The sequence below is a fragment of the Bufo gargarizans genome, chromosome 11, assembly GCF_014858855.1.
Source record: "Bufo gargarizans isolate SCDJY-AF-19 chromosome 11, ASM1485885v1, whole genome shotgun sequence".
Lineage (NCBI taxonomy): Eukaryota > Metazoa > Chordata > Amphibia > Anura > Bufonidae > Bufo > Bufo gargarizans.
This window is the reverse complement of record NC_058090.1, coordinates 36,037,099-36,171,052: the sequence shown is the minus strand read 5'-3', so window position 1 is coordinate 36,171,052 and position 133,954 is coordinate 36,037,099. Positions and strand designations below refer to the sequence as shown.

Genomic DNA, 133,954 nt, shown 5'->3' with positions numbered 1-133,954 from the left:
GCCGAACGAACTCTCGCACAGGCGCAGTACCCACTGAGGGCTGCGCCTGTGCGATCAGCAGGAGACTGAGGGCAGGAGCTTCATCCTCGTCACTGGGCATGCGCCGAGCCCAGTGACGTCCGATGCTCGCTCTTCCCTGCTGACTGAGGGAACAGCGAGCATCGGACGTCACTGGGCTCGGCGCATGCCCTGCGCGATCTAGCGCAGGGCAAGGGAGCGCATCGGAGCATGAGATGCTCCGATGCTAGCCTCAGGGGTGCTGCCTGGGTGAAAATAAGGGTATGTCCGGGTTCAGTTTGTTTATTCGCATAAATTACCGTATCAAAATACGAAGCTGAACTCAGCTTTGTGCCTCATTAACGAAGCCGAGTTCAGCTTCGTATTTTGACACAGTAATTTATGCGACTAAACGGTACAGTAAGCGCCGCCCAGCTCATCAATATTCACTTCGCTGGGCGGCTACTACTGTCCCCGACTTCACAAGATCCGGCGCATGCGACGGGCACTGTTCAGCGCAGCGCTTCAGAGCGGGGACAGCAGAAGCCGCCCAGCAAAGTGAATATTGATGAGCTGGGCGGCGCTTCAAAACGGCAGTTGGGACTTGGGAGCGGCTGGCTGGGCGCAAGTGGAGGTGAAACGCCGCCCCTTGGGCAGATTGAAGACGGTTCAAGCAAGTTATAAAACTTCAGTTTACTGTATTTAGAATGTGGACAGGGGGGATACTTAGATGATTTTAATACCCCTTATAAGACCTGTACTGTCATATAGATACCTAAATATGCTTGTTGGGCCTGTCAGTGTCCCTTTAATAACAAGCGATCAAAAAGTGCCATTTACTCCAAAATGATACCAATGAAAAATACAAGTTGTCCCACAAAAATCAAGCCCTCACACAACTCCATAGAAGGAAAAATAAAAAAGTTATGGGTCATGGGAAGCGACAATGCAAAAACTTTTTTTTTTTCTTAAAAAAAAAGGGGGATTTTATTGCAAAAAAGTAGTAAAATGTAAAAAAATATATATATGTATTTGGTATCACTGTAATCATGCTGACTCAGAGAATAAAGATATTATGTTATTTATGCCGGAAAAATGAACGCCTTAACCCTTTGGATACCGGAGGTTTTTTCGTTTTCATTTTTCTTCCCTATTGAGCCATAACTTTTTTATTTTTCCGGTCATATAGCTGTATGAGGGCTTATTTTTTGCAGGACAAAATGTACTTTCTAATGCCACCATTAATTAGGGCATAAAATGTTGTGAGAAGCGGTATAAAAATTCCAAATGGGGTGAAATTGGAAAAAAAACGCAATCCCTCCACCGTTTTACGAGTTTTGTTCCCACAGAGTTTTGTTTATGGCAAAACTGACCCATGCCCTTCATTCTCTGGTTCAGTACGATTACAACGATACCCCATATGTATAGGTTCTTTATGTCTAAATAGAACACACCAAATTCTGAACCCCATACATTTTTTATACTTATGCAGGAGCTGTTTAGGAGCTCATTTTTTGCGGAACAATCTGTACTTTTAATTGATACCATTTTGGAGTATGCGTGACATTTTTTTGGGTAAGAGAAGCAATGAAAAAATGGCAAATTGGCCATTTTTACCCTTTTTTACGTTACGCCATTCGCGTATTTTAATAGTATGGGCATTTTTGGTTGCGGTGATACACAGGATGTTTATATTTATTGTTATTCAGGTTTTGTGATCATTATGTGCCTCATATATGAGCTTATTACATTTATTTATTTAATTTTTTATTTTGGTTTACCCGGAATTTATTACCGTACTAGCTTATTTTGCTGACTTTTGCTCATTTCTTATCCTGGCCTGCCATCTGGTGGCCAAAATAGGAATTGCAGTTTGAATACTGTTAGCTTACTCAGTAAGGCCGAGTTCACACGAACGTGTGTGACCCGTGCTCGTGCTGCGGCCCGCAATTAGCTGGCCGCAATGCACAATCGCCGGCCATAGGTCAGCCGCATCGGATCGCGGACCCATTCACTTTAATGGGTCCTCAATCCGCCCGTTCCGCTAAAAGATAGTACATGTTCTATCTTTTTGCGATGACGTCTTCTCTTTCGGTGATGTCATCGGCGCAGGCGCACTGAGGGAGTTCTGAAGAGGCGAGCCTCCTAATTTCAGAGCGCCTGCGCCGAATGAACACAGGCGCGCGATTTTTTAAATGCTGACAGGGCCGGCCGGAGGAGGAGATTGCGGCTGGCCCTGTCAATCAACACGACGAGGGGGCGTTTTTTTGCGGCGGCGGCTACCAGCAAGTAGACGCCCTACTTGCTGGTAGAGACCTAATTTACATATTATAAAAGTTTGAAACAGCAGAGATTTGCCGGCCATGACGCCCGCTGCACGCGCAAGCGGGCGGCATGCTTGCACAGCACTACCAGCGCCGTACATGTATGGCGCTGGTAGCGAAAGGGTTAAAATTTATAACGTAAAAACGCAGTGGCAGTATAACTGTTTTTCCCATCTCCCTCCTAGAAAGAGGTAACAAAAGTTAGGGCTCATGCACACAAACATATTTTCTTTCCGCTCCCGTTCCATTTTTTTGGAGGACCGTATGCGGAACCATTCGCTTCAATGGGTCCGTAAAAACAATGGAAGGTACTTCGTGTGCACTGTTTCCGTATTATTGTCCACAAATCACGGTCCGAGGCCCCATTCAAGTCAATGGGTCCGCAAAATATACGGAACGCACACGGAATACATCCGTATGTCATCCCAATTTCATCCGTATTTTGTGGATCCATACTGTAGAAATGCTATGCCCAGCCAATATTGCTCATAAGTTACTGTTTCCGTTTCCGATCCGCAGAAAACGGATATGTTTTGTGGAATAACAGAACAGAAGATATCAGAGAAACAAAAAAACCTCAGATACGGAACGACGGATCCGTGAAAAACAGACCGCAAAATACATACGGTCGTGTGCATGAGCCCTTAATCAGAAAGTTATGTGTACCCCCAAATGGCGCCATTAAAAACTACAACTTGTCCCGCAAAAAACAAGCCCTCATAAAGCTAAATAGACGGAAAAATAAAAAAGTTATAGCTCTTGGAACGCGACGATGAAATAAAGGAAGAAAAAGACTTGGTCAGTAACTCAAATCACGGACATGCGGAGCAGAAGCGCGGATCGATGGTGTTTCTGTCCCTGCCTGCGCACCGCAAAAAAATAGAACTTGCACGGATCACTGACCCATTCAACCCCTTTAATCAATGTTGCTCTTTTTCCACAAGAGTGATGACGTCAGTGGGCACGTCAATGTAAACAAGAACAGAACGTAAAATGCAGCAGGCGGCGCTGCACGACAAGCACTTCCAGTCCCTGCAAACAGCGCATGCGCACTGCGCTACTACCGTCACCAGTAGCCAGCACGACGCATGCGTCGGTCCTGCGGAACCCCGCCCACTGACGGCGCGACGCACGTTTGAAAAGCAAATACTGGTGGCTGCGGCTCAGCCAATCAGAAAGCTGCAGTCCGTCCAATGGAGGAGCGCTTCCGCAGATTTGAATTGTGAGAGTGCGGGAGCTGCGGAGGACGCTCGGTCTTGGTGTGTGCGGTGAGTGCGGTCGGTATGCACCGGTACGGCCCGGGAATCTATGCTGCAGACGTGACCGCCTATTAGGACGCAATGCAGACGTGCAGCGTTTGCCTGCTAATCAATGCTGTTGTCAGCTCCCAGTCACATGTTCTGCTGCTGCTTCTCCTCCGCCCCTGGTTTTCTGAGGTTATGTCGCAGGGCTGAAGCAGATGCCGGACTGTCGGATATTCTGAATTATCAGGCCAGCCCATTAGAGGGGTGCTCCCACTGACAGCACGTCACCTAGTCACAGGATTCGTAAACATGTGTCAGCTGGGACCCCCCCATACCTAGTACATGCACACCATAAGGGAATGGAGTGGGGGTCACACAGTACACTTGGGGGGCCCAGCAGATTAGTCAGCTATCCTACTGCTCTTTGGCTGATTGTATGTGAGTTTTGCTATGTGTAGTCCCTGACCAAGGGGGGGTCATTGTATCCGAGCCCTTCTGCATCCTCACTAAATGATGGGGTCCTCCCGCTGAGACCAGACATGGTAGACATTGGGCATCCATGACGCCTCCGCCTTGATGGAGGAATGCAGCCTTCAATGGTGAGGGGCAACTAGACCCTGCCCAGATGTCAGGGGACAGTTCCTGCCTGGAGTCTTGAAGGCATATTTGGGACCCCCGCCCCCCCCCCCCATAAAACGAGACCTCAATCTGCTTCGGTTCCCTGTAATGCAAGAACTGCAGTGGCGGTCAGCTGATCGCTCCCGATCCAGTGCTTGTTGCCCCTGGGGGGGGGGGGGGGGGGGGATTCAGCTGGCTGCACTCATAATATCCCTCCATGTGCAATAAGCTTGTGCAGAGTGCTGACTGCGCAGGCGTGAGACAAGACCAGCAGTGTGGCCGCAGAGGATTTCATGAAGTACTTGTTAGCATAGAAAGCTGAAGGAGGCGGGGAGGAGCGGGGCTCCATGTAGATGGGGGTGCCTTGGCACCCTTTAGTCTGGTTACCCCTTTTTAACTAATTTGCATACGGTTCAATAGTCGTTGAGGAAAATAAACAAAGGGACCAAAAGGTGTGTTTGTAATAGTCTGTCACCTAGGACGTCTTTAATGTGACAAAATGACGATAAAAACAGGAGCTGGGGCGCTGATCACATCAAAGGGAATTTAATGATAAGACATAAAGGGTTAACAAAACAGAAATGCGTTTTGGATTTGGTCCTCTTCCTTCCTTGTGGGGAATCACAAATGGTGGCAGAAGCAGCCAGAGAAGCTCATCTTCCACATGGTCTGTCATGTTCTCTTCACCTGCTGGAGCCCCAGTGATTGGACGTGACCTGTGGATATGTCTGGATTGCTGTTAGTTGGAAGGCCCCTTTATGATGATAAAGGTAGTCATTAGGTCCAGTTTTCTTCTAGAAAGCACTGAACCTGAAGGGTATGAGGCACGGACATGTACACTCCTCAACATTGAGACTGCAGCACAAGAAGGACGAGCGGTAAGGTTCTGCACATCGAGGAAGTAGCTGATGTCGGTTTAGATCTGAGATGATCACATTTTCAAGCACCTAGCTCCAATCTGTGGTATGTGGGAGGAGCATAAAAGCCAGATGTGGGATGATTGTGCGATACCTCCTGTTCGTCGATGTGCAGTTAACATAAGCGGAGAGGGACAGAATCTTTGTACTGAGAGACCTTGGTTTATCACTCCGGCAGATTGCTTCACGCCTAGGCTGAGATAACGGCACTGATCAACGTTGCGAATCCCGGTGGTTGGGAGCATGACAAAAACTGGACTGACAGCAAGAGGAGCACAGAGGGGAACCTCTGCATGGACGGATCGTCTGGTTAGGCTACTTTCACATTTGCGTTCAGAGCTGATCCGTCTGCATTATATTGTAAAATAAATTCTAAGTGTGAAAGTAGCTTCAGACGGATCCGTCCAGACTTGACATTGAAAGTCAATGGGGGACGGATCCGCCCCCGTTGACTTACATTGTAAGTCTGGACGGATCCGTTTGCCTCCGCACGGCCAGGCGGACGCCCAAACACTGCAAGCAGCGTTCAGGTGTCCGCCTGCTGAGCGGAGCCCAAACGCTGCCAGACTGAGGCATTCTGAGCGGATCCGCGTCCACTCAGAATGCATTAGGGCTGGACGGATGCGTTCGGGGCCGCTTGTGAGAGCCTTTAAACGGAACTCGCAAGCGGAGCCCCGAACGCAAGTATGAAAGTAGCCTAAGAAGAATGATGCGTAGTGATCCATTCTGTACTGAAAGTGAAATTTTTGCCTTAGGCTTAGGATGTGACGTCCAAACGGCGTCTACACAAACAATTGTTCGTAAACAACATTGGTCTACGAGGCGCAAAAAAAACCAATTTCATACATATGCAAATTAACCTGAGATGAGTCCTGTCCCTGACTCATCTCAGGTTAATTTGCAGATGTATGAAATATTTTTTTTTTGTTACACAATAAAAGCACACAGAGCTATAGGGACTGGGTATTGCGGATGTGCTAGCAGCCATCTAGCAACCGATGTCCTCAGCCCTATACACAAAACCCCGGTGACAGGTTCCCTTTAAAAGGAACCTATCTCCTCTCAGATGATGGGGGCATATCGCTAGGATTACCGCTGGGACCCGCACCTATATCGAGAACTGAGCCCTGAAAGTTGAGGAGGGCGCATGCGCAGCTGCCCTCTATTAATTTTCCATGGGGCCGCCAAAAATAGCGCTGGCTTGGCTATTCCCGTCGGGCCCATAGAAGTGAATGGGAGCGTTGGACGGTCATGCTTGGTGCGCTCCCATTTACTTCTATCGGGAGAGCGCTTGTGGTGGCCGGACCGGAGTCCACTTTGAGGTTTTCTGCTCCCGATAAAGCTGGGACCCGCACCTTTTAAAACAATGGGGGCATATCCTAGCGATATGCACCCATTAATAACCCCATTAATAACATGCCAAGGTGTACAAGCGCATGTATTGCTGAAAGTGATGCTCATATTCCACACTGCATACATTGAGATGTTCTGACTGTTTATCTTCCCCCCCCCCCCCCCCCCCATCATTGTCATATTAACATGTCCCGATCCTGTTATTTCCATAATGCCACGACTTTTCCTTCTCTGTGCTACCATTTCAATGTTGTGTATTTATATACTTCTGAGGATACAAGATGCATCACTGGCCATGGGGGCAAATATTTTTCTGAACTTCCTTTGAGTGAATTGGTGGTGGCATCCTTTTCCCTTACATGAATAGGAGAGCGCCCCTCCTAATCATAGACTGTGCCTGGTATTGCATCTCCTCCCTATTATATGTGGACAGACCTGGAGGTATTTGTAGGGACAAAACAAGGAAAAAAAAAAAGTTTACTAAATCCGGACAATTTTCTTTTAGGTGAAAATAAAAAAAAACAACAAAATGGACGTGGACTCCCAGTTTGTCGGACGATATAAAAAGGACCTGAGCATAGAGAACTTGCGAGCCAAAGTGGCCCGTCGGAAATCCATTTCGCAGAAAGAGAACAGACACAAGGAGTTCAGAAAGAGCCGGGGCCTTTCTCTGGCCGACGTCAACATCTCTCTCGTGAAGGAGCAGGAGCTGACTGTCGTGGAGGAGGGGAACGAGTCCTGCCTGAAAGGACAGGAGAATAAGCCGGGTAAGAGGGGCAGTTATGTTCTCAAGCAGTGAGCGGCCGCCCACGATGACAGACTGGTGTGTTGTACGCTTCTCCGCACACTCCTGTAAGGCCTCATGCACACGACCGTATTTTGTTTCCGTGTCCGTTCTGTTTTTTTTTTTTTTGCGGATAGGATGCGGACCCATTCATTTCAATGGGTCTGCAAAAAAGTGGACAGCACACGGTGTGCTTTCCGCAGCAGTATGTCCATTCTGTTGCTCCGTCCAAAAAATTGGCCATGTCCTATTTTTTTTTTTTTCCTAGTTTGCGGACAAGGATAGGCATTATTACAATGGATCCGCGAAAAAAAAAAACGGATGCCATACGAAATGTCATCCATTTTTTTGGCGGACCGCAAAACACATACGGTCGTGTGCATGTAGCCTAAATGTAAGGTGCAGGCGGCTGAGCCTCTTGAGTTGTGATCACGCGGCCAACTCTTTTGGGGGGCAGCAGAAAGGTTGTCATTGACCGCACCATAGCTAGGCTGGAAGTTTAAAGGGGTATTCCTTTCTCCATGTCACTAGGATCTGTGGAGGTCTGACCTCCACGACTCCCACCAACATTGAGCCTGATTCACAGCTGCAGACCAGCACTGCGCCCCTTCATCCTCAGGAGGGGGTCCCAGGGATCAAAATCTCAGACAACCCCTTTAAAGGGGTTGTCCGGGTTCAGAGCTGACCCTGGACATGCCTCCATTTTCACCCAGGCAGCCCCTCTGACTTTAGCATCAGGGCAGTTCATGCTCGGTGCAGGGCAAAAACATTTTCAGGAGTTCCAGTGATGAACCGGGCTCTCCATGGGGCTGCCAGGTGACATCACCGGTACACTGATGGGTAGTCTTTAGCGCAGCCCTAGCCAGTAAAATGGCTAGGGCAGCGCTAAAGCATGCCCATCTGAGCCGGTGATGTCACCGAACACACTGCAGGCTGGAAGCTTCCGCCCGGCAGTGTGTTATTGTAAACAAAAGAGCCCTTGCCCTGCGCGTTCTAGCGCAGGGCAAAGGAGCGCATTGGAGCATGAGATGCTCCGTTGCTAACATCAGGGGGGCTGCCTGGGTGAAAATATGGGTATGTCCAGGTTCAGCTCTGAACCCGGACAACCCCTTTTAAGTGTTGTATTGTCATGATCTATCACAGCATCAACAAGAGCGCACCATTTTCCCTCCGTTTTTCATCCCTGGTGATAGTTGTCGCCATATCAAACCAAGTAGTGCTAAAGGGGGATCTGGAAATCCACTCTGAGCCCAGATCAGACTTTACCAAGGACCACTGTATGTTTGGCCCTTTCCATAGGGAAGTATTAGGCATATTGAAAAGTTTGATTACAGCCTTTAGTACTTACTCCGCTTTCTTCCATATGAAGGTAAAACTAGAGAGCAGATCATCAAAGAGGAGCGCCATGCGATGCTGCAGCGCTTCAAAGAGGAAAAACAACTGCGCAAACTAAAAGAGCAACGAGAAAAACTCAGCAAGGGTGTCTTTAGATGTGGGATCTACAAGCCAGAAGGGTCGCTGATTCCTGTCTTCACAACAAATCAGACTGCTGCAAAAGTGAAACAGAAAGAGAAGGTGAGCAATGTGAGATACTGAGCCCCTCATTTAGTGAGGGAGAACCTTGCACGTTGAAATATTTGAAAAGTATTACGGCCAGTTCTGTGTAAGTATGGCCCCTTTCACACTGCATTTTAGTAGTGTTGAGCAAACTTGTGTTTTGTGTTTTTCGGCGTCTAAAATTAGGGTTATCGAAGAATCGTGTTATGGATTCCGCTACCACGGACTATAACGGAATTTAGAATCCAAGTAAGCTCCTGGAGGTGTAGGTCAAATGGATCCATAGGGCCTTTGTTCACCAGATGGAGGCCCTTGTGGCATACGTTGGGGTTAAAGGGGTATTCCCATCTGGGACATTGATGACCTATCGCTAGGATATGGCATCAATGTCAGGTGTTGGTCCCACCTCTGGGACCTGCTCTTGTCTCCAGAACGGGGCCCCAGAAGAGAAAGAGGGCACACTGTGCACACGCATCGTTCTCCCCTTTCAACGCTATGGGAGTTTGAAAATGGCCAAGCATGTGGGTGCCTCCTCTGGGACCGACTGTCAGCTATCTGACATTGATGGCATAGCCCAACGATATGCCACCAGTGTGTGAGTTAAAGGGGTCACCTCATCTTTCAGGCTGGATAACAAATACTAAAGTATATTTTTTTTTTTTTTTTTTTTTTTTTTTTTTTTAAAACCTAGCCCCCCGCACCCAGCATACCAAGAGTTACACGGTCTACCCTGAAAGTGGACCCTCCGGCCAACAAGACCCGGGCTCAGGTAATCCCAGTAGGGTTCTTCCTGCTTAAGATGTCTTCCTTTTTATATAGCTAGATGATGGGAGTAACACCTAAACATTGACAGGTAAACGTGCTGACCAACAAAGCCCCTGTTGATCGCCCAATTCCGAGAGGCCGCGGACAGACATCAGTGGCAAAGAAGAACGAAAGTAAAGGTAAGTGAGCGAAAAGAAGACTTATATGGCTTGATATACTGACTGTAAGAGGCTGTGTACGGTGTTGGTCCAGCACAGGATTGCGGAGCAGTTATTTGATGCCACCTACACTCGGCTGTTTGCATTGTAAACACTGGGGACAACGCAGCAATTCACGTACTTTAAATCCACCGGTGTCCTTTATTATGGTATTAGGACCACACGCTATATTCCTGCAGAATTATGTTAAGTGACAGAATTGATGCTGCCTTTTCAGTTTCCGGTATCCTATCTGCAAGAATGACCAGATCCACTGCCGTTAAAGCCCCCCTGAAAAATCCCTCAGGTAATCAATATTAATTTAGTTAAAGTGACTGGTTTACATACGTGCACTGAAGAGAAGGTGTGAGTAGATAGAAGAATAAGGGGCCTGGGGCCCAATGCCACATGTATGAAGCCACTGACATGTTGGTGAATCTGGGGAAGGGACAGGCGTGCACACTGCACTATTAATAATTTGGACCCATTGTCTTATCAGTGAGATAAGAAACGGGATCGAATACATTCAAAATCGTTAAAAGTTCTTCAAAAATATCTTTCCCTTTTTATAAGGGATGATATAGGGGAAAAAACACTAAGGTCATTGCTCTGACTGTAGGTAAGGATATTAAGTGTCCTTAAAGGGAACCTGTCACCGGGATTTTGTGTATAGAGCTGAGGACATGGGTTGCTAGCACATCCGCAATACCCAGTCCCCATAGCCCTGTGTGCTTTTATTGTGTAAAAAAAACAACGATTTGATGCATATGCAAATTAACATAGAGTCATATCTTACTTGTGACCAGAGAAGAGTCATATTTTCAAGCTCTGACTCATCTCCGGTTAATTTGCATATGTATCAAATCGGGTTTTTTACACAATAAAAGCACACAGAGCTATGGTGACCGGGTATTGCGGATGTGCTAGCGGCCATCTAGCAACTTATGTACTCAGCTCTATACCCAAAATCCCGGTGACAGGTTCCCTTTAAAGGGGTTGTCTCACTTCAGCAAATGGCATTTATCATGTAGAGAGAGTTACTACAAGCCACTTACTAATGTATTGTGATTGTCCATATTGCTTCCTTTGCTGGATAGATTCATTTTTCCATCACATTATACACTGCTTGTATCCAGGGGTTACGACCACAGCTGCACATGCTCCGATTTCTCCCCCCCCCCCCCCCCCCCTTGACCCATGTTCAGTGCAAAACCACTGATGTGTGTGGGTTCTGCTTGCAAATTCAGGTGTTTATTGGGGGGTGCGGAGAGGAGATCTGAGGCAATTAACCGATTGACCCAGGGTTGCATTTTAAAAGGGGGTTATCACTGAGATGACCCTTTCCAGAAATTATAATTTTACCACTATGTGAAAGATCTGCTGATGTGTGACCGTCTGACGTTCCTTTCCCCCCCCCCCCCCCCATTCATTTCTATACTGTTATTTCTGCAGCCGTGAAACCACAAAAGAAGCCTTTAAGGGAGATCAGCCCCGAAATGGTGATGGATAAGACAGAGGTGAGACAATCAAGTGTTTTGAAGGACCCTTGTTTAAGGGGTTTGCTGAAATGCCAGAAACCGCTCATGGACAAGAGTACATTTTTATTTAATTTTTTTTTTGTTAAACCTGGACAACCCCTTTGGAGTTGTCTGCTGCTAGGCAGACCTTCCCTCTAGTGGTTGTAATCTGGGGCCAATAACACCCCCCCTCCACCCTCGGAGCAGTTTGCTGTCCCGCGCCTCTACCCTGTTTCTGCAAGATCAGGACGTTGGCTTGGTCCCATGACTCTTGGGGCAATGTGCAAGAACTGTGCCTCGCTGCTAGGATTGTTGGCACAGGTTATGACCATTGAGGTTGTCAGTCCCTATAATGTTGTTGTTTGCCTACAATATCTTAATTTGCAATCTCGTCTAATATATTGTTACACAGCTAGTTTGTAGGCCTCTGTGTTCCCACGGTTACAGACTACAAACTAATTGTTTGTAGTCTGACCCTGTAGTCGTAATCCTTTCCCTCTATCTCCTAGTCCTTGCTGATAGATTAATAATCAGACAGGTTGTCCTGTTTCAGTGCACTCATCTCCTCTCCACAAAATAAGTGGTGTCTCTTTGTGAGGGATCAGACTGCTGGGGCCCCCAGTGATCACAAATACAATGGTCCCTGGTTTAAATGGAATCGCAGATGAGCAGGTAGCTCTGCTGCTCCGTTTGAGACTGGCATACATGGCCCCAATTACAGGAGATCAACTCTTTCTGGCAGCTCCATAGAGTGGAATGGAGCAGCGGTATGCATGTATGTTAGCCACCCCATTGGAATGGGGGAACACAGACCCCCTCTTCACTATTGCAGCAGTGCTCCTGAATTTGAATCTGATTACGTGACTTTAGAATTGTAGTCTTTGACGTTTTGTATCTTTGGTCCCAGTGAATATAAACCAGTACCCTGTGGCTTTTTTCTGATATCTTCATAGCCTCCTGTCAGTGATCATTCGAATGAGAGAGTGCAAGAGCCAGAGCCTGTCCTCAAAGACGCCCATGTAGAAAGTGAGACGTTGCCAGAGACCTTGCCTGAGAAACCTGAAAGAAAGCCATCCTTTGCTCCGAAGAACTTTGTCTTTCAGCCTTTAGATGGCTTGTCTACGTTTCAGTTTCAACCCATGACCCCTAACAGGGCCAATGCGTTTCTGCTCCCTACTTTTACCTGGAGCCCCCTGGATGGTAACAGGTAATGCTTTGTAGGATCCTGTATCCCTAGTGTCCTTACATTGGGTGGGACCTGTAGTGGTTAGTGACGCTTTTTGTATCATCGCTGTAGAGCCTTTGTGGTTACACGAGACCATAACAAAGAACATGAGGAAGATCTTCAGTCTCCAACTGAACCATCACAGACAGCCACAGAAGTAAAGCTGGAAGCAGACTTAAATGCTTTACCCCAGGATGCAGGTACTCCAGCGCAGAAGACACACATGTAGGGTAGAAATGGCATAAAAATGTTCTCACGCTGCTTTTTCTCAATTTTAGAATGTGCAAGCAATGCCAATTCTTCCCCACAAACCAGTCCTGCAGTGACCCCTCCGCCTTGTGAGCCAAGCACAGAGGATAACAAGACCACACAACCCGAAGAAGCTCCTCATGACGTGCCATACTTCAGGTTAGAGTCACTGCCACGCGTTTAAAAGTTGATTGCCACCTGACTATGCTACCCTACGTAATAGCAGCATGCTACAGGGACAGGTCCTTTTTCAGATACTCCAAAAAGATAAAAATATATATATTTTTTTTACTTGGTTATACGACCGCTATTGGGTGATTAAAGGGGTTGGCCACTGCAATCTTAAGTTTATATGTGCTGTACTTATTCCTGTATATATTTGGTACATAACTCCCATGGAAAATGGGCCTCTTGTGAAGGTCTCCTTATTCTCCTAAATGCTCTTCTAGAAGGCACCTTGTACCCTTATTTCAGGGTCTTTGTAATCATTGCTGCAGTTTTTATCGTAGGAGCATCTTGAAGTCTGAAATTCAGCGGCTGACGTTGTTGTGTATTGACTGGGATAAGAGGATTGAAATGGATATTCCAGAAGATGGTAAAAGAAAAATTACTATGTTACTGTGACATCTGTGCAGCTCCTGTACTTAACATAGATGTGATTGTGACTGTTCTCTCTGCTGTCCCCCCTAACTTCTGTGTATTGAGATGGTAGCAGGGAGGTTAAAAACTTCAGATCGGCTTGTAGAGAGGGATGAAAGCATCCAAGTCTTTAGAGGCTGTGTTCCTGCCATCTCTGAAGGTGGCCAGAAACATTCAGTAGCTTCCAGCTATCTCTCCCGACTTCCCGGCGCCGTCCCCCCCCCCCCTCTTATTTACCAGGAGAACAAAAGACTCCTGCAAAAAAATTCACTTCGCCTGATGCCTTCTTTCCCCTCACAAACTGTTGGGCGCTCCCCATAAACATTAGCCTGTCACCGTTCTGAGGGTTCACCTGACAATACGCTGTATATTAGGGGCGTTAAATCGGTGTACATAGAGGAAAAGTTCCATGGCAGACTCTGCAGGGGCGGTAGATGGAAATGACACTCTCTGTGGCATCCACTGTCCATCAGCACAAGGGGAATAGGAACTGGATGGAGGATAACTAGCAGAGCGCTGGGACCCCTACCGGCAGCCTTCCAAGGACAGCGCCGTACATCTTATAGTGGCAGAGCTGCAACTAGGCCATTTCACCAGTGTACAGTGATGTCACTGGCCTAGGAATAGGCTGTAGCGCTCAAGGCCTCTTCTAACCGATGATCAGCAGGGTTCCTGAGTGACGCACCCCTGCAGATCTGATTATGATGACCGATCCTGAGGATGTCCTATCTTATCCTGGATAACCCCTTTAAAAACTTGGCACAATCCCTTTAGGCTGGGTTCAGACCTGAGCGTTCGGGATGGAGCGCTCTTTATGCGTGATTCTATGAGCGTTTACAGACGTGGCTCCGGAACAAGCGAACGCCCATTGTCGCGCGTTCCCGATGAAGTCTATGTACGGGAACGCGCGACAAGACGCCCCAAAGAAGCTCCTGTACTTCTTGAGACGTTTTACAGCGCGATCGTACGCGCTGTAAAACGCTCAGGTGAGAACCATTCCCATAAGGAATCATTGGTTCTTGCCTGTTGAGCGTTTTACAGCGCGTAGGAACGCGCTGTAAAACGCTCAGGTCTGAACCCAGCCTTAAAGGGGTTCTGCACTTTCAATTAACTGATGATCTATCCTCTGGATAGATCATCAGCTTCTGATCGGCGGGGGTCCGACACCCGGGACCCCCGCCGATCAGCTGTTTGAGAAGGCAGCGGCGCTCCAGCAGCGCCACGGCCTTCTCACTGTTTACCGCCGGGCCGCCCGCCCACTGACGTCACGACTTGTATCAACTAGAGTGGGCGCGGCTAAGCTCCATTCAAGTGAACAGAGCTTAGCCGCGCCCACTCTAGTTGATACAAGTCGTGACGTCAGTGGGCGGGCGGCCCGGCGGTAAACAGTGAGAAGGCAGCGGCGCTGCTGGAGCGCCGCTGCCTTCTCAAACAGCTGATCGGCGGGGGTCCCGGGTGTCGGACCCCCGCCGATCAGAAGCTGATGATCTATCCAGAGGATAGATCATCAGTTAATTGAAAGTGCAGAACCCCTTTAAGGCTAAGGATGTACACCCGATCCGTGAATATGGGATTATTTCTTTATATTGGAATATTTTGCAATATGTCCCCTTTGTATTTTATTTTTTTTAAGCCAAAGACCAGATCAGAACCACAGTTGGACAAACAAGACTACTTATGACTGAACGGTTTAAGCAGTTTGAGGGCCTGGTTGACAACTGCGAATTTAAGCGGGGAGAGAAGGAGACAACGTGCACAGATCTTGATGGCTTTTGGGATATGGTAAATTTTCAGGTAGGTTCCTGCAAAAATGAGTTAGTTTTTTTAAAATCCAAACAGGTGTACATGGACTGTATGTCTCTCTGCATACGATGCATGCTGGAAAAAATGGCTGATCCACCCTGGCCTGCATACAGCCGTCTATAATTCCATCTACAGCTATATCTAAAAAACATGATTAGTACATCCATATACTTTACAGATAATTGCTGAAGTGCCATTTAGGCCGAATGCACACGGCCGTGAGCGGTCCGTGGTATCCCGGCCTGGATTCCTGCTGAGAGCAGGAGCGCACGGCGTCATGGGTTGCTATGACGCCGTGCGCTTCATGCCGCGGGTGCACTACAGTAATACACTCCTATGATCTATACGTGGGCATTAGGCCTAACCTGAATGTATGTGACTACATTGTCAGCAGACGAGGAAAAGTCCCACAGTCCTGAAATCTAATGGAAAATGCATAACATTTAATCCTATTTCACAATGTCCTGCATTTCCTGTAATATTTGGACAATACAGGTGAAACTTGAAAAATTAGAATATCGTGCCAAAGTTAATTTATTTCAGTAATGCAACTTAAAATTAATAAAAAGTTCAATATTCTAGGCTCAAAGTGTCACACTCTAGTCAGCTAATTAATCCATACCCCCTGAGCAAAGGCTACCTCAAAATTACGGCTTATGAAACCCCAAAGTCACAATCATCCAAATTATAACAAATAAAGGCTTGAAATATCTCGCTTTGCCTGTAATGAGTCTCATGTTAGTTTCACCTTTTAAGTTGCATTACTGAAATAAATGAACTTTGCACAATCAAATTTATTTGAGTTTCACCTGTATATCATTTTGGTTTTTATGCCTGAAAGCAGGGTGGATTTGATTTAAATCAAAATTATTTTAAATCACGATTCAAATCAGTTTTCTACATAAAGACTAATTCTTGCTGGTATGACTTATAATATGCAAGTAGATGAAGATTTTTAGAATAACCTTTCCTATTAGTTTGATTAGGTTGATTCTGCAGTCATAGGTTTGCAGAAGTTAGGATTAAGGTATTTTTCTCAACTCTGTTCATGTTATAACATTTTTTTGCTGTGAAGAAGAGGCCTGTGATCTCTGCTGAGTCAAATTCAGTTTTGAGAACTGCAAAAGTAAAGCAAGCACCTGTGATAATATCTTGTAGGCAGAGAAGCTGCCCAATAATCTTACCAAAACCTCTGGAAGAGCATGACATTGTGAATGGATTAATGGAATTTATTTACCAAAAAAATTACACATATAGAAACATAGAATGTGTCGGCAGATAAGAACCATTTGGCCCATCTAGTCTGCCCAATATACTGAATACTATGGATAGCCCTTGGCCCTATCTTATATGAAGGGTGGCCTTATGCCTATCCCATGCATGCTTAAACTCCTCCACTGTATTTGCAGCTACCACTTCTGCAGGAAGGCTATTCCATGCATCCACTACTCTCTCAGTAAAGTAATACTTCCTGATATTACTTTTAAACCTTTGCCCCTGTAATTTAAAACGATGTCCTCTTGTAGCAGTTTTTCTTCTTTTAAATATCCTCTCCTCTTTTACCTTGTTGATTCCCTTTATGTATTTAGCAGTTTCTATCATATCCCCTCTGTCTCGTCTTTCTTCCAAGCTATACATGTTAAGGTCCTTTTAATCTTTCCTGGTAAGTTTTATCCTGCAATCCATGTACCAGTTTAGTAGCTCTTCTCTGAACTCTCTCCAAAGTATCAATATCCTTCTGGAGATATGGTCTCCAGTACTGCGCACAATACTCCAAATGAGGTCTCACTAGTGCTCTGTAGAGCGGCATGAGCACCTCCCTCTGTCTACTGGTAATGCCTCCCCCTATACACCCAAGCATTCTGCTAGCATTTCCTGCTGCTCTGTGACATTGTCTGCCTACCTTTAAGTCTTCTCAAATAATGACCCCTAAATCCCTTTCCTCAGATACTGAGGTTAGGACTGTATCACTGATTTTATATTCTGCTCTTGGGTTTTTACGCCTCAGGTGCATTATCTTGCACTTATCAACATTACATTTTGGTTGCCAGATTTTTGACCATTCCTCTAGTTTTCCTAAGTCCTTTTTCCATTTGGTGTATCCCTCCAGGAACATCAACCCTGTTACCAATCTTTGTGTCATAAGCAAAAAGACACACCTTACCATCGAGGCCTTCTGCAATTTCGCTGATAAAGATATTAAACAATATGGGTCCCAGAACAGATCCCTGAGGTACCCCACTGGTAACAAGACCTTGCTCTGAATATACTCCATTGACTACAACCCTCTGTTGTCTGTCCCTCAGCCACTGCCTAATCCATTCAACAATATGGGAGTCCACGTACAGCCTTATTCTACATAATTAAAAAACTAATCTTTATTTCATGATGGAATAACCTTTGGATGGTAATATATTTTCCTCCAAAAAGCATTTTTATATTTAAAAAAATCCGATTTAAATTAAAAAAACAATTTTTTTTTCTTTAAATCATTGATTTTTATCCACCCTTCCTGAAAGATCTTTTTGGGGATGCATTACACCCATTGTCCGGCTTTTTTTATTTATTTTTCATCATACGGATCCAGCTTTGTCTTTCTATTATAACTTTATATAAGTGTATATTATATAACGTTACATTATAACTTATTCTTATTTAGATTGAAGATTTGAGTAAAAAGTTTTTTAATCTTGTAATACTGGAAGAAAACTCCTGGCAGCAGGATACAAGTCAGACTAAGAAATTTGTAAGGGTAAGTTACATCTGCTTTGGTAAATTCTAGCTTGCCTACCCCTCCTTTGCTACAATCTCTAGCTGGTATCGGCGGTGCAGTGTAATTACAGCTGTTCGTATCTTTCTGAGAATGTCATCAATATCCTGACACTGCACAAGCCCTTAAAGGAGTTATCGAGTAATGTATAATGATGACCCATTCTTAGGATGGGTCATCATCAGATCAGTGTGGTCCCCCCCGCCAGTCATTTGTTACGGGGAGCCACTACGCTCCACTGAACTCTGGTGAGCACGGGAGGCTCCCGGCATCTCCAGGGACATGGTATTAAAGCTCAGCCCCATTCATTTCAATGGGGCTGAGCTGTAACTAGGCCATGTGACCAATGTACGGTGACGTCACAGGACCTAGGAAGAGACCACAGTACTCATCGAGTGTCCAGCCTCTTCTAACAGCCGGGACCACCGCCGATCTGATATGAGGAAAGGTCATCAATATCCATTCCTAGATAACCCCTTTCACACAATCCCGTTACATGTACGTCATTAGCATTAAGGGGATGCATAGGGGTAGCTTGTCCCATGCTTTGGCGTTGAGAGGACATTTTGGGTATCTCTTGTACAGGTAGGTGAATTAACCCTTGTTTGTTTTTTTTCTCTTTGCAGAAAAAAATTGCTCCAGCTGCAACTGGGAAACAGAACCAAGGAGACAATGGGAGAGCCGCTGCTAGAGGGCGCCTTGCTGCTATCAAAGCTGCAATGAAAAATAGGATCAAAATGGAGGCTCCATGTGCTGAAGTAGAAGTTCCAGTTAACCCCATGCAAGTGGATCCAATCGTATTTGATGCTGGATTCTTTAGGATTGAAAGTCCTGCTAAGCTACCTGGCAGTAAGTTGCGAATACACAGGCTTGCATCTCTTGAAGTCCTTGGTCATGTTGATTCGTATGCGTCCCCCAGCAGCTTCAGCAATGTGAGTTGTGTGTTTTTGTTTTTTAGGTCTAAAAACTATTAAATGTTCTTCTCGGTTAAATACCCCAAAATCAACAAACAAAACTGTACAGAACTTGGCAACGCCAGTGCCCAATGGTATAGAAAACACAGCAGATCTCCAACACGAGAAGTCTCCAAGCCCTGTAAGGTCACCTGTAAGGAAAACCCTGTTTGGTGTGCCAGAAGAAGAAAGGTAATTGTCTACATGTTAAACCCATGTGCAAGATTTGCTGTAGACCTCTAAATCCAGTGCTGACCAAAGCATCACTACAGAAGTCCAGGGGCCTTCTCGCACTTAGCCACCCTATGTCTGTACATTTGTCAATCTTGCCTGTGTAGCTAGGTTAAGGCGGTAGCTCCAACTGGTCCACATCTGTCCATGCACTATTTAGGGTGGATTCACTTCTACCCAGAGGGATTTTGACCTCTTCAAAATCCAGTACGTAGCTTGCAGAAGAAACCACTGTGGTCTCTGCCGTGTGTTTTTAAAATACTTGGTGGCACGAAGTGCGGTGCGACCACCCATTTAAAACTGGAGGTGGCTTCAGTGCAGATTCATCGTGGTTTTCCGCACTGAAACCCGTGCCAATAAAATTGTCTGAGCATACCCAAACTTTACGCCATGGCCAAATCCACTGCAAAATCTGCATGTCTTATGTGATTTTAGATGTTTATTTCGGAACTTGCGGCGATTTGATATTTTGCTTTGCAAATGATGAAATAGGTGACAAATACAATGTCAAAATCAGACTTCCTGGCCCTTGAGCAAGATGATCCACTGAATGCAGCCAATCGTGCCATACACGTGTGGGTTCAGACAACCCAACTGCTCACATTTCCATCAGAAGTCTGAGAAATTTAGCTCAAACTATGGCTGACTGCAGACTTTCTGCAAACTTAGTCAGCTGACAGTGATCATTTTTAGATGGTTTTTATCCTATGTGCATATGTACATTTAAAGGGGTTGTCCGGGCCTTGAGAAAAAAAAACTGAGATGTCCAAGCATGGTGTATGAGTTATAAAAAATATATATTGCCTGCTCTGGTGTTATCATGATTCCTGCATCTCTGTCCCCATCTAGACAGAAGTGTCATGCCTGCACACATCACCACTGAAGCCACTAATTAGCCACCAGCGGGGAGTTGGCATTTCACGCTTCTGGCCAGGTGGGAACAGAGGAGCGCCACATCATGGGAAATTAAACAACCAGAGCTAATTTTATATATATATATATATATATATATATATATATATATATATATATATATATATATATATATATATATATATATATATATATATATATATATATATATATATATATAAATATTATATTTATTCAGGGTCTAGACAACCCCTTTAATTTGTGCTACTTCTTGATTGTAGCTAGCACAGTTCTGGCCCTATGGTTGCTTATCCCCCGCTGCTACCACTGTACAATAAAAATGCCAAATGCATGTCCATCCCTAGAATTATAGTCTCTAAATGCATGTCCAAGTTGCCTTACAGAAGTCAGAATCGGGTCCTGTTTATAGTTTGACTAGCATACTTCATAGGTAGACCTATCATCCTAATCCGCAATGGAATACAGTCGAATTAAATTGTTAGGGGATATTTACATGCAGCACATTTGTTGCCAAAACTTCCATTTATCTGAAAGTAGTGTCAGAAATTACTGCAACTCATCTGCCGCAGGTGAATTTAAAGAGGACCTTTCATCAGAAAAAAGTATGTAAACTGACTATACCGACGTGTAGAGCGACGCCCAGGGATCCCCCTGCACTTACTGTTATCCCCGGGTGCCGCTCCGTTCTCCCGGTTATAGCCTCCGGTATGTTCCTACTTAGGCCTCAACCAGGGGAACCTGCCGGCGTCTTTCTCCTATGCTGTAGCGCTGGCCAATCACAACGCTCAGCTCATAGCCTGGCTATGAGCTGAGCGCTACAGCATAGGAGAAAGAGACCGCGGCAGGTTCCCCTGGGTGGAGCCTAAGTAGGAACATACCGGAGGCTATAACCGGAGAGGCGCCAGGGGATAACAGTAAGTGCAGGGGGATCCCTGGGTGCCGCTCTACACGTCGGTATAGTCAGTTTACATACTTTTTCCTGGTGAAAGGTCCTCTTTAACCCTTAGAGATACTTGGACATTTTCTGACTTGACTTGCTCTATGGAGCGATGCATCAGTAACTTATTTTGCGCTGCCTCCTCAGTTTGCAGAACCAAGAACCGGACCCCGTCTTACAGTCTCTCCAGCATACAGAGGCGGATTCTGTGAGTTGCCATTCGTGATAATAGTTAAACCTCCTTTTTTTTTTTTTTTTTTTTTTTTTTTTTTATTGGTTATTTGTAGAATGGATTTCATGGTCTGCCTTGTTAATCACAGATTCCGGCAGAAGTCGACCTGACTATGTATCTAGCTCCGGCTCAGACACTCGGCTTGGGAGCAGAGGAGTCTCCGGCTGTCGTGACATGCTTGGGTCTTGATGCAAGTGAAACACAAGACGGATGTGACGCAGAGGCAAATAATGAGACAAGTCTGAGGGTCGATGACGTTTTCATGTGCAGTCCAGAAAAAGTTGAACCTGAAACGGAAGCCTCCTGTTTAGCGGAGACCTCTGAACCGAGGCCTGATGACGGTATGCATCCCCTAGTGGCCATAATGCATGTATTATTTGAAGAGCAGCTAAACCTGGTATAAAAGTGCAGCTTATACGTATATAGATGTTTCTGGAGGTTCTCAAACTGGAGAAATTAGGTTAATTAGTGATCTTCAGGAAAGGGAGATATGTTGTGTGTTTTCTAGCAGTAATCCAATTTAGAGGCATTCTCCAGGAATGAGTTTATACCTTCCTAAACAGAAGACTTGTACTTGCCTGCTCCCCACGACGGTGCCTTCATGTTCTGGTCCCTGCAGTGTTTACATCTGGCAGAGCATGGTCACACGCTCTGCTGCAGCCAATCACTGGCTTCAGCAGTGACATTCTGCTTGTGGCCATGGCATCTGTGAATCCAGTTATGGGCTGCAGTGAAGCATGTGGCCATGCAGTGCCAGATATAAACACTGCAGGGTCCAGAACATGGAGGTGGTGAGGAGCAGGTGAGTGAATCTTCTGTTTCAGGAGGCAGGCTACTGGCACTTATGAGATGCTTATTATTCCCAGAGAACCTCCTTCTAAGGCATTGTCCATGACTTCTAGTTGATGGCTTTAGGACAGGCCAACAATTTGTACCATCCCTACTAATCGGCAGAACTAAAGCCTGATTGAGCAAGCGATTGCCAGGAGGGAACGCTTCACGCCCAGCAATCGCTAGCTAGTGGAGTAGACCCCTGCTGTTAGATGCAGCTCATCCTCATCGTCACACAGGCATCTTCAAACTGCGGCCCTCCAGCTGTTGCAAAACTACAACTCCCAGCATGCCTGAACAGCCTACAGCAGGGCATTGCAGGAGTTGTAGTTTTACAACAGCTGGAGGGCCGCAGTTTGAGGATGCCTGGGACTCTAGTGGTTTGCCGGCATTAGACTGCACGATCTGCCGCTGGCAAGCGCTGATTTTTAAGCAAGCAATATGTTGACCTAGGCCGTATAATGTGGGTGCCTTTTCGCATCCATGCAAATACCACGCTGACCCTGGGTCTAATGACCTACACTAATCGCATCTATCATTTGAATCGCCAGTCCTAATCTTTAAACGGAATACCTGCAAGTGGTTTCTTTATGCAGTAAATGACTTTTTTTTTTCTTTTCTAATAGAAGTGAAGACCACCAGCGACCCACTTGACTTCCTTGGAAGCTGCACCCCTATTATGGTAGAGAAATGATTTCATTCCTCAGTAGATCTTTAGTTGTCAGCTGCTTGAGAAGATAATTATTACAGATGACATGACTTCTACAGCAGCGTTAGGGCGGCATCCCAAAGTTTTATGTATATATTGTGTCTGGCTGCCATTATGCTGTCCTGATATTTTATTATGTTCTACATTAAACATTCATATATTTATATTCATACCGTGTGGGTTTCTCTTTCCCTTCCTGAGTTTCCTTACAAGAAAAAAGATGTCTCACTGCAAACTGTTATGAAAAGGGTAGAAGATGTGCCATAAAGTTTTAGGGGGCGTTCCACCACCTGCCAGGAGATACTTGTTGGGCAACTTTCCTAGCTCTTAGATTAAAGGGCATGCGTGTGGTCAACTCTCTTCCTCTGCTACTATGCCCCCCAGTTTCTCATTCATAGATGGGACTGAAGGACCCCCAGCTTAGGCCTCATGCACGCAACCGTTGTGTTCCGTTCCGCAAAATGGGGTTCCGTTGTTCCGTGATTTGTTTCCGTGTGTCTTCCTTTATTTTTGGAGGATCACCAGACATGAAGGAAAGTTAGACTTCTTTTTTTTTTTTTTTAAGTCAAGTTTGCCATGCAAATGTTAGGGGAAAAAACGGACGTGGATGACAATCTTGTGTGCCTCCGCATTTTTTCACGGACCCATTGACTTGAATGGGTCCGACCCGTTTTCCGGACGCGGATGACAAACGGTGCATTAGCCGAGTTTTCAACGGACCCATTGAAAGTCAATGGGTCCGCAGAAAAACGGACGTGTGCATGAGGCCTTAGGGAGATGACAATCATTGGAATACCCCTTTTTAAACAGAATGATCAGCGTGTCTAATACAGCAAGAGAAATCAAATGGATTTGGCTTTTCCATTCCTGGCCTATGATGTGACCGAATCTAATAATTTGGGGCGTGACAGATGATGAATTATCAAACTGACAGTATACAAAGTGTGCAGGTGACAGGCAGAGATGTGTATGTACACAAGGAAGGGTCAGATTTTCTAACTGAAGTTACGGTATTCTTTGCAGGTAAAGCATGCACCCATGATGATCGAGTCTACCCAAGTGCTCACCGACTTAATGACGTTCTCACCGATGGAGCTGTGATCTGCTTTGCCATAAAGAATGCTTGTAGGACAGCAGCAACAGACTGGAAATCACGAGCCTCCCCTTCCGAACCTAATCTATACACTTTATGTTGTTGTTTTTATAGTATGACTTGCACCAGTGTTACTTTTATAAGCTGTTATGTACATCATGGAAGTGTTGCCGCACTACCTCTTCGCTATTCAGCCATTTACAAGACTGGCTCTGTATATAATGTTATTTTAGATATGTTTTAGCTCTTGTATTGCCTCTGTCCATTGTGAATTTTGCTGTAGAAAACAATGTATTTAAGAAGCCCACAAATCTAACTTTTGTATCCCTGAAATCAGCTGTAACAAACTGTAGTAAACTGCTTCAAACCATGTCTTTCTACTTGCCTGTCACATTTTATACTCCCACCCAGGTTAATAATATATATTACAGAAGTAGTTTTAGGAAATTGGAAAGCGTCCGTGTCTATATAGTGTTGCAGCTCCCAAGCCCCTGGATGAGTGATCTCCAGCAATGGTCTATTCTAGCTTACAGGAGAAATCAATTTAGCCACTAGGTGGCAGCATCCCTCAGCATTCACATGCAGGAAGGTGCATATAGCCGTAAAAAAAAAAAACACCAACATCTGGTTAATTTTTATAAACTTTATTATATATATTTTTTTAAGCTTCTCAATATAAGTTTCTACAGCAGTGCTACATGTGTGCTGATTCACTTGCAAGGGGGGCTCAGCAATTTGACTGGTACTGTATTATATTACACTGTAGTTAAGGAAGTGTCAGTGATGGTGACGTCACCAGCAATGCATATACTCTTAATCCCTGCTAAGTTTTTCAGCCTGTGCTGGTACTGGCAGATGTTCTCGTTGTTCACAGCCACTTTAAAGGCTTCTGGTTCACAGAGAATTTGAAGCTGAGGGGGGAAAAAAAAAAAGTCATTACATATATATAATACGAACCTTAAAGCGCTACTAAAATATCCATCCACCAGAGATGTGACTGATCCCTGAGACCCCCCCCGTGAGAACATATACTTGACCTGCACTCCATCAGATCAGGCAAATGGGATCTTCAGTTTGAGAGCGGTTGGGGTCCCACAGGTCAGACCCCCCACTGCTTGTTGAGTCATCTTGTATCCAGTGAATGTGGGATAACTTGTAGTCACCAGAAATTATGTCACTGCAGTTGTTGTCACAGAGTCAAACCAGATGTTGACCCGGGACCTGTAAAGCCGGTTCTAGGCACAGATCGGGTAAGAGATTACTACTGCAAGTGGGGCTGGGGGGGCTCTAGATAAGGTGCGAACATCCCCTTTGAAGGAAGTAGTCAGCACAGAAATATTACATTTTTTATGCATGTTTACCCTGAATGGTTGTCCCTGCTGAAATGGAAACTTCGGACATTCACGTTCCTCTTTTCCCCATACACCACGAATCATTGAATTGCGCACAAGGACATTAGGCCGTTCATCAAAACGGGGATTGCAGTGGAAAGCAATATCATTTCCTTCTTTATAGTCAATAACAAACCTGGAAAAAAAATACAAGTCGTTAACCTCACTGCAAAGACATCTGATAAATCCAGTGTTTGGGTGGATTCCAATATACTTAAAGCAGGTGTCGCCAGAACAATCACTGTTAGGGCTGTTTCAGACGAGCGTGATCCTCCGTTCTGGACACTGCTCATCTTGCAGGAGCACACGGCTTTAGGGTCAATTCACACGTCCGTAGTGTATTGCGGATCTGCAATACACTCGGCTGGCACCCCCCATAGAACTGCCTATTCTTGTCCGCAATTGCAGACAAGAATAGGACATGTTCTATTGTTTTGGCAGGGCCGCGCTCCGGAAATGCGGACATAGTGTGCTCTCCGCATCCATTCTTGCCCCATTGAGAATGAATGGGTCCGCACCCGTTCCCGATATTGCAGACGTGTGAATGGACCCTTATACTGATTTATAATGCCATGTGCCTCTGCATGACCTTCCTTCTGCAGGATCATACCGACATAAAGCTGTCACTATGATTCTGTAGCAAAAAGGTCATGCAGAGGCACACAGCATTATAAATCAGTATAAGGCCGTGCGCTCCTGCAAGACGAGCAGTGTGTCCAGAACGGAGGATCACACTAACACACACGGAGCGTGATTTCCGGATCGCGCACACTAGTCTAAAACGGCCCTTACAGCAGTCTCAATGTCTTGTAGGGTGAAGTAATGATAGATTTCACTTCATTATCCATTGCTGCATTAAGGAGAACTGCTTATTTGCATATGGATTAAAAGTCCTTCAAGTGCACATAGGGTGGTCCCAAGCCACTCTGTGCACCCTTGCTCCTCCTGCTTCCTCTAATTATTGACCGGTTCAGGTTCTTGTATAGTTGTCCCGTCCTCCAAGTCCAATGCCTGAAAGTGGAAAATCTTCTGCATGAGGGTAAGGGGAGATGTCGGCAGCCCCTTTGCACAGTGGTATGTGGATGGCACTGTATTTTCTTGAGGCTATTTCTGTACATGTGGGGTTCCAGCTATCCCTTTATATGCACCAAACTGCGCAGTTCCAGAGGCTGGTGTCTGTCTGTCTGAAAGTTGAAACTTATGAACTGTGTAGACATTAGACAATATTGCTATTTTACCTCTTGCCATTCGGTACGCCACTGATATTCAACAGCAGTCCTTTTGTGCACCCCAAGGGCAAGGGTATTTCACATGGTACTTTCTACAAGAAAAAGAAAGAGGCATTAAACATGATTCCTCCATCATAACCTAAAAACAGAAAGCATAGCGAGTCAGCTTAGCTGCAGTGCTCAAGGTCAGGCAGCAGCTGCAAAAGCAAATAAAATGTTAAGGTGCGCAAGAAGAGAGATCCCAATGTTATATTACCCCTTTATTAACTTATAAATTCCTTGTGAGGCCACATCTTGAATATGGGATTTAGTTTTGGGCCCCACATGCTATAAGGCAGGCATGCTCAACCTGTGGCCCTCCAGCTGTTGCAAAACTACAACTCCCAGCATGCCCGATCAGCCTACAGCAGGGCATTGTGGGAGTTGTAGTTTTACAACAGCTGGAGAGCCGCAGGTTGAGCATGCCTGCTCTAAGGGATAGAGGAGAGCTAGAGAGGGTTAAGAGACGAGCAGACTAGGAGGCCCTGTTTATAATGAGAGACCAGAACAATAGGGCTTGTTCAGCTTGGGGGGAAAAGAAACTACAGGATTTATTCCTTCTTAGGACTTTAGCAAGGATTATGGGGAATACTTTATATGGGGAAGAAAGGAGATCAGTATATGAAAGGATTCTTTACAGTTACAGCAGTCGCACTATGGAATGCCCTACCCAGGAGGTAGTAAATATCAGCATTTAAAAATTTGCTAAATGTATACCTAATACCAAATGGCACCGATGGTTATAATTACTCTAACAATGTCGTAATATTGTTCCGAGAAAGGCTGAACTTGATGGACCTGTAATAGCTACAGATATAGGCTTTTTTTTTTTTTAAATGACTTACCCTTGGACCAGAAGGTGCTGAGGGTACTGTTTGTCCTGCAGTTGGAGCCCCTGGGTATGACTGCCCTGGCCCTGGGAAACCTGGATATGCTGGGTACTGCTGGCCACCTGCAGGCATTCCTGGGTACTGCTGGGGTTGGCCTGGGAACTGCTGGGGTTGGCCTGGGAACTGCTGGGGTTGGCCTGGGTACTGCTGGGGTTGGCCTGGTCCTGGGAACTGCTGGGCTTGGCCTGGTCCTGGGAATCCTGGGTACTGCTGTCCAGGGTTTTGACCTCCCCAGGGGTTATTCAGGTTGTGTGATTGCTGGGCGTTTGCATTTCCTTGACCAGATAATGCATCATCGAGCTGGTTAAAAAAAGAGAAAAAAAATGCGTAGCATAAGGGTCCATTCACACGTCTGCAATTTAATTTTGTTCCGCATTTTGCGGAACGGAATTGCGGACCCATTCATTTCTATGGGGCAGTACGATGTGCTGCCCGGATCCGGAATTGCAGATCCGCAATTCCGATCCCGAAAAATATAGAACATGTCCTATTCTTGTCCGCAATTGCGGACAAGAATAGGCATTTTCTATTAACGCTGGGTTCACACCTGAGCGTTCTGAAAGGAGCGCTCTGTATGCGCGATTGTACCGCCGTTTGCAATCGCGCATACAGAGACAAGCGAACGCCCATTGTCGCGCGTTCCCGAAAGTCTATGTACGGGAACGCGCGACAAAACGCCCCAAAGAAGCTCAAGAACTTTTTTGAGCGTAGGGCGTTTTTCAGCGCGTTCAAACGCGCTGTAAAACGCTCAAGTGTGAACCAGGGCCATAGGGAAGCATTGGTTTTCATGTGTTGAGCGTTTTACAGCGCGTTTGAAGGCGCTGTAAAACGCTCAGGTGTGAACCCAGTGTAAGTGTCGGCGATGTCCGTGTTTTGCGGATCCCCACACACGGATGTGTGAATGGACCCTTAAACACTCCCCAAGTCCAGGATTCGGCGGAGCACGACTAAATATACTGGCAGCAAAACACTACGTTTTTGCACAATGAACAATCTTGATATAGCACCAACATATTCTGCAGCACTTTACAATCAGAGGGTATATGCACAAGCAAAATAAGACATCACAGTCTAATAAACTTAGTTTATTACAATCTATGAGGAAGTAGGGGTGGAACAAAAACTAAAACTGCTTGTGATATACAATGGTCCAGCCATCTTTTATGGAAAAAAAAAAAGTACCATATGTTTTTTTTACCCTATAAGACACTTTTTTCCACCAGAAGTGGGGAAAAATGGCAGTGCGTCTTAAAGGGTTATTACTAATGAGTGGTTCCATTATGGAACTGCCCATTAGTACAGTAAAACTGGGGAGAGGTGAATACAGCGCTCCAAAGTTGTGGTGGCTGTATTCACCGCACTTCATTGGAAAGTCTGAGTTGAGGTCTGATTAAGGGTCCATTGTAATAATGCCTATCCTTGTCCGCAAACTAGAAGAAAAAATAGGACATGCACTATTTTTATTTTTTTTGCGGGGCTACAGAACGGACATACTGATGCGGACAGCACTTGGTGTGCTGTCCTCATTTTTTGCGGACCCATTGAAATGAATGGGTCTGCATCCTATCAGCAAAAAAAAACGGAACGGACAAGGAAACAAAATACGGTCGTGTGCATGAGGCCTAACACTGAGGTCTGGTAAAAAAATATATTTTCTTATTTTTTGCCACTAAATCCTAGGATTTGTTGGATAAAGTAATCGGGTTCTTAGGAATAATGTAGAAGAGGGCAAATGAAGAACTCAATTTTATGGAATGTGATAGGTCTACTTAAAGAGCATTTGTCAGCATGATCAACCCTATTAAACCAGGCATTCAGTCTGATAGGGATGATCATGCTGATTAAAATGCTACCTTCCTTTTGTCAGTATGTTGAACCACTGCAAAGATATCTCAGATTTTATTTAGAAGCCAATGAGCAAGTTTGAGTACCAAGGGGAAGGCCGGAGGACTTGGAGCACTGCTCTTGTAACGCCCCTGTTCTCTGCACCCTTTTCCCTGGAAAACTAAGTAAATTTCCATGGATATTCCATGCAATAATATGGAAAGCTTCATCCAAAATCTCCCCGTAGAAAGTGTTCACACTTACCGAAAAGCCGTCAGACATTTTCTGAAATAGAAAAAATATAGAAAAAAAAGTAAAAAAAAACATCTAATGTAGTCATGACAAGTTTACAAAGTCAAGAGTCCTCTACAGGCCCTAAATAATAATATGAATTAAAGGGGATGTGTCAAACAACTTTTTACTCTAAAATTTATTTTTATCAAATTACTCTAGCTCCCATTCATCCTTGGATTTTATTTTTCATATGTACCTCATTTGCAGTTTTCTCCTACCCCCCATGCTTAAATCCTACTTCGTGGTTTGTCATGTGACTGCTCATGCCTTAGGGCAGTGAGATGTGTCCTGACATCAGCAGGTCATGTGACACTAACCACACCCCTCGTTCTTATCAATGACGTTTCCAATGTCCTACATTACAAGGCTCCAATGCAGGACGTAACCTACAGCAACTGAAGATCAAAGCAGATTTCCCACGGGGATGTAGTGTAGGCTAATAACTTTAGAAATCGGCGAGCTTTGATAAATAGTGGTATTTGGGGAAAGTGATATAACGGCGATGTCTGTTGGGTGGGATACTTTTCTATTAGCGCCACTACCCCTTTAAGGTTTACCTGCAGGCGCTTCAACATCCTTGTCAATTTAATTATACATATCCAGGTGGAATAACAGAGGAACAACACAACATAGTTGTCGGAACAGATGCCCCTGATTTGGTCTCTCATGGTTACTAACGTCAGGAGAGCCATTAACCAAGGGCTTTAGAGCTAAAGCAAGGGGGGGGGGGGGGGATGTTACTGGAAAAACTGGTTCCCTCCCCTGTGGAGGACTACTGGGAACAGTACATTGTACCATTAAACTTAATGGGGCACATTTACTATAGTGTCTGCACCTGTCTTTAGATATAAAAATGCTGTTTTAGACTGTCTTATTTATTTAAATCTCATTTACTACTAAAAATGTACCTGTTCTGAAGGCTTTTGGGCCTCATTCGCCTGTTTTGATTTTTTAGACTATTTCAGAAGTTTTCCAACTTTTGCTCCTATTTTCTGACCCATTTATGTAGGGGCGCCTTATTTTGAACCTGTTTTAGTTGCAAATACTCAAATTTCTGCTCCAGTGTTGGCGCCACATTTTGCCTACTTTTACGAAGACCTGTTCCTAATTTCAGCTCACTTGCGCCCCATTTTTACGCGCATACTAATTAGATCAGTCTTCGCGAATATGAACCGGTCATACTGAGAAACAACCACCAGAGGTCAGACTAATAGCAATACGCTGAGTCTCATTTATGAAGTGCTTGATAAATATTCATCAAAAGGAAAGACAGGTGAAGCAAATACGCCTGTCTAATTGGAAGCCTAAAAACAGGCGAGCTTGATAAATGTGCCACAGCGGGTGCTGTATGCTGCAAGGGAAATGGACGCTTTCCTTTTGGTGTCCCCCAACAATATCAGCTGATCCATATGAGGGAGAGAAAAACCTAAAAATCAAATCCCCCCTCTCATTGACACACTGGAGGAGATTTATCAGAACTGCTGTAAAGCCAATCTGGCTCAGTTGCCCATAGCAACCAATCAGATTCCACGTTTCATTTTCCAAAGAAGGTCTGAAAAATGAAAGGCAGAATCTGATTGGTTGCCATGGGCAACTGAGCCAGATTTCCTTTACAGCAGTTCTGATAGAGAATACAGGAGATTTATCAGAATTGGTTTAAAGGAAAACTGGCTTAGTTGTCCATAGCAACCAATCATATTCCACTAATGAGGGGCATACTTTATCCTGGGGGCCCTAATGAGGGGCATAATTTATCCTTGGGGCACTAATGAAGGGCATAATTTATCCTGGGGGCACTAATGAGGGGCATCATTTATCCTGGGGGAATTAATGAAGGGCGTAATTATTTAAGCACTACTGAAGGGCATTATGTATACTGGGGGTAATAATGAGGTGCATTATTTATCATGTGGGCACTACTGCGGGGCATTATCTATACTGGGCACTACTGCGGGGGGCATTATCTATACTGCGGGCACTACCAAGGGGCATTATATGTCCCGAGGGCCTTAAGGGGACCATTATTTATACTGGGTACACTAAGGGGGCCATAATTTATACTGGGGCACTACAGAGGCGCACTGTGAGGGGGCATGATATATAATGAGGGCACTATGGGGGCATTATATAAGCTGGGGACAATACGGAGGAACATAATATATACTAAGGGCACTGCAGGGTGTGGGGTTTAAAAAGCCAATTAACTCAGTTTTTTTCCCCGGCTGTGTGAATGTGCCCTCATGGTGTGACTGTTCTTGGATCGGTAGAGTATGTACATCTACGGGGGAGTTTAGAGGGAAAGCTCTCGCCCCCATAAAGTATATGGGAGTATTATTCTTTGTAGACACACAAGTAGAATAAGAGGGGTGTGGCCCTACAGGAATGTGGGCACCGAGATGTGGGTGAGGCGGTTTGGGCATGAATTGGCATTCTTCCAACGCCCATTTACCTCCAGGATGAAATGCGCATGAGTGGGAGGTATAAAGTTCCTTTCAAGTGAACAAGTTTACTTTTCCAGCGTAAATGACCACCAGCTCCACCTTAAACTCATTTCCCCAAGAGATTATATAACTTCTGTAACTAAAAGAAAATTATAATCTGTGTGTATAGATATATATATATATATATATATATATATAAAATCCGCTATACGTCATAGGAGCATGTATACTGTCTCCATAACACGTTAAAGAGGACCAGTCACCTCTCCTGACACGTCTATTTTAGTAACTACTTGCATTGCCCATTTAATACTTTCTGGAGCATCTGTTCTATGATGTGCCATTCCTTTATTATTCCTGCCCTTTCCTAGTTGATGATACACGAGAAGAACGGGATCCGAGGCTAACAATCTATATATCCCTTCTATACTCCTACAAATAACTATTCTGTAGGCGTTATAATGGGTGACATTTCAACAAGGTGACTCATTCTGGTCTACAAAGAACTCAGCCCGAGGGGAAGGAGAGGACCTGGATGTCTCCTCATAACATGGTAGGTAGTAATTCGAGTCGGGTTACACCCATAAACAGGCCTTCAGCAGGAACATGAGCTAGATCCCTCCAGTTCATGGTAAAAGAGGCTTCTGTTTTGTAAAGGGCACCTGATAAACAATGTATCTGTGTGGCTCCTGCTTGTCTGGTTTATAAAACCTATTGCAGTTCATGGGTTAATTGTGGAGGCCCCATTCAGGAAACTCATCTAGTAGCCAAAGTGAGAGTCTCTCTATGGAGGACCCGCGCATCAATGCATTTAGCCATGTTCACAGTTGCGGTCAGACATCCGGCAGTCTGTTCCAGCAAAAATGCCCTTATCGGCTGCATGCAGAGGTATTTCTCTGGGCAAAACTCGACATTTACCCTAAGTTCACACCTGAGCGTTTTACAGCCCGTTCAAACGCGCTGTAAAACGCTCAACACATGAAAACCAATGCTTCCCTATGGGAATGGTTCTCACCTGGGCGTTTTACAGCGCGTATGATCGCGCTGTAAAACGCCCGACGCATAATCAAGTACTTGAGCTTCTTTGGGGCGTTTTGACGCGCGTTTGTGGCCATAGGACACTGCAGTCAATCACACAAACGCGCGTTTACTATTACAAAAAACGCGCGACAAAAACGCGCGTAAAACGCGCTTTTGAGAAACGCTCAGGTGTGAAAGCAGGGTTATGCTGGAAAGCGGCCAAATCGCAGTCGGATCCCATTAGAGTAAATATGGGGGTGAACGGTAAAATCCGGTAAAGCCGGATCTGGCGAGTTCCAGAAGGCCTTTCTCGGCCAGATCCGTTGACCGGAGATGTGAACGAAACCTTACATGGACAGAACATTGATTTGAAAGGGCACCATGTAATACTTAATTTCCCCTGGAGGGGGCACTGCAGGGGAATTGAACACTTACTGCATGGTTCCCCAACACATGGTCCCAGAAGCAAGATACCTTGTGATCAGCTTAATTTCTTGGAACGCTAATTCTTAATATCAGTAACACCCTTATTAATAGAAGCTACCAGTAAAAAAAAAAGTACCTGTCCCTATGCAAATCTATGTGTCTCCATAGTTACCGACTATGAAAAAATCCCTGTGCAGCCTGATCCTACAGTCACGTACTACTCACATTCAAATTCAGATGGAAGCGAAAACGGCATGATCGCAAGATCAGACTACAAAAAAGGGTTTGTTTGTAGTCTGTTACCATGGAGACGCATAGGAGCTATAAGCACAAAACGTTCGTTGAAATTTTGCAAAGTTGCTTCATTTTCTTTTGTTAAAAAAAAATAATAAAATGGGCACAACGGTTACAAAGGTGCACATACTGCTTAAACCCCTCATTACGCGGCCATACAAAAAGAGCTGTAATCTCCAGGCTACTAATAGGGTGGCCGTTTTACATCTAGTCAGTTGTCATTTCCTTCAGGCCCATGGGTTATGTAATGTGGAAACCAAGATTGTCATCAGGAGTCTCCATCCCAGGGAAAGACGGGCGATTCCGTATGATTAGCACATATCTGTGTCTTGGTCTCGGGGAATACAGGACTTAGCCGAAGGGTTTAGGTCAGAGCTGACATTGAGTGCCACACCTCAGCTAAGGCCTAAAGCCGAGAATGCATGTGTCGTGAATGAGGAGAGGAGAAAAGGCCACCGCCTACCCCTCTGGCAAGAGCCTATCTGTAGGGATGAGCGAATTTCCGCTTATGAAATTCGTTCACGCTTCGTTTGGTGAATTGCGCTATGGATTCCGTTACCACGGACCATGACGCAATTCTATGACGGAATGCATAATAGAAGTCTGTGGGCTGCAAAACGAATCGGTCCCAATTCCGTTTTGCAGGGGAGTCCTCGCTAATCTCTACTTATCTCCCTGGAACAAAAAAGGATGGGGCAGATGAAATCCAACATGCCTGATCCTTATCTCCCTGACATCGGCAGTCAAATACCATTGGATGGTCATCCGAACCTTACACAATCTGCAGGTTCGCCCGATGTAGTGTGTATGTCAGGGATGGCCAACCTGTGGCTCTCCAGCTGTTGCTAAACTACAACCCCCAGCATGCCCAGACTGCCTACAGCTACCAGCCTATAGCAGTGCATGGTGGGAGTTGTAGTTTTACCACAGCTGGAGAGCCACAGGTTGGCCATCCCTGCTGTATGTAATGTGCATGCACCACCACAGGAGAAATGAAGCATTACGCAGTACCCAGTCCAAACACTGGCCGCTGAGCTGCAGTAACCCAGTACGACCACTATGCGTTGAATGGCGCTGTGCTTCTGGCACCAATTAAAGTGCTAGCTCTGGAGGCTGCAGGGAACAGCTGATGTCTGGTGGGGGGTGTCGGACCCTCCACTCGTGTGATATGGAGGACCTGTCGTGAGGATAGGTCAGCAATACACGGATCCAGAGAAAAGCCCTTTGGGTAGGCAAGGATCATATATGAATATATTACCCTTCCAAGTGTAAAGCAGGACAAGCAGTAGCATGTACATCTGAACTGCTCATGAGAAGACCTGAACAGTAGAAGAGCTGTTCTCTCATGTTTAGGAACACCCCATTCATACACTAGGCTAGGTTTATTGCTGAGCCGGAGGGGGCGAAGCATGATGTAGGTATTAGCTCGTTTCACTTATTTTTAACCCTTAATTATGCTGCGTCCTCTCGGGCACTGCATTAGGCTTAGTATAATCAGCACAATTAAGAGGATAAGTCTTATACACACAATTATATATATATTCCAATAGGAGGGTAAGATCCCCCCCCAAGTGCCCTTGGAAACTTTCCAGCGGTGTCTGCCTCCCACTGTTTTCAATAGTGAAGCAGCGCTGCAACTTGCGGGTCGATGTTTTGAAGCAGGGATGCTCAACCTGCGACCCTCCAGCTGTTGCAAAACTACAACTCCCAACATGCTGAGACAGAGACAATCTACGGTTATTACCCTATAGCAGGGCATTGTGGGAGATGTAGTTTTACAACAGCTGGAGGGCCTCAGGTTGGGCATCCCTGGTGGCGTTAAGGGACAACATGACTCTTCTTGGTGCGGTGTGTGAAAAGCTGGCGCTTGAAGACGGAGTCAAAATCCGCCCTAAGGGGACCTGCACACAATGGTGCAGATTTGTCTGCAGAAAAGCCACATGAATAAAACGCACATAAATCTGCACTAATTATTGTTTTTTTTGTGTGCTTTTTATGACATTTTTGTATAACAATACCATTCAAGTCTATGGAGGAAACCCCTCTGCATAAGGTGCGGAATCGCACAAAAAACTGTCATGCTGCAGATTTGAAAATCCGCCCGGAAGTAAAAAGCTAAGCGCATATGAGATTTGTCAGATTACGATTAGAGATGAGCGAATTTCATATTTTGATGACTGTTAGTAGATGAATTGCGTTATGGATTCTGTTACCGCGGACCATAACGCAGTTCTATGACGGAATGCCTTTAGAGGCATTCCGTTATTCATTCCGTCATAATAGAAGTCTATGGCCTGCATAACATATCCGTCCCGTTTCCAATATACAGGTGAGTCCTCTCCGGACGGATCCGTTATGCAGCCTGTCATAGAATTGCTTTATGGTCCGTGGTAACGAAATCCATAACGCAATTCTGCTTTTACCAGTAAACGAATCGCAAACGAATTTTATAGGCGGAAATTCTCTCATCTCTAATTACGATGTATTATGCTGTCGTTTTTCTGCACAGAAAAAAGTAAAATAAAACCTGCACGGATACGATGTGTACCCTGGGGTGGTTCCCTTTTCCGTTCTATGATGCCATCTTCCCCCCTTTCCCGATGCCAGTCCAGCAGTGACAGTCAATAAATTTGTCAGTAATGGAAAGCGGCTGCAAGAATAAATGTCAAGCGAAGTTTCAGGACAAGGAATACTTACGGATGGAAGTCAGCAGGAACCACAAGCAGGAGGTCAGGAAAAAAAATCAGCACAGGCTACGCAGCAGCGACTGCACTGTTATAAAGGGGACTTTGAGTGCGGAGAGGAGGGTCGTGCACGCCCAGCAGTGCCACACCTACCAAAACCTGTCCAGCAACACACCCAGTATGTCAATACCAGGCAGCGGTCTCGCTAAAAGCTGAAATTTTACATTCTTTGAGTGGGAGGATGAATATTTTAGGGGAAAATCAAGTTCCACACGGAGTCGGAGAGTTTCGCAAGAACCCAGCATCACTTAAAGGGACACAAAACCTAAAGTCTATCCTATCTACACTTACCATGGAGTTTACGTAGATCTACTGTAAGCAGCCAGGTTGGGCGAGGCCGATTGTAGTACTCATCAATGTGACGAGCAGAACAGTATCTGCCCCCGTGATCACCCTTGGTCCATTTAGGGTTCATGCACACGATCGCGTCCATTTTGAGGTCCGCAAAACATGGATCCCGGCCGAGTGCATGCTGCCATATATTTTTTTTCACACTCCTCTAGAAATGTGAAGAATAGGTCTTTTTTGCAGGGTCGTGGAACCAGGGATGCACCACCAATGAGGCCAGGTGAGGCGATCTCTCAGCACCAGGTAGGGGCAAGAGAAGGGCAGCCGAAGGGCCAAGGGCTGAAGGGAAGGGGGAAGCGCCATTTCAATTTTCGCCTTAGGTAGCAGAAAGGCTAGCTGCACCCCTGCGCGGAACGGCACATGGTGTGCTGTCCGCATCTTTTGAGACCCTATTGAAATGAATGGGCCAACATCCGATCTGCAAAAAAATGCGGATCAGATGCGGACCAAACATACGGCTGTGTGCATGAGGCCTCACACGTGTGGCTATTAGCAGCTGCTTATATACAGAGCACATTTCAGGGATGGGTTGCGGTTTTTCGACAAAGATTTTTTTATTTTTTGTTGTGCAACACAGCACCCTGCAAGCTAAATGCAAATGACAGGAAGGATATTTGCATCAAGGATTCCTGTTGGTTTAACCCATGGAAACAGACAGCGTTCCGCCACAAAAACTAGGCAAATGAGCGCTACGTAGTGATATACCTCATCTAAGGGCGCCTTCACACGCCGCGGATTTTGTGCCAGAATTTTCTGCGAGTGAAAAAAATCGGCTACATTCTCCTGAATGAGGCCTACAGAAATCCATGTGCTTGCTGCTCCATTGATACAGAGACGATTTTTCAGTTGCGGAAATTTCGGCAACAAAATCGGCAGTGTGTGAAGGAATCCAGTAGTCTCCCAAAAATGGTCGGGGGCCTGCTGTGAGAGCAGGGAAGTCCTGACGACAGAGGAAGCAACATGTAAAGCGCTGCCTGTTGGATGCTTACAGCGAGGAGAGGCTGGAGTTGGGCCAGGAGAAGTAGGCAGCTGCCTAATGCACCAATAAAAGGGGGGCACATCTTATGCATAAAAAAAAGTTCTGTCTTTAGAGAATTTCCCGAAATAAGTGGGAACAGTAGGGATTGGTGGGGAAATAGGCAACAGAAGGCCTGGATGACTGACTTTCTAATAACCATTAGGGCTCATGCACACGACTGTTCTGTGGATTGGGGACTGCAATTTGCGTTCCCCAATGCATGGGCAACATCTGTGCGGAATTCCGCAGATGCATCCAGACCCATTCAACTTGATGTGTCCGAACATGTCCTAAATCTTTTGCGGCGCAGATAAATGGGTCCGCATCCGTGATGTGGTGCAAAAACAGCGGGGGCCCGTATATTGCGGAGACGCCGTTTGCTGGGCCGCAATACGGGCACGGCCAGGACACGGTCGTACAGCTGACCTGCGGGATTCTCGGGAGACAGACCCCCACCGATCTGATATTGATTACCAATATATCAATATATAAATCCTGGAAACCCTCTTTAAGGCCTCATGCAAACGGGGGGAAAAAATAAAACATGGGTCTGGATCCGTTGTGGCAGCCGCATGGATGGTGCCCGTGCATTGGGGACCGCAAATTGCATTCCCCAATGCATGGAACGGCCGAGCAACGACCATGTGCATGAGGCCTAAAAGGGTGTGCTTCATTTTTGTAACCCCTCCAAAGATCACCGACTGTGACCTGACTGCGGGTAGCTTGCCCATTCTGTGCCCTCATCCGCTAGTGTTGGTTTCAATGCTTAGACCTTTTCTAGTACATTTTACAGTATAGCATAAAGGTGTTCTTGGAAATCAGTGCCTATAAAGCCCTGGGCATCCTGGGGGCCATGCTGACACTGGTCAAGACTTTAGCTAAAGAGGGTATCCCAAATGTGATCACCCCTCTATAGACCATACATGCAGTAAAATACCAAATATTTATCACACCCCTCGAACATTACCAAAACCAAATGTCAGGGAGCTAAGGCTGGATATGACAGATGGGTTAGGAAAAAAAAGAGGAGCTAAATATTTAAAATATAAAAATAAAAAAATCGGGGAGGCTTTTAGCTTCTTTAGCAAAAGGCATGAAGCACTCCTCACAAATATCTGCCTTAGGCTACATGCACACGACCGTACGTGTTTTGCAGCCCTCAAATAGCAGATCCGCAAAAAAAACTAAAACGGATAATAATGCCTAAAACGGACAAGAATAGGACATGTTCTATTTTTTTGCGGGACTACGAAACAGACATACTGATGCGGACAGCACACAGTGTTGAAATGAATGGGTCCACATCCTATCCGCAAAAAAACGGAACGGACACGGAAACAAACAACGTTTGCGTGCATGTAGCCTTAAAGAAAGCACAAGGAACTCTAAGTCACCAGCCAAAAGAAATAGTAGACATATTGAGAGATTACTATGTAAACCTCTATTCAAACTCTAACGATGCACTTGAACAGGGGAAATCGTGTCTGGAAACCCTACTCCTGCCCCAAATCTCGCAGGATGATCTGTTGATATGGAATCAGCCTATCACAGAAGATGAGGTCCAGAGAGTAATCCGCCAAATCGAGCAATGGAAAGGCGCCAGACCCAGACGGGTACGAATTTTAAGAAGTATTAGCCCCAAAAATTTCCAAAGTCCTCACATCCCTATATAACCAACTACTACAAGGCCAAAAATTGCCGCAAGATATGAACACGGCATATGTTAAAGTATTCCCAAAAGAGGGTAAAGATTGCACTCTGGCATCTTCCCATCGCCCAATCTCTCTCATAGACAACGATCTCAAATACTTGTCAAAAATATTGGCGGACCGCTATCAAGAGCAATAACCTGTAATGACCATATCAAAGGCATGGCTGTTGGGCAGAAAACTCTCAAAACGTACCTTATTTTGCCGAGGACCTGTTGATGTTCCTGGCGCAACCTCAGACGGATATACCAATCCCGTTTGATCTTCTCTCTCATTTCGGTCATCTATCGGGTTTTAAGGTTAATACGTCCAAATGTGAATTATTGGATTTGTCTCCACCCAAGACACTACGGCATAACCTCCCAGTTACAATAGCTCAACTCATTTCATCAAATATTTGGGAATTAAAATAGGAAAAAAAACGCCAGATTCACTATATACATTGAACTATCCCCCTCTATTTAAAAAGATGACTTCAGAACTTATGTCTTGGTCGAATCTTTCCTGGGGCGTTGCCATCTATTGAAGATGATGAGCTTCAGTAAACTCTTATACCCTATGCAAACACTGCCGCTCCTCCTAAAACACACCGACATGCAAGTCCTGTTAAAGGCCTTCCGCTCGTTTGGTTGGCAATCCAAGAGATGCAGAATATCCCGACATACACTTACTAGGGGGAGGTGTAGGATTTCCTGATATTAGAAAATATAACCTAGCAAGCGTAATGGGACACAGCCTAGATTGGATCATTACTCGGGGTCGTCCATAGAGACAGAAATGGCTAAGCCCTGGAATCTGAACACTCTACTACATACTAAGTAGGCTTTGTTACCTACCCAGATAAAACACGGTACCTTGCTACGTGACACAAAGCGGTTAGAAAACAGTTTAATCTTCCTTTTTTAACACCCAAAAAGATGATGTTATGGAATCATCCAGAATTTAGGGCACTGTCGATAAATACACAATTCCTTAAAGGGAGTCTGTCACCACTTTTTTGCATGTTAGACCATTAAAATAGGGTTATTTGATCCAGCAAGAACATAAAAACGGTACCTTTGTGGTCGAAAACGGACTTTTCAATTTGCAGAAAACGAACTTATAAGATAATTTTCGGAGCCCTCTCAAGTGCCCAGGGCGGTCTCTCAATCCTTGGAGCCCCAGGCTGGCACCTCCTAAACGGCTGATAACCCCGCCCTCCGTGCGCCTCTGCCCGCCCGTTTACTCCCCTCCCCTGTCCCTTTCCACTGCGGCTGTGCGGTACAAATCGTAGCGGGCGCATGCGCAATGCGATGCCCGCTCCTGGCAGGGCATCGCAATACCTATTGCGCATGCGCCGGCTAATCGCCGTTTAGCCGGCGCATGCGCAATAGGTATTGCGATGCCCTGCCAGGAGCGGGCATCGCATTGCGCATGCGCCCGCTACGATTTGTACCGCACAGCCGCAGTGGAAAGGGACAGGGGAGGGGAGTAAACGGGCGGGCAGAGGCGCACGGAGGGCGGGGTTATCAGCCGTTTAGGAGGTGCCAGCCTGGGGCTCCAAGGATTGAGAGACCGCCCTGGGCACTTGAGAGGGCTCCGAAAATTATCTTATAAGTTCGTTTTCTGCAAATTGAAAAGTCCGTTTTCGACCACAAAGGTACCGTTTTTATGTTCTTGCTGGATCAAATAACCCTATTTTAATGGTCTAACATGCAAAAAAGTGGTGACAGACTCCCTTTAAGTGGATAGAAAAGGGCATAATTGAAGTCCGACACCTACGGAATCAAACTGACCAGAGATTTCTTAGGCTACTTTCACACTTGCGGCAGAGTGATCCGGCAAGCAGTTCCGTCGCCGGATTTGCCTGCGGGATCCGGCAAAACGTATGCCAACCAGGGGCGTAGCTTAAGGCTCATGGGCCCTGGTGCAAGAGTTCAGCTTGGGCCCCCCTTCCCTCGGTACTTTGTGGCAAGGGACAGGGAAACATAGCCTTCGTGCCACCTGAGGCAAAAATTTTAACGGCTAACCCCCCCCCCCCCTCAATCCAAATTCTTAACCTAACCCGTTCCCTTCAGCCAGAGGTGTAACTTGACCAGCATGTACTTTCTATAATACCAGTGTCCTCTTATGTGGCACAAGGGTCTTTGGGCCCCTCAGGCTCCTGGGCCCGGTAGCGACTGCTACCTCTGCACCCCCTATAGCTACGCCCCTGATCAGTCTTAAAAATTCCTGATCAGTCAGAAAAATGCATTGAAATGCCGGATCCGTCTTTCCTGTGTCATCCGGCAAAACGAATCCGGCATTTATATTTTTCACCTTTTTTTTGGTCTGCGCATGCGTAGACCGGAAGGGCGGATCCAGCATTCCGGTATTTTGAATGCACTAATACATTCCTATGGAAAAAAAATGCCGGATCCGGCATTTAGGCAAGTCTTTGGTTTTCTTGGCCGGAGAAATTCTTCTATTTCATGCAGCCCGACCCAAAATTGCGGCTACATTCCATGTGATGATATTGGCTGCAAAAATGTGTCTTCTAAGGTACTGGCTTAAACCTGCTACACCACAACGGAAAGAAGTCATCCAACATTCCACTAATTGTTTGTTATTGGAACGCACTGATGCCGAAGGGTGTAAATCAAAAATGACAACCCCTTTTTTTTTTGAAAATGAAAACCCTTTAAGATAGCTTTTTTTAAGAAATATTGGACACTATCCATTTATATACACCGAATGGTTTGCCAAACTGGAGACTTCAGACCCGTGGTACCAATTGCATTTGGAACAGACAAGAAACCAAAGTCAGAACATAGGTAGTGGAAATAAACCGTTTTAAGATGGCGAAGGGTTGGGAAGGGTTCTGTAAAGAGTTTATATCCGTGTAAAATGACTGATGTTGTTATGATGAAAACTTTAAATAAAAACATGTTTAAAATAAATAAATACCAAATAGTACAAAGGGTACACACCTCAAGTACGTGTAGCAAGCAGCGGGTATATACAGCATATGGACCCTGGTGGTCAGTGGTACGGGTGAATTTGGTGCCTTTTCACTACTCTTGTAAATTCGGGATACAGATTCTGGTGATGATTTAACGTAAGGCATCAGGTCCCTAGTGATCTAGGTTTCCTTCAGCATAATGGTCCCTGGTGGTCAGTGGTTCCAGCAGCATCTCTATCCCTGGTGGGCAATAGCACATTGAGCATCCCAGCTCCTGGTACCATCTCCGTCACATACCTGGTGAGAAACACAGAGATTAGCACATGGTCCCCAATACAGTATACAAGTTACGGTGAGTGGAATATTAAGGCTCTGCTTCCTGGTGGTCAAGATCCATGATTGGCACCTGGGGTTCCTGTACCTGGTTCTACCCATTATCATCTATGGAATAAGCCCAACGTGCATCATAATGCAGGAAGACGACTTAGTGATCGTGTGCAGGAGATCCGGATATGGCTCCCAGCGCTCCAGACATAACGGTGAAACAATCCGTACCCGGGCCCTGATGTGAGTTCAAGGGGTCACTTCAGTAAGTGGCATTTATCTTATAGAGAAAGTGAATACAAGGCACTTACTAATGTATTGTGATTGTCCATATTGCTTCCTTTGCTGGCTGGATTCATTTTTCCATCACATTATACACTACTCGTTTCCATGGTTACAGACCACCCAGTGGTGGTCGTGCTTGCCTAATATAGGAAAAAGCACCAGCCTATGTAAGTTCCCACGGTCCCGGCCACCAGAGAGGCTGACGCTATTTCCTATAGTGTCCAAGCACGACCACCATAGATGGATTGCAGGGTGGTCTGTAACCATGGAAACAAGCAGTGTATAATGCGATGGAAATATGAATCCAGCCAGCAAAGAAGGCAATATGGACAATCACAATACATTAGTAAGTGGGTTGTATTCACTTTCTCTACAGGATAAATGCCATTTGTTGAAGCGAGACAACCCCTTTATTAATCCAACCATAAAATCCATAAAACAAACAATAGTAGGCAGAAACCTAAAACTCGCGCACCATCCCCCCATGTGTTGCCCCAGGGCCACCAGGATAATTGCTATTTTTAAGCACAGAGCAACCATGTAAAGCTGGTTTGCACATGTTATGTTGTGTGCGCGCGGTCTGTGGAGGCTGCTAAGCAACTTCTGATTTCACAAAGTGCGGCTTAGACGGACTTGTTTATATGGGAATTAACCTAATCACAAACCGTGTGTGTCGGCCGCACCTCCGTGGTCCACCCCGGCTCCCCTGACCTGAACTAGTGATTTACCATACAGTCAGTTCCTATCTGATCGGGGTCTAACGTACTGCACTCACATCACCATGAGCACAGAATAAAGCCTCATTCACACGTCCGTGCTCAGATCCGTGAGCAGGTGGTCAGTGAGGCATCCGTGTTGGGTCCGTGTGTCAGTTTTTTTGCTGTCCATGTTTCACTGACACTCAACGAATCTCTTCTTAATGATCCCCATAGACTATAATGGGTGTGATGGATCCGTGAACACGGACAAAATAGAGCATGCACCTGTGCTAAAAAAAAACTGACCCACGGACCGTGCTAAAACACTGATGTGTGAACACACACATTAAAATGAATAGGGAAGTTTGCTGTCCGTGGGGAACACGTATAGCACACGTCCGTGAAACACTGAATTACGTGAAAACGTGAATGAGGCTTAAGAGATCCGTAATCAGATAGGAACTGACTGCATCATCAAATACCAAGTAGGGGGGTCAGTAACAAAATCCAGCTTTTTACGCCGGTCTTTGTTTCCCCTTTGCGCTGGTAAAGGATGCGCCTAATTTATGATGAGCCCTGTGCCTCGTGGTAAATTAGGCGCATACTCCTGCTGTGTGCGCCTTTCGCTTTGGTCTGCATGTGATCTGCATTTTTTGAGGATTGGATACGCATTCAAATCATTTCAATGGGTCCTCAAAAAATGCTGCCCACATCCGTTTGTCTATTTGTAGAGAAAACCACGCGCGCTCTTGAGAGTTTAGATATGCCAAGTGGATTCATTGTGAATCATACACTTCAAACTGGGACGTAGGTGCCAGCAACATTCGCAATAATAAGCACGTAAATGATTCTGCTGGTAAATTTACCAGATGCTGCCCCAGTCGGGCGGTAATTGCTCCGTTTCAATGAAAATAATGTTGCGCCGTGAGCCGTATGGGGAGTTGCGATGTTTCAGACGTTTCGGCCATGTGAGACCATTATCAGTAGATTGCTGATAGTGTAAAACATTAAGATGAGAATCTGAGGCATATGAATGCAAATCGGTGATGAAGAGACATTTAAACGAAATATGCAGATCGGACACAGATAGGTAACTCAAAATGGCTTATGAGAAAATGCCTGGATACAGGTAAGTCACGGAGTTTTGTTTTTTTGCGGATCCATTGTAACAATGCCTAAAACGGACAAGAATAGGACATGTTCTATTTTTTTTTGCGGGGCTACGGAACGGACATACTGATTGAATGGGTCTGCATCCCATCCGCAAAAAAAACGGAACGGACACGGAAACAAAATACGTTCAAGTGCATCTAGCCTTAGGCTACTTTCACACTTGCGTTCAGAACGGATCCGTCTGCATTATATTGTCAAAAAATTTCTAAGTGTGAAATTAGCCTGAACAGATCCGTCCAGACTTTACATTGAAAGTCAATGGGGGACGGATCCGTTTGAAGATTGAGCCATAGTGTGTCATCTTCAAGCGGATCCGTCCCCATTGACTTACATTGTAAGTCTGGACGGATCCGTTTGCCTCCGCACGGCCGGGCGGACACCCGAACGCTGCAAGCAGCGTTCAGGTGTCCGCCTGCTGAGCGGAGCAGAGGCTGAACGCCGCCAGACTGATGCAGTCTGAGCGGATCCGCGTCCACTCAGAATGCATTAGGGCTGGACGGAAGCGTTCGGGTCCGCTTGTGAGAGCCTTCAAACGGAGCTCACAAGCGGACAGCCGAACGCTAGTGTGAAAGTAGCCTTAGTCTGCGGGTTTTCCATGCAGGATCTGCACATGGTCATTGTTATCAAGGATGATTGTTATTTGCCGCAGTGCAAACCAAATTCCACTAGGATTCTTTTTCTGGAATATGTGAACAGGGTTAAAAAAAACTCACGTTAAGGCTACTTTCACACTAGCGTTCGGCTGTCCGCTCGTGAGCTCCGTTTGAAGGGGCTCACGAGCGGACCCGAATGCTTCCGTCCAGCCCTGATGCAGTCTGAATGGAGCGGATCCGCTCAGAATGCATCAGTCTGGCGGCGTTCAGCCTCCGCTCCGCTCAGCAGGCGGACACCTGAACGCTGCGGAGGCGTGCGGATCCGTCCAGACTTACAATGTAAGTTAATGGGGACGGATCCGTTTGAAGATGCCACAATATGGCTCAATCTTCAAGCGGATCCGTCCCCCATTGACTTTCAATGTAAAAGTCTGGACGGATCCGCTCAGGCCAATTTCACACTTAGCTTTTTTTTGCCAATATAATGCAGACGGATCCGTTCTGAACGGAGCCTCTGTCTGCATTATTATGATCGGATCCGTTCAGAACGGATCCGATCGAACGCTAGTGTGAAAGTAGCCTAAGGCTACTTTCACACTTGCGGCAGAGGAATCCAGCAGGCAGTTCCGTCGCCGGCAAAACGTATGCCAACTGATGGCATTTGTAAGCTTGATCAGGATCCTGATCCTTCTTACAAATGCATTGAAATGCCGGATCCGTCTTTCCAGGGTCATCCGGAAAAACGGATCCGGCATTAATACAGTTTTTCATTTCAGCAGTTTTAGAACATTGAAAATTAAAGGGAATGTGTCACCAAAATTCTATATGTCAGTTAAAACCAGATAACACACATTATCCCTTTTTTCTAACCTAAATTTTCTGGTTGCAGATTTTTTTTATTCTATTTCCTCAACATTTTTTATGGGGGCGGCCATCTTGCCTGAGCTGCTCTAAGCATTAAGAAAATTTCTTTACGGCAGCCCCCATGGGCCATAGACACAATGGTCTGGAGGGGACCTCATTGACTTCTATTGGAGAGTTTTCTGGGCACGCTGTGTGACCTGTGCAAGGAAAGAATATATAAAAGTTGACGATCACCTATTGTGAATGGTGGTCCCTGTCTTATCTATACACATAGGTGATATCATTACAGGCAGGATTAGACAGATGACAGATAAGAAGATAACTGCAGTGAATTGATCTGTATAGACTAAGTGCCTATTTTTAGGCCTAGTGGTTTTTGTTTAATTATAAATATTAACATGGAAAAAAGAAAAAAGAAAAAATTCTTTAAACATATGTTAAGCATAAAAACATGACAAACAATAGGTCCTTTTCTGATGACACATTCCCTTTAAAGGCAAAATCTTGTCCTTCTGTAGCAGTCAACGAAGAGAGATAAGGCTCCTATATACAGGTCCTTCTAAAAAAATTTGCATATTGTGATAAAGTTCATTATTTTCTGTAATGTACTGATAAACATTAGACTTTCATATGTTTTAGATTCATTACACACAACTGAAGTAGTTCAAGCCTTTTATTGTTTTAATATTGATGATTTTGGCCACAGCTCATGAAAACCCAAAATTCCTATCTAAAAAAATTAGCATATCATGAAAAGGTTCTCTAAACGAGCTATTAACCTAATCATCTGAATCAACTAATTAACTCTAAACACCTGCAAAAGATTCCTGGGGCTTTTAAAAACTCCCAGCCTGGTTCATTACTCCAAACCGCAATCATGGGTAAGACTGCCGACCTGACTGCTGTCCAGAAGGCCATCATTGACACCCTCAAGCAAGAGGGTAAGACACAGAAAGACATTTCTGAACGAATAGGCTGTTCCCAGAGTGCTGTATCAAGGCACCTCAGTGGGAAGTCTGTGGGAAGGAAAAAGTGTGGCAGAAAACGCTGCACAACGGGAAGAGGTGACCGGACCCTGAGGAAGATTGTGGAGAAGGACCGATTCCAGACCTTGGGGGACCTGCGGAAGCAGTGGACTGAGTCTGGAGTAGAAACATCCAGAGCCACCGTGTACAGGCGTGTGCAGGAAATGGGCTACAGGTGCCGCATTCCCCAGGTCAAGCCACTTTTGAACCAGAAACAGCGGCAGAAGCGCCTGACCTGGGCTACAGAGAAGCAGCACTGGACTGTTGCTCAGTGGTCCAAAGTACTTTTTTTGGATGAAAGCAAATTTTGCATGTCATTCGGAAATCAAGGTGCCAGAGTCTGGAGGAAGACTGGGGAGAGGGAAATGCCAAAATGCCTGAAGTCCAGTGTCAAGTACCCACAGTCAGTGATGGTCTGGGGTGCCATGTCAGCTGCTGGTGGTGGTCCACTGTGTTTTATCAAGGGCAGGGTCAATGCAGCTAGCTATCAGGAGATTTTGGAGCACTTCATGCTTCCATCTGCTGAAAAGCTTTATGGAGATGAAGATTTCATTTTTCAGCACGACCTGGCACCTGCTCACAGTGCCAACACCACTGGTAAATGGTTTACTGACCATGGTATTACTGGGCTCAATTGGCCTGCCAACTCTCCTGACCTGAACCCCATAGAGAATCTGTGGGATATTGGGAAGAGAAAGTTGAGAGACGCAAGACCCAACACTCTGGATGAGCTTAAGGCCGCTATCGAAGCATCCTGGGCCTCCATAACACCTCAGCAGTGCCACAGGCTGATTGCCTCCATGCCACGCCGCATTGAAGCAGTCATTTCTGCAAAAGGATTCCCGACCAAGTATTGAGTGCAGAACTGAACATAATTATTTGAAGGTTGACTTTTTTTGTATTAAAAACACTTTTCTTTTATTGGTCGGATGAAATATGCTAATTTTTTTAGATAGGAATTTGGGGTTTTCATGAGCTGTATGCCAAAATCATCAATATTAAAACAATAAAAGGCTTGAACTACTTCAGTTGGTGTGTAATGAATCTAAAATATATGAAAGTCTAATGTTTATCAGTACATTACAGAAAATAATGAACTTTATCACAATATGCTAATTTTCTGAGAAGGACCTGTAGATAGGTAATTCACCGTCAGTCTATTGCTGCTGTGAGGGCAAAGTGTTATTTGTTAGGCTACTTTCACACTAGCGTTCTGAACGGATCCGATCATAATAATGCAGACGGAGGCTCCGTTCAGTACGGATCCGTCTGCATTATTTTAGCATATAACAGCTGTGAAAATAGCCTCGTACGGATCCGTCCAGACTTTCAATGTAAAGTCAATGGGGGACGGATCCGCCTGAAGATTGAGCCATATTGTGGCATCTTCAAACGGATCCGTCCCCATTGACTTACATTGTAAGTCTGGACGGATCCGCACGGATCCGCACGGCCAGGCGGACACCCGAACGCTGCAAGCAGCGTTCAGCTGTCCGCCTGTCCGTGCGGAGGCGAGCGGAGGCTGAACGCCGCCAGACTGATGCAGTCTGAGCGGATCCGCTCCATTCAGACTGCATCAGGGCTGGAAGGCTGCGTTCGGGTCCGCTCGTGAGCCCCTTCAAACGGAGCTCACGAGCGGACCGACGAACGCCACTGTGAAAGTAGCCTTAGTATAATAGTAGATTAGTAGAAATAGGATAACACGACCACTCTTATTTTCTAAAACTAATTAAAGATGTCCACAGAAGAGCGTTGTTCTCACCAGTGTAATGTGTGATGCTCTAATTGAGTCATTCATCCTCTTCCCTTTCTGGCCGCAGTGATGGTCTGACCGAGAGGGTTAAACGAGGCTGTCTGCCGTGCTAAAAGTCCAAACAAAGAGGAAGTTAAAGAGAGATGACAGGAAGTAGAATACATGGAGTGACTTCAAAAAATTATATTCAGAAAACCGCCCACCTGTTTTTTGTCAAATTTTTTTTTACATAGAACAGTGATGCCCAACCTACGGCCCGCGGACCACATCCGGCCCGCAAAGCTGCGTCATGCGGCCCGTGCAGTGACCGAAGGTGGAACTTGCGCACAGCTGCAGAAGAGAGGCGCCTGCGCCACCATTCCTAATTATACTGTGGGGAAGTACTATTATTAGTTTTGCGGCGACTGAAGACCCCATCTCCCCACACCCGCCCGTACAGACCCCTCTGGACTCTCAGCGAGGCCTCAGAGAACGTCAAAAGAGAAGGTGAGGACGAGTCAGATGGGAGCAGGAGGTCTATGAAGGATGTGACTGGCGAGGTGTGGTGGAAGTGATTGGACCTGAGCCTATTTCTTAATATGTGATTACTATGTCTGATGCCAGTGTGAGAGGACTGCTAATATTGCAACACAAGGCACTTCTAGAGAAAGTTTCCTGCATTCCACTCCTTAGTCTTGCTATGCCCAAAGATGTGTCACCTTTACAGTAATGCCCAGATGTGCCCCCTTCATTGGGGTAATGCCCAGATGTGCCCCCTTCACAGGGGTAATGCTCAGATGTGCCCCCTTCACAGGGGTAATGCCCAGATATGCCCCCTTCGCATGGGTAATGCCCAGATATGCCCCCTTCGCAGGGGTAATGCCCAGATATGCCCCCTTCGCAGGGGTAATGCCCAGATATGCCCCCTTCGCAGGGGTAATGCCCAGATATTTGCCCCTTCACAGTAGTAATGCTCACACGTGCCCCCTCACAGTGTTTGCATTTCATTCTGGCAAAGCTACCTGGTTCTGGCCCGTGAAATTTATACCATGTCTAGTGCGGCCCTCAGACGAAAAATGGTTGGGCACCACTGACATAGAATATTCCCAAATAGGCTATTAATAGGTGATAACATTTTTTTTTTATTGCAGTGTCCCTTTAATGGTCAGGACTAAGCTTGGTCGGTTCTGTTATTAGATCCTTCTACAACAGGGATGCTCAACCTGCGTCCCTCCAGCTGTTGTAAAACTACAACTCCCACCATGCTCTGCTGTAGGCTGATAGCCAGTGGTGGATTATAATAGGGACGTTCGAGTTGGCAGCCCCGGGACTAGCATCGCTGGGGGGCGCAATGCCGACATACTGCGGCGGAGCACATAGTTCCCTGCCCTGCCGCCTATCACCGTCAGGGCAGGGCCTATGTGGTAATAAAAGCCCGGCACAGGCGTGCGTGATGACATCATCGCGCGCCTGTGTCGGGGCGCAGGGCTTTGATAGACGCGCACCTGCCTCACCATCACGGACACAGGTAAGTATTAGCCTTTAGTTGTTTTTTTTTTGTGTGTGCCAACTTTGGGGGGCAGATGAGGTCATATTACTGCAGGGACAGTGGGGGCAATGATTACATGGGGGGCAAATTACTTAATGGGGGGCAGTGTGGGAGAAATTGCTATATGGGGGCAGTGTGGGGGAAATTGCTATATGGGGGCACTGTGGGGAACATTGCTATTGGGGAGGCACTGTAGGGGCCTTTCTATTAGAGCTCGTTCACACGACCACTGACCCTCCGTTGCCGTATTGCGGCTCGCATTTGCGGATCCGTAATACACGGGCACTGTCCCGTCTGCATTCCCTTTCACTTCAATGGGTCTGCAAATCCGGAGATGCGGAACGGTGCAGAACTGAACACTACGGAAGCCCTACGGAGTGCTTCCGTGGGGTTCTGTTCCGTAAAAAGATAGAACTTGCTCTATCTTTTTGTGGAACAGACGAATGCAGACCCATTCAAGTTGAATGGGTCTGGATACATCCCGGCGGCCGTACGGAGGTTGCCCGTGCATTGGGGACTGCAAATTGCGGTCCCCAATGCACAGAACGGCCCACCTACGGCTGGGTGAATGAGCCCAAACAGGACATATTAGGGGACATTATTTTTGGGGACACTATTCATTATTACCTGCACAATATAGGATGTTAATATTACTGGGGGCTCTCTAGGGGACATTATAATTGCTGTAGACACTATAGGAATCTTTGGAATAGTTTATCAAACTGGTGTAAAATAGAACTGGCTTGGTTACCCATAGCAACCAAACAGATCTCACCTTTCATTTTTGACAGCTCCTTTGGAAAAGGAAAGGTGGAATCTGATTGGTTGCTATGGTTAACTAAGCCAGTTTTACTTTACATCAGTTTGATAAATGACCCCATTATGTCTACTGGGGTCACTATTTTTTCAGCAGTATAGTACCTGGGACATTGAGCACAGTGGGCACAGTATTGAGAGTGGCAGCAGGATGACACTGTGGGGACATCAGGGTGGGGAGGTTGATGCAAAAATTTAGAAATCTAACGTGTCTGTATTACAAACTCTGTAGAGACGCGGCTAAAATAATTAGTCATGGTGGTCTGGGTCAGACGCAGGAGAAGAGGATAGAGAAGGTCTACATGACAGGAGAGGTTACTAGATGTAAGAGGTATGTGGTGCTGTATTCTCCTCCAAGTCTTTTTTTGTTATAATCATATGTATTTTAAATTTGGTAAATTTGTAACAGCTGTAGGGATTTGCTCTGGTAGGCAGGGTAAGCGGACGCAGTACAGAGGCAAGAACACAGTAGTAAAGCCAAAAGTTCAGTGTTTATTCACACAAAAAAGCAATAAAGCAAAAACAACACTGTGCAGAGTCCTGGTGTTAATTCACACTACATATAGTCCACAGCACAAACGTGTCACCTGGCGGACTGTTTTGTCCAGGGCAATCCACAGCTGTCCACCGCAGGCTTTAGGGCTCCCGATTTTCATTACCAACTGGTAGGAACCCAAGAGCACAGTGCTTCACAGCTACACTATGAAAATGCAGGGTAATCCACACACAGCTGTGACTGCTGGCTGGGTTTTTATTCGCAGCCCAAAACCTGGCCTGGAACCTGGGGATCAGCCACCCACCCTGCTCTTTGGCTGCTCCCAATAAGAACCGGCCCGGATCGGCTTTACAGCCACACTAAGTAAAACTGTGTCAGCGAGCACTAGCTGCCGCTGACACACTAAATTACCGGTTCTTATCTCACCGAGGCCAGGAACCTCGGTGACATGTACCTTCTGTCAATGACGGACCCCTGCGCCTTCCTACATACCCCCCTCCTTTGTTCAACCCTGAGGGGGTGAACACACGCCAGACAGTGTACTCGGGACAGGGCATCCGCATTTCCCTGTAACCGGCCTGCCCTGTGTTCTACTGTAAACTTAAAGTTTTGTAGAGATAAGAACCACCTGGTGACCCGAGCATTCCTCTCTTTGGGCTGGCTCATCCACTTGAGAGGGGAGTGATCGGTCACCAGACGGAACTTCCTCCCCAACAGATAATAGCGGAGAGACTCGAGTGCCCACTTGATGGCCAGGCATTCTCTCTCCACTATACTGTACCGGGTCTCTGCTGGAGTGAGCTTACGGCTAAGGCTACTTTCACACTTGCGTTCACAGCCGTCTGAGACGGATCCGCTCATATAATGCAGACGGTGGATCCGTTCAGAACGGATCCGTCTGCATTATATTGTAAAACAAAATTCTAAGTGTGAAAGTAGCCTCAGACGGATCCGTCCAGACTTTACATTGAAAGTCAATGGGGGATGGATCCGTTTGAAAATTGAGCCATAGTGTGTCATATTCAAACGGATCCGTCCCCATTGACTTACATTGTAAGTCTGGACGGATCCGTTTGCCTCCGCACGGCCAGACGGACACCCGAACGCTGCAAGCAGCGTTCAGGTGTCCGCCTGCTGAGCGGAGGCCAAACGCTGCCAGACTGATGCATTCTGAGTGGATCCGCATCCACTCAGAATGCATTAGGGCTGGACGGAAGCGTTTGGGGCGGCTTGTGAGACCCTTTGAACGGAACTCACAAGCGGAGCCCCGAACGCTAGTGTGAAAGTAGCCTAAGGAAGACAACAGGATGCTCCTCCCCGTTGACTTCCTAAGACAGTACCGCACCGAGGCCTACTTCGGAGGCATCGGTCTGTACCACAAATTCCTTCTTGAAGTCGGGCCTCACCAAAACCGGGGACTCACACAGGGCCGACTTCAAAGCAGAGAAAGCCTCTTCTGCCTGGTCATTCCAGCGGACTATCACTGACTTCCGTCCCTTTAAGAGCCCTGTCAACGGAGCCGCTAAAGTGGCAAAATGGGGGACAAACCTCATATAATAGCCCACCATTCCCAGGAATGACTTTACTTGCTTAGTAGTGACAGGTCGGGGCCAATTCCGTATCGCCTCTATTTTGTTTACTTGGGGTTTGATGACTCCGCGCCCAATGACATACCCCAGGTATTTATTTCGTTTCCTCTAACCCTATCGCACATTTCTTTGGGTTAGCTGTTAGTCCCGCCTTTCGAAGGGAGTCCACTATGGCCTGTACTTTGGGCAGGTGACTTTCCCAGTCGGTACTGTGAATGAATATCGTCCAGGTAAGCCGAGGCGTACCGCCGATGTGGTCGAAGTACAATATCCATTAGACGTTGAAAAGTGGCGGGGGCGCCATGCAGGCCAAATGGTAACACCTTATATTGGTACAGCCCCTCTGGTGTGATGAAGGCAGTTTTGGTCTTTGGCAGCCTCAGTCAAGGGTACCTGCCAGTACCTTTTGGTGAGGTCCAAAACAGAAAAATACCTGGCTTGGCCCAACTTCTCAATTAGTTTATCTACCCGAGGTATGGGATATGCATCGAATTTAGATATTTGTTCAACTTCCTAAAATCGTTACAAAATCGTAATGTCCCATCTGGCTTAGGAATTAAGACTATAGGACTGGCCCACTCCCTTTTAGATTCCTCAATGACGTCTAGCCACAGCATGAGCTGCACGTCCTCAGGTACCCGGTATGGCTTTAACCAGACTTTTGCCTGAGGCTCAGTGAAAAGGTCATGTTGGATTGCGGAAGTGCGCCCAGGGAGGTCCAATAACACATCCGTGTTCCGACTAACGAACTCGCTGGTCTCCTAAGCCTGTTTAGAGGAGAGGCTGTCAGCAATTTTTATTGTGGCAACCGCTTCCCTTGCATCAGACAGAGGAACCGAAACCTCTTCCCAAAGCAAGCCCGGCCGCGGGTTGTCTTCCGTACAGGTGTCCCTCTCTTTCCAAGGTTTTAGTAAATTAACATGGTACACTGGCTCTGGCTTTCGCCTCCTTGACTGATGTACCTTATAATTTACCTCTCCAATTTTTTCCCGTACCTCGTAGGGACCCTGCCATCTAGCCAGGAACTTACTTCCACGGTCGGCACCAGAACCAAAACCCGATCACCTGGGTTAAAGATCCGGACCCGAGCCTGCCGCTCAGCGACTCTGGGCTCGCTGAGCGGCCTCCATATGCTCCCTGACAAGAGGGAAAACAGTCTCTATTCGCTGTTGCATCTTGGTAACATATTCAAGGATGCTTTTATGCGGAGTGGGTTGTTGTTCCCACGCCTCTTTGGCTACGTCCAACAAGCCACGAGGAGGTCTGCCATATAGCAATTCGAAGGGCGAGAACCCAGTAGAGGCCTGGGGCACTTCTCGCACCACGAACATAAGATAGGGCAGAAGAAGGTCCCAATCCTTCCCATCTTTGGACACCACCCTTTTTAACATGGTTTTTAGAGCATTAAACCTTTCCACCAGACCATCCGTTTATGGATGGTACACGGATGTCCGTAACTGTTTATTATGCAGCAACTTACAGAGTTCCCTCATGACCGTGGACATAAAAGGGGTCCCCTGGTCAGTCAGAACCTTTTTTGGAAGCCCCACTCGGGAGAACATCTCCATTAGCTCCTTAGCTATAGGTTTCGCCGATGTGTGTCGCAGTGGCACTGCCTCCGAGTACCGAGTGGCGTAATCAAGGACAACCAAGATGTGTTGGTGTCCCCTAGCAGACTTCGGTACTGGGCCTACTAGGTCCATAGCGATTCGCTCAAACGGTACCTTGATGATCGGGAGAGGTACCATGGGACCACGAAAAAGGTGCTGGGGGCTAGTTGCCTGGCAGGTCGGGCAAGACTTACAGAACTCGTCCACCTCTTTAAACACACTGGGTCAGTAAAACCGTTGTAGTATCCGGTCCTGTGTTTTCTGCATTCCCTGATGACCCCCGAGAACATACTGGTGGGCTAACTCTAACACGAGTTTGCGATAAGCCTGGGGCTCCACCAACTGTTCAATGGATTCACCTCGCAGCTGATTTACCCGATACAACATATCCTGATGAACCACAAAACGGGGGAACACCGACTCTGCCCCTGGTTGTTGTGGTTCACCATCTATTATTAGTACATTTTCCCAGGCTCGGGACAAGGTTGGATCCCGGTGTTGTGCAGTACCAAAATTATCCCCGGAGACATTGAGGTCTGCCAGCACAGGCCCCGGCGGCAAGTCCTCCATGTCTTCCACCATTACACTTAGCAGGGTTGTTTCCCCCTCTTCCACCGAAGTGGCGGTCACCCCTACCGCTGGCCCTTTGGACTCAGGGTTCTGGTCTCCCCCCTGAGCCGGGCCACTCTGCTAGGGTTACCCCTGTCTCATGGGTATTAGTCACTCTCGTAATCGGCCACAGTGCCGGGAAGTCTCTCCCTATTTTAAGTTTATAGCGTAGGTTGGTTGCGACAGCCACCTCGTGGGTCCACCTGCCGGAAACCGTGGACAGATGCACCATAGCAGTAGGGTAGTCTTTTAAGTCCCCATGTATACACATGAGTCCGACCTTACGGCCGATGTACTCAGCGGAGCATACCAGGGTCACCAGACTCCCTGAGGCCAAAAGAGCCTCCGCTGGAGTGTCTCCCACCTCCACCTGGCCCAGGTGGTTCAGAGACTCCGGAGCACCCACTGCACACAGTTTCCTGGCATACAATGATTGACGGAAGCCATAGTTCTTCTCCATGGGTTCCCCCTGATGTGGACAGTCAGCTCGAACATGGCCAGGCTCCCGACACCGCCAGCAGATTATTGGAGCGGGGTCCACAGGGGTTACCTCCCGGGCGGGTTTGGTGGGCACCTGTCGCCGGGTCCGGGTGGAGAGTTACAGGATTTGACTGCCCCCCTCTCAAAAGAACCCCCCTGCAAGTTCCGGGTCACCTCATAGCAATCCATCAAGTCGACCATCTCAAGCGCATTACCTGGAGAGACCTGGCCAATCCATTGCTGGAGAGGGGGTGGCAGAGCCCTCCAGAACATATCTGCTAACAACCGATGCAGTATAGCAGTGGGGCTCAGCACGTCAAGCTGCAGCCACTTTTGCAAAAGGTTGAGCAGGTTATAATACTGGGGTCTCACAGGCTCAGCCAGGTTGAACCCCCACTGATGCACCCGCTGGGCCCAGACCAGCACATTCACCCCCAGTCTTGCCAAAATCTCACCCTTTACCTTTGGGTAGTCGGTCTCTTGATCGTCCGGCAGTTCGAAATACACCCGCTGAGACTCTGATGCCAGGAAAGGAGCGATGACCTCAGCCCACTGGTCCTGGGGCAGCCTATCGCCAGGTAGGTTTCAATGTCAACTGTGGGTGTCATCCTAAGGATCGCTGCACGGACTGCTTTCCGGGCATCATGGACGATTGGGGTTGCTCCTGCTGTCTGCAAAGCCATCACGTGTTGTAGCAGCAACTGGTTGGTCACTTGCTGCTGCTTGTTAGCCTCTCGCTGGTGCAGGTTGGTCTCTCGCTGCTGCAAATTAGCCTCCTTGAGGGCCTTCACAACAGCCTCCATTTTGTTGTGTGACACAGGTTTGAATTTAGCTGGCTTGATAACTGACATACAACCGTGCCCAAAAATGCAAACCAAAAATATTTCGGCGTTCACGCTAGCCCTCACTGCGCTTGCCCGCTCCAAGCCACCAATTGTAGGGATTTGCTCTGGTAGGCAGGGTAAGCGGACGCAGTACAGAGGCAAGAACACAGTAATAAAGCAAAAGTTCCGTGTTTATTCGCACAAAAAAAGCAATAAAGCAATAACAACACTGTGCAGAGTACTGGTGTTAATTCACACTACATATAGTCCACAGCACAAACGTGTCACCTGGCGGACTGTTTTGTCCATGGCAATCCACAGCTGTCCACCGCAGGCTTTAGGGCGCCTGATTTTTACTGGTAGGAACCCAAGAGCACAGTGCTTCACAGCTCCACTATGAAAATGCAGGGTAATCCACACCCAGCTGTGACTGCTGCCTGGGTTTTTATTCCCAGCCCAAAACCCGGCCTGGAACGTGGGGAACAGCCACCCACCCTGCTCTTTGGCTGCTCCCAATAAGAACCGGCCCGGATCGGCTTTACAGCCACACTAAGTAAACCACCGTGTCAGCCAGCCTAGCTGCCGCTGACACGCTAAACTACCGGTTCCTATCTCACCGAGGCCAGGCACCTCGGTGACACATACCTTCTGTCAATGACGGACCCCTGCACCTTCCTAGCCCAGATAACAGTGATAACTTTCTGTGCACAGATAATGTAGTAGATGTTACCTGCAGTCCTATGTAGCACCCCACATAACACAATAATTCACTGTGTTATGTGGGGTGTTACATAGGACTGCAGGTAACATCTATGACATCTGTATGGTGTGGGTCTGACTCCTGGCACCCCTGCCAATCCGCGATGTTCCAGTGAGCGCCGCAGCCTCTTTGCTCCTTACCAAGCACAGCGCTGTCCATTGGATAGCACTGCGCTTGGTATTGCAGCTCAGCCTCTATCACTCAGATGGACAGAGCTGCACCTAGACCATGTGAACGATGAACGTGACGTCATATGGCCTAGAAGAGACTGTGACGCTCACGAAGCACCGCAGACTCTTCATACAGAATATTTTTTTTTAAACTAAAATGGAGGGAGAGGCCCGAGCTGGGTAGACAACCCCGGGCCTATCATGCACTTGATCCGCCTCTGCTGATAGCAGTAGACTGTCTGGGCATGTTGGGAGTTGTAGTTTTGCAACAGCTAGGCATCCCTGCTGTAGAATATGTATGGACATGGCATAAATAAATGTATACTTGTAAAAATCTAACCTCGGGGAAAGGCAGGACTTCGCTGACGCCTATGGATGACTAATCGCAAGGTAGGGCCACAACATTGGTATTTTTTTTAGGCTAAAACCAGATATCATCAAAAGCACACAGTAACTAGTAACCTATAAAGAGTCGGAGTGGAGGCTGAGCCACCGCTAACTGGAAAACTAGCATATAAGGGGTTAAGGATTCGAAAGACATGCCTGCTTTCTAACAGAAACAGCACCACACCTGTCCACAGGTTGTGTGTGGTATTACAGCTTGGTTCCGCTGAAGTTAAAGGGAGTAGAATATGAATACTGATGACCGATCAATATCTGATCACTGTGGTCCGATAGATAGGCAACCCCTCCGCTGCTTGACGAGGTCTCTGGCCCCATGGCGCTCTGGTGAGTGCTAAGCCTCCTCATAGAATACAAAGCACAGCGCCATCCATTGGATAGTGGCTACGTTTGGTATTGCAGCCCAGGCACTTGAATGGGACTGGGCTGCGCCAAGGCCACGTGACGTCACTGGTCTAGGAAGAGGCCGCGGCGCTCACCAGAAGCTGATCGACGGGGAGTCGGACCCTCACTGAGGATAGGTTATCAATATTGTACTCCTGGACAAACGATTAAGGCTAGGGCTATACGGCGAGAGGTGAAAAGTCGAGCGACATTTTTTCAATAATGATAGTCAATGGGCGACACCATTACAAAAAAAAATTCACCGTTTTCAATGCAAGGGTGTGATCGGTGTCAAAAATCACAGCAAATCCACAAGTAAAACAAGTGGATTTTGATGCGGATTTGGTGCGGAAACACTTGTGAGTGCAGGTAGCTTTAAAGGAGCTGAGCTGTAATACCACACACAACCTGTGGACAGGTGTGGCGCTGTTTCAGGAAGAACATTCCAGGTGAAACATTTCAAAACTTAAAATGAACGTAATATAAAATAATACAATTCTAACAATTACTCAATTCCAAACCATCCAATTCAAGACCAGTTTGGGATTATGTATGTTACATTACGAATGAATGGAATTTCAAGAACAATAAGAATTTTACCGACTGCTTGATTGATTACATATAAAGCTTTAGTCTTTGTACAATTAAAAGTTCCCGCCATTTCAAGAGCTCTGCTTGCTGAATCACGACATTCAAAGATTCCATGGGAGAAATTTATCTAAACTGGTGCACAGGAAAAATGGCTTAGTTGCCCATGGCGACCAATCAGATTCCACTTTTCATTTTTAACAGCTCCTTTGGAAAATGAAAGGTGGAATCTGATTGATTGCTATAGGCAACTAAGCCAGTTCTACTTTACACCAGTTTAATAAATCGCCCACTATGTATTAAACGCCGGCTGCTGGGAAGTGTACGGCAGAATAAAACTTCCCCTGGCGACAGCTGATCGGCCGGGTACTAGGAGCTGGACTCCCAGCCGACAGTTAGGGCGCCTTCACGCGCGGCAGATTCTGCGACTGAAAATCAGTTCCATTTATTTGAATGGGGCAGCAAGCGCATGGATTTCTGCAAGCTCCATAAAGGTGAATGGAACAGATATTTAGTTGCGGAATTTTCTGCCACAAAATCTACCGCATGTGAAGGCGCACTTAATCCCAAATAAGGGGTTGTTTTGGTTAGACAATCTCTATATGATTGGGGCTACAGGACGTCATGAGGATCGCCGTGTTGCTCTGCGACATTGCATGGCACTACGCCGCGATTGCAACACAACCATCTGAAAACATCAAACCCTTTTGCACAAGTCGTCATGTATTACCAACACCAAGTTAAGCCAGTACTCTCTGCTCTGCACTGACGAGGGGAAATTTCCCTGAAATCAGCTGTCTGCAGATGAGATGCTGGCTTAGTTATTAATAAGTCATGTCTTTAATAGGTGGAACATTATCGTTTAGAATAGCTACCTTCCATCTGGTGGCAGTAGGGGCGGAGCTTAAAATCTCATTTGCATACCGTCTTCCCAGAATTCCAGAGGAGCATTGCCCCCTCACGCTATTTAAGGTGCTCTTCATTAGGAGAGATCGTATCCCCCAAATTCAATATAAACTGAAAATCTAGAATTGGCTTCAGAGTAAGTGCTCATGCACACGACCGTATGTATTTTGCGTTCCGCCAAAAACTGATACACAAAAAATACAGATGACATCCGTGTACTTTCTGTATTTTGCGGAACGGAATAGCTGGCCCTTCATAGAACAGTCCTATCCTTATCCGTAATGCGAAAAATAATAGGACATGTTCTATTTTTTTGGCGGAACGGAAATACGGACGTACGGAAACGGAATACACATGGAGTAACTTCCGTTTTTTTTGGGACCAATTGAAGTGAATGGTTACGTATACGGTCTGGAAAAAAAACTGAAAAAATACGTCTGTGTTCATGAGCCCTAGAAGGGGAAGAGGGATCTCTGTGCTGCACACATGACCATTACGTGGTCAGATCGCCGCCATACAAGCCGTTAGCGGGTGCGGTGCTGCCTACAGCAGTAACCAGCAAACAATGACTAGTCATCACAAGACTCTGACTATCATTGATAATCTGGAGGAATTTTTAGGTTGAAGTGTTTAATCCCCGCTCTCAATTAAATGGAATCCCGGCAACAAAAGTCACCTCCCGCCATTGAGCCCATCAGCTATGTCCAGCCTGGTTTGTTTACGAGAATGCATTGGCAGGAGCGGTCGTTCTCGCTGCCAGGATCTGACTCATGAACGGTTCTCCCCATTCTGCACAGAGAGTTATTAACCCTGTCCTATCAGATAGGAGAATCTGTTTCGGGTGGGGATGATAACTACCGTCGTCAAAACAAGTTGTGAACACTGGATTTTTTTTTACTACTTAAAAAAAGAGCTGAGCGCGTAACTTGTGAACCAACTGGAAAAGTGATCATGTGCGTCATGCAACGAAGGAAATCCCAACCTTATAAGGGCTAGTTCACACCGTTTTTGGGCTCAGATTTTGGACCATTTCTGCCTCAAAATCAGCTTTAAAAAAAAAATAAAAGCCTCAAAACAGACTCCTATTCATTTTAATAGGAAGCAGCATATTTTTTTTCCACGTGGAAAAAAGAACCAGCGTGTCCTATCTTGGGGCAGAAGCATGAAAAAACAGCTCCATGCATTTTCCAAACATTTTTTTATGCAGATCTGCACAAAAAACTTTGAGCTGAAAATGCAGTTATATATTGTACACCTATTAATTAAAAAATAAAAAACACACCATTTTTTCTGTGTGTTTTCAAAATCCCCTTAGGATGGTGTCCCACTACATCTTTTTGTAAAAACACAGTGCTTTTCTATTTCTTCTTAAGGGCTCATGCACACAAACGTATTTTCTTTCTGTGTCCGTTCCGTTTCTATTTGCGGACCGTATATGGAACCATTCATTTCAATGGGTCCGCACAAAAAACTGAAGTTACTCCGTGTGCATTTCGTTTCCGTGTGTCCATATTGCCGTTCTGCAAAAAAAATAGAACATGTCCTATTATTGTCCGCATTACGGACAAGGATAGTACTGTTCTATTAGGGGCCAGCTGTTCCGGGAATGCACACGGACGCCATCCGTATTTTTTGCGGACTGCAAAATACATACAGTTGCGTGCATGAGGGCTTAAAGGCTGTGGAAAGCCTTACTTTAAATTAGGAGACTGGCTGTCTATGGGGGTCTTACAGGCTGGTCATACGTTTTAGATTGTGGTCAGCTAGGTTGACAGCTGTCCCTTGTAACCCTCTCTATACACTCGGCCCGGGAAAAGGGGAATAAGCGGCTGCCAGATAACTCTGGCGGTTACTTAGGCCGTATTCACATCTACGGCGGCAGATGAGAGAGAGGCCTGCTGGACTTTACTGGATCCAGCTTTTTTCAAAAATGCTTTATTATGTAAAACTGAAACAAACAACCAAAAAAGTAGTCAAATTTGGCATTGTCGCATCCGTAACAACCTGCTCTATAAAAATAGCACATGATCTAACCTGTCAGATGAAAACTGTAAATAACAAAAAATAAAAACGGTGCCAAAACAGCTATTTTTTGTTATCTTGCCTCACAAAAAGTATAATATAGAGCAAGCAAAAATCATATGTACCCTAAAATAGTACCAACAAAACTGCCACCTTATGCCATAGTTTCCAAAATGGGGTCATTTGTTTGGAGTGTCTACTCTAGGGGTGCATCAGGGGGGCTTCAAATGGGACATGGCAACTTAAAATTATCAGGTTGAAATCCTCTTTCCAAAAACCATATGGCGTTCCTTTCCTTCTGCGCCCTGCCGTGTGCCCGTACAGCAGTTTACAACCACATATGGGGTGTTTATGTAAACTACAGAATCAGGGCAATAAATATAGAGTTTTGTTTGGCTGTTAACCCTTGCTTTGTTAGTGGGAAAAAATTGATTAAAGAGGACCTTTCATTACAATAAAAAATCTAAACTAAGTATCCTGGCATATACAGCAGCGCCCAGGGATCCCCCTGCACTTACTATTATCCCTGGGCGCCGCTCCGTTCTCCCGGTATAGGCTCCGGTATGTTCAGGAGATCCCTGGGCGCCGCTCTCCATGTCTGGAAAATCTGCCAAAAAAGTGAAAATCTGAAATTTCTGCGACATTTTCCATTAATTAATACCTAAAAGAGTTAGCAAAGTTTGTAAAATCAGTTTGAAATACCTTGAGGGATGTAGTTTCTAACATGGGGTCATTTTTAGTTGGTTTCTATTATGTAAGCCTCACAAACTGACTTCAGACCTGAACTGGTCCTTAAAAAGTGGGTTTTGGAAATTTTCAGAAAAATTTCTAAATTTGTTTCTAAACTTCTAAGCCTTCTAACGTCCCAAATAAGAAAATGTGAAGATGACATATGGGGAATGTAAAGTAGTAACTATCTTTGGAGTTATTACTATCTATTATAAAAGTAGAGCAATGGAAATTTGGAAATGTTTTTATAAATAAAAATGAATTTATTTTTTTTACTCAATTTTACCACAGTCATGAAGTACAATATGTGATGAGAAAACAATCTCAGAATGGCCTGGATAAGTCAAAGCGTTTTAAAGTTATCACCACATAAAGTGACATGTCAGATTTGCAAAAAATGGCCCGGTCCTTAAAGGGACACTGTCAGGCCTTCTGAGCATAATTAGCTCTTTATATGCCCCCCTAGGTCTTATAATAAGTTCCCAATTCATAGAAGTATTATCCCTGTGCGCATTGTAAAACGTTAAAAATAATCTTTATAATCACCTGTCCTTTCTGCCCAAGGGGCGTTCTTTGTGCCGCATTTGTGCCCAGCCGCGTCCCAACTGCCGGATCCTTAGACACGCCCATCTCATTAGTATTCACTTCGCTGGGCGGTATTTTCCAGTCCCCGACATTCGGAGATCTTGCGCATGCGCCCGGCACCCTCGCTCGCCGGGATCACATTGCGCCAAGTGAATACTAATGAGATGGGCGTGTCTAAGGATCCGGCAGTTGGGACGCGGCTGGGCACAAAGAACGCCCCTTGGGCAGAAAGGACAGGTGATTCTAAAGATTATTTTTAACGTTTTATAATGCGCACAGGGATAATACTTATATGAATTGGGAACTTATTATAAGACCTAGGGGGGCATATAAAGAGCTAATTATGCTCAGAAGGCCTGACAGTGTCCCTTTAAGGTGAAAAATGGCAGGGTCCTGAAGGAGTTAATAGATCTGCTGACGATACAACAACATGAAGTGGACTCACTATCTCCACCATGTGGCAGCTGTGAGAAATTACAAGAATACATGCTTTTTCCAAAAAAAAAAAAAGGCTAAAATATCACCTGTATTCAAGACTAGGCGTCACTTTGAGCGAGAACAATTCACGTTTGATACAGAATATTTCCAGCGAGCAGTTGTGACTCGTTTATTGCCAGTACTGCTGGCACCGTGCACATGCCAAGCACAGCCCATCGGGAGTAAGCACTCTTCAAATACAAGCACAATGGATCAATGAGATGCCATGTTTACCAATGTAGAAGTCATGTTCAATGATTTTCTCCTCCAATGATCTGAAGAACAAAGAATTTCTATGTCCTTCCTAATTCCTCCTAGCTACAATAATTACAGTACCTACGGCACAGAACCGGTTCTGCGCCATGAACCAGATGGACGACTTTCCACGTGATGACCCACCAGTGAGGCATGTGACGGAGGTGACATTTCTGTAGCATCAGGCTGCCCTCTCATGAGCGGAACACGGACGTATTTTCCGTCTATATTACACCTGTGTGTTACAGCACAACCCTCAGCAGAACTCTCAGGATCATGGATCCCTAGGATGCTGAGAGTTTGCATCAGTGAATCCAGGTGAGGCCACACGGGAGTAATACGGATGGAAAATATGTCCATGTCATGCCAAGTCTGTAACGGTAATTGATGTAGTAGTATGGGCTGGTAAAGGCCTTTTTCACACGACCGTATGGGCTTTTTCAATATTTTTTCACGGATCCATTGTTCTGTTTTTTTGTTTCCGTTTTTCCGTATGGCATATACAGTATACAGTAATTACATTTAAAAAATTGGGCTGGGCATAACATTTTCAATGGACGGTTCCGCAAAAACGGAACAGATACGGAAGACATACGGAGTACATTCTGTATGTGTTTCGTTTTTTTTTACGGACCCATTGACTTGAATGGAGCCACGGAACGTGATTCACAGGCAATAATAGGACATGTTCTATCTTTCAATGGAACGGAAAAACGGAATGCATACGGAGTACATTCCGTTTTTTTTTTGCAGAACCATTGAAATGAATGGTTCCGTATACGGAACGCAAAAAACGGCCCGCAAACGAATTTTTTTTATAAAAAACGGTCGTGTGAAAGAGGCCTAAAGGGAACCTCTCTGAACGAAGCTTAGTGTAGTGACAGCCGCTGATTGACAGGTTTCTCCCTATGAACAGTAATCAATCAGCAGCTGGATGGCCAGGGTGCAACACAGTTTACCATTTAAGGCCTCATGCACACGACCGTTGTGTGCATCCGTGTCCGTTGTTCCGTGATTTTCTGCGGACCCATTGACTTTCAATGGGTCAGTTGAAAACTCGGAAAATACACCGTTTGTCATCCGCGTCCGTGATCCGTGTTTCCTGTCCGTCCAAAAAATAGGACCTGTCCTATTTTTTTGATGGACAACGGTTCGTGGACCCATTCAAGTCAATGGGTCCATGAAAAAACACGGAGGCACACAAGATTGTCATCCGCGTCCGTGATCTGTGTCCGTTTTTTTCCTATCATTTTCAAGGCAAACTTGACTTAGATTTTTTTTTCACTTTTCTGATCTGGTGATCCTCTAAAAATCAAGGAAGACACACGGAAGAAAAAACGGACACGGATCATGGAACCCCGTTTTGCGGACCGTGAAAAAAATACTGTTGTGTGCATGAGGCCTAAATCAGGGATCAGCAAACTTCGACACTCAAGTTGCTGTGAAACTATAACTCCCAGCAGGCAAACATGCGCAGCTGTTCTTATAACTCCTATAAAAGTGAATGGAGCATTCTGGGAGTTGTAGTTTCAGATGCCAAGTTCTCTAAAATAACTAAACACATGGGTGACAGACCGCTGAAATCACTGCTTCTCTTTAAATATGCTGAGATAAGCTTATCCAGCCAGTGCAGCATACACAAATACAGACGTCTTTATGTGCATTATAGTCCAGAGCTGTAATCATAATTCTGCTGGCCGGCATTGAAAATAATCAAAAGCTTACCTGAGCTCCTATTAGTATTTCCTACAGCAGATTAAAGGGGTTCCCCTGGAATTTGATATTGACGGCCTATCCTCAGGATAGGTGATCAATATCAATCCTGGATAAACCCTATAATCTACAGGGCCCGGTGTAGAGATCTGGGAAACCTGCATGCGGTTCTGGACTGTAACATATGGTTTAAAGGGCTGACATTAGCGATGTGCTAATGTCAGCAGACCCGTACTGTACTATGGGCATCCATAAGCATAAATATAGTACAGTTACAGTGCTGCCCACAATTATTCATACCCCAGGCAAATTTTGACTTAGTTACTTTTATTCAAACAGCAAATAATTTTTTGACGGGAAATGACATAGGTGCCTCCCAAAAGATAATAAGACGACGTACAAGAGCCATTATTGTGAAAAAAGCATTTTTCAGCTTTTATTTACATTTGAGCAAAAAGTGTCCAATCCAAAATTATTCGTACCCTTCTCAATAATCAATAGAAAAGCCTTTATTGGCTATTACAGCAATCAAACGCTTCCTATAATTGCAGACCAGCTTTTTGCAGGTCTCCACAGGTATTTTTGCCCATTCATCTTTAGCAATGAGCTCCAAATCTTTCAGGTTGGAGGGTCTTCTTGCCATCACCCTGATCTTTAGCTCCATCCACAGATTCTCAATTGGATTCCAGTCTGGACTCTGGCTGGGCCGCTCCAAAACGTTACTGTTGTTGTCTGCTAACCATTTCTTCACCACTTTTGCTGTGTGTTTTGGGTCATTGTCCTGCTGAAATGTCCACTGGTGCCCAAGGCCACGTTTCTCTGCAGACGGCCTGATGTGGTCGTTGAGAATCCTCATGTATTGCTCTTCTTTCATGGTGCCGTTTACTGTGATTAGGTTCCCTGGTCCATTGGCTGAAAAACACCCCCAAAGCATTAGGTTCCCACCACGTTTGACAGTGGGGATGGTGTTCTTTGGATTGAAGGCTTCTCCTTTTTTACGCCAAATGAAGGAAACATCATTGTGACCAAACAATTCATATTTTGTTTCATCTGACCATAACACAGAAGACCAGAAGTCTTCTTCTTTGTCCAGATGAGCTTTTGCAAAGGCCAAGCAAGCTTTTGTGTGCCTTATCTGGAGAAGTGGCGTCCTCCTTGGTCTGCAGTGTCCGTTGGATTGTCCGCCTTGAGACATTGCCACCAGCAGAGCCCAGATTCACCAGGATGGCCTTGGTGGTGATCCTTGGATTCTCTCTCACCTCTCTAGCTATCCTCCTGGCCAGCACAGGTGTCACTTTTGGCTTCCGACCACGTCCTCTGAGATTTTCCACAGTGCGGAACATCTTGTATTTCTTGCTCAAATGTAAATAAAAGCTGAGAAATGTTTTTTTTTTCCACAATAATGCCTCTTGTACATCGTCTTATTATCTTTTGGGAGACACCTATGTCATTTCCCGTCAAAAAATTACTTGCTGGTTGAATAAAAGTAACTAAGTCAAAATTTGACAGGGGTATGAATAATTATGGGCAGCAATGTAGGTGCAGCTGACATTAGCACATCGCTGATCTTAGGGCTCTTTCACACCTGCGTTATTGTCTTCCGGCATAGAGTTCCGTCGTCGGGGCTCTATGCCGGAAGAATCCTGATCAGGATTATCCCCATGCATTCTGAATGGAGAGAAATCCGTTCAGGATGCATCAGGATGTCTTCAGTTCCGGAACGGAACGTTTTTTGGCCGGAGAAAATACCGCAGCATGCTGCGCTTTTTGCTCCGGCCAAAAAAACGGAAGACTTGCCGCAAGGCCGGATCCGGAATGAATGCCCATTGAAAGGCATTGATCCGGATCCGGCCTTAAGCTAAACGTCGTTACGGCGCATTGCCGGATACGAGGTTTAGCTTTTTTAGAGTGGTTACCATGGCTGCCGGGACGCTAAAGTCCCGGCAGCCATGGTAAAGTGTAGCGGGGAGCGGTATACTTACCATCCGTGCGGCTCCCGGGGCGCTCCAGAGTGACGTCAGGGCGCCCCAGGCGCATGGATGACGTGATCGCATGGCACGTCATCCATGCGCATGGGGCGCTCTGACGTCACTCTGGAGCGCCCCGGGAGCCGCACGGATGGTAAGTATACCGCTCCCCCTATGGCAACCAGGACTTTAATAGCGTCCTGGGTGCCATAGTAACACTGAAAGCATTTTGAAGACGGATCAGTCTTCAAATGCTTTCAGTACACTTGCGTTTTTCCGGATCCGGCGTGTAATTCCGGCAAGTGGAGTACACGCCGGATCCGGACAACGCAAGTGTAAAAGAGGCGTTAGCCAGTTTAATAGGGTTAATTCTATTGACAGAAACCCTTTAAATGGAAACTGTCAACATAAAAACGCTATGTAAGCTATCAACACCATGTTATAGAGCAGGAGGAGCTGAGCACACTGATATATAGTTTTATGGGAAAATATTCAGTAAAACTTGTGTTTTGTTCACTTAATTTCTTGCTCATTCTGAGCATTGAAGTCTAGGAGGCGGACCTATCAGTGATTGACAGCTATCTCTGTATACACAGTCATAGAGGGAAGGTTGTCAATCACTGATAGGACTGTCTCCTGGACTTCAATAGGGTTGTATTTGGTTGTCTAGTATGTACACCCATCCCCTCCACACACAGGTCCCCCATGTTTAGGTGGTAATAGCCCTCTCGTCTAGTCCTGTGTTCTTGCACCAGCGACGGGCCGGCTCAGGTAGTCGGTGCTTGGGCAGTGGATCAGATGCTCTGCTCAGACATCAACAGATCCACTGTGCAGGCGTCATGTCACCGGCGCTTGTGCAATGGATCTGCTACTGCTTCCCAAGCTGAGGAGCAGCATCTGATCCACTGTGCAAGCGTCGAGTCAATGGTGCAAGAACACAGAGAGGTCTGGCCCTGTCAATATTTCTATGATTAAAGGATACATATACCCTCAAATTGTGTGTGGAGATTATATATATATATATATATTAGTAAATAGAGCGTTATAAACCTGAAGCAGACTCACTACCTCCACCATGTGGCAGCTGTAAAGAGTTGCAAAGCTTACTTCCAGCTGACTAAATATATCCACACATTTTCAGATCACTGAGATGGCATACTTTCAGTGTCCTTCACTGCTATAGACGGTAGAGAACAGCGCCATGCTGGGCCCTTGCACACTTATTGCAGTTCTCTACAAGTCCGTACGACAGCCCAACACAGCCGATAGCGCCTTGTGCTGAGCCATCAAACATGATACATAGATTAGCAGTCTACATGCGCAGGGACCGTGCCAATATACTAAGTACTGGTACCTGCTAAAAGCACCTGGGATAGAGAGGTGATCGTGCCCCGTCTGCCTCTTTAAGGTGACCAATTACTCCAGACCCAATAATTAATGTTTCCTTTCCCATTAGGCCTCATGGACACAAATGTATTTTGGTTACCGGGTTCGGGTGGGTTAGGAATTCCGTTACAGGTTTCATTATAACGGAATTCGCAGACTGAATGCGAAACTGAAGCTTTTAAGAGGCATTATGCTTTGATCCGTCGTAATAGAAGTCTATGGCCAAGCATAACGGATCCGTCTGGTTTCTGTCATGCAGGGCGGAACAGGACTTTGTTTTCTGTCCTGCATAACGGAAACCAGACGGATCCGTTATGCTTGGCAATAGACTTCTATTACGACGGATCAAAGCAGAATGCCTCTTAAAGGCTTCCGTTTCGCATTCAGTCTGCGAATTCCGTTATAATGGAACCTCTTTGGTTATGCAAACCGATTGTTGCTGCAGCTGTCCGGGTGGCTGGTCTCAGACGATCATGGAGGTGAACATGCTGGATGTGGAGGTCCTGGGCTGGTGTGGTTACACGTGGTCTGCGGTTGTGAGGCCGCTTGTATGTACTGCCAAATGCTCTGAAAAGCCTTTGGAGACGGCTTATGGTAGAGAAATTAACATTCATTTCACGGGCAACAGCTCTGGTAGACATTCCTGCAGTCAGCATGCAAATTGCACGCTCCCTCAAACGTTGCAACATCTTTGGCATTGTGCTGTGTGATCAAACTGGACATTTCAGAGTGGCCATTTATTGTGGGCAGTCTAAGGCACACCTGTGCAATATTCATGCTGTCTAATCAGCACCTTGATATGCCACACCTGTGAGGTGGGATGGATGATCTCGGCAAAGTCCAGAGGATAGATCATAAGTTTAAACAAACTGCAGAACCCCTTTAAATTTACCCAAACTAGACCATCTAGGCCTTGAGAGGGGATTATATTTTACTTTTTAAGCTACTTTGTCAAATAAGAGAAAATCGGAGTGCATTCATTTTTTTTTTTCTTCAAAAATAGATTTATTTTTCATGTTAAATCAGTTACAGCCGTCAAATATTTCTGCTTTTAAAATAAGATTCTTCAAGCATTCACTAAATGTAGGAAAAGTTCACGGTATGGACAGGACACAATTAACATGGAAACCGATCAGACGCCACACTACAGAGATAGTCTCAGATAGAAGCCCTTCCAGAAGTACGATGCCTGCCCTGTGCATGAGGCATTAACCCCTTAAAGGTGTTTTCTATCTTTGAAGGCCTTCAAGGCAGACTCCCCTCCCCTTCCCATGGCCAGACCTACGGAGGGAAGCATACTTACTTGGGGGCTGTTCACGTCTCGTTTTTGCTGTAGGTCAAGCGGATACGTTTGTTAACAGAAAAAACATACAGAGCTGGAAACTACAGACACCAGTAGCACTAAAGAAATAACGGAAACCCTCCTGAAAAAGAGGATGGTTGACCACCTAAAAACCAGCAACCTGTTGGCTCCAAAACAGCTTTCGGCTTCACCGAGGGAAGATCATGTCAAACTAATCTTAACGATTTTTTTTTTAATAAGTCACAAAAGTGTTGGATAAAGGTGGATCAGTGGATATTGCCTAGCAGGACTTCAGAAAAGCCTTTGATACAATGCCACGTGAGGAGCTGATAGATAAATTATTGAAGGTTGGACTTCATCTCTGGATAGTTCAGTGGATTTGCAGTCGGCTGATGAATCGATACCAGGGGGTTATTGTTAACGGTGTGCATTCTGAAGATAGACAAGTTACAAGTGGTGGACCTCAAGTGGTCTGTCGTAGGTCCTTTATAATATTTGGTAGATGACATAGGAGAAGGTTTGCGTGTTTGCTGATGACACAAGGGTGGATATTCGGGGGGGAAGGGGGAACGGAATGCAAAAGTGGCCTACAAAAACGGTGGAGGGTCTGAAGCATAAAACATATCAGGGGAGACTTATGAATTTGGCGCACAGATGGGCACTCATCTGAATGGCCACAAGTAATACTACTATATCATCCGCTGAAGGAACGATGTAGAGCTGGCTGCGTCATTTTGCACCTCTGCTCTAAAGACCAATTTACTTAGATAATTTGATATCTGTAGTGTATGTCCTGGAACTTGCCCTGTGATTAACTTTTTTTTTTTTTATAATTCTTTTTTAATTTCATGATCAATCAAAATAAAGAATTAAAATCATATAAATACAGTATTTAACAAGACACCTTTTTTTGGTTTTACCATTTTCCTTTCCACTGTTACCCCTATCTGCTTTTGAAAAAACATTCGTGGATGACAATGGAGAAGAACGGTGGCAAAAAAAATTACCCTAAATGGGTCACACTGACAACACACAAAAATAATCTTCAACATACAGTGGTTGTATTTACAATCAAAGTGTAAGGGTAAATCCTGAATAATGGCACTGCGCGCCCTCACAGAGGAGCTTCCCTTTAAAAGGTCACTGAACTTTCAAAAAACTTTTGATATGTCACAGCGACACGTGAAAGGTTTTGATCATTGGTGGTCTGGGTGCTGAGACCTCACAAACTGCTAGAACAAGGAGAGAGAAGCGGTCACATATTATATCCTCTCCTCGCTGCAGGAGATCGGCTCTATAGAAGTCTATGGGCACGTAACGATTCCATCGCCAGAAGCGAGCACTATGCAAGCGCTTCTCTGCCCTCCTGCTAGTGATCAGCATTTAGATCCCCGCTAATAAAAGCCTTTGATTTGTTGCTATGACATATCAAAAGTCTTGTAAAGTTCAGTGACCCTTTAAGTACAGAGCCAGACATCTTGGTTTAGTTAAAGGGGTTTTCCGTCACCTCTGGATAGCTCATCAGTATCTGATCCATGGGAGTCTGACACCTGGGATCCCCAACGATCAGCTGTCTGACAAGGCACCGGCGTTCCTGTAACTTTCCCTAGGCCATGTGACATCATGTTCATCAGGTCACATGGCCTAGGCGCAGCTCGGCCCCATTGAAGTGAATGGGGTTGAGCTGCAATACCAAGCACAACCACTATACAATGTACGGCGCTGTGCTTGGCAGCACCGTTGCTTTCTCAGAAAGCTGATCGGCGAGGTCCCAGGTGTTGATCAGAAATTGATGATCTATCCAGAGGATAGGTCACTAGTTAAAAAGTCTCAGAGAACCCCTTTAACCTACTGTTTTAGATGCGCATGAAAAAAGTCTTGAATTTTCCGCCAGGAGTCTTCCTGAGCTTGGCAGTGAGCTTTAAGTTCTCCACCTTTTAAAATAGGTACTCCCAAAACTCTATCCATAGAAACTGGGCAGAAAGGACTGGACGGTGGGTCAATCTGATGCCCGGCTCCTGGGTAAGAGAGCAGGGTATAGTTACTCTTCCCATGTTCCTGCAAGCAAGACACGGCAGCCTTGGCATAGACAGGACTCTTCCAGTTCAGATCATCCTCTCCCACAATAAACAGAAAGGAACCTTGGGCTTTCTCTACTGGGATGAGGCACTGACGGTTGGCCGGATCCAGTGGATCATCGAGCGCTTCCGAGACATCAAACACTGCCGTTTCAGAGATCTGGACCCGGCTCATGTTGTAGGACAAGGCTGGGATGGTGACATCTTTGTAGCTCAGAGGGGCGGCTGTATTGGAACAGCAACCGGATATGCTAACTGCTGCAACTACCTGGGGTAGATAGGTGATCATGGAGAGAGCCAGATCTGCTCCTTTACCAGTACCGATTACACCGACGCCAGACCCTCGAATCTTTCAAGAAAAGAAATATATATATACATAAAAAGCAATACAAAACCACCGATACCGCATATATGAAATACAGAACGACAGGCTAATGACGTTTAATAGGAAGTCTATCAGTCAAATCTTTTTTTTTTGGGGGGAGAGCCAAGTGACAAGTACTTTAGCTGCCAATACAGTATCCAAGAGTGGTTGTCACCCAGACTGGTGTTGTCAATATGCACCGATACCTGCCCCGTGGCAATCTCTGTGCGTGCCAAGGAAGATTTGCCATACCAGGTGTGACAACCCCGCTGGTACGGCATCAGTGGTCATACTGGTTGTCACTCGGCTTCCCAGAAACACATAAAACAGTAACTGCTTTTTCAGAACTCATTAAACACCTAAGAACATCTCTACGGGGTCTTACTTTTGGATGTCGGGAGAGAAAGTTTGCAGCTTCCTCAAAATACTCCAGGTGGAATTCAGTCATTGCAGGTGGAAGGTCTTCAAAGGCAAAGTATGGCAGAGCCAAAGAGGCGATGCCACGGCTGGCTAGCAGGCTGGAACGGTACTCGACCAGGCCACCATCGTCCCCAAACATGTCAATCACACCAGGAAAGGAGCCCTCCCCTGGTAATGCAATGATAAATAGTTAACAGACCTGATGCCAACGTGTGCCAAGAAATGTACAAGAACAGTAAGAAAACCGGCTCAGACGTGACGAGGACCTTCGACTTTGAACTCTGAGGGCCGTTTATTGCTCAATTCTTACTCGAATACTAATGCCCAGACACCTCTTACAGGTTATACTTATCACGCTCCCCGGCGCACGCGTTGCTCCCGATCCCCACGCGGCAGGTCAAGTATAACCTATATGAGGCGAGTAGGGGGTCATTATAACCCCTTTAAACTAATGCAAATTCTAACAATGACATTACTGCTCGATTCTTATTTAAAGCCCCCCATTCCGGGCGCGATCATCTCTCAGCCCCTATGGTCATGGTGGCAGCGGTGGCATTACCTGGGGGTAGAAACAAGCTGCCCCTCACCGCCCCCTCCCGCAGTTGGATCCTGCGCACTCCGGGGGCCATAAAGCGCCTCTCGCATTTGGTTTTGGCCAGCACGGCCCCCGGCAGAACCTTCGGGGCGCTGTGCCCCTTGTGCACCAGCACCTCCACCACCGCTGGGGACTTGTGCACGCTCCTCTTCTCCAGTCTATGGTAAGGCTTCTCCATGACAGAGGGGGACAGGCTCCAGAGCAGGCCCATGGGCAGCACCCCCGTGTAGTCACCCCCCACAGCGGCATCCCGGTGCAGATCCACCGTGCCCGAGCTATCAGCCTGGTAGTGGGCGCACGAGTCGTAGAGGCAGCCCTGATCGTCCGCCACCAGCGCCCGCAGCGTCACCGGATCACTAGGACCGAGCCCCCGGACTAGGACGTGCAGCTTCTCATCCGCCAGCCCCGACTGAGGGGACACAGACAGACACACCGGCCGGTGCAGCAGGCCATGGACAGTCCGGACTCTGCACACCGCGGCGGCCAGGCGACCCGCTACACGGAGCATCTCTGCGCCAACTGACGGCGTCCAGAGATCACGTGACAGCCCCCTTCCCAGCCCACCGCAGTAGATGACAGATCAAACTTGGCACAGGACAGCGTAATAGATCACAGAGCAGACCTGTCAGAAATCACGTGATCACCTCACAGACCAGTTAGACTCTAGAAAAAATGCAGAGATGCAATACCAGTGGCCCCGCAGCCTGCAAATTATTATAATTTTTTACATTAGGCAATGCCTCTAATCCTGGCCATTGCCTATCCATACACCCAATCCCATCCAGTTTCCTTTGCACACCAATAATACCTCTTTATACCCTTCTCACACACAGAATGCCCCCTTAACCCCTTCAGACAGTATAGGACACTCTCTTAATGCCCTACAGTAATGGCCCCCCCCATGTATAATGCCCCTTTAGTGCCCCAAACATACTACAATGCCCCCCCTTAGTGACACCTCATACTCACGTCCGCCAGGCATATTTGATCCCAGGGATCTCAACTCTCCCGGAGGTTCAGGGAGTCTCCCGCTATTAGATAGCGGCTCCCTGACACCCGCATGTGAAACAATATCTCCCGGAAAGGTTTATCTCAGTCAGATAGCAGAGCAGAGAGATAAGAGAAGTGACAGGACAGAGTTTAGATTACAGGTTGAATTAACCCTTTAGGGTCAAATTGGCTTCTCAAGGAGATATATATGTTAAAGGCATCCCTTCTGTCTCATTCAGTAGCTATATAACTATTGAAAGAGATGCATTTTTTTTTTTAATACATTTACACATTTAACCCTTCATTTTAATTATATTATTTACCCCAGTGTTAAATTCACACCCCCTGGATGCTTTAATCATATATATAAATATGATAATTTGGGGCAGGGTAATGAGCCCGGTCCTCCACACCATAGAGAAAAGTGTGCAGATACTTCATATGTTTGGAAAATGTAATAAAAAGTTCGTGAAAAAAAACAAAAAAAAAAACCTCCCTGAAATGAGAAGTGCACCTCCCTGAAATGAGTTTTTGCAGGTTGGGATGTCTGTGATCCTCCCTTAGAGCATGGCCATGCTATACATCCCTCAGTCTGCGTCTCGCAATAGGCTTGATGACATCACGACATTGCGCTTGCACAGAGCTGACGATCGTGGTCACAGGGTGAATGGCGGAACAAGTAGATGATGGCTACCTGATTCACCACTGTATTCAACTGTATCTGCGTCCTTAGGGCTGCAAGCCAGACATGCTGCAGCATTCCTGGGACTGTCCCCAAAATCCAGGTCTGTCCCACTAGATCCAGAAGTTGGGAAAGCATGACAGGATAGGGGATAAGTATCTGATCGGAAGGGGTCCGACTGCTGGGCTCCTGGTGATCAGGACAGGCGCCCTGCGTTCCCCTGCTTGTATGGAGCAGTGTTTATGCATGGACGCTCCTGCTTCATTCAGCTCAATGCGCCTGTACTCAGCTATCTCATAAAGTTGGAGCTACAGCACGCATGCGTGACCGGTGTTCCAAAGCTCCCTCGTTCTTGTGGCCGGACCCCTGCCAATAAGTGGATAAGGTATAAGTGTTTGTAATGGGACCAACTCTTTAACTGCCTATTGATTACAATGCAAATCTGCTCTGTAGTTCAAATATTTTTCAGTGTGCGGATTTGGAATCCATGTCACTGTAAAATACCAAGCAGGTGGATCCTTGCCTCTTATGAATTAGATCCACTAAATGAATAGAATACAGCAGGCATATCTGCAACATGTAAACTTAACGCGTACCTGAGTTTTCCCCCAAAAAGTTTGCATAATGGCTGTGCTTCTTTGTACAATCATAATTGTGAAGGAGCAGGTCTCTTCTGGGTTCCCCTAATGTTTTTATAAGCCATATTATGCCCTCTTTCAGCTGCACAGCTAGATGCATTTCTCTCACAAGCAGGGGAAATCTCCCTTCTGTGGAATCTGCCAGCACCGGACTGCTGTTACATGATTTCCCTGACTTCCCACTATGTTTGTTCTAAGCTCCAGAGCTCACAGAACGGATAAGGAGGGAGAGATCACACTTACAGACACACAGAAGGCTCCTATCCTATGCTCTTCAACAGCTGTGTAGAAGCAGTCCTTTTATCAGGCTCAGGATCTCAGCTAGCTCTGACATGCCCCCACTTCCTCTCTGCCATTTTCTGTGACTCGGTTACTAGGGATGGTTCCCTAATGGCCCTGAAACTGAAAAAGTTGGCACAAAAAAAACGGGCATCAAAGTGGCACAAAGTAGTTAATGGGTCACTTTAGAACTTTTGATGTCATAGAAACAATAAGTTTAGATCTGTGCAGATGGCTGCAATATACTGACTAGAAATAGTATGTTTGAATGGGTGCAGCTCTCTTGATATTCCAATGCAAAATCCAGTCGTATCAAATTCTAGTAGGAATCACAGAGCATCATCAGCAAATCTGCAGGTTTTTAATAAATATATTCTTTTATGTGAATGTAATTAACAATATAAAAATCACACCTTACCATTACCATCAGATGTCAGATTGTAGCCATGTCAGTACAATCTACTTTGCCCATTGTGTTACCTATATAAATAGTGCATCATTCAATACTTATAGTTGCATTGCTCAGTTAGTGCAAGGTCGCACGCGACAGATTTGTTGCAGAAATTTCTTGTGACTTTCCCTGCCGTCCTAATGGAGACTGCAGAAATCCATACATGTGTTGCAGAAACTATATGTATAGAACTGATAGGGTACGGAGCACACGGTGGATTCTTAGCAGAAATCCAAGGCTGACCTTCTGATTTCTACCAGGTTTAATGGGGTTAATCCACACACTACGCACCCCCCATCCCACACTAAAAAGTTACATATATAATGCATTATTTTGTGCTATGCACTATAAACTGTCCCAGCGTTCCCACTGACAATAAGAACAAGAATATGCGCCAAAATCCGTCGTGTGTTCATACCATTAGTCACAGAGATTTCTGCAGCAAGTTGCCATGTGATTTTTTTTTTGCAGATCTGTCAGTTTAATGTTGTCCTATGTACTATTAGCCAAAACAACACAAACGTTGTGCCATTTGGCTACTGAGAGCACTGAAAGAATATACCGGCTTATTACAGCTACAGGTCCTTACTACTAGTAGCCAAAATGATAAAAAAATATTATGCCATTTTACTACAGGGAGCGCTGAAAGAATACACCGGACATGGGGTTTATGAGTCCAGTATATTCATGAGGAGAGGGCTCCCCTTGCCCCCTCTTTGCATATGTGCGCATCTGTGGCGGATCCAGAGCCTGGTCTCGGGAGGGGCACTTCCAGATTATTTTCTGTCCGCCGCCATAGAACAATGGTGCTTATAGAACAGACTACACAGTGTAGCGGTATACTGTATATTGTGTGGCACAGTGTAGCGGTATACTGTATATTGTGTGGCACAGTGTAGAGGTATACTGTATATTGTGTGGCACAGTGTAGGCTATATGTGTATAACAAACATTTCACATGAAAACTTACAATTACTTGGCTTGGCCCTTGGGGATCTCAGACGCCACTTCAACACTTTGGCCGGGGGCTCGGCGGAGCCGATGTTGTGTTTTATCCTAATGAGAAAGATTTCATAATAAAGATTTGGAGAAGGGGCAGAGGGATAGCAGAGCAGGGAGAGGCTGGTGCTGCTACTAGGGGGTCATACCATGGGGGAGTAATAAAGCCCACCATAATGCCCCCCAGTAGAAATAATTCTCCTTATAATGTGACAATGCAAAAAATACCCCCTTGTAATGCCCCCAGTTGAGCTAATGTCCCCCATAATGTGCCAGTATAAAGTACCCCTATATAGTGCCCCCAGTAAATGCCCCCATAGTGCTCCTCTCCCCCCTTCCTCCTAGTGCCCCCCATAATGTACCAGTATAAAATGCCCCATATATTGTGCACCAGTAGATGCCCTCAGTGTCTCCCATAATTTGCAAGTATAAAATACCCCTTCTAAGTGCCTCCCGTAGATGACCCCATAGTACTCCTCTCCCCCCTTTCCCATAGTACCCACCATTATGTGTCCCAGTATAAAATGCTACTGTACAGAACCCCCCATATAAAATACCCCTTCTTTGTGGCCTCAGTAAATGCCCCTATAGTGCCCACCAATAATGTGCCAGTAAAAAGGGCCCCCATAGTGCCACCCAATAATGTGCCAGTAAAAGGTGCCCCCAATAATGTGCCAGTAATAAGTGCCCCCATAGATGCCCCCCAATAATGTGCCAGTAAAATGTGCCCCCATAGTAAGGACTCTAGGTATTCCTGCGTATGAACTCGCCTACCTCTGGGGTCTGTTCATACTGGTAGTTAGTCAGGACTTTGGTTAGGGTTTCACTAGGAAATGTCCATCTTCCTTCTGTAGTTCTCAGGCCTGATTCCCTGCTCCCCCTTCCCTCTTATGCTCGGTGTGGTGTTTCCTTCCCATACCGAAGCGTGACATTATAGACCACCGAAACCCAATTTTTTTTTTGTTGGTGTGCATCCATGGACCCTATTGCTGAACTGGCAGGTCAGCTGCAAGGGCTGTCTTTGGAGGTAGCTGACCTCCGCACGACTGTCTCGCAGATGCAGAGACCACAGGCTGCTGTTCCTAGTGGTGGTGGGGGTTACCAGGCCTGTCTTGAACCTAAAGTGTCCCTCCCAGACAGATTCTCTGGGGGACATGATCATTTTTTTGCGGACATTTTATCAGAGTATGTCCATGCATTCAACGCCAAAAAGAAAAGAGAGGGACATTTAATTCCCATCTGACTCTTGGAGGGGTGAGAGGAGAGTCAGAAAATGTGAATTTGTCTTTTACTGGTAGTACCCGATTTCTCCTGGCTGCTGAGGTGGCGCTAGAGTCAAAAACTGTGGGGTTTGAGGTGTTTATCGACAGTGGGGCAGGGGTGAACCTGATCGATGTTCAGTTCGCCCGTGTGCACGGGTTGTCACCGAGTGCATTAGAAAAAAAAACATTTCTGTTTTTGCTATTGATTCTGCACCTCTAGCTCAGAAGTGTTTATCTCAAGTGGTGCACGACATCCCTTTAAGAGTGGGTGACTTTCATCAGGAATTCATCTCGTGTTTGGTGTTGGAGGGTCTCCCTGCACCGGTGGTTCTGGGTTTACCGTGGTTAAGCAAGTATAATCCAACCATCGATTGGCAAGCTAGACAGATTCTGGATTGGGGTGATTATTGCATTGATAATTGTCTAAATACATTTTTTTTCTGTTTTAACTACTAAGACATTGCCCTCTTTTATATCAGATTTTGCCGAGTTGATTGCCTGGATTTACCTCCGCATCGGGAATATGATTGTCCTATCAACCTTATTCCCGGAGCTAAATTGCCAAAATCTAGTTTGTTTAACCTTTCTGAACCTGAAAGACCGGCCATCAGAGAGTATATTACCGAGAGTTTGGCTAAAGGACACATAAGACCTTCCAAGCCTCCAGTGGCAGCAGGGTTATTTGTAAAAAAAAAAAAAAAAAAAAAGGATGGAGGTCTTCGGCCATGTCTGGATTTCCGTGAACTCAATCGGATTAGTGTCCGTGATCCTTACCCTCTTCCTTTGATTCCCGATTTGTTTAACCAGATTATTGGTGCCAAGGTGTTCTCCAAGTTGGACTTAAGGGGGGGGGGGGCATATAATCTGGTCAGGATCAAGGAAGGAGATGAATAGAAGACGGCTTTTAATACCCCAGAGGGGCACTTTGAGAACCTTGTCATGCCGTTTGGGTTGACCTATGCTCCTGTGGTTTTCCAGCATTTTGTAAATGACATTTTTCATCACCTGGTGGGGAGGTTTGTAGTCGTGTATTTGGATGACATTCTAATTTATTCTCCAGACGTGGAAACACATCAGGATCAGGTTATGGTACAGATCCTAAAGGACAATAAATTGTACGAAAATTAGAGAAGTGTGTTTTTGCTGTACACGAGGTGCAGTTTTTGGGGTACTTGCTGTCATCTTCAAGTTTTCGAATGGATCCAGAGAAAGTCCGTGCTGTATTGGACTGGGATCGACCTGAAAAACTGAAGGCTCTTATGCGGTTATTGGGGTTCACCAACTATTACCGAAAATGTATTCAGAATTATTCGACAATAGTAAAACCCTTAACTGACATGACTAATGCAGCATACGGGTAGGCTACCCGACACTGCTAGATTTGAGTGTGTAGTTCCCTTTAAGCCAGTCAGGCCGGTTACCGGCAATCCTTATAACAGCCAGCAGAGGGAGCCCCCAGTTCAGTATAAATAGGCTAGGGCCTAGCTCAGAAGGGGAGAGGTTTCCAGACTCAGTACAGAGAGGGTTTCCCTCCTGAGTCCTTATGCATAGAAGTCAGAAGGGCATAGCTAAACAGCGAAGACACAGAATACCACAGAGGCCGATCAGATAAAGCAAGAGGTACTCAAGATAACAGAGGAGGTACTAGATAAGGACAGCTTCAAGGGTACGCCAGATAAAGGGCATTAGACCTTGGAGAGAGAGTCACATGTAGCAGGACCAGTCAGGAATAGTGTGCAAACCGCCTGTACTGCATCTCCTGTAATCAACACTCTGTATAATGCCTTGCTAAGACCGGTCATTCTGTACTCCCAAGAACCCGCTGTATCCACTGATATTCAGTAAAAGTTCCAGTTTTTGTTGGCTATCCTATGCTTGCTTCATTCTTCTACAATACCATACACGGCGTGTCACCGTTTAATTGACACTGGCGTCACGAACTGTTAAATACCTGCCTGTTCCAGTATTTGCCCCAATTGAAGACGACAGTGGATCCCAGGTTAGTGGTCAATCTGCACTACAAAGCCCAGCATACACTACTGACCCCCTGGGACACTGCATCGCTCTTTTTTGGCGTCACGAACAGGATCCGCATACTTCTACAGTGCAGAGAAGTGTGAACTGTGTGCTTTAACTATTCCACCACCGTATTACAAAGACTGTACCCTTTATTTCCAAGCCGGTGGATTGAAATTGTGCCTGGGAGGAATCAGAGACGCTGTACTGTGTTGCGCTACCCCCAGAGAGAAAATCGTACTTGTGGACTGTGATTTATTGGACTTTGCAACACCCTGCTTGCTGTCAGGGAATCGTGATCAAGATGGCCACCGGCCGCCTGGAGTAAAGTTTCCCGCGCTGCTGAGGACCTCCGTGGGCGGATCCCTTCAAAGACACAGAGAATCCCGCCCTCTTCATCATCGCACCGCCGCGGCCCTGCTTTTCCTGCGTCAGCAACGTCACCGCGTACACAGGACGTCCGGAGTCTCACGAGATTTGGCCTGCGCGAACCCGGCGATACCGGTAAGAACTTGTATCCGGAGGGAAGGGGATTGTTCCGGCCCCTTTAGTCACCAGCGGCCACCTCGTAATAAGTTAACATGTCAGATCCGGGAGTTGCCGAGCGGCCGGACCCGGGAGAGCTTGCGGCTCCTAATCATCCTATAGCCCCCAGCATGATGCCCTTTACCATGCCTTACTATTTTGGGGCCCCATGGTTTCCCCGCTATAACGGAGAGGCCCATACCCTAAGGGACTTTAAGGAAAAGTTGCTGGCCTTATTCAAACTATACCCCATAAATGCTGATCAGCAAATGGAAATCTTGCTAGCGCAACTGGAGGGGGCTGCCCGCAGAGAGGTATTATCCTGGCCTGCTGCGGAACGGAGTACTCTAGAGCAGATATTCACCCGCCTCAGGGCCACTTTGGAAACGAGGACTGCCTCAGAGATAAAGATGCACTTCTTTGGCAAGAAACAGAGGCCCGGTGAGTCCCTCCGTGACTATGCCCTATCACTTCAGGAGGCTTTGGGGGCTGTAATTCAGATAGATCCCAAGGAAGCTGATAACCAGGATCAGACCCTGAGGGAACAATTTATTACCGGAGTGTCTAGTGAGCAAATAAGGACCCAATTAAAGATGCTGTCCGCCCAACACCCTAACAGTACCTTTCTGGACTTTAAAGAACTGGCTATAAAAATTCTGGGGTCAGCAGTATCTACAGAGTTGAGCACCCCACCTGAGTTATCAGCCTGCAGGTCAAAACCGTTTATCATTAACCGAGCTGAGGCCGGTCAAGCTATTCAGGCTACAGCTACCGATACTATCGCCATGCTGACAGAGCAAGTAAATCACCTCACTAAAAGCCTAGAGAGAGTGTGCAGAAAAATGGAGGAATGGGAAAAACCTATGATGTCAGAAGAGGAGTTCCTGTCACCCTCTAAGCCGTTCCCACCTCCATACCAAGAGACTCACCCCAGGGATCCTGGGAGGCGCAATAGGGGTCGCAAGCGGCCCGTGTGTACATACTGCAAAAAGATGGGACACACAGAATCCACTTGCTGGCAGTTAAACGGGCAACCCCTGAGGCTGAGGACCACCCCTCGGGAGGTAGAACACTAGGTCCAAAAGATCCAAATTGGATGCCACGGTATGTAGGATCCCATCCTAAAATCAATGTGGAGATTAACGGGGTCCCCTTTGAAGCCCTATTAGATACTGGGTCTCAGGTCACTACTATTCAGCTGCCCGCCTTTGAAAGATTCTGGGACACCAACCAATTGACCCAGCCGCCTGAATCCTGGGTAGAGATTGTCGCCAGCAATGGCAAACCGGTAAAGATCCATGGATACTGGGAACCCACCCTGCAGGTGGGAGAAGTAACCTTGCCTCAACAGGGGGTGATAGTAGTACAGGCTGGCGACAGAGGAGGACATCCTGTCATTCTAGGCACCAATGTCTTCAAAAACTGTTATGCAGAAATACTTGCCGTATTACACCAGACTCTGCCCACCGCTTCCTCTGCATCCAAGAGGGTGATTCAAAAGACTATCACTGTGTTAAGTGCCCAGCAGAGGTTTGCTAACGGGAAAGGAGAAATTTGTACTGCCAGGATTCGTGATAATAAACCTGTGACTTTGCCTCCTAATTCCCAAACTCTCTTATGGTGTCGTGCTGTCCTGGGAGTCCAAGGCCAAGATTATCCAGCCCTGGTGGAACCAATCCAGATGGAGAACTACCCTTACGTGAGAGCTGCCAAGTGCCTGGTGAATGTCTCCCAAGGTAAAGTACCTGTCCGTCTGATTAACCTGAGTGATCATCCTGTTGCGCTTACTAAGCATGACCCTGTTGCCCAGCTTTCTCAGGTGTTCTTCCAAGACATCATCCGTCTTCCAGTGACAGAAAAGCCGCCAGCTGTAGTCAGCGGATGTCCGCCGGTGCCCCAGTCACAAGTGCCCTGGTGGGAAGAGCTCCATGTCGGGGACGAGGCTACCCCCCAACATCAACAAGAGGGGATACTACAGCTTGTCAAAGAGCACCACCAGGCCTTCAGTAAACATGCTACTGATTATGGAGAGGTTAGTGCCATACAACACACCATACCTACTGGCTCTCATCCTCCTATCAAGGAGAGATACAGACCCTTACCGCCTACTTCCTATCAGACTGTAAAGGAAATGATCCAAGAGATGAAAGACTCTAATGTAATCCGGGACAGTCGTAGCCTGTGGGCGGCACCCCTGGTCCTTGTAAAGAAGAAGGATGGTGGTATCCGTTTCTGCGTGGACTATAGAAAAATTAATCAAATAACCCACAAAGACGCGTACCCACTGCCCCGCATTGAGGAGTCACTAACTGCTCTGGGCTCCGCTGCCTATTTCTCCACGTTGGACTTGACCAGTGGCTACTGGCAAGTACCCATGGCCCCGGCAGATAGGGAAAAGACGGCTTTCACCACTCCCATGGGCCTGTTCGAATTCAATTGTATGCCGTTCGGGTTATGTAATGCCCCAGGAACTTTCCAGAGACTAATGGAGCGGTGCTTGGGTCACAAAAACTTTGAAACAGTGCTGCTGTATCTAGATGACGTCATTGTGTACTCAAAAACATATGAAGACCATCTGAAACACTTAGCAGAGGTATTTGAAATCCTTATCAAATATGGCCTGAAGGTAAAGCCATCCAAGTGCCACTTGCTCAAACCTGCGGTAAAATACCTGGGGCATGTGGTAAGCGGAGAGGGCATACAACCTGACCCTGATAAGTTAGCGGCTGTCCGTAACTGGCCGGTCCCCACTACCGTCAAAGAGGTGAGGGGTTTCCTTGGTTTTGCCGGCTACTATAGACGTTTTATCCCCCATTTTGCTCAAATAGCCGATCCTATCCAGGAACTCTTGAGGGGGCAGCCCAAGAAAAGTCCTAGAACTCCAGTGCCCATTGAGTGGAATGAAGAAAGAGAGATAGCGTTCCAGTTGTTAAAAAAGAAACTGACTGAGCCTCCCGTGTTAGGTTATCCAGACTATAGCAAGCCCTTCCATCTGTATACTGATGCTAGCAAGCGAGGCCTGGGGGCTGTGTTAGCCCAGATCCAAGAGGGAAAAGAAAGAGTGATAGCTTATGCAAGCCGCTCCTTGAAAGGAGCTGAGAAAAATGACCAGAATTATAGTTCCTTCAAACTAGAGTTCCTGGCATTAGTGTGGGCAGTGACGGAGAAATTCAAAGATTATCTAGCCGCTACCCCCTTCATTGCATTCACTGATAATAACCCTCTGGCACATCTAAATACAGCTAAATTGGGGGCTTTGGAGCAAAGATGGGCCTCTCGCCTCGCCAACTATGATTTCTCTGTAAAATATCGTGCTGGACGTACTAATGACAATGCTGATGCTTTATCCAGGCTTCCCACAGAGACAGCTCCTGATGATGTGCGAGATGCTTGGGAAGATGTAGAAATGCCGGCCTTCTACCATAAATTTGCTCAACAGGATCAGGCTCGGGCTACCAGTAACAGAGCTGCAGTTCCTTCACCCTCCAGTAGGCCTGAACTCAAAGAAGAAAGGTGGGTGAAACTACAGTCTGAAAGTAGAGTGCTGGGTGAATTGTTGGACTTCATCACCAGTGGCAGAACCCCTGAGAGGATTCGGCGTAAGAGTACAGATCCTGAGCTCATCAAACTGTGGAGACAGCGCCATCAGCTCTTCATACAAAAGGGCCTGTTGCTGCGGAGAAGCCTAGACCCAGTGTCCAACGAGAGGGTGCATCAGATTCTCATACCCCGACGAGATGCAGGTATGGTGTTGGAGATGTACCACAATCAATCCGGTCACTTTGGGGTCCAAAAGACTGAGGCAAATATCCGCCAGCGGTTTTACTGGGTGGGCATGCGAGAAGACATGGAGAAGTGGTGTCGAGAGTGTGTAGCCTGTACCTTGAAACGAGGTGAACACCATGATCAGAGGGCACCACTGAGACCCATTGTAAGTACTCGTCCTCTTGAACTTGTCGCCATTGACCATGTGAAGCTGGAACCTAGTCGCTCAGGGTATGTGTACGCTATGACTATTATTGACCATTTCACTAAGTTTGTTGTAGCGGTGCCTGTGAGAGACCAGACGGCCAAGACTACAGCCGAACTGTTCTGGAAACACTTCCTCCTGCCCTACGGTTGTCCAGAAAAGATCCTCACCGATCAAGGTCCTGCTTTTGAGTCCCATCTGTTCCATGAACTGTGCCGCCTGCACAACTGTAAGAAGATCCGGACGACGGCCTACCATCCGCAAGGTAATGGATTGTGTGAAAAAATGAATCAGACCTTGATAGAGATGCTGAGGACCGTGCCTCCTGAAACCAGGGGAGATTGGCCTAATCTGTTGCCACAGCTCATGTTCACATACAATCATACCATACACTGTTCCACCGGGTATACCCCCTTCTATTTGATGTTTGGGCGCCAAGGGTTATTGCCTGCTGACCACTCCTTGGACGTACTCGTACCTGATTGCATCAACCCATTACCTAATACCGACTGGGTTGCTGAACACCAAAGGCGATTGAATACGGCCCAAGCTATTGTTCAGGAACGTATGGACTATGCTAGAGACCGGCAGCAGAGAGACTATGACCAAGCAGCCCATGCAGAACCCTTGACAATAGGGGCTGTGGTATGGTTAAAAAATAACCGCCGCACCAGTAAACTGGACAGTAAATGGGAACAAAGTCCCTATGTTGTCACTGCAATCCCAAATGTTGGAACTCACACTTATGAGATCACCCGGGAAGGCAGGGGATCCCAAATTGTACACCGAAACCGGTTAAAGCTCTGCCTGACACCAGAACCCAGTGCCGAGAGTTCTATCTCTGAACCCCCTGTGTCAGAGTCATCAATACGGCCCGAGGATCCTATGCAGGCTGTCCGTGATCTAAGGTATGACGCTGATCCCATGCATTGGCTTCTGACACCATGGTTGAACTTGTTGGTGCCCGCTCCGGCACCTACTGTACCTTCACTTCCAGAAGAGCCGGTTCAAGATGCCCCGGATCCAGCTCCCCCTCTAGTGGATCCTGTTGTTCCTGTTGTTCCAGTTGTTCCTGACCAAGGTCTCACGGATGGAGATCCTCCTGTTGCTCCTCTCTCTTCTACCTCGTTGCTAAGGGAAGAGGAGACCCCTGTGTTGAGAAGGTCCACCCGGATAACCAGGGGACGTCCGCCAGTCCATTTAGGAGACTTTGACTATGCTGGTGGTGTCTCCCCCCGAACAGTTGTTAATAGAAATAGCCTGCTTGACGTTTGTACGCAAGAATGGACTCCTCCACGTGAGCCCTTGCCTGTTCTATACCCACGGGGAAACCCTGTGTAGTTCCTTATTATACTTCAGTCAAGGAAAAAAAATAGACTAACCTGGTTCACCTTAAGTCCGCTGTGCCAGGTCAGCGGCCGTGCCTAAGAAGAAAGAAGACGCCCCTTCTTCTCGCGTCATTTATTGCAAATGTTATATTTTGTGTGAAATCGTTGTTTATTATATTTATAATGCCATGTTTAACTTATGCATCAGCTTATGTTGGTTCAGGCATGTGTGTGAGTACGAGGCCTTACTCACGTTAAAGTCTGGGGGTGTGCAGCATACGGGTAGGCTACCCGACACTGCTAGATTTGAGTGTGTAGTTCCCTTTAAGCCAGTCAGGCCGGTTACCGGCAATCCTTATAACAGCCAGCAGAGGGAGCCCCCAGTTCAGTATAAATAGGCTAGGGCCTAGCTCAGAAGGGGAGAAGTTTCCAGACTCAGTACAGAGAGGGTTTCCCTCCTGAGTCCTTATGCATAGAAGTCAGAAGGGCATAGCTAAACAGCGAAGACACAGAATACCACAGAGGCCGATCAGATAAAGCAAGAGGTACTCAAGATAACAGAGGAGGTACTAGATAAGGACAGCTTCAAGGGTACGCCAGATAAAGGGCATTAGACCTTGGAGAGAGAGTCACATGTAGCAGGACCAGTCAGGAATAGTGTGCAAACCGCCTGTACTGCATCTCCTGTAATCAACACTCTGTATAATGCCTTGCTAAGACCGGTCATTCTGTACTCCCAAGAACCCGCTGTATCCACTGATATTCAGTAAAAGTTCCAGTTTTTGTTGGCTATCCTATGCTTGCTTCATTCTTCTACAATACCATACACGGCGTGTCACCGTTTAATTGACACTGGCGTCACGAACTGTTAAATACCTGCCTGTTCCAGTATTTGCCCCAATTGAAGACGACAGTGGATCCCAGGTTAGTGGTCAATCTGCACTACAAAGCCCAGCATACACTACTGACCCCCTGGGACACTGCACTAAGAAAGGGACAGATGTTTCAGTGTGGTCTGATTCAGCGTAGCGAGCCTTTTCTGCGATAAAGGAGTGCTTCTCTTCTGCCCCTATAGTGGTGCAGCCGGATGTATCACAACCTTTTATTGTGGAAGTGGACGCGTCCGAGGTGGGGGTAGGAGCAGTTTAATCGCAGGGCCCGTCGCCTGGTAAATGGTGTCCATGTGCCTTTTTAAAAAAAAAATAACTCTCTTCCGCAGAAAGAAATTATGATGTGGGTGAGAGAGAGTTACTAGCCATTAAAGAGGAGCTTTCATGGGTCCAGACTTTATAAACTAAGTATCAGGGTATGTAGGGCATACAGCGTGGATCTAATAGCGCTTACTATTTTTTTCTGGGCGCCGCTCCGTTCGCCCTTTGTGGCCCCCGTTAAATTCTCCCGCCCTGTATGCTAACTTTTGCATCAGGTAGTCTCGTCCCTGCCATTAATACCAGGGTCCTATAGGGCTTGATAGGACTCCAGGTATTCCTGTGTATGAACACACCTACCTCTGGGGTCTGTTCATACTGGTAGTAAGTCAGGATTTTGGTTAGGGTTTTACTAGGAGGTGTCCATCTTCCTTCCCTAGTTCTCAGGCCTGATTCCCTGTGTTTCCCGTTTCCCTCCCACACCGAAGCATGCCAGGCAGGCAGTGGGCACTTGCTAAAAACTGATTATTCCCGGAGAACCTGTAGAAGGAAGTGCATATATTGGGTATATATATATATACCAGCCTAGTTATTATGCTCTCCCCCACCTTCTGTTTAGGAATTGTTTATGACATGGGCGTGTGGTGCCATGGTGTATCTGGGGGGGGGGGGGGGGTGCTCTCATTTACACATTGGACAGGAATTATTTTGTATCTTTGTCTGTACAGATCCTGAGCTAGCCTTTAGGGGGGCAATTTGCAGTTATCTGTTACAGTCTGAGTGCAGGTATTCCATCACACACACAAGATGATGTCATGTCCCTGCGCCTTAGGTTGAGGAGGGGGAGGTGGGCTGCTATGGGCTTATATTAGCCCAAGCCAGGACAAAGGGGTCACTCTCTCTCGCTCTGTTGGGCTCATCGCCACAAACAGAGGTAGGACTTCACACACAGATTAAAGTTAAATGGGTTGGACATGAGTTGAGCCGAGCAGCCCCTCCAGAAACAGAGACTATAAACATTGGCTAAGTATTATTAACCCCTGTATTGCTCACCTTGTACTCCTACAATATATATTCCTACTCCCTGCAATATTACCCCTGCATTATCATTTACCCCTACCCTGCCATAATCCACCAACGCCCATTAACCCCCTTCAATACTAGGTCCCTGCATTTACTCCTGCAGTGCCATTATCACTGCATTTAACCCCTTGCAGTACCCTTATCACTGCATTTAACCCCTGCATTGGACCCTATATTGCCCTGTTAACCCCTGTATATTGCAAATGAACCCTTTTTCTGTAGGGACAGCTTGTGGTAGTTAGGTTTGGGAGGGTGCTGCTATTACGTGTGTGTACTGTGTGTCTCTCTCTCTCTCTCTCTATATATATATATATAGCAAGTGGACCGAAACGTTGCATGGGTGAATAAAAGGATCCCACTATTTCACCTATTGGAAGTGCTGCAGTGTATTTATTTTTTATCGATCAAATATTTATATAACCATTAATAGAAATATATATAGATATAGCAGAAATAATTGACTGTAAATGTGTTATTGGTTTAATAAATATTTTATTATTCAAATACAGCCTATAGTTTTTTTTTGCCGCCACCGTAATTCAGCGCACGCAGTTCAGAAAAAGGTAGTGCAACAATAGCACTATTTATTAATATGAATTATAATGCAAAATATTAATAATTAATATTCCCCTTTAACAGAACCCCTTTAAGGCCATGTGCTCATAATACAATATGGTCATAATTTATTCTCCAGGTAATTTTTTAGATGCCTGTGCAAGAAGGCCTGAATTCTCTGCCATGAGTCCACTTGTGCCATTGCATGAGCTTTTGGTTCTCCTCCCCAAACCACGGGAAGACCAACAAGCCTGTGCATAGACACCCTACACAAGGGGAGGTAGGGCGGCTCTAGGTAATGGCCGGCTTTGGGATAGTACACCACTTCAGGCTTTTCTTTGCCCTCCTCTTGCAGAAGCTGGCACGCCGCTTGGGCGTGAAAGTCACTCTTCCAGTTCCTGTCATCTTCTGCCACAATAAACAGAAACTTGCAGTCGGCTTTCCCAACAGGAATAAGGCTCTTGCGGTTAGCCTCTTCTAGTGGATTATGAAATACATCGCGGATATCGCCCACTCCTGGCTCGTGGTGTTTTAACTTTTTAACATCAAAGCCAATAGGAAGCAGAGTGTTGTCCTTGTAGTGAAGGATTCCGACAGAATTCGCCACCGAGCCATTCACAACAGCTGTGGCCGCTATGCCTTTAAGGAAGGAGGCCATAGAAAGCACCAAGTCTCCACCTTTAGAATGGCCAAGGAGACCTATCCCCGGACCCTTCACCTGGAAGACAGAGAACAGTAAATGATCTGTCTGTATCCTGTAGATAGGAGCACTTCCTGTATTAAACACCAGAAAAAAAATCTGTATCAAGAGGCCACGGGGCTCCGGGGAGCGCTGCAGCCTCTTCTTAGGCCAGTGACGTCATGTTTATGGGTCATTGGTCCAGACACAACTCAGTCCCAACGGGCTTGGGCTGCAATACCAATAACTGCCACTATAAAGTGTACAGCGCTGTGCTTGTGAGGAGCCATAGAACTTAGGCATCTTCAAACAGCAGTGTCGGGAGTCAAACCTCTGCCAGGCAGATGACTTATCCTGAGGATAGGCCACCCGTATTCTACTCCAGAAAACCCTTTTCATGGGGTTGTGTAGGCAATATATATATCCTTAGGATAGGGATAGGTCATCAATATCTGATCGGCATCCTCAAAATAGGTCATCAAGAGGAGGCGGCACTCCATGTGATTGCGTTGCTTCCTCTTCACTACACTGCCTGTTGTTTCCTCTACAGTGTAGTTACAAGTACTTGTTCCATTCAAGTGAATAAAGCAAGTAGTTGTAATTACACTGCACTTCCAAGACGAAGGGCAGTGTAATGAAGCGGAAGTAGTGCTCTAATGGAAAGCTGCGTCCTCTTAAAACAGCTGATGAAAGGGTGTGCTGGGTGTCGGACCGCCACTGATCAGATATTGACAACCTATCCTGAGGATGCCGATCAGATATTGATGACCTATCCTTAGGATAGGTCATCAAAATATGCTGCCTGCCCAACCCCTTTAACTTTACTTTGTGGGTACATTAGATTATGGCAATACAAAAATTGGATTTTTGTACTTATCGTAAAATCCCTTTCTCGTTCAATCCATTGGGGGATACAGCACCATGGGTATATGCCCCGCTGCCACTAGAAGGCTGACACTAGCAAAAGAAAGGTGTTGGCTCTGTCCAGGTGGGCTATACCCTTTCCACAAACACTAATCAGTTTGTACCAATAGCAGTAGGAGAGGGAACAGAAGCAAGGAACCAACAAGTCCTGGACCGTCGAAGAAAAGAGAACAGGCCGGTGACAGAGAAAGTAAAAACAGAGGGTGGGATCTGTGCCCCCAATGCATGGAACGAGAAAGGGATTTAACGGTAAGTACAAAAATATAATTTTCTCGTTAATGGCATTAGGGGACACAGCACCATAGGACGTCTCAAAGCAGTCCGAGAGGGTGGGAAAAGCCATGCAAACGTTTTGGAGTACAGGTGCAGTAAAAAACCATTGACCCAACAGGATTAGTAGAGGCCATATAGCATGAACTGGGGGAAAGGAAAACTAAGCAATGAGCCGAGAGGCTCCAGGACCAGGAAGAATCCCAAGGGATAAATAGATGGATTTGGTGATCTCTGTAATGGGGACACCCCTTTGCTCGGTTTTCCTTCCTTTGAGGGATATCTGGCTTTCACTGTGTTGAAGACCCATAATTGGGGCTCTACGGTTATTTTGCATATCACTGTTTCCCAGGGAGCTTTGGATTGCTGTGTCGAGACTCTTAAATAAGGCTCCACAGTGTTTTCTGTAGCTGGTCTCCCTAAGATCAGCTATTGTTTTGTTTGAGTAGTCTCCAAGGCATTGCTCCCGGTTAGCCAGAATCCTATTCCACACTGATGAGGGGCAACACCCCGAAACAGCTGTCTGTGGATGGATAACTGGCTTAGGTTTTCCCTGTCACATCCTTAACGCTTGTAAAAGAGCGGGATCTTGACATAGGGGCCACTTAATATGGTGGATTTGGTGATCTCTGTAATGGGGACACCCCTTTGCTCAGTTTTCCTTCCTTTGAGGGATATCTGGCTTTCACTGTGTTGAAGACCCATAACTGGGGCTCCACGGTTATTTTGCATATCAAGGGATAAATAGAGGGAGACTGCCAGAATCGCAGGACAAGTGTCTGGGAGCAAAATCCCAAATGCAAGAAAATGCAAAGGGAAACACCTAGCTGGAGGAGAGGAAGCAGGGCAGATGTCCTTCGTAGAAACAGAGGTGAACTAAATGGCACATTGGTGAGCCAGAGGAAGGAACTGGAAGGATCCCCTGCTCCCCACTGATAAAACAGGAGGGCATCACCACAGGAAAACAACCGTTGGCAGTGACCTAGCCAAACAACATATATAAATATGCCCTAGGAACTCTCTTCTTCAGATACCTCCAGCTGAGACACGCACTACAGGCCCAATTTCCTAGGGGGGTGCAGAGGCTTGTCTAAATACCCCGTTATTGGTGTTTTGAAATCGCAGGGTCCGAGGGGTATAGTGTCAGTGTTATACACTCACCTACTTAATTGCCGCATGACGGCTGCTCCTCTGACAGTTGAGGATAAGTGGAGGAAGCTAATTCCCTCTTTATCTCCTAAGGATTGGGAGGAGGCACTGGCAGCTCCGACCAAAGTATCACCCTCCATAAATAACCAAATGATTCAACTTTTCATCCTTCATCGCAGCTACCTCACTCCCACTAGACTTCAAAAGATGGGAAGAATCGCTCACAATAGGGGTGTCACAACCAGACAGCTGAGAAGCTCTGACAGAGGCCTTTCAGAACCTCCTCCTTGAGTTTCTGTGTTGTGGTATTCAGTTCCTCCTCTCGTTAGCCTCTCTCTCTAAGACGCCTGTCAATACGAACGGCCTGAGACATAGCAGAGTCCAAAGAAATAGGCCTCTCATGAAAGGCAAATGCATCTTTCAATCCCTCTGAAAGACCATGGCAAAATTGACTTCGGAGCGCAGCATCATTCCAACCAGTATCAACTGCCCATCTCCGAAATTCTGAGCAGTACATTTCTGCGGATTGTTTACCCTGGCATAATAGACGTAGTTTAGACTCAGCCAGAGCAATACGATCCGGATCATCATATATCTGACCCAGGGCTAAAAATAATTCATCCACTGAACGGAGAGGCCGTGCCCCCTCCGGCAGCGAAAAGGCCCAGGACTGAGCGTTACCTCTGAGCAGCGATATAATGATCCCCACCCTCCGTTCCTCATCACCAGAGGAGTGGGGAAGAAGGCGAAAATGGAGTTTGCAAGCCTCTCTAAAACGCACAAAATTCTCACTATCCCCGGAGAACGTATCCGGGAGCGAGATCTTAGGCTCAGAACAAACTCCATGAACGCAAGCTGAACCGGTCACTTGAAGCTGAGAAAAAGTCTTACGGAGATCAGCTACCTCCAATGAAAGACCCTGGAAGCGTTCAGCCAAAAGTGAAACCGGATCCATGCTTGAGACGGTTATGGCGGCTTATAATGTCACGGACGGTGTACAGGAAACAAGGCAAAGCAACATGTATAAATGACTCGCTGGATCCAAAAGCTAAGGAACCAAGGGAGACCCCTGCAGAAGACCTGGCACTTTCCCTGGCTGCTCAGCCTATGCAAAGATCCTAATGGTGGAGGTTTGCATATCCACGAACCTTGACTATAAAGCCCTGAGCACCCTACAATAGTGAGGGGACACGACCACCGGCTCCCTACACAAGATACGGAGGGAGTCAGGGTCACCTGGGATCCAGCAAACAGAAAATAACAGATAAAGGTACAACACTTAGCTTTGAAGCAAACAGGAGGACAGAGTCAGCGTGCACACACACTCCAGGAAGTAGTATAAGCCGCCCAGAAAAGCATTCTGGGGAGGAATTTAAAGGGAAGCAATTAGTCCAACACATGACAGCTGAGAGAGGCTAACGAGAGGAGGAACTGAATACCACAACACAGAAACTCAAGGAGGAGGTTCTGAAAGGCCTCTGTCAGAGCTTCTCAGCTGTCTGGTTGTGACAGTAAGAGAGAGAGGAGAGATGTCCCCTTCCTGTCATACTCAGTCCCAGGACAGTGCAGCGGTCCCATTCTGTGCGCAGGGGTCTCAGTCGCCGTCAGCCCCTTCTGAGCAGGAGCCCATGCAGCTGGGGTTGATTGCTTCTTACAATAGAAGATTCAGCTCGCATGGGAGGGTTTGTTTTTGTTGTGGAGGTATAAATCATTTGGCAAATATTTGTCCCTCTAGGAGATTCAGGCAGTTTTCTGGGAGTAATAAAGAAACAAACAGGAAAAAATCTTTTAAAAATGTTCCGTCTGTTACTATTGGCAGGGTTGAGGCGGAAATTGAAGGTTTTCCATTTGCTTGTAGTTCTTGTTTTGTCCTGCCGGCTAGGGTGGCGCTAGAGAGCAAGAACATTTTTTGTGAGATTTTTGTGGATAGTGAAGCAGCGGTCAATCTCATTGACATAATCAATTTGCAATAACTCATGGTTTCCAGGTGCGCACTTTGGGAACGGATATTCCTGTTTTTGCTATTGATTCCGCTCCACTTTCTCAGAAATCATTAAAGGGCATAGTTCACAATATTCGTTTAATTGTGAGTGATGCTCATGTTGAGGATGTGTCATGTTTTGTCCTTAGCGGTTTGCCTACTCCTCTAGTGTTGGGGCTACCCTGGCTCACTAAACATAACCCCACCATTGATTGGCAAGCGAGGCAAATAAATGGTTGGAGTGACTTTTGCAGAGAGAATTGCCTCACGACATCTGTTTCTGAGGTTGCTACTAAGACTGTACCATCTTTTCTCTCTGAATTTTCGGATGTCTTCTCTGAGAGTGGAGTTCAGGATTTGCCCCCGCACAGGGAGTACGATTGCCCTATTAATCTCATCCCAGGCGCCAAACTGCCTAAATCTCGTTTATACAATCTTTTCCAACCTGAGAGGATCGCTATGCGTGCTTATATCTCTGAGAGTCTGAGAAAAGGACACATACGACCCTCGAAGTCACCTGTTGCCGCTGGTTTTTTCTTTGTTAAGAAAAAAGATGGTTCTTTAAGACCTTGTCTGGATTTCAGGGAGCTGAACAATATCACAATTCGTGACCCTTATCCGCTTCCTCTGATCCCAGACCTGTTTAACCAGGTTGTTGGGGCTAAAGTATTTTCCAAATTAGATCTAAGAGGGGCATACAACCTGGTCAGGGTCAGAGAAGGGGACGAATGGAAGACGGCCTTCAATACCCCTGAGGGCCATTTTGAAAATTTGGTTATGCCTTTTGGTTTGATGAATGCCCCAGCCGTTTTTCAGCATTTCGTGAACAGCATTTTTTATCATTTGATGGGAAAATTTGTATTGGTGTATTTGGATGACATTTTGATTTTTTCTCCCGATTTCAAAACTCATAAGGAACATTTACGTCAGGTCTTGCTCATCCTGCGGGAGAATAAATTATATGCGAAACTGGAAAAATGTGTGTTTGCGGTTCCAGAAATTCAATTTCTGGGGTTTCTTCTCTCCGCTTCTGGTTTTCGCATGGACCCCGAGAAGGTCCGCGCTGTGCTTGAGTGGGAGCTTCCTGAGAATCAGAAGGCGCTGATGCGTTTTTTGGGCTTTGCCAATTATTACAGGAAGTTCATTTTGAATTATTCTTCTATTGTTAAACCACTCACTGATATGACCAGAAAGGGGGTAGATTTTTCTTCTTGGTCAGTAGAGGCGCGTAAGGCTTTTTCTGATATCAAGGAGAGTTTTGCTTCCGCTCCCATCTTGGTGCAACCTGATGTTTCTTTACCCTTCATAGTTGAGGTTGATGCTTCTGAGGTGGGTGTGGGGGCGGTCTTGTCTCAGGGTTCCTCTCCTGCCAATTGGCGACCGTGTGCCTTTTTCTCAAGAAAACTCTCCTCCTGTCACAACCAGACAGCTGAGAAGCTCTGACAGAGGCCTTTCAGAACCTCCTCCTTGAATTTCTGTGTTGTGGTATTCAGCTCCTCCTCTCGTCAGCCTCTCTCAGCTGTCATGTCTTAATTGCTTCCCTTTAAATGCCTCCCCAGAATGCTTTTCTGGGCGGCTTATATTACTTCCTGGAGTGTGTGTGCACGCTGATCTGTCCTCCTGTTTGCTTCAAAGCTAAGTGTACTTTTATATGTTAATATCTGTTTGCTGGATCCCAGATGACCCTGACTCCCTCCGTGTCTTGTGTAGGGAGCCGGTGGTCGTGTCCCCTCACTATAGTAGGGTGCTCAGGGCTTTATAGTCAAGGTTCGTGGATATGCAAACCTCCACCATTAGGATCTTTGCATAGGCTGAGCAGCCAGGGAAAGTGCCAGGTCTTCTGCAGGGGTCTCCCTTGGTTCCTTAGTTTTTGGATCCAGCGAGTCGTTTATACATGTTGCTTTGCCTTGTTACCTGTACACATTCCGTGACATTATAAGCCGCCAAAACCGTCTTAAGCATGGATCCGGTTTCACTTTTGGCTGAACGCTTCCAGGGTCTTTCATTGGAGGTAACTGACCTCCGTAAGACTTTGTCTCAGCTTCAAGTGACCGGTTCAGCTTGCGTTCATGGAGCTTGTTCTGAGCCTAAGATCTCGCTCCCGGATACGTTCTCCGGGGGTAGTGAGAATTTTGTGCGTTTTAGAGAGGCTTGCAAACTCCATTTTCGCCTTCTTCCCCATTCTTCTGGTGATGAGGAACGGAGGGTGGGGATCATTATATCGCTGCTCAGGGGTAACGCTCAGTCCTGGGCCTTTTCGCTGCCGGAGGGGGCACGGCCCCTCCGTTCAGTGGATGAATTCTTTTTAGCCCTGGGTCAGATATATGATGATCCGGATCGTATTGCTCTGGCGGAGTCTAGACTACGTCTCCTATGCCAGGGTAAACAATCCGCAGAAATATACTGCTCAGAATTTCGGAGTTGGGCAGCTGATACTGGTTGGAATGATGCTGCACTCCGAAGTCAATTTTGCCATGGTCTTTCAGAGGGATTGAAAGATGCATTTGCCTTTCATGAAAGGCCTATTTCTTTGGACTCTGCTATGTCTCAGGCCGTTCGTATTGACAGGCGTCTTAGAGAGAGAGGAGAGATCTCTCTTTCCTGTCATACTCGGTCCCAGGACTGTGCAGCGGTCCCATTCTCTGCGCAGGGGTCTCAGTCGCTGTCAGCCCCTTCTGAGCAGGAGCCCATGCAGCTGGGGTTGATTGCTTCTGACAATAGAAGATTCAGCCCGCATGAGAGGGTTTGTTTTTGTTGTGGAGGTATTAATCATTTGGCAAATATTTGTCCCTCTAGGAGATTCAGGCAGTTCTCTGGGTATAATAAAGAAACAAAGAGGAAAAAATCTTTGAAAAATGTTCCGTCTGTTACTATTGGCAGGATTGAGGCGGAAATTGAAGATTTTCCGTTTGCTTGTAGTTCCCGTTTTGTCCTGCCGGCTAGGGTGGCGCTAGAGAGCAAGAACATTTTTTGTGAGATTTTTGTGGATAGTGGAGCAGCGGTCAATCTCATTGATAATCACTTTGCGATAACTCATGGTTTCCAGGTGTGCGCTTTGAGAAAGGATATTCCTGTGTTTTCTATCGATTCCGCTCCACTTTCTCAGAAGTCATTAAAGGGCATAGTTCACAATATCCGTTTAATTGTGAGTGATGCTCATGTTGAGGATGTGTCATGTTTCGTCCTTAGCGGTTTGCCGACTCCTCTAGTGTTGGGGCTACCCTGGCTCACTAAACATAACCCCACCATTGATTGGCAAGCAAGGCAAATAAATGGTTGGAGTGACTTTTGCAGAGAGAATTGCCTCACGACATCTGTTTCTGAGGTTGCTACTAAGACTGTACCATCTTTTCTCTCTGAATTTTCGGATGTCTTCTCTGAGAGTGGAGTTCAGGATTTGCCCCCGCACAGGGAGTACGATTGCCCTATTAATCTCATCCCAGACGCCAAGCTGCCTAAATCTCGTTTATACAATCTTTCCCAACCTGAGAGGATCGCTATGCGTACTTATATCTCTGAGAGTCTGAGAAAGGGACACATACGACCCTCAAAGTCACCTGTTGCCGCTGGTTTTTTCTTTGTTAAGAAAAAAGATGGTTCTTTAAGACCTTGTCTGGATTTCAGGGAGCTGAACAATATCACAATTCGTGACCCTTATCCGCTTCCTCTGATCCCGGACCTGTTTAACCAGGTTGTTGGGGCTAAAGTCTTTTCCAAATTAGATTTAAGAGGGGCATACAACCTGGTCAGGGTCAGAGAAGGGGACGAATGGAAGACGGCCTTCAATACCCCTGAGGGCCATTTTGAGAATTTGGTTATGCCTTTTGGTTTGATAAATGCCCCAGCCGTTTTTCAGCATTTCGTGAACAGCATTTTTTATCATTTGATGGGAAAATTTGTATTGGTGTATTTGGATGACATTTTGATTTTTTCTCCCGATTTCAAAACTCATAAGGAACATTTACGTCAGGTCTTGCTCATCCTGCGGGAGAATAAATTATATGCGAAACTGGAAAAATGTGTGTTTGCGGTTCCAGAAATTCAATTTCTGGGGTTTCTTCTCTCCGCTTCTGGTTTTCGCATGGACCCCGAGAAGGTCCGCGCTGTGCTTGAGTGGGAGCTTCCTGAGAATCAAAAGGCGCTGATGCGTTTTTTGGGCTTTGCCAATTATTACAGGAAGTTCATTTTGAATTATTCTTCTATTGTTAAACCACTCACGGATATGACCAGAAAGGGGGTAGATTTTTCTTCTTGGTCAGTAGAGGCGCGTAAGGCCTTTTCTGATATCAAGGAGAGTTTTGCTTCCGCTCCCATCTTGGTGCAACCTGATGTTTCGTTACCCTTCATAGTTGAGGTTGATGCTTCTGAGGTGGGTGTGGGGGCGGTCTTGTCTCAGGGTTCCTCTCCTGCCAATTGGCGACCGTGTGCCTTTTTCTCAAGAAAACTCTCCTCCGCGGAGAGAAATTACGATGTGGGAGATAGGGAATTGTTGGCCATCAAGTTGGCTTTTGAGGAATGGCGCCATTGGCTAGAGGGAGCCAGACACCCTATTACCGTATTTACTGACCATAAAAATCTGGCCTACTTGGAGTCAGCCAAGCGTCTGAACCCGAGACAGGCCAGATGGTCGTTGTTCTTTTCTAGGTTTAATTTTGTTGTCACGTTCCGCCCTGGAGTTAAGAATGTGAAGGCAGATGCCCTGTCACGTTGTTTTCCGGGAGGCGGGAATTTTGAAGACCCGGGTCCCATTTTGGCTGAAGGTGTGGTGGTCTCTGCTCTTTTTCCTGAATTGGAGGCAGAGGTGCAGGCAGCCCAGTCAGAGGCTCCTGATCTTTGTCCTCCTGGGAGGTTGCTTGTGCCTCTCGCCTTAAGACACAAGATTTTTAAAGAACACCACGATACGGTCCTTGCTGGGCACCCGGGGGTAAGAGCCACACTGGATCTCATCGCTCGGAGATTCTGGTGGCCTGCGCTTCGTAAGTCGGTTGAGGGTTTTGTGGCAGCCTGCGAGACTTGCGCTCGTGCCAAGGTCCCTCATTCACGGCCATCAGGTCCTCTCCTTCCCTTACCCATTCCTTCCCGTCCTTGGACACATCTGTCCATGGACTTTATCACGGACCTGCCTCGTTCCTCGGGGAAGACTGTGATTCTGGTGGTGGTGGACCGTTTTAGCAAAATGGTGCATTTCATCCCTTTTCCTGGTTTGCCCAATGCTAAGACGCTGGCGCAGGCATTTGTTGATCACATTGTCAAGTTGCACGGTATTCCTTCAGACATAGTCTCTGATAGGGGCACGCAGTTTGTTTCCAGATTCTGGAAGGCTTTCTGTTCTCGCTTGGGGGTTCGGTTGTCATTCTCTTCTGCTTTTCACCCGCAGTCGAATGGCCAGACAGAGCGCGTCAATCAGAATCTGGAGACATATCTGCGTTGTTTTGTGGCGGAGAATCAAGAGGATTGGTGTTCTTTTTTGTCCCTTGCTGAGTTTGCTTTAAATAACCGTCGTCAGGAGTCCTCTGATAAGTCACCATTTTTTGGTGCATATGGGTTTCATCCACAGTTTGGGACTTTCTCGGGAGAGGGGTCTTCTGGTTTACCTGATGAGGACAGATTCTCCTCGTCTTTGTCATCTATTTGGCAAAAGATTCAAGATAATCTAAAGAGCATGAGTGAGAGATATAAGCGTGTGGCTGATAAGAGACGTGTGCTTGGTCCGGACCTGAATGTTGGTGATCTGGTGTGGTTGTCTACCAAGAATATCAAATTGAAGGTTCCCTCCTGGAAGTTGGGTCCTAGGTTTATTGGGCCTTACAAAATCCTGTCTGTCATCAATCCTGTTGCATACCGTCTTGATCTTCCTCAGACTTGGAAGATCCATAATGTTTTTCATAAGTCCTTATTGAAACCTTATGTTCAACCCATTGTACCCTCGCCTTTGCCTCCTCCTCCGATTATGGTTGATGGGAATCTAGAATTTTAGGTCTCTAGGATTGTGGATTCTCGTCTTGTCCGCGGTTCTCTTCAGTACCTTGTTCATTGGGAGGGGTATGGTCCTGAGGAGAGGATGTGGGTCCCAGTGACGGACATTAAGGCCTCTCGTCTCATCAGGGCTTTCCATAGGTCCCATCCTGAGAAGGTGGGTTCTGAGTGTCCGGAGTCCACTCGTAGAGGGAGGGGTACTGTCACAACCAGACAGCTGAGAAGCTCTGACAGAGGCCTTTCAGAACCTCCTCCTTGAGTTTCTGTGTTTTGGTATTCAGTTCCTCCTCTCGTTAGCCTCTCTCAGCTGTCATGTGTTGGACTAATTGCTTCCCTTTAAATTCCTCCCCAGAATGCTTTTCTGGGCGGCTTATACTACTTCCTGGAGTGTGTGTGCATGCTGAATTTGTTCTCCTGTTTGCTTCAAAGCTAAGTGTTGTACCTTTATCTGTTATTTTCTGTTTGCTGGATCCCAGGTGACCCTGACTCCCTCCGTATCTTGTGTAGGGAGCCGGTGGTCGTGTCCCCTCACTATTGTAGGGTGCTCAGGGCTTTATAGTCAAGGTTCGTGGATATGCAAACCTCCACCATTAGGATCTTTGCATAGGCTGAGCAGCCAGGGAAAGTGCCAGGTCTTCTGCAGGGGTCTCCCTTCGTTCCTTAGCTTTTGGATCCCGCGAGTCATTTATACATGTTGCTTTGCCTTGTTTCCTGTACACCGTTCGTGACAAGGGGTCATCGATGTGATATAGAGGGAGCAAACTTCAGGCAGATTTGGGATTGCAAAATCATTCGCCAATTCTGGGTTGCAGTCCTCGCCACCATGGTTCCAGTAGTGCTACCCCTATGCCCCAAGTTGTGTATACTGGGGGTTGTGGATGAGGAGTCATGGTCCCATTACCATAGAATCTTTATAGTTGAAACTTTATTCCTTGCCAGAAAAGCAATCGCCTTGAGGTGGATGGGCGATTTCCCTCCCTCTAAGGGACAGTGGATCTCCCTGGTGAATCACGCAGTCTCTATGGAGAAGGTTGTCTACAAGCACAGAGAGTGCCCTCAGAAATTAGATTAGAGTGTGGGGCGACTGGTGTGCCTCTCCGATCACTTTACACTCTTCGCACATGTATGTGACAGGCGATGGTCCTCATTGACCCTCCTCCTCAGCCCCAATGGGCTTATACTGTTAAATGCAGTTCTCAATGTTATCACGCTATATTGTGTGTATGATACTGTACTCTGTGCTCACTGTGCCTCATTCAATTCATCATCCCCCGTCTGGGGCTCTTGGTATATTTGCAACCCTGTCCTATGTAATTCTGTTTATCTTGCTCTTCATAATTTTGGCCCCTGCGTGGGTTGATGCAATGTCCTGTGTGCATCATGCTTGTGATTAACATCTTTTAATAAAACGAGTTAAAAAAAAAAAAAATGCCCTAGGAGAAGGATCTAGAAGACAAATCCAGCAAGAAGATAAGATGGTCCCAAAAAGTCAGCGAGGGAACCTGTCAGAGGAGAAAATGCCTGGGAAAGGACAGAAGTCCTGACAGAAGGAAAACAACGTCCTGGAGGGCAAGCAAAAGGAAGACCCTGAGGAATACCCAGTGGCAAACAGGAGCCAATTCCTTAAGGCCTAAAAACAGAGGAACTCAGCCAGTGAAAGGACCTGGCAAGGAAAACCTCTCCGAATGGTCTCAGACCAAGGACATGCCCTGTTGTGGTAAATGCCATGTGAAGGCGCAGGAGCAGATGCCAGGGTAGAGAGGAAACAGGGAGGCACAGGTGACAGAACGCTCCGAGAGAAAAAATTGCAACAGTCAGACTGGGAAGAGAGCAAGCCTCCTTCCACCACAAAACAGGTGAGAGGAGAGAAACACCTGAGAAGGAGAAAGTGGGACACCATCCCACCCAAGAATGCAGTCACTCCCTTGGGGAAAAGGGAGAACGTGGCAATGGCTAGGATGAGTGCACGTAAGGGCATGCCTTCCTGAAAAAATGGGGGGAGAATCTATCTCCAGGAAAACAGGAAATGTAAGACCACAAGAAGGCTCAGGAAAAAGGCGACCAATCGCATGCCCTGGAGATATGAGTGGAGACAAACTCGCCTGAAAGATATTGGAGTACAACGACACTGCACCACAAACAGGAATGCTACTGTAAAGGAAATCACAGAATGGGCTCAGGAATACTTCCAGAAACCATTGTCAGTGAACACAATCCACCATGCCATCCGCCGTTGCCAGCTGAAACTCTACAGTGCAAAGAAGAAGCCATTTGTAAGCAAGATCCACAAGCTCAGGCGTTTTCACTGGGCCAGGGATCATTTAAAATTGAGTGTGGCAAAATGGAAGACTGTTCTGTGGTCAGACGAGTCACTATTCGAAGTTCTTTTTGGAAATCTGGGACGCCATGTCATCCAGACCAAAGAGGACAAGGACAACCCAAGTTGTTATCAGAAGCCTGCATCTCTGATGGTATGGGGTTGCATGAGTGCGTGTGGCATGGGCAGCTTGCATGTCTGGAAAGGCACCATCAATGCAGAAAAATATATTCAGGTTCTAGAATGGGAGAGCATTCCTATTTCTAAACTTGAGAAACTGGTCTCCTGTCCCCAGACGTCTGTTGAGTGTTGTAGGAAGAAGGGGAGATGCCACACAGTGGTGAAAATGGCCTTGTCCCAACTTTTTTAGGATTTGTTAAACCATTTTCTCAGTTTAAACTTTTGTTCCGTGATTTATGTTCTATTCTGAATAAAATATTAGAAGTTGGCACCTCCACATCATTGCATTCAGTTTTTATTCACGATTTGTATAGTGTCCCAACTTTTTTGGAATCCGGTTTGTAAAAGTTATTACTAAAGATATGGGACTATCTAGAGGAGTGAACCAACTTCCTAAGACATGTCTGTCTGGAGGGAACAAGGTCATTTCATAGATAGGCAATGACTTGATAAGGATTCATATATCCGTTATATAAAATTTTCATCAAGTCAACCTAGATTTCAAAAAGATAGGAGAAGACAGACAACTCCAACAAGTCCAGGATATAGGTAATTAAAAGTGTCAGGAAAAGACCTTCCTCAATGATGTATGTTCAAAGGTCAAGGAGGTCATGAGAACATATTATTAGATATTTAATTTTAATGCTTAAAAGTTGTGATGTTCATCTGCAATACCGCAGTGCCATCTGGAGGCAGATGGACAATATTATATTATTTCATTATTTGTTCTATACCATATTAGGAGTTGATATGACATCATGGTGTTATTTTCATGCGAATACACCCACCTTACCTGATTGGGAATCCCTAATCTAGAAGGGATGATTCTTGGATAAGGGGGGGAATAATTACTCGTGTGCGGAGTAGCAAGGGGAAGCCATATAGGAAGCCATAGAGAGCCATATAGATCAAAAGAACCAGATATCCATAGATCCATTGATTTATCCATTCATCCAATCAAAAAGAAAAACTTTACCAGAAGAAACTTGGATTATTTTTTGGGATTACTAGGAAAGTTCTTCAGAACTGGTCCCATCTAAACTCTGTCTACCTTTTGACCCGGTAACGTATATTTTGTTTACTACTCGTGATATTAATAAGATATTTCTCTCGGTATATAGCCAAGAGTTCCCATACTGTGGGAATATATAGTGTTAGGTGCCTCCATAATTCTGATTATTCTCTTAGCAAAGATGCATATTGTTAATGGAAGATCTGACATTTGAAAAGAGGACTAAACCCTTGGAAAGTTATTTTCCTTAGTCTGGTTGCCGAGCTGAATATTTTATCATATTAATATCATATATTTTTTATTGGTCATAAGAAAACAGAGTCAAGGGATAACAGTTATTTTCCTGTATATCCGTGTTTTATTGTTATAGCCTGTTTGATAAACAGAAGATCCTAAGTTTCTCTTGGTATATGAGTCCGTTTGTTAAAAGTATGACAATGGTTGTCATAAATCACTAATCACACCATGCTGATCAGATAGGGGTGTGTTAAAGGGAGTCTTTCACCTAAAATGACCATTATACACCACAAACATGATGATATCCATTACATTCCCCATATTATAATCTTACCTTTCATATTGCTGTCCGTCGCCTATTCTCTCTTAAAAACGCTTTTAATCCATATGCTAAATAGGTTCTGAAGGTGCCCAGCGGCGGCGTTTATGCGGCCGGTGCCCAGGCTCCACGGCGCTGTTCAAATCAAACCCCTCCCCTTTCACCCCTCTGGCCCGCCCTCGGTTCTTGAGATACCATCCTTCAGTCAATGACAAATCCGGCGCCTGCGCCTGCGCACTCCATTACCCACTAGGGCAGAGGCAGCAGAGCGTTTAATGCGCATGCGCCGGCCCGTACATCCCGATATTTTGGCAGTTTACTTCCGCCGGCTAGATCGGGCCGGCGCATGCGGATTAACCACTTCAGCCCCGCTAGGTGAAACCCCCTTCATGACCAGAGCACTTTTTACACTTCGGCACTACACTCCTTTCACCGTTTATCGCTCGGTCATGCAACTTACCACCCAAATGAATTTTACCTCCTTTTCTTCTCACTAATGGAGCTTTCATTTGGTGGTATTTTATTGCTGCTGACATTTTTACTTTTTTTGTTATTAATCAAAATGTAACGATTTTTTTTGCAAAAAAATGACATTTTTCACTTTCAGCTGTAAAATTTTGCAAAAAAAAACGACATCCATATATAAATTTTTCGCCAAATTTATTGTTCTACATGTCTTTGATAAAAAAAAAATGTTTGGGCAAAAATAAAATGGTTTGGGTAAAAGTTATAGCATTTACAAACTATGGTACAAAAATGTGAATTTCCGCTTTTTGATACAGCTCTGACTTTCTGAGCACCTGTCATGATTCCTGAGGTTCTACAATGCCCAAACAGTAGAAAACCCCCACAAATGACCCCATTTCGGAAAGTAGACACCCTAAGGTATTCGCTGATGGGCATAGTGAGTTCATAGAACTTTTTATTTTTTGTCACAAGTTAGCGGAAAATGATGATGATTTTTATTTATTTATTTTTTCTTACAAAGTCTCATATTCCACTAACTTGCGACAAAAAATAAAAAATTCTAGGAACTCGCCATGCCCCTCACGGAATACCTTGGGGTGTCTTCTTTCCGAAATGGGGTCACATGTGGGGTATTTATACTGCCCTGGCTTTTTAGGGGCCCTAAAGCGTGAGAAGAAGTCTGGAATATAAATGTCTAAAAATGTTTACGCATTTGGATTCCGTGAGGGGTATGGCGAGTTCATGGGAGATTTTATTTTTTGACACAAGTTAGTGGAATATGAGACTTAGTAAGAAAAAACAAAAACAAACAAAAAATTTCCGCTAACTTGTGCCAAAAAAAATGTCTGAATGGAGCCTTACCAGGGGGGGGGGGTGATCAATGACAGCGGGGTGATCACCCATATAGACTCCCTGATCACCCCCCCTGTAAGGCTCCATTCAGACATCCGCATGATTTTTTACGGATCCATGGATACATGTATCGGATCCACAGAACGCATGCGGACGTCTGAATGGAGCCTTACAGGGGGGTTATCAATGACAGGGGGTGATCAGGGTGATCACCCCCCTGTCACTGATCACCCCCCCTGTAAGGCTCCATTCAGACATCCGCATGATTTTTTACGGATCCATGGATACATGGATCGGATCCACAAAACGCATGCGGACGTCTGAATGGAGCCTTACCGGGGGGTTATCAATGACAGGTGTGATCAGGGTAATCACCCCCCTGTCACTGATCACCCCCCCTGTAAGGCTCCATTCAGACATCCGCATGATTTTTTACGGATCCATGGATACATGGATCGGATCCACAAAACGCATGCAGACGTCTGAATGGAGCCTTACAGGGGGGTTATCAATGACAGGGGGTGATCAGGGTAATCAGGGTGATCACCCCCCTGTCACTGATCACCCCCCCTGTAAGGCTCCATTCAGACATCCGCATGATTTTTTACGGATCCATGGATACATGTATCGGATCCACAGAACGCATGCGGACGTCTGAATGGAGCCTTACAGGGGGGTTATCAATGACAGGGGGTGATCAGGGTAATCAGGGTGATCACCCCCCTGTCACTGATCACCCCCCCTGTAAGGCTCCATTCAGACATCCGCATGATTTTTTACGGATCCATGGATACATGGATCGGATCCACAAAACGCATGCGGACGTCTGAATGGAGCCTTACAGGGGGGTTATCAATGACAGGGGTGATCAGGGTAATCACCCCCCTGTCACTGATCACCCCCCCCTGTAAGGCTCCATTCAGACATCCGCATGATTTTTTACGGATCCATGGATACATGGATCGGATCCACAAAACGCATGCGGACGTCTGAATGGAGCCTTACAGGGGGGTTATCAATGACAGGGGGGTGATCAGGGAGTGTATATGGGTGATCACCCGCCTGTCATTGATCACCCCCTGTAAGGCTCCATTCAGACGTCCGCATGTGTTTTGCGGATCCGATCCATGTATCCGTAAAAATCATGCGGACGTCTGAATGGAGCCTTACAGGGGAGTGATCAATGACAGAGGGGTGATCAATGACAGGGGGTGATCAGGGAGTGTATATGGGTGATCACCCGCCTGTCATTGATCACCCCCCTGTAAGGCTCCATTCAGACGTCCGTATGCTTTTTGCGGATCCGATCCATGTATCCGTGGATCCGTAAAAATCATACGGACGTCTGAACGGAGCCTGACAGGGCGGTGATCAATGACAGGGGGGTGATCAGGGAGTTTATATGGGGTGATCATGGGTGATCAGGGGTTTATAAGGGGTTAATAAGTGACGGGGGGGGGGGGGGTGTAGTGTAGTGTGGTGTTTGGTGCGACTGTACTGACCTACCTGAGTCCTCTGGTGGTCGATCCTAACAAAAGGGACCACCAGAGGACCAGGTAGGAGGTATATTAGACGCTGTTATGAAAACAGCGTCTAATATACCTGTTAGGGGTTAAAAAATTCGGATCTCCAGCCTGCCAGCGAACGATCGCCGCTGGCAGGCTGGAGATCCACTCGCTTACCTTCCGTTCCTGTGAGCGCGCGCGCCTGTGTGCGCGCGTTCACAGGAAATCTTGCATCTCGCGGGATGACGCGCCAATGCGTGACTGTGCGCCAGCCTGCCACCTCCGGAACGCACATGTGCGTTAGGCGGTCCGGAGGTGGTTAAACGCTCTGCTGCCTCTGCCCTAGTGGGTAATGGAGGGCGCAGGCGCAGGATTTGTCATTGACTGAAGGATGGTATCTCAAGAACCGAGGGCGGGCCAGAGGGGTGAAAGGGGAGGGGTTTGATTTGAACAGCGCCGTGGAGCCTGGGCACCGGCCGCATAAACGCCGCCGCTGGGCACCTTCAGAACCTATTTAGCATATGGATTAAAAGCGTTTTTAAGAGAGAATAGGCGACGGACAGCAATATGAAAGGTAAGATTATAATATGGGGAATGTAATGGATATCATCATGTTTGTGGTGTATAATGGTCATTTTAGATGAAAGACTCCCTTTAACACCACCGTGTGGTACATTTTGGGCATTATTTTGTAGGGATCGACCGATATTGATTTTTTAGGGCCGATACCGATACCGATAATTTGTGAACTTTCAGGCCGATAGCCGATAATTTATACCGATATTCTGGGAATTTTCATTTTTGAAAAAAAAATTTAAATTCCCACAAATCTGCTGAAAATTTATGTTTATTGTTAATGTGTATTTTTATTTTTTTGTAAATCTTTCTTTTTCATTTATATTTAATATTTTGGTGTTTTTATTTTTTTTTAACTAACTTTTAGCCCCCTTAGGGACTAGAACCCTTGTCCTATTCACCCTGATAGAGATCTATCAGGGTGAATAGGAGCTCACACTGTCCCTGCTGCTCTGTGCTTTGTGCACACAGCAGCATGGAGCTTACCATGGCAGCCAGGGCTTCAATAGCGTCCTGGCTGCCATGGTAACCGATCGGAGCCCCAGCATTACACTGCTGGGGCTCCGATCGGAGGAGCAGGGGAGAGGGAATCCTGTGGGGGGCGCACTGCGACTGGGGGGAGGGGGGGGCGCACCACTGCTTAATACTGGGGGGGGAGGGGGGGCGCACTGCGACTGGGGGGAGGGGGGGGGCGCACTGCGCCACCAATGCCTAATATTGGGGGGGGGAGGGGGGGCGCACTGCGCCACCAATGTAGCTTAATCTCACATTAATTCATATACAGGAGGCGGGAGCTGCAGGATCACATAGCCGGCTCCCGGCCTCTATGAGCTGTAGCTGCGATCCGCGGCACCTGAGGAGTTAACTACCGCAGATCGCAGCTACAGCTCATAGAGGTCGGGAGCCGGCTATGTGATCCTGCAGCTCCCGCCTCCTGTATATGAATTAATGTGAGATTAAGCTTCATTGGTGGCGCAGTGGCCATAGCTCCTCCCCTCCTCTTGTCCCCTGTCCTCCCATTGGCTGGAGCGGCAGCAGCAGCACAGGGGGAGGAGACACTGCTCCGACCTTCTCCCCTGTGCTGCTGCTGAGGGAACACGGAGAGCGCTGTCAGCAGCGCGATCTGTGTTCCCAGGACGTTATCGGAATATCGGCAAAATAAATGCCGATACCGATAACGTTCAAAATCCTGAATATCGGCCGATAATATCGGTAAATCCGATAATCGGTCGATCCCTATTATTTTGTAACTTCATCATTTGTTTTGCTATTGTATTGTTTTATATTCTTTGTTTCTATAATAAACGGTTATATACTTTTGCATACACAATTGTCCCTTTGTTTGACTGTTTGCACAAATCAAATTAAGATACTTGATAAAAAGAACTTTAGAGGCGTGTTTATATCCGCCTGAAGGATAATATAATTTTAATGTTTTTTTTATCCTCCCTTTTTATATGAAGATTGTATTATATAGAAGATATATGACAAACCCTGGGTGAGAACTTTTTGGTGAGATGGCGTGTCATTGGAACAATGGTCAAGCATGTGAATTGTCTCTCCACTCAAACTCAGTGAGGCTGCCAGAGGCTCATGCTTGACTATTGTTACAGTCAAACGGGGTACCTGCGTACGTGTGATCAGTTGGGGTCCTAGTGGGCAAACCCCACATGATCACTTATGCCCTGTCCTGTGGATAGGGATCTCTTTCCTCTGAAACCCACTTTAGGCCTCATGCACAAAACTGTTGTTTTGGTCCGAGTCAAATCCACGTGTTTTTTGAAGATCCATTTATTTCTATGGGTCTGCAAAAAATACAGATAGCACACGGATATCATCCGCGTGCTGTCCGCCTCTGTGCAGCCGAGCCACAAATTATAGAACATGTCCTATCGTTGTCCGTTTTGCAGACAAAAATGGCCAGTTCTAGTAGAATATTGTGGCATGCACACGGCCAGTATCCATATTTTGCGGCCCATAAAATAGATGTGGTCGTGTGCATGAGGTTCTTCCAGGTGAAAGATATTCGGATTAGCCCGCTGACCTTGGGATGTTGCAGCATATAGTTTACTGCTTCTTCGAAGTATTCCAGATGAAGCTCCTTCATGTCTTTAGGTAGATCTTCATAGTTATAGTAAGCTAATGCCAGCGTGGCAAAGCCTCTATTAGCCAGCAGGCTCGCCTTGTATTCCAGGAGGCCTCCACCCGTCCCCTGAACTTCAATGACTCCTGGAAACGGACCTGGACCTGTAAATATAAACGACACTTGTAACCATCAAGGTCCCCACGTGTCTGTTTTCTTCCAAAAATAGCACCACTATCTATAGGTTGTGTGTGGTATTGCAGCTCTGCCCCATCAACTCCAATGGAGCCGAGCTGCAATACCTGACACAACCCATGGACAAGCCTGTGGGAGAGGCAGCCGTAGGTTGCTGACCCCTGATCTTGAGTAAATAATGCTTGCACGGGCGCTGCAGACTCTTCCACCAGCTGACCATTGGGTGGTCGGATCTGATTCCTATGACCTATCCTGGGGATAGCTTATCAATATCCTGATGCTGCACAATGCCTTTAAGGGGTCCTCATATAGCGGGTGTCATACTGTATGTGTGGGGCACCAAGGGATCATCCTGCTGTGAGGGGGGAAACAGAGGATCGGGAAGAGGTAGCGGCATGTGCCTCAGTGAGCCCCGCACACTGCTGCCGCCCCCCTTACATTTTCAGGCTCGGACCTTCAGATGGGTGGCCCTTTCCATGAAGTTCCCCTCCTCTATAACACAGTGAAGGAAGCGCTCCTACAGCAGGGGGTCAGCAACCTCCATCTGCTATGAAACTACAACTCCCAGCATGCACACTTGCTCAACAGTTCTTGATACTCCCATAGAAGTGAAAAAGGGACCACTCTGGGAGTTGTAGTCTTACAGCAGCTGGTGCTAAAGGTTGCTGAGCCCTGTCCTACAGTCTCTGGGAAAGCCGGGTGACATCCAGTATGGCCACCAACCCCCTCTGGGGTTGTCACCGGGGCTCCTGCACGACCAGTCTGTGAGCAGGGTGACTACATACTGGGGGAGCTTTATCAAAGTAGTGTAAGGTAAAACTGGCTTAGTTGCCCATAGCAACCAATCAGATTCCACCTTTCATTTTCCAAAGGAGCTGTGAAAAATGAAAGCTGGGATCTGATTGGTTGCTAGGGGCAACTAAGCCAGTTTTCCTTTACACCACTGTCGCACTGACAGGGCAAGGGGAAAGCCGGATGACAACTGCAATGCACGTTATACTGTGTAAAAACCGCACTCACCGGGCGGCAGGAAGAGGCTGCCCCGCACCCGTCCCTCCTGCACCGGCAGCCGGGTCACCCCTTCCCCCATGAAGCCCCTCTCCTGGGCGGCTGCAGCTAGGAGAGCCCCGGGCGGGTCGTGGGCCTGGTGCAGGGAGAAGCGGAGCTGGAGCGGGCTCTGCACGTCCTTCTTCAGCAGCCTCCTGAGGGGAGTCTCGGACTCCAGGGACCACAGGGGCCCCTCCGGCTCCACTCCAGTGTAGCTGCCGCCCTCCAGGGCCGGGCTCCGGCTGAAGTCCAGCTCCCCGCCGCTGTCCGCTCGGTACAGGCCCACGGAGGTGAACAGGTGGCCGGCCTCGTCCGTCAGAGCGGTGCGGAGGCTGACGTCCTGCCCGGGGCTCAGACCGCGGACCCGGAGCCGCAGGGGGTCGTCAAAGAGGCAGCGGCCCGGGGAGACGAGCAGGGACACGGCGGACATGGCGCGGCTGGCAGCGGGCACCAGGGGCAAAGTGCTGCGGAGCAGGGAGAGCATGGTGCGGACTGTGCGGGCGGTGTGGCAGGAGGATGGCACCACAGGAAACTGAGCGGGGGTATGTAGAGTGCCACCCATAAGAGAGTGCCCACACATCAGTACCAGTCAGAGTGCAATCATAAGAGTGCCCATACATCAGTACCAGTCAGAGTGCCACCATAAGAGAGTGCTCACACATCAGTACCAGACAGAGTGCAACCATAAGAGTGCCCATACATCAGTACCAGTCAGAGTGCCACCATAAGAGAGTGCTCACACATCAGTACCAGACAGAGTGCAACCATAAGAGTGCCCATACATCAGTACCAGTCAGAATGCCACCATAAGAAAGTGCCCACACATCAGTACCAGTCAGAGTGCAACCATAAGAGAGTGCCCACACATCAGTACCAGTCGAAGTATTCCAGACGAAGCTCCTTCATGTCTTTAGGTAGATCTTCATAGTTATAGTAAGCTAATGCCAGCGTGGCAAAGCCTCTATTAGCCAGCAGGCTCGCCTTGTAATCCAGGAGGCCTCCACCCGTCCCCTGAACTTCAATGACTCCTGGAAACGGACCTGTAAATATAAACGACACTTGTAACCACCCAGGTCCACGTGTCTCCACTGTTACCCACCATGATAAAATGGGCAAGTGATTAAAAATGTCACTTGTCATCACCAAGTGACCTCAATGATAAGGGGGCGACCCAACCCAGACAACCTAGGTCCACAAAATTCTCATCTGACATGTATCCGGATTGAAGCTCCAGGATCTCAATGCAAAACCTGTAATTGGTCCCTGAGCAATCCCATGCACCTGGATCCCTCATATGGGGCAGTGGGACCTTTTGGGCCCCTCTGGATCCAGGGCTGGGTGTCACTTAAAGTGCATCTGTCAGCAGATTTGTACCTATGACACTGGCTGACCTGTTACATGTGCGCTTGGCAACTGAAGACATCTGTGTTAGTCCCATGTTCATATGTGCCCGCAGTGCTGAGAACAATTATGTTTTAATATATGCAAATGAGCTTCTAGGAGCAACAGGGGCGTTACCATTTTACCTAGAGGCTCTGCTCTCTCTGCAACTGCTGCACCCTCTGCACTTTGATTGACAGGACCAAGTGTGATCACATTTACACTGCCTGGCCCTGTCGGTTAAAGTACAGGTGGTGTAGCAGTTGCAGAGAGAGCAGAGCCTCTATGTGTAATGGTAACGCCCCTGTTGCTCCTAGAGGCTAATTTGCATATATTAAAACATAATTTTTCTAAGCATTGCGGACACATATGAACATGGGATCAACACAGATGTGTCACGGCTGAGGATGGGGAAAATCCTCAGCCATGCGATGCCAGAAGATGTAAACCACTGCTCGGCCAGGACGAGAGAATTAGGGAGCAGGTCACCTCCTAACGCATCCCTAATCCGTCCCTAACTCCTAGCTGCATGGGCCGACCTTGAAGGTAGGAGGGCCCATGCTCAGGAACCTCGGATCCCTACTCACCCTCCGCCGGTCCCTGAACTAGGAGTAGGGTAAGACGACCTGTTCCTTCTGGACACGGAGGAACAGGAGTCTCACTGGCCAAGCTGCAGGGAAAAGGGGAACACAAACAGTCCTATGGATATGGCAGGTGAACTGCACTAGTTCCAGCCACCTGCCACAGCCTTGCTGACTGGATCCCTGTGCTGGCAAGCTGAAGTCCACACAATACAAAATAAACTCAGCACACACACATCCACACACAGGAACCCAGATCCATAGCTGCACCGAATAACAAAGGAAAAATCAAGTAAACATCACATAAACTTAAACTTAGGTGTAACCGCATGCACTTGACAGTAAGCAACCTAGCACCAGCTCCGGCTGCTATACTGCCAAGTACAATCACGTTGCCAGGGGCAACCACAAGTGAGGCAACAAACTAGCGGCCCTCACTTGTGGCTGAACAACAACAACCAAACCGCAGGCAACAGCATGCGGACACAGGAGTCACAACCATGGCCGTGACAAGATGCCTTCAGCTGCCAAGTGCACATGTAACAGGTCAACCAGTGTCATAGGTACAGATCTGCTGACAGATGCCCTTTAAATCTGCCCGCCATGTAGCTATATCCGTGGGTAAAGGATATAATGCCACAAAAGTGTCTCTTTCAAGTGAGTTCTCTCCAACAGTCCTAATTCTTCACGGGAAGGCAAAAAGTCCCTCAGGACGGGGAAATGGTTGAGTACAATGGTGAATCAGGGAGCCGCCAGCATCCTGCTCCACCGTACCCTCTACCATCAGGACTTCAGCGCAGGCAGATGCCATGTAGTGACACCACTGCGCAGACCGGCTCCACTCTCTTGGGGTCGGCATGTATGCAAACTGGAGGTAATAACATACATCATCCAGACAGGCACTTAAAGGGGTTGTGTAGGATTAGAAAAACATGTCTGTTTTCTTCCAAAAAACAGCACCACCCCTGTCTATAGGTTGTGCGTGGTATTGCAGCTCTGCCCCATCAACTCCAATGAAGCCGAGCTGCAATACCTGACACAACCCATGGACAAGCTTGTGGGGGAGGCGGCCGTAATTACACTGCGCAGCCGCTCTCCTCCAGACCAAGGATCAGCATCCTCCCGCACTCCAGCTGTTCTGAAACTACGTCTGTGAAGGTTCTCATTTATCCAGGTCATGGTATATATCTCTAAAGAATAAATCAAGACAACTGGACGTACTGTAGATTTCTTGAAAACGAAGCTCGTTGGAAGAACGAGTGAAACGTTTTCAAGAAATCTACAGTACGTCCAGTTGCCTTGATTTATTCTTTACAGATATGTTCTGAAACTACAACGCCCAGAATCCTCCTTATACTTCTATTGGAGTTATAAAAAACGGGCGAGTAAGTGTGCACGCTAGGAGTTGTAGTTTCACATCAGCTGGAGTGCCGGGGGCTGCCGAGTCCTGATCTTGAGTAAATAATGCTTGCACGGCCGCTGCAGCCTCTTCCACCAGCTGACCATTGGGTGGTCGGATCTGATTCTGATGACCTATCCTGAGGATAGCTTATCAATATCCTGATGCTGCACAATGCCTTTAAGGGGTCTTCATATAGTGTGTGTCACTGAAAGGGGAGTCATACTGTATGTGTGGGCACCAGGGATCATCCTGCTGTGAGGGGGGAAACAGAGAATCGGGAAGAGGTAGCGGCATGTGCCTCAGTGAGCCCCGCACACTGCTGCCGCCCCCCTTACATTTTCAGGCTCGGACCTTCAGATGGGTGGCCCTTTCCATAAAGTACTCAAGTTCCCCTCCTCTATAACATGGTGAAGGAAGCGCTCCTACAGCAGGGGGTCAGCAACCTCCAGCTGCTATGAAACTACAACTCCCAGCATGCACACTTGCTCAACAGTTCTTGAAACTCCCATAGAAGTAAAAAAGGGAGCACTGTGGGAGTTGTAGTTTTACAGTAGCTGGTGCCAAAGGTTGCTGAGCTTTGTCCTACAGTCTGTGGAAAAGCTGGGTGACATCCAGTATGGCCACCAACTCCCTCTGGGGTTGTCACCGGGGCTCCTGCACGACCAGTCTCTGAGCAGGGTGATTGCATACAAGGTGACACCAGGGGAAAGGCTGCAAAGCAGGGAGAGCATGGTGCGGACTGTGCGGGAGGTATGGCAGGAGGAGGGCACCACAGGATACAGGGCGGGGGTATGTAGAGTGCGACCCATAAGAGAGTGCTCACACATTAGTACCAGTCAGAGTGCCACCATAAGAAAGTGCCCACACATCAGTACCAGTCGAATTATTCCAGACGAAGCTCCTTCATGTCTTTAGGTAGATCTTCATAGGTATAGTAAGCTAATGCCAGCGTGGCAAAGCCTCTATTAGCCAGCAGGCTCACCTTGTAATCCAGGAGGCCTCCACCCGTCCCCTGAACTTCAATGACTCCTGGAAACGGACCTGGACCTGTAAATATAAACGACACTTGTAACCACCCAGGTCCACGTGTCTCCACTGTTACCCACCATGATAAAATGGGCAAGTTATTAAAAATGTCACTTATCATCACCAAGTAACCTCAATGATAAGGGGGCGACCCAACCCAGACAACCTCGGTCCACAAAATTCTCATCTGACATGTATCCGGCTTGAAGCTCCTGGATCTCAATGCAAAACCTGTAATTGGTCCCTGAGCAATCCCATGCACCTGGATCCCTCATATGGGTAGTGGGACCTTTTGGGCCCCTCTGGATCCAGGGCTGGGTGTCACTCATAGGGCATCTGTCAGCAGATTTGTACCTATGACACTGGCTGACCTGTTACATGTGCGCTTGGCAGCTGAAGGCATCTGTGTTGGTCCCATGTGCCCGTGTTCCGTTAGATTTCCCTACCCTCGTCACTTACGGACGCACCGGACATGACATGAGGAGGTGTGCCGCGCCGCGCAGGTGCACAACGACAGGGTAGGGAAATTTCACAGCAGAGTTAGCTGGACACCGGCCGACACTGTGCATGCGCCGGGAGCATCAGCAGCGGTTAGGGAAGGGAAAAATTACGTGCCAGTGCTTCTTTCCTACCCTAACCGCTGGTGAGGCTCCCAGCGCATGCCCAGTTATAAACATGGGACCAACACAGATGCCTTCAGCTGCCAAACGCACATGAAACAGATCAGCCCGGATCTGATTCCTATGACCTATCCTGAGGATAGCTTATCAATATCCTGATGCTGCACAATGCCTTTAGGGGTCCTCATATAGCAGGTGTCATACTGTATGTGTGGGGCACCAAGGGATCATCCCCCTGTGAGGGGGGAAACAGAGGATCGGGAAGAGGTAGCGGCATGTGCCTCAGTGAGCCCCGCACAGTGCTGCCGCCCCCCTTACATTTTCAGGCTCGGACCTTCAGATGGGTGGACCTTTCCATGAAGTACTCAAGTTCCCCTCCTCTATAACATAGTGAAGGAAGCGCTCCTACAGCAGGGGGTCAGCAACCTCCAGCTGCTATGAAACTACAACTCCCAGCATGCACACTTGCTCAACAGTTCTTGAAACTCCCATAGAAGTAAAAAAGGGACCACTCTGGGAGTTGTAGTTTTACAGCAGCTGGAGTGCCAAAGGTTGCTGAGCCCCGTCCTACAGTCTCTGGGAAAGCTGGGTGACATCTAGTATGGCCACCAACCCCCTCTGGGGTTGTCACAGGGGTTCCTGCACGAGCAGTCTGTGAGCAGGGTGACTACATACCAGACAGAGGAGGTGCGGACTGTGCGGGAGGTATGGCAGGAGGAGGGCACCACAGGATGCGGAGGGGGGGGGGGGGGGGTATGTAGAGTGCCACCCATAAGAGAGTCCCCACACATCAGTACCAGTCAGAGTGCCACCATAAGAGAGTTCCCACACATCAGTACCAGAGTGCCACCATAAGAGAGTGCCCACACATCAGTACCAGTCAGAGTGCCACCATAAGAGAGTGCCCACACATCAGTACCAGTCAGAATGCCACCATAAGAGAGAGCTCACACATCAGTACCAGACAGAGTGCCACCATAAGAAAGTGCCCACACATCAGTACCAGTCGAAGTATTCCAGAAAAAGCTCCTTCATGTCTTTAGGTAGATCTTCATAGTTATAGTAAGCTAATGCCAGCGTGGCAAAGCCTCTATTAGCCAGCAGGCTCGCCTTGTAATCCAGGAGGCCTCCACCCGTCCCATGAACTTCAATGACTCCTGGAAACGGACCTGTAAATATAAATGACACTTGTAACCACCCAGGTCCACGTGTCTCCACTGTTACCCATCATGATAAAATGGGCTTGTGATTAAAAATGTCACTTATCATCACCAAGTGACCTCAATGATAAGGGGGTGACCCAACCCAGACAACCTAGGTCCACAAAATTCTCATCTGACATGTATCCGGATTGAAGCTCCTGGATCTCAATGCAAAACCTGTAATTTGGTCCCTGAGCAATCCCATGCCCCTGGATCCCTCATATGGGGCAGTGGGACCTTTTGGGCCCCTCTGGATCCAGGGCTGGGTGTCACTCATAGGGCATCTGTCAGCAGATTTGTACCTATGACACTGGCTGACCTGTTACATGTGCGCTTGGCAGCTGAAGGCATCTGTGTTGGATCCCATGTTCATATGTGTCCGCACTGCTGAGAAAAATTACGTTTTAATATATGCAAATGAGCTTCTAGGAGCAATGGGGGCGTTGCCATTACACCTAGAGGCTCTGCTCTCCCTGCAACATGTCGGGGATATAAAGCAAATGCTTTATATTTAAAAAAAATAATGGATCAAAAGAAAAATTATGCAAATGATATTGATCCGCGAGGTGGACATATACAAACACCTCCAAAGAGTTCGATTAAGAAACTAATTATTTTCTGCAATCAGTAGGAATAGGGTACAAGCGTCTATGAAAAAATATAAATGATTTATTATACAATAATTTAAAATACAATCAAAGATTAATCAATGTAAAGCTAATAATACACAATGATATGCAGTTCCCAAAATTTGCCATTAGATGGTGCCAACAGAACACAAATTTAACCAACACAAGAATATCATGCAATACTGCTTAAAATTATGAGAGATATAAAATCAATTGATTATGCACAGAAATTCAAGAAAATGACAGATATGAGCCCCTGCTCTGCTAAATATGTCCTATTTCGGATAATGGTAGTATTGAAATAAAACTTATAAATTATCAGCTTGATATCAAACTAGGGAATATAAAGATTCCCAACAGAGATCTCTTGTTATCAATATCAGATCTTGTAGTCAGTGATATGCATTTTCACTGAATGCCACCAACATTGATGTAGTACTAACACTATGGCCCCTTTCACACAGGCGAGTATTCCGCGCGGATGCGATGCGTGAGTTGAACGCATTGCACCTGCACTGAATCAGGACCTATTCATTTCTATGGGGCTGTGCACATGAGCGGTGATTTTCACGCATCACTTATGCGTTGCGTGAAAATCGCAGCATGCTCTATATTGTGCGTTTTCCACGCAACGCAGGCCCCATAGAAGTGAATGGGGCTGCGTGAAAATCGCAAGTATCCGCAAGCAAGTGTGGATGCGGTGCGATTTTCACGCACGGTTGCTAGGAGACGATCGGGATGAAGACCCGATCATTATTATTTTCCCTTATAACATGGTTATAAGGGAAAATAATAGCATTCTGAATACAGAATGCATAGTACAATAGAGCTGAAGGGGTTAAAAAAATTATTTAACTCACCTTAATCCACTTGCTCGCACAGCCCGGCATCTCTTCTGTCTGTCTTCTGTGCTGTGTGCAGGAAAAGGATCTGTGGTGACATCACTCCGGTCATCACATGATCCATCACCATGGTAAAAGATCATGTGATGGACCATGTGATGACTGGAGTGACATCACCACAGGTCCTTTTCCTGCACACAGCACAGAAGACAGACAGAAGAGATGCCGGCTGCGCGAGCAAGTGGATTAAGGTGAGTTAAATTTTTTTTATTTTTTTTTAACCCCTTCAGCGCTATTGTATTATGCATTCTGTATTCAGAATGCTATTATTTTACCTTATAACCATGTTATAAGGGAAAATAATACAATCTACAGAACACCGATCCCAAGCCCGAACTTCTGTGAAGAAGTTCGGGTTTGGGTACTAAACATGCCAATTTTTCTCGCGCGTGTGCAAAACGCATTACAATGTTTTGCACTCGCACGGAAAAATGCGCATGTTTCCGCAACGCCCGCCTGAAAGAGGCCTATACGTCCGCAATAAGCGGGGGTTGGCTAAGTATCAAGCCAATTAATTTATATCAATACTACATAAAACAAAAATTTAGGACTTGAACAGCCAGGTGTGAGGAACGCTCCGTGCCACACTGCCCAAATAACTAGGAGCCGCCACGCTTCAAGTAGTGGTTAACCCCGCAAATGTTCCCTTTGAGTCCCCAGGGACTTTATGGAGAAATTTCTCCAGAGAGGTGGCTCCCGAGTACCTGTGTCTCCGCTCCCGCAGCAGAAAGACAGTCAGCGGCAGCGAAGCAAGATGGCGGCGGACAAGTCCCACAGACTGACGAGGTCAGCTTCCTAGCCTCCCCAGCGCAGCATTGAGCCTGATAGGGCTACGGTGGATGACAGGGAGATATTATCCAGCCCAGGGCAAGACTTACCTTCCTCTTGTAAGGAGATGGCAATTGCGGTGGCACAATTACTGGCACCGGATATAAATCCACATTAGAAGCCATGGTCTCCACAACGCTGCTGCGATTACAGCAAGAGGTGTCCCAACACACCATCCAGATTGTGGATCTGGAGCAAAGAATCCTTCTGGTGGAGGAAGAGCTCAAACACAAAACAAAGAAACACTCCGCAGTAATCAGGCCTTAAAGGAGAAGATAGACGATTTTGAAAACCACTCCAGAAGTAGTAATTTGCGAATAGTGGGGCCACTGGAATCAATCCCGCCGAACCAACTGCCACAGATATGTGCTATAGATATACCTCAAGCCCTGGGTCTCCAGGGTTCATTTACGGTGGAAAGAGCTCACAGACTGGGCCCTCAAAGACCCCAGGGTCAAGAGCTGGGTAAAACTAGACCCAGAAATACTATTGTGAAGTACTTACACTACGCAGCAAAAGAAGTGATCCTTAACAAATATCGGCGCAATCCACAGCAGCTAATTGTACGGGGCAACAAGTTATTGCTGTTTGGTGATTATTCAGCGGAAGTGGCGAGACGCAGAAGAGCTTTCTCCGACGTTTCTTCCACTTTAGTGAAGAAAAAGATCAAGTTTACACTACAATACCCAGCAACGCTGAGGGTGTTCTGAGCGGATGGATCTATAGCAACCTTCCTTACCCCGAAAGAGGCTGAAGAAGGATTAGGAGAAGACGACATCCTCGCCTCTCAAACCAGTCCGTCATGGAGGAGCATGTTCTCTGGTAGAGGGAGAAGGGAGAGCAGGCAGTCCAGTCGTGGATCTCCAAGGTGGACGGCCGCACCAGAGAACCAGCTGGCTCAACTATCTCAAAGCCAAGACTCAGTGTGGGGATGACAACGCGGCTTTCGCTGAGGGGACATGTGAGATTCATGTTGAGTTCCCCAGGAATGTTGTTGGGGATGTCTGTATCCTTATAGTTGGAGCTGGGAGAGGAAGAGACGCTGTTCGTGTTTTCTGGGAAACAGCTATATGTAGTGATTATGTCAATTCTGCAAAGAGTAATTTTTCAAAAGGGCAAGTGGATGAGAGTGATGAGGGATCTGGAAATGTGTCAATGTGAGTTAGCTAGTAGCAACAGCTATGCGTTACCTATATGCGAAAAAGAGAGTCAAGATGTTGGTTGTTAACGTTGCCTTATGGGGAAAGGGCTTGTTTGTTTACGGGAAGGGCTAGGAAGGGGGGGAAAGGTGATTCTGACATTGAGGAGAGCTTTAGGTTCTGTGATTCGGGCTGGGACGTACTTAGTATGTGGTAAATTTACAAATCCGGGCCTGTCTTGCCTGGGTGTGCCTCCTGCAGTTATCCTTTTATTCCTAACATCATGCGTGTAGTGACCTGGAATGTGAAGGACTGAGATCCCAATCTAAACGCACCACTATTCTAAGGCACCTTAAAAAATGGATGGCGGTGTAGCCTTGCTGCAGGAGACACATCTAGAGGAAACAGATTTCTGTAGACTTCGAAAATTATGAGTGGGTCAGGTAGTAGGTTCCCCATCGTTGGGGAGAAAGGCAGGGGTTATTATCCTTTTGCACGAACGCTTACAATATACTGTAACAACCGTCACATCAGTCGAGGAGGGTAGACTACTGAAACTGGTGTTAGAATAATAGCAGGGCCTATCACAATTTATAATGTGTCTGCTCCGAACTCCTCCCAGCAAAAGTTCTACAAGGCATTGGAAGTTAATATCCTGCAAGAGGGCAGAGGCCAGCTGGTGGTAGTGGGGGATTTCAATAGAGTCCATGGCAAGATAGAAGACAGATGTCAGAGTAATACAGAAAAGGGACCAAAGTCTAAGGGTGTATGCCTTCAGGCCACAGGATTGGTGGATTTGTGGAGACACCATCACCCAATGGAGAGAGAGTTTACGCATTTTTTCCATTCTCAGATGTCCTGGTCAAGATTAGATTATTTCTAGTGAAAACTGTGAGGATATCCGATATGATCATATTAGATCATGCCACGGTAATAATGCACATAATGGATGATGTACCCCATGGGTCAGACTTTCTATGGAGACTCCCCGAACACCTTCTATCTGACGAGGATTTTGCTGACAGACTTAGGGGTTGGTGGAGGGAATTCTCTCAGGATAACAAAGAGCATACTTCAAACTACACCCTCTTTTGGGACACGGCAAAAGCTGTTTTAAGGGGTAGTATAATAGCTTACACTATAAGGAAAAAAAAAAAAAAAGCTAGGGAAAAATTTGATGAAGCCACTAGGCGGCTCAGGGAAACATACACAACCTTTCTGAACCACTCAACGGAGTCCAATAAAATACTGTGGGTAACAGCTAAACACACTTTTGACTATAACTTAGAACAGCCAACCAAATGGTATGGGGACCGCAAGAGGGCAGATTTATTCTGACATGGTAATAAGGCAGGAAAGTTATTATCTAATCTTACTAAACTGTACATTAAACAATCCAATTATCACCCCCTGAAAGATGAGCGGGGAAACCTTTGCACCAAACCAGAGGAAATCGTGGGAGTATTGGGTGAATATTTTCAATCCCTTTACACCCAGGATCCCTTTGTTAGGGAAAGGGCCATAGACCTTTTGAATAAAATAAACTTGCCCTCAGTGTCGGAGGAGGTTTGTGCCGCTATGAATAGAGATTACGGAAGATGAACTAAAAACTACTATAAAATCTCTTTTTAAATGGTAAGGCTCCGGGACCCGATAGCTTCCCGGCAGAATTTTATAAAGTATTGTTGGGGGAATTAGTCCCCATTCTCACCCCTTAATACAATTCTATCATGAAAGGTGGTAGTTTGCCATTATCAGGCCAGATGGCTTATATAAAGATGCTTCCCAAACCTGATAAAGACCTGACTCAGCCAGGATCTTACAGGCCTATATCACTTATCAATCAAGACGTCAAGCTCCTTTAAAAAATACTAGCCAATCGACTAGCCTCTCTGCTACCGTCTAGAATCGGAGACCACCAAGTAGGCTTCATGAAGGGTAGATCGGCGGTAACTAACAAAAGCAAAAGTCCTTACGGTACATGATGGGCTGAGAGGGAGACAGCACGGGGGTAATCTGGCTTTGATGGCTGTAGATGCCAAGGCTTGACTTGGTTCTAGACACCATTGGCTTCACTGGGGAAGTTTAAAAGCTCTGTACTCACAGCCCCAAGCGAAAATATACATGCCAGGCTTCCTGTCCAATACAATAACACTAGAGAAAGGAACCAGTCCTTTATCCCCACTATTATTCAAAATAGCTTTGGAACCACTTGTTTTATAGCTAAAACAATCCGACCTGTTCAAGTGAATTAAAGTAGGGCAGAGAGAGATCAAATTAGCATGTTTTGCTGATGATCTTTTACTTTACATAGATTCCCCGGACTCACACCTCAAAGTGATATTAGATGCCTTAATTTATTACGGTTCGATAACGGGTTATAAAATAAATATTTCAAAAACCCAGATCCTTTTTCTCAATCACAAAAAAATGACACACGGCAATATAACAATGTAGAGGTCAGAAAAGATTATATGAAATATTTAGGGGTAAAGATTAGGCGCTCCTCGAAAGCACTATACTCCCTGAACTATCCTCCCTTGACTCAAACGATAATACAGGACTTGATTAAAGGGAGTCTTTCACGCCGATTGACCCTATTAACCTATTAACACACTTATGTCCCCCCTATTAAAACTGTTCTTACCGTTAGTTCCCTGCTAGCATCATTTGTCCAAAAAACACTTTTATTCCGTATGCAAATGAGGCTGTGAAGGTGCCCAGGGGTGGCCTTACAACGGCCGGTGCCCAGGCCCCTGGGTCATTTTCATCATAGTCTACTGTGCGCATGCGCCGGCCCGGGCCTAACTTACGTTCTTGCCATGATGCTGTGATCACGGCAAGAACGTAAGTTAGGCCGGCGCATGCGCACAGTAAACTGTGATGCCCCGGCCAGACTGTGGTCATTCAATGCGCACGCGCCGATATCGCAGTCATCGGCGGATGCGCGGGATTACGGACAGTAGGAGGAAAGATAGAGAAGAGACCAAGGGAGGGCAGACGCGGCGGATGGGCGGGCAGACGTGGAGGAGGGGGAGTGAATTGGTATGAAAATGACCCACGGCCTGGGCACCGGCCGTTGTAAGGCCGCCCCTGGGCACCTTCACAGCCTCATTTGCATACGGAATAAAAGTGTTTTTTGGACGAATGATGCTAGCAGGGAACTAACGGTAAGAACAGTTTTAATAGGGGGGGATGCCGTGGACATAAGTGTGTTAATAGGCTAATACGGTCAATCGGCGTGAAAGACTCCCTTTAAATGGAAATATCTTCCACTCTCATTAAGTGGAAGAACTCACCTGGTTAAAATGTCATGTTTCTCTAAGCTCCTATATCTCTTACAGACAACCCCTCTACTATTGCAACACAACGATGTCAGAAAACGCCAATCAGCATTTACTGCCTTTCTGGGGAAGCACAAAAGACCACGTATAGTTAATGAGAAACGTACTATGTTAAAATGGGAAGGTGGCCTCCAGCTGCCAAATGTCAGGCACTATAACTTGGCTGCTTTGTTTCGGCACAGCAGGGACTGGATATGGGGCACCTCTTTTTTCTCAGGTACTTCCCTGGAACAAGAATTGGCCCATCCGTGCCATCTGGTGGCATTACTGCTCACAAAATTACGTGACATTCCATCTCAGATCAAACAAAATGTAGTCCTGAGAGATACGATTAGGTCATGGAAAGCCATTAGGAAGATTTATAGGCTTCCATTCTATGTGTCACCGCAGATACCACTGTGGTCTTTGCCGTCTTTCCCCAAGGGAAGGGAAAACAAGATGTTTCAGGTTTGGAGAGATAAAGGTATACATAAGTTGCATCATATGTTGGACACCACCGGTCAGGCCCTGATTCCCTGGGAAGAATTCAAATCTAAACACCAACTGCCAGCTCCGCATTTCCTCCCTTACCAACAGATACAATCTTACTGTAGACTGCAGTCAGAGAAGTTGGGTGAAGCTGACAGAATGTTATGGTTCGACACGCTTTTAGGCAAGGAGGCACCTATGCTCTCTCTGTCAGCAATATATTACAAAATCCACAGTACACAAATGTTGGGTCTGGTATATAGAGCCTTCCATAACTGGGAAAGGGAGCTGGAGGATCAAAGCGTATCCAAAAAGATGAGGGAGGGTTTCGAATTTATCAGGAAAGCAATCCTAAATGAACAATGGAGAGAAACACAACTGCGAATACTGCATAGGGATACTTATGCATTCGACTTGTCCTACAGAAAGGCCCCAGCCCATTACCTGAGACACTGTCCTAAATGTGCTTTGCCTAAAGCGGGACTTTTGCACAGTTTATTGACTTGCCCAAAACTGCAACCACTATGGTCCCGAACTGTTGATTATATTCGGAGGGTGTGGGAGATAGAGGTGAAGTCTAACCCTCAACAGTGTATTTTCCAGTACATCCCGAGAGATCAATCTGATGAGCAAGGCCCGGGGGTAGCAGAGGGAAGTATACACATTTTACTCATGTCTGTTAAAAAAAAAAATCAATCTAGAGAAGATGGCTGCAACCGGAGACGCCAGAATGGGAAGAGGTCATGGGTACGATGAAGCATATGCTTTATATGAAAAGATTGGAGATAGAGAGACATAAGGAAAAGACAGTAGGCAGGTTCATGAAAAAAAAAATAATTAAAATTTATTTCAGACGCTCTATCAGACAAAGAAATACAGGAACTAATGTCCCCTTTCAAACAAACAAAATGGTACCTTGTTTTCCAATTAAGAGGCAACCTGGGAAGGTTAGCAATTTGAAAGAACGTTTGGATAGGTTAATAGAGGTTAATATATATTATATATATATATATATATATATATATATACACACACACACACAGTACAGACCAAAAGTTTGGACACACCTTCTCATTCAAAGAGTTTTCTTTATTTTCATGACTATGACAATTGTAGATTCACACTGAAGGCATCAAAACTATGAATTAACACATGTGGAATTATATACATAACAAAAAAGTGTGAAACAACCGAAAATATGTCATATTCTAGGTTCTTCAAAGTAGCCACCTTTTGCTTTGATTACTGCTTTGCACACTCTTGGCATTCTTTTGATGAGCTTCAAGAGGTAGTCACCTGAAATGGTTTTCACTTCACAGGTGTGCCCTGTCAGGTTTAATGAGTGGGATTTCTTGCCTTATAAATGGGGTTGGGACCATCAGTTGCGTTGTGGCGAAGTCAGGTGGATACACAGCTGATAGTCCTACTGAATAGACTGTTAGAATTTGTATTTGGCAACAAAAAAGCAGCCAAGTAAAGAAAAACGAGTGGCCATCATTACTTTAAGAAATGAAGGTCAGTCAGTCCCCAAAATTGGGAAAACTTTGAAAGTGTCCCTAAGTGCAGTCACAAAAACCATCAAGCACTACAAAGAAACTGTCTCACATGCGGACCGCCCCAGGAAAGGAAGACCAAGAGTCACCTCTGCTGCGGAGGATAAGTTCATCCGAGTCACCAGCCTCAGAAATCGCAGGTTAACAGCAGCTCAGATTAGAGACCAGGTCAATGCCACACAGAGTTCTAGCAGCAGACACATCTCTAGAACAACTGTTAAGAGGAGACTGTGTGAATCAGGTCTTCATGGTAGAATATCTGCTAGGAAACCACTGCTAAGGACAGGCAACAAGCAGAAGAGACTTGTTTGGGCTAAAGAACACAAGGAATGGACATTAGACCAGTGGAAATCTGTGCTTTGGTCTGACGAGTCCAAATTTGAGATCTTTGGTTCCAACCACCGTGTCTTTGTGCGACGCAGAAAAGGTGAACGGATGGACTCTACATGCCTGGTTCCCACCGTGAAGCATGGAGGAGGAGGTGTGATGGTGTGGGGGTGCTTTGCTGGTGACACTGTTGGGGATTTATTCAAAATTGAAGGCATACTGAACCAGCATGGCTACCACAGCATCTTGAAGCGGCATGCTATTCCATCCGGTTTGCGTTTAGTTGGACCATCATTTATTTTTTAACAGGACAATGACCCCAAACACACCTCCAGGCTGTGTAAGAGCTATTTGACCATGAAGGAGAGTGATGGGGTGCTGCGCCAGATGACCTGGCCTTCACAGTCACCGGACCTGAACCCAATCGAGATGGTTTGGGGTGAGCTGGACCGCATAGTGAAGGCAAAAGGGCCAACAAGTGCTAAGCATCTCTGGGAACTCCTTCAAGACTGTTGGAAGACCATTTCAGGTGACTACCTCTTGAAGCTCATCAAGAGAATGCCAAGAGTGTGCAAAGCAGTAATCAAAGCAAAAAGGTGGCTACTTTGAAGAACCTAGAATATGACATTTTCAGTTGTTTCACACTTTTTTGTTAGGTATATAATTCCACATGTGTTAATTCATAGTTTTGATGCCTTCAGTGTGAATCTACAATTTTCATAGTCATGAAAATAAAGAAAACTCTTTGAATGAGAAGGTGTGTCCAAACTTTTAGTCTGTACTGTATATACACAGTACCCAAGGGTCAAGTAATGTGCAGAGTCTCAGGGAAGTCAGCTCTCAAGAGTTTTTCTGATAATCCAAATCCTTCTCCAGGGATCTCCCTTTCTTTCTTTGTTTTTCCTTTTTTTTTCTCCCCCTTTTCACCACTTGTATGTGGTTTCTTAAACAAAAACTTATCAGATGAACACACCTCCCTAGTTTGGAAATTTCCAATCATTGTCGGATAGGCATGTACATTGATAAGGAATGAGATGTCATAACACTACCCAGAATGCTCGATTGCTACTGGTGTAGTGTTACCTACTTATACCTAGGTGGCACTGTTGTACAAGTCATAAGCATCATGCCTTAAAGAGTTAACTATGCAAGTCTGACTTCATCTTCACTACACACACCTGACATCTGGAAGTTTAAATCAAAGCTAACGGATTAATTTTGACACTTCTTACTAATTAGGGACTGACTTTTAGACGCCGTTTGAATGCTTCTCACATTGTTAAATTATGGGACCGATAATATGAATGAGCCTTGTTTTCTCACAGCGATATCCGTGCCTCCTTTGCTACACCAACGGTTAATTGTTAGTAAAATACCACATCTTTACAGATACTCATTAACAAAGTCCATACTTAAACTATTTTGATCATGTTCTAGGAATATATGCGTTGCTAAAATATATAAGTGTTCTTACATAATAATATAACACAATACATATGTTGGCTGATTTTCTTGTACAAAACTAAGGTTGATTATAAGTGTACATAGATATTACAGACTTTCTGCTTCATTAGCAGATACCAAACTGTAGACGTAATTCGCACCAGCTGCATCCAGGGAATCCTTACCTCAGCTGAGGGACAAGCTTTGATACATAAATATATACTTTGAGGAACATCTAGACAATTCTCACACTGGAATTCATGTTCAGATAAGAAATACAATGAAGCCTCTACTTCTGCAGGTGTTGTGTGTCTTCTGTCTAAATGTATAATTGATTGTTACAATAACACTAGTTCTATTGAACGATGCAGTAATCTTCCCATTGACTTACTTCGGCCTATATAAAAAATCCATACAAAATAGTGAATATAAACCAACATTGCTCTTAAAGGCAATGAATATCTATTATAACTAGAATTAGAAGAAGTAAATATAACTGTTTACACGTCTGAAAAGACATAACGGCCATGCCCTCTGCACTTTGACAGGACCAGGTGTGATCACATTTACACTGCCTGGCCCTGTCAATTTAAGTGCAGAGGGTGCAGCAGTTGCAGAGAGAGCATAGCCCCTAGGTGTAACGGCAACGCCCCTGTTGCTCCTAGAAGCTCATTTGCATATATTAAAACATCATTTTTCTCAGTAAAGCGGGCACATATGAACATGGGACCAACACAGATGCCTTCAGCTGCCAAACGCACATGAAACAGATCAGCCAGTGTCATAGGGACAAATCTGCTGAGAGATGCCCTTTAAATCTGGGGGTTGTGTAGGATTAGAAAAACATGTTTGTTTTCTTCCAAAAACAGCACCACCCCTGTCTATAGGTTGTGTGTGGTATTGCAGCTCTGCCCCATAAATTCCAATGGAGCCGAGCTGAAATATCTAACACCACCCATGGACAAGCTTGTGGGGGAGGCAGCCGTAATTACACTGCGCAGCCGCTCTCCTTCAGACCAAGGATCAGCATCCTCCCGCACTCCAGCTGTTCTGAAACTACAACTCCCAGAATTCTCCTTTTACTTCTATGGGAGTTATAAAAAACGGGCGAGTAAGTGTGCACGCTAGGAGTTGTAGTTTCACATCAGCTGGAGTGCCGGGGGTTGCCGACCCCTGATCTTGAGTAAATAATGCTTGCACGGGCGCTGCAGCCTCTTCCACCAGCTGCCCACTGGGTGAGCCGGTTCTGATTCTGATGACCTATCCTGAGGATAGCTTATCAGTATCCTGATGCTGCACAATACCTTTAAGGGGTCCTCATAAGGTGGATGTCACTAAAAAGGGCGTCATACTGTATGTGTGGGGCACCAAGGGATCATCCTGCTGTGAGGGGGGAAACAGAGGATCGGGAAGAGGTAGCGGCATGTGCCTCAGTGAGCCCCGCACAGTGCTGCCGCCCCCCTTACATTTTCAGGCTCGGACCTTCAGATGGGTGGACCTTTCCATGAAGTACTCAAGTTCCCGTCCTCTATAACATAGTGAAGAAAGCGCTCCTACAGCGGGGGGTCAGCAACCTCCAGCTGCTATGAAACTACAACTCCCAGCATGCACACTTGCTTAACAGTTCTTGAAACTCCAATAGAAGTAAAAAAGAGAGCACTCTGGGAGTTGTAGTCTTACAGCAGCTGGTGCTAAAGGTTGCTGAGCCCTGTCCTACAGTCTCTGGGAAAGCCGGGTGACATCCAGTATGGCCACCAACCCCCTCTGGGGTTGTCACCGGGGCTCCTGCATGACCAGTCTGTGAGCAGGGTGACTACATACTGGGGGAGCTTTATCAAAGTAGTGTAAGGTAAAACTGGCTTAGTTGCCTATACAGGGAGTGCAGAATTATTAGGCAAATGAGTATTTTGACCACATCATCCTCTTTATGCATGTTGTCTTACTCCAAGCTGTATAGGCTCGAAAGCCTACTACCAATTAAGCATATTAGGTGATGTGCATCTCTGTAATGAGAAGGGGTGTGGTCTAATGACATCAACACCCTATATCAGGTGTGCATAATTATTAGGCAACTTCCTTTCCTTTGGCAAAATGGGTCAAAAGAAGGACTTGACAGGCTCAGAAAAGTCAAAAATAGTGAGATATCTTGCAGAGGGATGCAGCACTCTTAAAATTGCAAAGCTTCTGAAGCGTGATCATCGAACAATCAAGCGTTTCATTAAAAATAGTCAACAGGGTCGCAAGAAGCGTGTGGAAAAACCAAGGCGCAAAATAACTGCCCATGAACTGAGAAAAGTCAAGCGTGCAGCTGCCAAGATGCCACTTGCCACCAGTTTGGCCATATTTCAGAGCTGCAACATCACTGGAGTGCCCAAAAGCACAAGGTGTGCAATACTCAGAGACATGGCCAAGGTAAGAAAGGCTGAAAGACGACCACCACTGAACAAGACACACAAGCTGAAACGTCAAGACTGGGCCAAGAAATATCTCAAGACTGATTTTTCTAAGGTTTTATGGACTGATGAAATGAGAGTGAGTCTTGATGGGCCAGATGGCTGGATTGGTAAAGGGCAGAGAGCTCCAGTCCGACTCAGATGCCAGCAAGGTGGAGGTGGAGTACTGGTTTGAGCTGGTATCATCAAAGATGAGCTTGTGGGGCCTTTTCGGGTTGAGGATGGAGTCAAGCTCAACTCCCAGTCCTACTGCCAGTTTCTGGAAGACACCTTCTTCAAGCAGTGGTACAGGAAGAAGTCTGCATCCTTCAAGAAAAACATGATTTTCATGCAGGACAATGCTCCATCACACGCGTCCAAGTACTCCACAGCGTGGCTGGCAAGAAAGGGTATAAAAGAAGAAAAACTAATGACATGGCCTCCTTGTTCACCTGATCTGAACCCCATTGAGAACCTGTGGTCCATCATCAAATGTGAGATTTACAAGGAGGGAAAACAGTACACCTCTCTGAACAGTGTCTGGGAGGCTGTGGTTGCTGCTGCACGCAATGTTGATGGTGAACAGATCAAAACACTGACAGAATCCATGGATGGCAGGCTTTTGAGTGTCCTTGCAAAGAAAGGTGGCTATATTTGGTCACTGATTTGTTTTTGTTTTGTTTTTGAATGTCAGAAATGTATATTTGTGAATGTTGAGATGTTATATTGGTTTCACTGGTAAAAATAAATAATTGAAATGGGTATATATTTGTTTTTTGTTAAGTTGCCTAATAATTATGCACAGTTATAGTCACCTGCACACACATATATCCCCCTAAAATAGCTAAAACTAAAAACAAACTAAAAACTACTTCCAAAGATATTCAGCTTTGATATTAATGAGTTTTTTGGGTTCATTGAGAACATGGTTGTTGTTCAATAATAAAATTAATCCTCAAAAATACAACTTGCCTAATAATTCTGCACTCCCTGTAGCAACCAATCAGATTCCACCTTTCATTTTCCAAAGGAGCTGTGAAAAATGAAAGCTGGGATCTGATTAGTTGCTAGGGGCAACTAAGCCAGTTTTCCTTTACACCACTGTCACACTGACAGTCAGGGCAAGGGGAAAGCCGGATGACAACTGCAATGCACGTTATACTGTGTAAAAACCGCACTCACCGGGCGGCAGGAAGAGGCTGTCCCGCACCCGTCCTTCCCGCCCTGGCAGCCGGGTCACCCCATCTCTGATGAAGCCCCTCCCCTGGGCAGCGGCAGCTAGGAGAGCCCCGGGCGGGTCGTGGGCCTGGTGCAGGGAGAAACAGTGCTGGAGTCCTTCTTCAGCAGCCTCCTGAGGGGAGTCTCGGACTCCAGGGACCAAAGGGGCCCCTCCGACTCCACTCCGGTGTAGCTGCCGCCCTCCCGCGGACCCGGAGGGGGTTGTCAAAGAGGCAGCGGCCCGGGGAGACGAGCAGGGACAAGGTTGACATGGCGCGGCTGGCAGCGGGCACTAGGGGCAAAGTGCTGTGGAGCAGGGAGAGCATGGTGTGGACTATGCGGGCGGTATGGCAGGAGGAGCGCACCACAGGATACGGAGAGGGGTATGTAGAGTGCCACCCATAAGACAGTGCTCACACATCAGTACTAGCCAGTGCCACCATAAGAGAGTGCTCAGACATCAGTACCAGTCAAAGTGCCACCATAAGAGAGTGCCCACACATCAGTACCAGTCAGAGTGCCACATAAAAAAGTGTCCACACATCAGTACCAGTCAGAGTGCCACCATAAGAAAGTGCCCACACATCAGTACCAGTCAGAGTGCCACCATAAGAGAGTGCCCACACATCAGTACCAGTCAGAATGCCACCATAAGAGAGTGCCAACACATCAGTACCAGTCAGAGTGCCACCATAAGAGTGCCCACACATCAGTACCAGTCAGAATGCCACCATAAGAGAGTGCCCACACATCAGTACCAGTCAGAATGCCACCATAAGAAAGTGCCCACACATCAGTACCAGTCGAAGTATTCCAGACGAAGCTCCTTCATGTCTTTAGGTAGATCTTCATAGTTATAGTAAGCTAATGCCAGCGTGGCAAAGCCTCTATTAGCCAGCAGGCTCGCCTTGTAATCCAGGAGGCCTCCACCCGTCCCCTGAACTTCAATGACTCCTGGAAACGGACCTGTAAATATAAACAACACTTGTAACCACCCAGGTCCACGTGTCTCCACTGTTACCCACCATGATAAAATGGGCAAGTGATTAAAAATGTCACTTGTCATCACCAAGTGACCTCAATGATAAGGGGGCAACCCAACCCAGACAACCTAGGTCCACAAAATTCTCATCTGAAATGTATCCGGCTTGAAGCTCCTGGATCTCAATGCAAAACCTGTAATTGGTCCCTGAGCAATCCCATGCACCTGGATCCCTCATATGGGGCAGTGGGACCTTTTGGGCCCCTCTGGATCCAGGGCTGGGTGTCACTTAAAGTGCACCTGTCAGCAGATTTGTACCTATGACACTGGCTGACCTGTTACATGTGCATTTGGCAGCTGAAGGCATCTGTGTTGGTCCTATGTTTATATGTGCCGGCATTGCTGAGAAAAATGATGTTTTAATATATGCAAATGAGCCTCTAGGAGCAACAGGGGCGTTACCATTACACCTAGAGGCTCTGCTCTCTCTGCAACTGCTACGCCCTCTGCACTTTGATTGACAGGACCAGGTGTGATCACATTTACACTGCCTGGCCCTGTCAATTAACGTCCTGACGTCCTGCC

The 133,954-nt window shown here is 46.4% G+C and overlaps 4 protein-coding genes and 1 long non-coding RNA gene across 8 annotated transcripts; 1 reads left to right on the top strand and 4 right to left on the bottom strand.

Moving 5' to 3' along the window:
- Nucleotides 1–3,480: 3,480 nt before the first annotated feature.
- Nucleotides 3,481–24,211, top strand: DLGAP5 (DLG associated protein 5). 2 transcript variants are annotated; one of them, XM_044272044.1, is made up of 19 exons: nt 3,481–3,589; nt 6,959–7,220; nt 8,607–8,812; nt 9,486–9,563; nt 9,648–9,738; nt 9,995–10,063; nt 11,209–11,273; nt 12,227–12,480; nt 12,571–12,698; nt 12,777–12,906; nt 13,257–13,342; nt 15,020–15,180; nt 17,849–17,941; nt 18,586–18,808; nt 18,918–19,104; nt 21,122–21,182; nt 21,295–21,547; nt 22,664–22,719; nt 23,770–24,211. In XM_044272044.1, exons 2-19 carry the CDS (start codon nt 6,983–6,985, stop codon nt 23,845–23,847), a joined length of 2,457 nt encoding a protein of 818 aa, XP_044127979.1. In that variant the 5' UTR covers nt 3,481–3,589; nt 6,959–6,982; the 3' UTR covers nt 23,848–24,211. The 2 variants fall into 2 exon arrangements, with proteins under 2 accessions (XP_044127979.1, XP_044127978.1); XM_044272043.1 differs by having other exon boundaries at nt 13,245–13,342.
- Nucleotides 24,212–24,467: 256 nt separating this feature from the next.
- On the bottom strand, nt 24,468–36,523 carry LGALS3 (galectin 3). The gene is made up of 6 exons (XM_044272079.1): nt 36,385–36,523; nt 29,477–29,497; nt 27,344–27,688; nt 26,469–26,551; nt 25,201–25,366; nt 24,468–24,750 (listed from the first exon to the last, which is right to left on the bottom strand). Exons 2-6 carry the CDS (start codon nt 29,492–29,494, stop codon nt 24,595–24,597), a joined length of 768 nt encoding a protein of 255 aa, XP_044128014.1. The 5' UTR covers nt 29,495–29,497; nt 36,385–36,523; the 3' UTR covers nt 24,468–24,594.
- Nucleotides 36,524–42,460: 5,937 nt separating this feature from the next.
- Nucleotides 42,461–49,566, bottom strand: LOC122921239. Its single transcript, XR_006387014.1, has 3 exons — nt 49,345–49,566; nt 49,151–49,250; nt 42,461–42,723 (listed from the first exon to the last, which is right to left on the bottom strand). It is a non-coding gene; the product is annotated as an uncharacterized LOC122921239 (long non-coding RNA).
- A 20,863-nt stretch (nt 49,567–70,429) lies between these two features.
- Nucleotides 70,430–74,768, bottom strand: LOC122921574 (acyl-coenzyme A thioesterase 1-like). The gene is made up of 3 exons (XM_044271656.1): nt 74,162–74,768; nt 73,568–73,770; nt 70,430–73,167 (listed from the first exon to the last, which is right to left on the bottom strand). Exons 1-3 carry the CDS (start codon nt 74,703–74,705, stop codon nt 72,589–72,591), a joined length of 1,326 nt encoding a protein of 441 aa, XP_044127591.1. The 5' UTR covers nt 74,706–74,768; the 3' UTR covers nt 70,430–72,588.
- A 15,369-nt stretch (nt 74,769–90,137) lies between these two features.
- Nucleotides 90,138–133,728, bottom strand: LOC122922153 (acyl-coenzyme A thioesterase 1-like). Of its 3 annotated transcripts, XM_044272657.1 has the most exons (5): nt 133,188–133,728; nt 116,239–116,303; nt 112,768–112,933; nt 110,613–110,815; nt 90,138–90,841 (listed from the first exon to the last, which is right to left on the bottom strand). In XM_044272657.1, the coding sequence occupies exons 4-5, from the start codon at nt 110,673–110,675 to the stop codon at nt 90,245–90,247; spliced, it is 660 nt and encodes a 219-aa protein (XP_044128592.1). In that variant the 5' UTR covers nt 110,676–110,815; nt 112,768–112,933; nt 116,239–116,303; nt 133,188–133,728; the 3' UTR covers nt 90,138–90,244. The 3 variants fall into 3 exon arrangements, with proteins under 3 accessions (XP_044128592.1, XP_044128593.1, XP_044128591.1); XM_044272658.1 differs by lacking the exons at nt 116,239–116,303; nt 133,188–133,728 and having other exon boundaries at nt 112,768–113,302; XM_044272656.1 differs by lacking the exons at nt 112,768–112,933; nt 116,239–116,303; nt 133,188–133,728 and adding an exon at nt 111,867–112,413.
- Nucleotides 133,729–133,954: the final 226 nt, after the last annotated feature.

Excerpts from the sequence above, each read along its gene's own strand:
- DLGAP5 (XM_044272043.1), top strand. The coding sequence starts at position 6,983 with ATGGACGTGGACTCCCAGTTTGTCGGACGATATAAAAAGGACCTGAGC. Across the intron at positions 9,564-9,647 it reads CCAACAAGACCCGGGCTCAG|GTAAACGTGCTGACCAACAA; the intron begins GTAATCCCAGTA and ends AAACATTGACAG. Across the intron at positions 15,181-17,848 it reads GGGATATGGTAAATTTTCAG|ATTGAAGATTTGAGTAAAAA; the intron begins GTAGGTTCCTGC and ends ATTCTTATTTAG.
- LGALS3 (XM_044272079.1), bottom strand. Across the intron at positions 26,552-27,343 it reads CAGCACCTTCTGGTCCAAGG|AAAGTACCATGTGAAATACC; the intron begins GTAAGTCATTTA and ends TTTTTCTTGTAG. Across the intron at positions 24,751-25,200 it reads AGCAGGGACAACCATTCAGG|CTTCAAATTCTCTGTGAACC; the intron begins GTAAACATGCAT and ends TTCCCCCCTCAG.
- LOC122921574 (XM_044271656.1), bottom strand. The coding sequence starts at position 74,705 with ATGCTCCGTGTAGCGGGTCGCCTGGCCGCCGCGGTGTGCAGAGTCCGG. Across the intron at positions 73,771-74,161 it reads CAGCTTGTTTCTACCCCCAG|GGGAGGGCTCCTTTCCTGGT; the intron begins GTAATGCCACCG and ends TTGCATTACCAG. Across the intron at positions 73,168-73,567 it reads TTCTCTCCCGACATCCAAAA|ATTCGAGGGTCTGGCGTCGG; the intron begins GTAAGACCCCGT and ends TTTTCTTGAAAG.
- LOC122922153 (XM_044272656.1), bottom strand. The coding sequence starts at position 112,377 with ATGCTCTCCCTGCTCCGCAGCACTTTGCCCCTGGTGCCCGCTGCCAGC. Across the intron at positions 110,816-111,866 it reads CAGCCTCTTCCTGCCGCCCG|GTCCAGGTCCGTTTCCAGGA; the intron begins GTGAGTGCGGTT and ends TTATATTTACAG. Across the intron at positions 90,842-110,612 it reads ATATGCTGCAACATCCCAAG|GTGAAGGGTCCGGGGATAGG; the intron begins GTCAGCGGGCTA and ends TCTGTCTTCCAG.